The sequence below is a fragment of the Hemiscyllium ocellatum genome, chromosome 1, assembly GCF_020745735.1.
Source record: "Hemiscyllium ocellatum isolate sHemOce1 chromosome 1, sHemOce1.pat.X.cur, whole genome shotgun sequence".
Taxonomy (NCBI): Eukaryota; Metazoa; Chordata; class Chondrichthyes; order Orectolobiformes; family Hemiscylliidae; genus Hemiscyllium; species Hemiscyllium ocellatum.
The window spans coordinates 6,500,113-6,644,291 of NC_083401.1; the positions used below are offsets into that span (position 1 = coordinate 6,500,113).

A 144,179-nucleotide genomic window follows, 5' to 3' on the forward strand; every position below is an offset into this window, starting at 1 on the left:
AACTCTGTCTATGCCCCTCATAATTTTATATATCTCAATCATGTCCCCCTCAGTGTCCTCTGCTCCAGAAAAAACAACTCCAGACTGTCCACCCCTAACTAACACACACCAGCCCAGGCAACATTCTTGTAAATTTTCTTTGCTTTCTCTCCAGCACAACCATGTCCCTCCAATAATGTGGATTCCAGAACAACACACAATACTCCAGCTGTAGCTTCACCATTATTTGATATCTTTCCAGCATCATCACTCTTTTCTTAAATTCTATGCTTCGACTAATGATGGCAAGCATACCATGGTCTTCTTAAACACTTCATCTACCCACTACCCAACTACCTTAAGGGACCGGTCGACAGGCTCACCATTTGCAGCAGCAGTGGGAGCAGTGAGAATGCAGACCAGGGGACTGCCGGGAAGGTAAATTGTCCTATTCAATATTTACATCATGAATAGGCAGAGCAAAGGCTCAGCAGGAGTGGATGTGGATGCAGGGACTGCTGGGTATGTGAGCTGATATCTTTGGGCTGTGGCTGAATGTGAGACCCTACATCCTCCTCTACCCAAAACAAAAGTGTATGGAGGGTTGGTAAAGTAAGGTTTTTTTTTATCCCTCTTGGCAATTTAGAGCAGAGGGGATAGAGGCTAGGACAGTTACATATTCCTCTTGCAGAATGTGGGGGTTAAGGGTCACAATGGTGTCCCTGTTGACTTCACCTGGGAGAAGTGCCCCCAACTCCAGCTCCTTACAGACCGCATTAGGGAACTGGAGCTGGAACTGGATGAACTTTGGATCATTCAGGAGGCTGACTGGGTGATAGAGAGGAGTTGTAGGGAGGCAGTCACACCTAAGGTACAGGATAAGAGGACCTGGGTGACCAACAGGAGAGGGAAAGGGAATAACATCATGTCCCCTCAAACTCCTCTGCCATGAGAAAAACAAGGAGAAAGTGAGGACTGCGGATGCTAGACATCAGAGTCAAAAAGTATGGTGCTGGAAAAGCACACCATTGAACCATTGAAGTCCATCTGGTGTAGGTAGACACTCACCAACATTTACAAGTAATATCAAGACTGACAATAAGAGCTTCTATGAATAGATAACAATGGAAAGAGAAACCAAAGTGATCACGGGCCCCTCGCAGAGAAAGGGCTGGGGAAATAAAATTAGAAAATTAAGAGTGTCATAGTAGACAATTTAGAAATATATAATCTGGTGAATGAATCAGCACAACCTCATGAAGGGTCTGTCGGTCTTCTGTTACATAGCTAATCTTCTATTCTGCCATTATACTGCCTCTAATACAATGCACAGTTCTCTTATTAAGTAGCCTAATGTGGGCTACCTTATTACATGCTGTCTGAAAATCTGAATTTATTACATCCATTGCTTCACTTTTATTTATGCTGCCTGTTAATTTTGCCACAAATTCTTGTTACTTTGTCAGGCAGAGTTTTCCCTTCATGAAGCCATACTGACCCTGCTCAGTCGTATTATGCATTTTGATACGGTGCCACACCTGTCAGACCTGTTGAGTTTTTCCAGCAATTTCTGAGTTTTTGTTTGATTGGAAACAGAGGTTAGATGGAGATGGTCATTTCTCAGATTAGAATGTAGTTGAAAATAGTGTTCCTGAGGGATCGGTGTTGGGACATTTGCTTCTTCTGATTTATGAAAACAATTCAGAGATGGCGTTGAGGAAAGAATCTTGACATCGAGAGATGGCACCAAGCTCAGGAGAATAGTGAATTGTGAGGATGTTGCTGAGTGACTGCAGAGGGACACTGACAAGTTGGCCAAATGTGCAGACACCTGGCAGAGAGTGCAGCAAGTCAATCCAGGCTCAATGTTACAACTTTGAGGGGAGTGCAGGAGCAGAGGGACCTCAAGGTTCACGTGTCTGATTCTCTGAAGGTTGCCAGGCAAGTTGAAAGAGTTGTAAAGAAGGGTTATTGGATCATTGCATTTATAAATAGAGGCATACAGCCTAAGATTTGTGTTATAAGGAGAGGCTGGATGGGCTGGGACTTCTTTCACTGGAGCATAAGAGGTTGAAGGGCGACCTTATCAAGATTGATAAAATCATAAGGAGTATAGATATGCTGAACAGCAAATGTCTTTTCCCTCAGGTGGTGGAGTTGAAAACCAGAGGGCATATTTTTAAGGTGAAAGGAGAAACATCTTTTTTGGGACCTGAGAGGTAGGTTTTTTCACACAGAGGGTGGATTGTCTGTGAATTTAACTATGAGAAGAAATGGTGGATGCAGGTAGTTACAATATTTTAATAAAAGATTCTGACAAGTTCAGGAGTAGGAAAGGTTTAGAGTGGTACAGGTTAAATGCAGGTATGTGGGACTAGTTTAGTGTGGGACTACGGTCAGTGTGGAGTGACTGGACTGAAGGATCTGTTTCGAAGCTGCATAACTCTATGACCTTGTGAGATCTTCATACCATTCACAGACATGCTATAACAGGGCGATAACATCTTCAGCATGTCCTTTAAAAGTACATCACGTTTTTGCTTCTATAAATACAACCATCCACAAGCTTTTACACGTGAATCTGACAACCTTAGTCTGGATTATTTCCATTTACTTCTCACTTGGTTCTGTCTTTTAATTTCCCAGCACACTAACACATTGTACAGACTTTTATGAAAGAAAAATCTCATATTATTACAGCATCAACCTTACCTACAAATGCTGATGGTGAAAAATGCAATTTTTCTGTTTTTGTCTGCAGAGTTCCCACCTGCATGAAACAGCCACATTTTACCCCTGTTTATGAAAGCATGCATTCTCCCATGAACAATGTTCACAGTGGATGATTATAGCGGGTGGATGTTAGCCAGTGGCTTGCCTGAAGGAATCTGCAGTTCTGCAGACTGTGCTCTGACAACTATAGATATGACTGCAGTTTATATTTGGATTTACACTGGACACCATTTTCCAGGTGATTTTAAAATCTTTCATTGTTTCAGGTTTGCAACAACAGAGGTAACTGTCACTGTGATGTTGGCTGGGCTCCTCCATTTTGTAAAACCAAGGGTCCAGGTGGCAGCATTGACAGTGGGCCTATGACTAGAACAGTCAAAGGTAATCTTTTCAGTTTTTTATTGTGCTGATGCTTTTGGTCACTTTTCTTAGTGTTTTCTTTCTGTGTTCCTCACCAGTATGTGTCCTCAAACTCAGGTTGCTGCACCATACCAATCATTTTTCACAATCGGTTAAATCAGTTCTGATTGTGCACCTCAGTATTTCTGTATGGAAAAACCTCCCTCAGCATTGACGTTTTGGTGACTATAACATGGTCAGCTTGGTGGTAGTGACTGTAACGCAGTCAGCTGGGTGGACAGCATAGAATAAGGGTTCCCTGATTGTGGCAGCTAATCTGGTCCAAACACAGAGCCCTGGCTGACAGATATAAACAGGAAAGTCAGCAATGCAGGGTGTGTAGTGAAAGTAGAAAATCCTGTAGCTCTGCAGGGTTAACCAATGGTCCAGATGTTACAGATGCTGACTTTTTGCTTTATGTGAGTGCACTGACTACAGAATGTTGTGGACAAGAGGATATAGAGTCATAGAGTCAAAGAGATGTACAGCATGGAAACAACCTGTCCATGCCGACCAGATATCCCAACCCAATCTAGTCCCACCTGCCAGCACCCAGCCCATATCCCTCCAAACCCTTCCTATTCATACATCCATCCAAATGCCTCTTAAATTGTAATTGTACCAGCCTCCACCACATCCTCTGGCAACTCATTCCATACACGTACCACCCTCTGTGTGAAAAAGCTGCCCGTAGATCTTTTTTATATCTTTCCCCTCTCACCCTAAACCTATGGCTCTAGTTCTGGACTCACCGACCCCAGGGAAAAAGACTTTACCTATTTACCCTATCCATGCTGCTCATAATTTTGTAAACCGCTATAAGGTCAACCCTCAGCCTCCGATGCTCCAGGGAAAACAGCCCCAGCCTGTCCAGCCTCTCCCTGTAGCCCAAATCCTACAACCCTGACAACATCCTTCTAACATCCTTCTAAATCTTTTCTGAACCCTCTCAAGTTTCGCAGCATCTTTCCAATAGGAAAGAGACCAGAATTGCATGCAATATTCCAACAGTGGCCTAACCAATGTCCTGTACAGCTGCAACATGACCTCCCAACTCCTGTACTCAATATTCTGACCAATAAAGGAAAGCATACCAAACGCCTTCTTCACTATCCTATCTACCTGTGACTCCACTTTCAAGGAGCTGTGACCCTGCACTCCAAGGTCTCTTTGTTCAGCAACACTCCCTAGGACCTTACCATTAAGTGTATATGTCCTGCTAAGATTTGCTTTCCAAAAATGCAGCATCTCACATTTATCTGAATTAAATTCCATCTTTCAATTCTCAGCCTATTGGCCCATCTGGTCAAGATCCCGTTGTCACCTGAGGTAACCCTCTTCGCTGTCCACTGCACCTCCAATTTTGGTGTCATCTACAAACTTACCAACTATACCTCTTATGCTCACATCCAAATCATTTATGTAAATGACAAGAAGTAGAGGACCCAGCACCGATCCTTGTGGCACTCCACTGGTCACAGGCCTCCAGTCTGAAAAACAGCCCTTCACCACCACCTTTGAGCCAGTTCTGTATCCAAATGGCTAGTTCTCCCTGTATTCAGTGAGATCTAACCTTGCTAATCAGTCTCCCATGGGGAACCTTGTTGAATGCCTTACTGAAGTCCATATAGATCACATTGACCGCTCTGCTCTCATCAAACATCTTTGTTACTTCCTCAAGAAACTTAATCAAGTTTGTGAGACACGATTTCCCACGCACAAAGTCATGTTGACTATCCCTAATCAGTCCTTGCCTTTCCAAATACAGGTACATCCTGTCCCTCAGGATTCCCTCCAACAATTTGCCCACCACCGAGGCCAGGTTCACTGGTCTATAGTTCCCTGGCTTGTCTTTACCACCCTTCTTAAACAGTGGCACCACGTTTGCCAACCTCCAGTCTTCCTGTGACTATCGATGATATAAGTATCTCAGCAAGAGGCCCAGCAATCACTTCTCTAGTTTCCCACAGAGTTCTAGGGTATACCTGATCAGGTCCTGGGGATTTATCCACCTTTATGCAGATATTGTGGCCTATCCATACTGTCAACTGGAAGCTGAATTGGACAGGCCTATTGCAGGATATGCAAACCTATGTCCCAGTGGGAATGATTCCCACTGAGCCACGAGTTATCAACAGGAAGGCGGCACTGCTTGTCACTGGCCACTTCGGTGTGTCTTTTCTTCCTGATAGTGGAAACTGTATAAAGATTTGTGCACCTTATGCCTTTCTCTGTGTCTCACATCTGTACTGGGGGAAAATAAGCACTACCACGGTTCGGCAGCAGTGTGGGGATAAGCAAAAAATAGGAGTGAAAAAAAACCCAGAAAGGTCGCGAGTTCTGCCCCTACTGAGACCTGGCTCTGAGGAATCTGGCCCAGTGTCAGGAAGTAGCCTGTGGAAATGTGCGGTGAATTCCCGATGGGATCTCAGCCTCTGTGGAGTTATTTCAGGCCTCACTCCAAGTTCACCATTTACTGTTCTAATCAAATAAAAGGCAACAGCTCCCAAACTCCGCAGCTTCCACTGACCTGAAAGAAATGAGATAAGGAGGGCTGGGACCAGAAATCATTTTGCAAACAGGAAGGAAAGTTATGAAATGAGTGTTGTCAACCTGAGAACCTGCACAGACCGATGAGCAGAAGGTTGAGAAGTGAATAGCATTGGATGGGTGTGAGGATATGGGGAGGAGAGATCTAGATAAATTCTTGTTTTCAGAGGGCAAAAATGGGAGTTGGGCCAGGAAAACATTGGAGTAGCTATGGATGGAGATTCAGCAGTGTATGGGGTGAGGCACGGTCAGAGACAGGTCACTTGACAGAGGTGAAAGACAGCAGTCTTCAATCTAAAAGGAATGTTGGGCCAGAAATTCCGTTCAGGCTCAAACAGAGCATCAAAGTTTGGTTCAGTCCAAGGCAGTCAGAAGGTGGCTGGAAGGAATTGGTGATGAGGGCTGAAGCAATGGATTCAATTGTAACGATGCTGCTCCTTTAACAAGTTATGTTGTCCTTAGTTTTTTTCAAAGGGGGCATAAAGGCAGAGGTTCTGATATGTCTGGGCTTTTCTCATTGAGGACGCTTTTAAGTTTAAAAAAGCAACACTTGTACAATGAAAAGGGAGTGGCCAGTTGTCCCATTTCAAGGTTTGGTTTGGTTTACTCTGTGGGGCAGTAACTAACTGTTTCTCCAGTTCTTTCTCTCCAGTATAACACGGTTTCAACATGTTCACATGACATACCTTCGTTTTCTATCTGCCATCTTTCTGAGATAGTTCACCTGACTCAACTTTTTCTCAATTTCATAGGGACCACGAAACCTGGTTTTCAAGGGACCTCCTATCCCTGGTAACAGTACGAACAGGACCAGAGGGAGATTTAAGGGTTGCTAATTTAACCCTGAAATGAGGAGGAATTTCTTTTCTCAGATGGTTTGAGAGTTTTTTGATCTCCTTCCCACAGAGAGTTGTGGGAGCAGAGACCTTTGGTACATTTGGAAGGCAGAGATGGATAGATTTGTGACCAGTTGGGAATCTAGGGTTACAGGAAAAGGACAGGGAAATGGATGTGAGAAGTGTCAGATCAGGCATGATCCTGCTGTCAGAAGTCACGTGACACCAGATTATAGTCCAACAGAAATCACAAGCTCTCAGAGCACTACTCCTTCATCAGGTGACGTCTGAAAGCTTGGGATTTGTCCAACCCAATCCAACACCGACACCTCCACATCATGACCCTATTGAATAATGGAACAGTTTCGAAGAGGAAGCAACCTACTCCTGTTGCTATTTCTGATGGCCCCATCTCCACAAGGACTATGGGGTGGTCACTCTAGCTGATATCACAACTATCACGGACCAACACACATGCAACAGATTGAATTGTGAGTATGATGGTAAGTAAATGATTTCCTCTAGTTTTATCCACCCTCCCACAAAAGACACAGACATACTCTTACAGCAATGTTCTTTCAGGCTCAGCCAACTCGACACTTCAGTTCTGTTAATTGTAATCTGACCCATTATTCCTCAGTTCCAGGAAGTATACCTAAGCCAGCTGTCCTGAGTGTTACGATCATGGCACCAGCTTTAATGGTTCCGGTATTAGCCTATTTCCTCACGAAGGTATTTATGAAGAAAGCCAAGATTGCAAGTGCAAGATCTCGAGCAAGTTAAAGAAATGGTGGCTGTCCAAGGTAAGAATCAACAAGCAAAATGAAGCCTCAGCACTTTCTTTCATCCTCAGTAAAACCTAACACTGAGTTACTAGTGATCAGGTTAGAAATGTGCCTGGAATAGGCTGATAACAAAAGTAGCTGCAAGCATTAGTCAAAGATAAAGGAAGCAGATGGGGTTTAGAAAACTAAAATCTGATAAGGCCCTTGAGGAAAATAAAGGAAGCAGGAATCAATTTAAACAAGCAATAAGAGGGATAAAAGGGGTCATGAAATGACCTTGGCAAATCGGGCTAAGGAGAATCCCAAGGCATGTTACATATGTATTGGTAGAAAGAGGGTAACAAGGGAAAAGATAGTTCTATTCAAGGACAAAAGACAAAGTTACAAATCACACCACACCAGGTTATGGTCCAACTGGTTTAATTGGAAGCACTAGCTTTCGGAACGATGTTCCTTCGTCAGGTGGTTTGGAAGTGGCTATAACCTGGTGTTGTGTGATTTGTAACTTTGTACACCCCAGTACAACAACGGCATTTCCAAATCAGGAGAAAAGACAGAATTTATGTGTGGAGCTGGAGGAATTGGGTGGCTTCTTAATCAGTACTTCACATCGGTATTCACCGAGGAGCAGGACATGGATGATGGTAAGATTATGGGGAGATCTGTTCACTTTCTGGGGCTGTGGATATTAAAATGGAGAAGGAGTTGTGTTGAAAAACATCAATACAGTTAAGTCCCCAGGACCTGAAGGAATCAATCCCAGGATACTGTAACGGACGTGGGAGGAAGCCTTGACAGAGATTTTTGTGTCCTCTTTCACCACAGGGGAAGTTCCAAAAGACTGGAGAATAGTCAAGAACAGTCACAGGGATAATCCAAGGAATTATTGGCTGGTGACTCTCACATCGGTAGCAGGGACATTATTGGGCAATAAGGAACAAAAGGATGATATCTTTGACAAAAACTTTACATTGATATACTCACAAGGATGGCATATTGATATTAAGTTTCTGCATTATTGTCTTGAATTGTGAAGGAATTCCTCTGGAATTCAGCTGTTTTGTCCATGTTTGACCCAAGGCTGTAATGAGGTCAGGAGCTGAGTGACCCTGGGGGAACCCACACTGGGCGTCACTGAGCAGGTAATTGCTGAGCAGGTAATGTTTGATAGCTCTGTTGATGACAACTTCCATCACTTTACTGATGATGGAGAACAGACCGATGGGACAGTAATTGGCAGGGTTGGATTTGTCCTGCATTTTATGTACAGAACATATCTGGGCAATTTTCCACATTGCAGCACAGATGCCAGTGTTGTAACTGTACTGGAACAGCTGGTGAAAGGAGCAGCAAGTTCTGAAGTACAAGTCTTCAATCCTATCACCAGGATGTTGTTCGAGCCAGTCGCCTTTTCAGTATCAAGTGTCTCCAATTGTTTTTTGATATCAATTGGAGTGAATTGAATTGGCTGAAAGATTGGCATCTGTGGTTCTGATGCCAACTGGAGGAGGCACCTCCACATGGCACTTCTGCCTGAAGATTCCTGGAAATACTTCAGCCTTTTGCTCATGATGTGCTTTGTCTATCATTGAGAATGGAAATGTTTGAGGAGCCCTCCCCTCCAATGAGTTGTTTAATTGTCCACAACTGAATGTGGCAGAACTACAGAGCTGGGATCTGATCCATTGGTTATGGGACTGCTCCGTTGCGTCTATTATTTGCTGCTTCTGCTGTTTGCCATGTAAGTAGTTCTGTTGGTGCCTTCACCAGATTGACATCTCATCTTCAGCTGAGCATGATGCTGCTCCTGAAATGCTCTCCTGCACTCTCCATTGAACCAGGGTTGATGCCCGGGCGTGATGGTCATGATTAAGTAGGGGATATTCCAGACCATGAGGTTACAGATTGTGTTGGAGTACAGTTCAGCTGCTGTTGATGGCCCACAGCACCTCATTGATGCCCAGTCTTTAGCTGCTAGATCTTTTTGAAGGCTGTCCTATTTATCATGGGGTGGTAGTGCCACACAATACGATGGAGTTTGTCTCCACAAAGACTCTGTGGTGGTCAGTCTTACCACTCCTGTCATGGACAGATACTTCTGCAGCTGGCAGATTGGGAAGGATGAAGTTAAGAATTGCTCAGTATGCTTTTCCCTCTCATTAGTTCCCTCTCCATCTGCTGCAGATGAATCCAGAAGCTATGTCCTTCAGGACTCAACCAGATCGATCAGTCATAGATCATAGAACATTACAGCCCAGTACAGACGCATCCGCCCTCGATGTTGCGCCGACCTATGAAACCAATCTGAAGCCCATCTAACCAGAGTATTCTATTTTCATCCATATGTTTATCCAATGACCATTTAAATGCCCTTAAAGTTGACGAGTCTACTACTGTTGCAGGCAGGACATTCCATTTGGTAAAAACAATGACTGCAGATGCTGGAAACCAGATTCTGGATTAGTGATGCTGGAAGAGCACAGCAGTTCAGGCAGCATCCAACGAGCAGCGAAATCGACGTTTCGGGCAAAAGCCTTTCATCAGGAATAAAGGCAGGGAGCCTGAAGCGTGGAGAGATAAGCTAGAGGAGGGTGGGAGTGGGGAAAGGAGAGCTTCAGGGCAGAGGAAATGACCTGGGAGTTGCAGTGGGAGAGGAACTCCCTGAGATTCTTGTAGAGAGAGAGAGGAGGAAAACTTCTTCAAGGCAGGCATCCTTGGAAGAGGATTCGCAGTAGGGTTAAAATCAACTCGATAAAAACAATGACTGCAGATGCTGGAATCCCATTCCCCTATTACTTTGAGTCAAGACAATACCTCTGACATCTTTCCTATATCTATCACCCCTCAATTTAAAGCTATGTACCCTCATACTAGCCAAGGAAAGAGGGTCTCACTGTCCACCCTATCTAACCCTCTGATTATCTTATATGGCTCAATTAAGTCACCTCTCAACCTTCTTCTCTCTAATAAAAACAGCCTCAAGACCCTCAGCCATTCCATATAAGACCTTCCCTCTATACCAGGCAACATCCAAGTAAATCTCCTCTGACCCCTTTCCAATGCTGCCACATCCTTCCTATAATGCGGTGACCAGAACTGTACATAATACTCCAAGTGCAGCTGCACTAGAGTTTTGTCCAGCTGTAGCATAACCTCATGGCTCCGAAACTCAATCCCTCTACTAAAAAAAGCGAACACACAGTACACCTTCTTAGCAACCCTGTCAACCTGGATGGCAACTTTCAGGGATCTATGTGCATGGATACAAAGCTCTGGGGTGGCACGGTTGCTCAGTGGTTGACACTGCTGCCTCACAGCAACAGGGTCCCAGGTTCAATTCCTCCCTCAGGCGACTGTCTGTGTGGAGCTTGCATGTTCTCACTCTCCCTGCATGGGCTTCCTCCAAGTGCTCTGGTTTCCTCCCACAGACCAAAGGATGCTAAATTGACCATAGTATTGGGTGCATTAGTCAGGGGTAAATATAGGTTAGGGGAATGGGTCTGGGTAGGTTACTCTTTGGAGGGTTGGTGTGGCCTTGTTGTGCCAAAGGGCCTGTTTCTATAGGGAATCTAATCTCTCTGCTCATTTACATGACCAAGAATCTTATCATTAGCCCAGTACTCTGTATTCCTGTTGCTCCTTCCAAAGTGAATCACCTCACACTTTCCCACATTAAACCCCATTTGCCACCTCTCAGTCCAGCTCTACAGCTTATCTATGTCCCTCTGTAACCTACAACATCCTTCAGCACTATTCACACCTCCACCGACCTGAATGTCACCTGCAAATTTGCTAACCCATCCTTCTAGGCCCTCATTGAAGTGAATTTATTGTCATGTGCACCAAGGCACAGTGAAAAGCTTTGTCTTGTGAGCAATACAGAGAAAATTAGGACTGCAGATGCCGGAGATCAGAGCTTAAAATGTGTTGCTGGAAAAGCGCAGCAGGTCAGGCAACATTAAAGGAACAAGAGAATCGACGTTTCGGGCATAAGCCCTTCAGCCCTTCTTGTGAGCAATACAGGAAGATCACATCGTTCATTAGCATAGATAAGTAATTAGTAGGTAAACAGCGGCAAAAACAAAAACACAGGGACAGGGGAATGTTAAAAGTTTGTGAGTCCATTCAGTATTCTAACAGCAGTAGGGTAGAAACTGTTGTGAAACCGGCTGGTGTGTGTGTTCAGGCTTCTGTACCTTCTCCCCGATGGTAGAGGTTGTAGAAAAACATTGCCAGGGTGGGATGGAGCTTTGAGAACGCTGGCGGCCTTTCTTGTCAGTGGGCCTGGTAGATGGATTCTACAGATGGGAGGTTGGCCTTTGTGACTGTCCGGGCCAAGTTCACACTCTCTGTAACCGTCTCCGATCTTGAATGGTACAGTTGCCGTACCAGGCAGTGATACAGAATGCTCTCGATGGCACACCTATAAAAGTTGGCAAGGGTATTTGTCGTCATGCCAAATCTCCTCAGCTGCCTGAGGAAGAAGAGATGAAGTTGGCCTTTGTAACCAGTGCATCCACATGAAGAGTCCAAGAAAGCTAGTTGTTGATGACCACTCCCAGGAGCTTGACACTCTCCACCCGTTCCACCTCTGTGCTGTTGTGTAGGGTGACATGAGTAACATCCCTCCGAACATCAATAATGAGTTCCTTGGTTTTACTGGCATTGAGAGCTCGGTTGTTCTCAGTGCATCATTTTTGCAGGTCTTCCACCTCCCGTCTGTAGTCTGTTTCATCGCCATCTGAGATTCGACTGACTATGGTCGTGTCATCAGCAAACTTGTAAATGGCATTAGTCTGGTATTTGGCGACACAGTCATGGGTGTACAGTGAGTACAGTAAGGGGCTGAATATGCACCCCTGGGGGCTCCAGTGTTGAGTGTCAGTGAGGATGAAATATTATCATCTAGGTCATTTGTGAAAACGACAAACAGCAGTAGCCCTGAAACAGATCCTTGCGGTTCACCACTGGTAACTGAACCCCAGGATGAACATTTCCCATCAACCTGTCTTCTTCCAGCTAGCCAATTTATGATCTAAACCACTTAATTGCCCTCAATCCTGTGTCTCCGTATTTTCTGCAATAGCCCAACATGAGGAACCTTTCCAAACCCCTTACTGAAATCCATATACACCACATCAACTGCTTTACCCTCATCCACCTGTTTGGTCACCATCTCACAGAACCTAGTAAGGTTTGTGAGGCATGACCTATCCTTCACAAACCCGTGTAGACAATCCCCAATCACTTATTCATCTCTAGATGATTATAAATTCCATCTCTTATAACCCCCCATGTTGGTATGTCTGTGGTTCAGGTGTAGACCAGCCTGTTTGTAGAGTCCCACCTACCCCAGAAAGACCCCCAATTAACCCAATCCAGAAGCCTTCCACCTGCACCATCCCTGGAGCTGCATGTTCAACTCTTCTCTCTCTCTCTCTCTCTCTCTATTCCTCACCCTCACTAGCACATGGCACAAGCAACAAACCCGAGATAACAACTCTGTTTATTCTCGCTCTAACCTTCCACCCTAGCTCTCTGAATGTCTGCCTTAAATCCCCATCCCTTTTCCTACCTATGCCGTTGGTGTCTATGTGGACCACGACGTGGGGCTGCTCCCCCTCCCCCTCCCCCTCCCCCTCCCCCTCAAGGATCCCAAAAACACGATCAGAGACATCACGAACCCTGATACCTGGGAGGCAACACACTAACCGTGAGTCTCTCTCATTCTTTGTGGGCGGCACGGTGGCACAGTGGTTAGCACTGCTGCCTCACAGCGCCTGTAGACCCGGGTTCAATTCCCGACTCAGGCGACTGACTGTGTGGAGTTTGCACGTTCTCCCCGTGTCTGCGTGGGTTTCCTCCGGGTGCTCCGGTTTCCTCCCACAGTCACAAAGATGTGCGGGTCAGGTGAATTGGCCATGCTAAATTGCCCATAGTGTTAGGTAAGGGGTAAATGTAGGGGTATGGGTGGGTTGCGCTTCGGCGGGTCGATGTGGACTTGTTGGGCCGAAGGGCCTGTTTCCACACTGTAAGTCTAATCTAATTCCCACAGAACCTCCTATCTGTCCCCCTAACTATGGAGTCACCAATGACTACTGCCCTGTTCCTCTCCCCCCTTCCCCTCGGAGGAACACCCGGAGGAAACCCATGCTGACACGGCAAGAATGTGCAAATTCCATGAAGACAGTTGCCCGAGGATGGAATTGAATCATGGTCCCTGGTACTTTGAGGCTTCAGTGCTAACCACTGAACCACTGTGCCGCCCCTGTGTGTCTCTGTGAAGGAGTTTGTAATGACATATCTCTCTGTGTGAGGTAGTGTGTAACAGTGTGTCTCAGTGTGAGGGAGTCTGTAATGGTGTCTCTTTGTGAGAGAGTGTGTAATGGCGGGTCTCTCTGTGTGAGGGAGTGTGCAACTCCCTGTCTCTGTGTGAGGGAGTGTGTAATGGGGTGCCTCTCTGTGACAGTGTGTGTACCGGGATCTTTCTCTATGAATGAGTGTGTAATGGTGTGTCTCTGTATGAGGGATTGTGTAACAGCACGCATCTCTGTGAGAGAGTGTGTAATCATGTGTCCCTCTGTGAATGAGCGTGTAATGGTGTGTCTCTGTGTGAGGGAGCGTGTAATGGTGTGTCTCTGTGTGAGGGAGGCATGATGGTGTCTTTGAGGGTTTGTGGGATTGTGTATCTCAGTGTGATCTCCTCATTCATACATTCCAGCATTTTCCTTTTTATAAATGTTCAGCTAATTAGGCATGTACCTGACTGCTCTGTGTTTCCCTCTTTCTTGGAAGATGTCACATTTATTCTTTTCCAGATTATCTTCTCAAAGCAAGGGAGCAGGAAAACACTGAAAAGCAAAGGGGAAATCAATTTGGTGATAGCTTCTTATTAATAAAACAAATGACCATTGATTGAAACTATTTCTTCTCTCGACAGCTTCAGAAATCTTCCAGCCAACTGCAGGATCTTATGAATCAAGACAAATTGTTCTGTGCACCCATGATGCTCAAATGTTGATGTGTATCACCATGTACTGTATTAAAATGCTGTAATCGTGGGAGAAGGGTGCACACCAGATGCATTTCAATGGATAAAATAAGATTTATTCTGAATGACTGCAATTTCCAATGAATAAATACATCAGAAATACTTATCCTGTTGAGTAGCTATTTCACCCCAAATTGTTTGTTAAAAATGATGATTCAAATTATGAATTTTATCGTGCAGTTATTCAGTTAGTTGTTGCTGAACATGATTTACAATGTTCCAACTAATTCCATCTGAACTTGATGGAGTTTTGAAAGATATGGAGGATCTCATTAAAACTTACAGAATACTGAGAGGCCTGATTCAGCTGTTCTCTGTCTGGCTTGCCCTATGATAGTAGTGTTTTCCCAGTCGAATTCATGTTGCTTGTTGTCTGAGTGTGTGGCTACCAGGGATAGCTGGTCGTGTCGTTTCGTGGCTAGTTGGTGTTCATGTATGCGGATTGTTAGCTGTCTTCCTGTTTGTCCTATATAGTGTTTTGTGCAGTCCTTGCATGGTATTTTGTAAACTACATTAGTTTTGCTCATGTTGGGTATCGGGTCCTTTGTTCTAGTGAGTTGTTGTCTGAGCGTGACTGGGAAAACACTACTTTCATAGGGCAAGCCAGATAGAGAACAGCCAGGGAATTCCTAGAGGCATGGCATTCATCCACAAACTCCATCAACAAACACATCGACCTGGACCCAATATACCAACCACTACAGCGGACAGCTGAAACTGACACCCGGAAGCGGCAAGGACAGACCACTATAAATACCGGAAGAAACATCAAAGAAGCACTTCGCAGGAGGCTCCAGAGCACTGATGATGTCGCCTAGCTAGGGGACGAAGCGTTTGCAACAAAAACTTCCAGCTCGGCAAAACAGAACCACTACAACGAGCACCCGAGCTACAAATCTTCGCACAAACCTTGATTATTTCCACTGGTTGAAGATTCTAGAACCTAGGGGACATTTTAAAAACTAGGGTCAGGCCATTCAGGAGGGCTGTTAGAAAGCACTTCTACATGCAAGCAGTAGTAAAGATTTAGATCTCAGTTCCTCAAATGATGATCAATGCTAATTCAGTTGTTAAACTGAAATGAGATTGACAAAGATTTATTAAACAATGTTATGAAGGGATAAGGGCTTAATCCAAGCATATGAAATTAGGCCACACATCAGCCATGATCTCACTGAATGGCAATGCAGAATTCAGGGTCTGAATGACTTGCTCCTGCTGATATTCCTGACCTACCTTACACCCTGTTCTGAAAGTCTCCCACTTTTCATTCACTGTCATATCCATTCAAATGTGTTTCTAATCAACCTGGACCAGTTCAACTTTCAGATCCCTAGACTCTATCCTCTTCCAGACTGGGATCTGAATCCTTGACTGATTTTTGTCCTGTTCCAATATGATATTGAACATTATTTTATTATAATTACTATTTCCCAAAACCTCCCCCCTTCTGACATTCTCCAATTGACCTGACTCATTTTCCATGACGAGATCCAACACCATTTTCTCGCTGGTTGGACTGGAATTGTACAGTTCCAGAAAGTCCTCTTGCACATATTGTATGGATTTTCCTAGTTCTGTGCCCCACATTTGATCTTTTACCCAATGCAGCCTATTGTCTGTGAAATCAGGTCTATAACACATACCCAACAAGGTCACTGCTCACTTCTTGTTTTCACTTTCACGTAGATTCTAATTCAGGAACTGCATCTCGTTCAAGAGCTATTATATTCCCTTTGACCAAGTCTGCCACACCTCCACCCCTTATACTCAAGTTGTTTCTCCTGAAAATCCTACAGCCCAGGATGTTAAGCCTCCAGTCCTGTTCTGGCTTGATCCATGTTTCTTTTATGCTACAGTATCATATCCCTGCTCCCTAACTCCTGACATTTAGTCTGATAGCCCTCCAAGCTGGCCCTCCCTATATTGCTGGTTTCCACTTGAATCACTGCCATTGTTCATGATCCCTTTCCAAATGTTTATCCAGCCTTTCCATTATATCCTAATCCTTGCACCCTGGAGACAACACACCTTATGGGATCCCAGTTGCAAACTGCATTTTCTATCCCTGAAACCAAGGGGTTACCCACTACTGTTACTTTTCTAACGTGCCCACCAGCTTCCTCTCCTGTCCCAAAATAGCCTTGGGCACCATGGGACTGGTGTTTTCCCTTGCATTCCTACCCCAACTAGGTCATGCTGCTCTCTAAATAGGAATCTAAAATTTCATGTTGTTATACATCTTCAAGGTCATCTTTACTTAGTTTCTAGGATCTGCTGTGTCTTTTCCTTTCAAAAAAATGGGTCACCTACTCTCCTGCCATTTTGACCCTTCTCCTTGCCTGCCTACCATGATATGATAGAAACCTCTCTCCTACTTGGATGGTGCATAATGAAGAGACATTGCTCAAATTCAGCCACGTGCTGTTTGCCAACGGCTACCCTCTGACATTTCATGCAAATGTGACTGTCCTAGATGTCTTGTGGATCTGAAACCTTCTGTATTTTACATGCCTCACACATCACATGCTTTCCTACCTTCCCTACCATCTTTATTAGTCAAGATGATGTGCACTGCCTAAGCTCTGCTGTTTCCTAAGCCACAACCACATTTTCTTCCAGGATTTCACTTTCTCTTCTTTTGGTCTGAGAAGGAAAGTCAGAGGGAGACAGAACAGTTATGTAATGTTTGGGGCTCCACAGTTCTTAGACACTGGGTCCTCCATGATCACCTTCCCTGTTATGGTGAGTGACCTGAGCTCTTCAGTCACTTCTCATTACCACCACTACTTCATTATATCCAAATGAATGATAGCCCCTCCCAAAGACTGTGCACCAATCGACAATGGCAAAATGAGAGAATGAGTGAACAGGGCACATCACTACGGAACAGAAAGACATTCAACTGGGACAGGAAACAGGGACATGTTAGTGATAGGGTACAATAAAATAAGGGGAGAGATAAGGGATAGGTAATGTAATCTACGCTTTAAAAAAGGAGGGAGAGAGAAAACAGGGAATTATAGGCCAGTTAACTTGATATTGGTGGTGGGAAACATGCTGGAGTCAATCATTAGGAATGGAATAACTGAGCATTTGGAAAGTGGAGACAGAATCAGTCTTAATCTGCATGGATTCACTAAAGGGAAATTACGCTTGTCAAATCTTCTATAATTTTCTGAGGATGTGACCAGGAGACAAGAGTGAATCAGTGCATCTTGTATATCTGGATTTCCAAAAGGCTTTTGACAAGGTTCCACACAAGAGATTAGTGAGGAAAATTAAAGCTCTTAGTATCAGAGGCAATGTATTTATCTGGATAGAGAACTGGCTGGTAATTTGGAAGCAGAATATTGGAATTGAAAGAACAGGTCCTTTTCAGAGTGGCAGGCACTGATAGGTGGGGTACTGCAGGGTTCAATGCTCAGATCCAGCTGTTCACGATATACATGAACAATTTGGATGAAGGAATTGAATGGCACATCTCCAACTTTGTAGATGACACTAAGCTGGGTGGCAGTGCATGCTGTGAGGAGGATGCTAAGAGACTGTCGGGTGACTTGGACAGACTGGCTGAGAGGGCAAATAATTGGCAAATGCAATATAATGTGTGAGGGTATTATCTGAATGGTTTAGGAAAAGGTGAGATGTAAAGAGATCTGGGTGACATGGTGGAACAGTTGCTGAAAGTTGGCATGCAGGTGCGGCAGCAGTGAGGGAAGCGAATGGCATGCTGGCATCATTGTGAAGGATTGGAGTATTAGACGAAGGATGTCTTGCTGCAGTTATACAAGGCCTTGGGGAGGCCACACCTTGAGTATTGTCTGCAGTTTTGGCCTCCAGGTCTGAGGAAGGACATTCTTGCTATCGAGGGAGTCCAGTGAAGACTAATGGCATATGAGCAAAGACTGGATTGACTGGGTTGATACTTATTTGAATTTAGAAGAATGAGGAGGGATCCCCTAGAAACAACTAAACTCCTGTTGGGACTGCCCAGCTTGATGGAGGAAGAATGTTCCCGGGATTGGGGAAGTCCAGAATGAGGGGGTCACAGTCTAAGAATAAAGGGGTAAGCCATCCAGGACTGAGATGAGGAAAAATTTCTTCACTCAGAGAGTTGTGAACCTGTGGAATTCTCTCCTACAGAAAGCTGTTGGGATCAGGTCTTTAGATATATTCAAGAGGGAGCTGATGTGGCCCTTGTAGTTAATGGGATGAAGGGGAGAGGGTGGGAATGGGATACCGAGATTGCATGATCAGTCATGATCTTATTGAATGGTGGTGCAGGCTCGAAGTGCCAAATGGCCTACTCCTGCACCGATTTACTATGTTTTTATGTTTCTATACACCAGTGAGCATGAGGCCCAAAGGCTGTGTTGCCTGTGCTGGGCCAGGGTTCAGGTCATTCCCTCAGAAACAGGGCAGAGTTTGTTGTGAGCAGGAAGGGATCCCGTTGTCATTGTTCATGTTGGTGTCAATAACATTAAAAGGACTTGAAAGGAGAAACAAAGACAGAACTAGGTGGAAAAGCTCAGGTCTGGAAACATCGAGTCCTAAGTCAATACAGCATGGAAACACAGCATTCAGTCCAAACTGGTCCATGCCAACCAAGGTGCCCACTTTGCACATCCCATTTGCCCACATTTGATCAATATCCCTCTAAACCCTTCTCATCCATGTATCTACACATATATTTTGTTGCCATTGTACTTGCTTCAACCACTTCCTCTGGCAGCTATTCCATATACACACCACTTTCTACCCACATCTGTCCTCTTGGTTACCCCTAAAAGATTTGTCAGACATGACTTACAGTGCACATACCCATGCTGATTATCCATTATCAGACCTTGACAATCCAAACGTTGGTTGATCCTGTCCCCAGTATCCTCTCCAATACCTTGCCCCCTACCGATGTCAGGCTCCCTGACCTGGAGTTCCCTAGCTTGTCTTTGCTACCTTTCTTAAACAATGGAACAACATTAACCACCCTCAAGCCTTCCGGAACTTCACCAGTGGGTAAAGATAAAGCCAAAATCTCTGCAAGGGCCTCTGCAGTTTCCTCTCTAGCCTCCACAATGTCTGAGGATGGAATTGATCAGGCCCAAGGGATTTATGCATCTTAATGTGCGTTAATGCTGCAAGCACCCCCTCTCTGGTAATATGTATGCAGTCTAAAACATCTCCACTTGTTTTATTTATTACCTTAGCATCCATGATTCTCTCCCCAGCAAACACCGACGAGAAATATTCATTAAAAACCTCCCCATCTCCTGTGCCTCCACCCATAGACAGCCAGGCTGATCTTTAAGGGACCTATTGTCTCCTGAACCAACCTTTTACACTTAATATCGCTATCAAACCTTTTGGGATTATCTTTAATCTGATCGGCCAGATCCATCTCATACCCTCTTTTTGCTCTTCTGATTTCCCTCTGAAGTGTGCTCATACACTTGTTATAGTCACCTAGGGATTCACTGTGAGGAGAAAGCAGTGTTAATATCTCAGGAGCAGTGACCCCTCTTGAACTTCTGCAATCCATCAACACTGGCAGTACTACTGAGGTAGCAGGAAGCTGGTCTGTTCAATGGGCTTCACTTGAACCGTGCCTATGACTAGAGACCTGGTGAAACCAATCACTAGAGTTGTAGAGAGGGCTTTAAACCAAGGGGAAGGTTTCTGGAGAAGGGCTACAGCTGTGGGGCAGGGCAAAGTAGAACGGCGTACAAATATAAAATACCAGCAATTGAGTGAAAAGGACAAAGTGGTAACAAAGATCGTTGATAGCTCTTTCAAGCACAGTGTTCAGAACAAAATAAATGGATTATTAGCACAAACAGAAATGAGTAAGTTTGATCTTATCTCAATTGCAGAGACATGGTCACAAGGAGATCAATAATAATGGTAAAACTGATACCTTCCAAAATCCGGTAGATTCTGGAACAATTCCTGTTAACTGGAAGATATTAAATGTGACTCCACTGTTTAAGAAGGGAGTCAGAAAGAAAACAGTGACCTACAGGCCTGTAGGCCTTCCTTCAGTAGAAGGGTGTTGGAGTTGCCCATGGCTGAAGAGAACTGTTCATGAAGGCAGCAGGTTCCACAGTCAGAATTATAGCTTTCATCCTCGTGGTAACCAGAAAAGAAGTGTCTCATAGATATCTTGGTGGGAAAGAGAAAACGTGTTATTTAGTAAGAACAAAGAACAAAGAAAATTTCCAGCCCAGGAACAGGTGCTTCAGCCCTCCATGCCTGAGCTAATCCAAATCTCCTGTCTAAACCTGTCACCTAGTTCCTAAGCATCTGTATCCCTCTGCTCCCCAGCTCCTTGTGTATCTGTTCAGTTGCATCTTTAATGAATCTATCATGCCTGCCCCTACCACCTCTGCTGACAATGTGTTCAGGCACTCACCACTCTCTGTGTAAAGTATTTTCCACATGTAACCCCCTTAAACATTTCACCTCTCACCTTGCAAGCGTGACCTCTCTTTATTGAATCCCTCACCCTGGGAAAAACCTTATCCCTAATGACCCTGTCTATCCCCTTCATGATTTTGTAAACCTCAATCAGGTCCCCCCTCAATCTCCTTTTTTCTAATGAAAAGAACCCTAACCTACTCAACCTCTCTTCATACCTAACACCTTCCGTACCAGGCAACATCCCCATAAACCTTCTCTGCACCCTCTCCAATGTGTCCACATCCTTTTGGTAATGTAGCGACCAGAACTGTACACAATATTCCAAATGCAGCCAAACCAATGTCTTGTACAATTTTGACATGACTTGCCAGCTCTTGACCACTCTATCCACCTGTGCAGCAACTTTCTGGGTACAATGGACCTGAACTATGGAGTCAGATATTACGAGGGGGCATATCTTTAAATTAAGGGGAGGTAGGTATAGGACAGATGTTAGGGGGAGATTCTTTACTCAGTGAGTCGTGAGTTCATGGAATTCCCTGCCAGTAACAGTGGTGGACTCTCCCTCTTTATGGGCATTTCAATGGGCATTGGATAGGCATATGGAGGATAGTGGGCTAGTGTAGGTTCGGTGGGCTTGGATCGGCGCAACATCGCGGGCCAAGGGGCCTGTACTGTGCTGTATTTTTCTATGCTCTATGTTCTAACTCCCAGATCTCTCTGTTCACCAACTTTTCCCAAAGCTCTTCCATTTACTGTATCATTCACTCTAGAATTAGACTTCCTAAAATACATCACCTCACATTTGTCTGGATCGAATTCCATCTGCCACTTCTCTGCCCACCTCTCCAGTCTATCTATATCCTCCTGTATTCTCTGACAGTCCCTTATGCTTTCTGCTACACCACCAGTCTTCATGTCACCTGCAAACTTGCTGATCAGACCAACAGTGCCCTCTTCCAGATCATATGTATATCACAATCAACAGTGGCCCCAGTACTGACCCCTGTGGAACACCACTGGTCACCTTTCTCCATTTCAAGAAACTCCCTCCAGTTACTACTCTCTGTCTCCTGTTGCTCAACCAGTTCTTTATCCACCTGCTAGAACACCCTGCACACCATGTGACCTCACTTTCTCCGTTACTATACCATGGGGAATCTTATCAAACACCTTACTACATGGAGATGACATCTACAGCCCTTCCTTCATCTATCAACTTGGTCACTTCCTCAAAGAACTCGATTAGAACATAAAACATAGAAAAGTACAGCATAGAATAGACCCTTTGGCTCACGATGTTGTGATGAGGATTAATGCTGATGTAAAATGACTCTGCTTCCGCCACCATAGCTGAAAACGCATTCCACGCATTCACAACTCTCTGCGTAAATAACCTACCTCTGACGTCACTTCAATACCTTTCCCCTAATATCTTCAAACTATGACCCCTTGTGCCAGTCAATGCTGCCCTCGGTAAAAGTCTCTGCCTATTGACTCTATTCATGTCTCTCATTACCTTGTACACCTCGATCACATTACCTCTCGACCTTCCAAAATGCATCACTTCACATTTATCCAGGTTGAACTCCATCTGCCATTTCTCAGCCCAGCTCTGCATCCTGTCTGTGTCACGCTGCAGCCTGCAATAGCCCTCAATACTATCGACGGCACCTCCAACCTTTGTGTCATCTGCAAATTTACTAACCCACCCCTCAACCACCTCGTCCAAGTCATTTATAAAAACTACAAAGAGCAGAGGACCAAAAACATAGCCCTGCGGGGCCCCACTCACCACTGACCTCCAGGCAGAATACTTTCCATCTCACAACCACTCTCTGCCTTCTGTCAGCCAACCAATTCTGAATCCAGATAGCCAAATCTCCCTGCATCCCATACCTCCTATTAAGTTGATATGGCACAATCTCCCCCGCACAAAACCATGTTGCCTATCACTGATAAGCCCATTCTTTTCTAAATATAAATAGATTTTATCCCTCAGTACCTTCTCCAGCAACTTTCCCACCACTGACATCAGGCTCACTGGTCTGTAGTTACCCAGAATATCCCTACTGCCCTTCTTGTACAGGGGGACAACATGAGCAACTCTCCACTCCTCCGGCATCTCACCTGTGTTTAAGGATGCCACAAAGATATCTGTCAAGGTCCCGGCTATTTCCTCTCTCACCTCCCTCAGGAACCTGGGATAGCTCCCACCTGGTCCTGGGGATTTGTCCACCTTAATAACCTTCAGCCTACCCAAAACATCTTCCCTACTTATGTCAACGTGATCCAGAGTAATCAAACTTCTATCTTTAATCTCAAGACTCATCATGTCTCTCCCCTCAGTGAACACTGATACAAAGTAATCATTGAGAATCTCACCCATTCTCTCAGGTTCGGCACACAGCCTTCCTTCCTTAGCCTTTAGTGGACTAATCCTTTCTCTAGTTACCTGCTTGCTTCTTATATAAGAATAAAAGACTTTGGGATTCTCCTTAATTCTGCTCACTAAAGCTATTTCATGACCCCTTTTAGCCCACTTGATTCCTCGTTTAAGACTGGTCCTCATCTCCCGATCTGCATCCAAGGCCCGTTCTGTTCTTAGCTGCCTGGACCTTATGTACGCTTCCCTTTTCCTCTTGGCTCGTTATACGATTTCTCCTGTCATCCACAGTTCATGAATCTTGCCTTTGCTTTCAATGGGACCTGCCTATCCTGCCCTGCCATTAACCTATCTTTGAAAGCCTCCCACATCTCAAATGTGGACTTCCCTTCAAATCGCTTCCAATCCACATTTCCCAGCTGCTGCCTAATTTTGATATAATTGGCCTTGGCCCAGTTTAATACTCTTCCCTTAGGATCACTCTCTTCTTTATCTACGAGTGCTCTAAAACTTACACAATTGTGGTCACTCTTCCCAAAGAAATCTCCCAACACAGCTTCTACCACCTGTCTTGGCTCGTTCCCCAGTACCAGGTCCAATATGTCCCCTTCCCTCGGTGGTCTATTGACATACTGCTCTAGAAAACTCTCTTGGATGCTCCTTACAAATTCTACTTCATCCAGACCTCTGGCATTAAGTGTATCCCAGTCAATGATAGGAAAATTAAAATCCCCCATCACCACCACCCTGTTGTCTCTACATCTTCCCATTATCTGTTTCCCTATTTGTTCTTGTACCTCTCACTCACTGTTGGGAGGCCTGTAATACAGCCCCAACAATGGAACTACATACTTCTTATGTCTCAGCTCCACCCATAATGCCTCACTACCCAAGCCCTCCTTTAGCACAGCCGTGATATCATCCCCGACCAACAATGTAACTCCACCACACCCCACCCCACTCCCCGTTTACTTCCCTCCCTGTCCTATCTGAAGCATCTAAATCCGATTAAAGTGCAAAAAGGAAAGCCTGGTCCCACCATAATCAAAGGCTTTTAAAATGAGTGTCCTTACATATTATATATGTTGGTATAAGTGCAACTAACAAAGTAACATGAAGGAATTGTTATTAATTAATTTGTGGCATGTGGGTGTCACCGGCTGGGCCCAGTATTTATTGCCCGTCCCTAGTTGCCCCTTGAGAAGGTGGGGGTGAGCTGCCTTCTGGAACCGCCGCAGTCCATGTGCTGTGGGTTGACCCACAATACCCTGAGGGAGGGAATTCCAGGATTGTCACCCAGTGACAGTGAAGGAACGGAGATATATTTCCGAGTCAGGATGGTGAGTGTCTCGGAGTGGAACTAGCAGATGATGGTGTTGCCATGTATCTGCTGCCCTTGTCCTTCCTTCCCACCTGTCCGCTCCACCTGCCCCTCTGACCTATGACCTTCACCCCCACTCCCATACATCGATTGTACTCTATGCTACCTGCTCACCAGACCCAACCCATTCCCACTTATCTCTCCACCCTGGAGGCTCCCCGTCTGCAGTGGTGACGAAGGGCATTTGCCCGAAACGTCGATTTTCCTGCTCCTTGGATGCTGCCAGAGCAGATTCTGCCTTTCCAGCACCACTCTGACAAGACTCTGATTCCCAGCAACTGCAGCCCTCACTTCTGCACAAGGAGACAGGCCCATGTACAGGGAGGGTAACATCCACACCGGGGACAGGAGAGAGGCCCTAGTACAGGGAGGGTAACATCCAAACCGGGGACAGGAGAGAGGCCCTAGTACAGGGAGGGTAACATCCACACCGGGGACAGGAGAGAGGCCCTAGTACAGGGAGGGTAACATCCAAACCGGGGACAGGAGAGAGGCCCTACTACAGGGAGGGTAACATCCACACCGGGGATGGGAGAGATCCCCTAATACAGGGAGGGTAACATCCACACCGGGGACAGGAGAGAGGCCCTGGTACAGGGAGGGTAACATCCACACCGGGGACAGGAGAGAGGCCCTACTACAGGGAGGGTAACATCCACACCGGGGACAGGAGAGAGGCCCTACTACAGGGAGGGTAACATCCACACCGGGGACAGGAGAGAGGCCGTAATACAGGGAGGGTAACATCCACACCGGGGACAGGAACAAGGCCTTAATACAGGGAGGGTAACATCCTCACCGGGGATGGGAGAGATCCCCTAATACAGGGAGGGTAACATCCACACCGGGGAGGGGAGACAGGCCCTAGTACAGGGAGGGTAACATCCACACCGGGGACAGGAGAGAGGCCCTAATACAGGGAGGGTAACATCCACACCGGGGACAGGAGAGAGGCCCTAATACAGGGAGGGTAACATCCACACCGGGGACAGGAACAAGGCCTTAATACAGGGAGGGTAACATCCACACCGGGGATGGGAGAGATCCCCTAATACAGGGAGGGTAACATCCACACCGGGGATGGGAGAGAGGCCCTAGTACAGGGAGGGTAACATCCACACCGGGGAGGGGAGACAGGCCCTAGTACAGGGAGGGTAACATCCACACCGGGGATGGGAGAGAGGCCCTACTACAGGGAGGGTAACATCCACACCGGGGTTGGGAGAGATCCCCTAATACAGGGAGGGTAACATCCACACCGGGGATGGCAGAGAGTCCCCTGTATTGGGAGGGTAACATCCACACCGGGGATGGGAGAGAGGCCCTAGTACAGGGAGAGTAAAATCCTCACTGGGGACAGGAGAGAGGCCCTAGAACAAGGAGGGTAACATACATACCGGGGATGGGAGATAGAACCTATGTCAGGGAGGGTAACATCCACACCGGGGATGGGAGAGACCCCTAGTCCAGGGAGAGTAAAATCCTCCCCAGGAATTGGAGAGAGGCCCTAGTACAGGGTGAGCAAAGTCCCCACCAGGGACAGGAGAGAGGTCCGAGTACAGGGAGAGTAAAATCCTCACTGTGGATGAGAGAAAGCACCTAGTACAGGGAGAGTAAAATCCTCACCGGGGATGGGACAGAGCCCCTAGTACAGGAACAGTATAATCGTCACGGGGGATGGGAGACAGGTCCTAGTACACAGGTTTAGGCATAGTTTTAGGGTGAGAGGGGAAAGATATAAAAGAGACCTAAGGGGCAACTTTCACACAGAGTGTGGTACGTGTATGGAATGAGCTGCCAGAGGATGTGGTGGAGGCTGATACAATTGCAACATTTAAGAGGCATTTGGATGGGTATATGAATAGGAAGGGTTTGGAGGGATATGGGCTGGGTGCTGGCAGGTGGGACTAGATTGGGTTGGGGTATCTGGCCGGCATGGACAGGTTGGACCGAAGGGTCTGTTTCCATGCTGTACAACTCTATGACTCTATGACTCTAAAAAACCCACGGTACAGTGAGAGTAACATCCTTATGGGGGACAGGAGAGAACCCCTAGTACAGGGAGAGTAAAATCCTCCCCAGGGATGGGAGGGAGTCCCAGCACAGAGAGAGTAAAATCCTCACTGGGGATGGAGGGAGCCCCAAGTACAGGGAAAATAAAATCATTAGCAGGGATGGGACAATGAAGAAGGTGTTTGGTATGCTTTCCTTTATTGGTCAGAGTATAGAGTACAGGAGTTGGGAGGTCATGTTGTGGCTGTACAGGACATTGGTTAGGCCACTGTTGGAATATTGCGTACAATTCTGGTCTCCTTCCTATCGGAAAGATGTTGTGAACTTGAAAGGGTTCAGAAAAGATTTACAAGGATGTTGCCAGGGTTGGAGGATCTGAGCTACAGGGAGAGGCTGAACAGGCTGGGGCTGTTTTCCCTGGAGCGTCGGAGGCTGAGGGGTGATCTTATAGAGGTTTACCAAATTATGAGGGGCATAGATAGGATAAATAGGCAACGTCTTTTCCCTGGGGTGGGGAGTCCAGAACTAGAGGGCATAGGTTTAGGGTGAGAGGGGAAAGATATAAAAGAGATCTGTGAGGCAACTTTTTCACACAAAGGGTGGTACGTGTATGGAATGAGTTGCCGGAGGGTGTGGTGGAGGTTGGTACAATTGCAACATTTAAGAGGCATTTGGATGGGTATATGAATAGGAAGGGTTTGGAGGGATATGGGCTGGGTGCTGGCAGGTGGGACTAGATTGGGTTGGGATATCTGGTCGGCATGGACAGGTTCGACCAAAGGGTCTGTTTCCATGCTTTACATCTCTATGACTCTATGACTCTAAAAAACCCACAGTACAGTGAGAGTAACATCCTTATGGTGGACAGGAGAGAGGCCCGATTAGAGGGAGAGTAAAATCCTCACTGGGGATGGGAGCGAGTGCTAGTACATTGAGAGGAAATTCCTCACTGGGGATGGGAGCGAGGCACTTGTGAAAGAAGAGTAAAATCCCCACCGGGGACAGGAGAGAGGACCGAGTACAGGACCCTGCCCCAGGGGCTCTCTCCCATCCCCGGTGAGAATTTTACTCTCCCTGTACTAGGGGTCTCACCTGTCCCCAGTGAGGATTTTACTCTCCCTGAACTAGAGGCTCCCTCCCATCCCCAGTGAGGATTATACTCTCCCTGGACTAGGGGCTCTCTCCCAACCCCGGTGAGGATTTTACTCCCCGTGTACTAGAGCCTCTCTCCTGTCCCCGGTGTGGATGTTATCCTCCCTGTATTAGAGCCTCTCTCCCATCCCCGGTGTGGACGTTACCCTCCCTGTACAAGGGCCTCTCTCCCATCCCCGGTGTGGATGTTACCCTCCCTGTATTAGGGCCTCTCTCCTGTCCCCAGTGTGGATGTTACCCTCCCTGTATTAGGGCCTCTCTCCTGTCCCCGGTGTGGATGTTATCCTCCCTGTAGTAGGGCCTCATGAGGAAACTGGAGAAATCTGAATTCATACCTTGTGGTTGGAGGGTTCCCAGGCGGAAGATGAGGCGCTCCTCCTCCAGCCGTCGTGTTGTTGTGTTCTGCCGGTGGAGGAGTCCAAGGACCTGCATGTCCTCGGTGGAGTGGGAGGGAGAGTTAAAGTGTTGAGCCACGGGGTGATTGGGCTGGTTGGTTCGGGCGGCCCGGAGGTGTTCTCTGAAGCGTTCCGCAAGTAAGCGGCCTGTTTCACCAATATAGAGGAGGCCACATCGGGTGCAGCGGATGCAATAGATGATGTGTGTGGAGGTACAGGTGAACTTGTGGCGGATATGGAAGGATCCCTTGGGGCCTTGGAGGGAAGTGAGTGTGGAGGTGTGGGCGCAAGTTTTACATTTCCTGCGGTTGCAGGGGAAGGTGCCGGGGGTGGAGGTTGGGTTGGTGGGGGGTGTGGATCTGACGAGGGAGTCACGAAGAGAGTGGTCCTTGCGGAACGCTGATAGGGGAGGGGAGGGAAATATATCCTTGGTGGTGGGGTCCGTTTGGAGGTGGCGGAAATGGCGGCGGATGATACGTTGTATGCGGAGGTTGGTGGGGTGGTAGGTGAGAACCAGTGGGGTTCTGTCTTGGTGGCGGTTGGAGGAGTGGGGCTCAAGGGCGGAGGAGCGGGAAGTGGAGGAGATGCGGTGGAGGGCATCGTCGATCACGTCTGGGGGGAGTCTGCAGTCCTTGAAGAAGGAGGCCATCTGGGCTGTGCGGTGTTGGAATTGGTCCTCCTGGGAGCAGATGCGGCGGAGACGAAGGAATTGGGAATATGGGATGGCATTTTTACAGGGGGCAGGGTGGGAGGAGGTGTAGTCCAGGTAGCTGTGGGAGTCAGTCGGTTTATAATAGATGTCTGTGTTGAGTCGGTCGCCCGAGATAGAAATGGAGAGGTCTAGGAAGGGGAGGGAGGAGTCTGAGACAGTCCAGGTGAATTTGAGGTCGGGATGGAAGGTGTTAGTAAAGATGATGAACTGTTCAACCTCCTCGTGGGAGCACGAGGCAGCGCCAATACAGTCATCGATGTAGCGGAGGAAAAGGTGGGGGGTGGTGCCAGTGTAGTTGCGGAAGATGGACTGTTCCACATACCCTACGAAGAGACAGGCATAGCTGGGGCCCATGCGGGTGCCCATGGCAACTCCTTTAGTTTGGAGGAAGTGGGAGGATTGAAAAGAGAAGTTATTCAGGGTGAGGACCAGTTCAGTCAGTTGAAGGAGGGTGTCAGTGGAAGGGTACTGGTTGGTGCGGCGGGAAAGGAAGAAGCGGAGGGCTTTGAGTCCTTCGTGATGGGGGATGGAGGTGTACAGGGACTGGATGTCCATAGTGAAAATAAGGCGTTGGGGACCGGGGAAGCGAAAATCCTGGAGGAGGTGGAGGGCGTGGGTGGTGTCCCGAACGTAGGTGAGGAGTTCTTGGACTAAAGGGGACAGGACCGTGTCGAGGTATTGGGAGATGAGTTCGGTGGGGCAGGAGCAGGCTGAGACAATGGGTCGGCCGGGGCAGGCAGGTTTGTGGATTTTGGGCAGGAGGTAGAAACGGGCGGTGCGGGGTTGTGGGACTATGAGGTTGGAGGCGGTGGATGGGAGATCCCCTGAGGTGATGAGGTCCTGGATGGTCTGGGAGATGATGGTTTGGTGGTGGGAGGTGGGGTCGTGGTCAAGGGGGCGATAAGAGGAGGCGTCCGCGAGCTGGCGTTTGGCTTCAGCGGTGTACAGGTCAGTGCGCCAAACTACCACCGCGCCTCCCTTGTCTGCGGGTTTGATGGTGAGGTTGGGATTGGAGCGGAGGGAGTGGAGGGCTGCACGTTCTGAGGGTGAGAGGTTGGAGTGGGTAAGAGGGGTGGACAGGTTGAGTCGGTTAATGTCACGGCCGCAGTTGGCTATAAAGAGGTCAAGGGCGGGTAGGAGGCCAGCACGGGGTGTCCAGGTGGATGTTACCCTCCCTGTATTAGGGCCTCTCTCCTGTCCCCGGTGTGGATGTTACCCTCCCTGTACTAGGGCCTCTCTCCTGTCCCCAGTGTGGATGTTACCCTCCCATTATTAGGGCCTCTCTCCTGTCCCCGGTGTGGATGTTACCCTCCCTGTACTAGGGCCTCTCTCCCGTCCCCGGTGTGGATGTTACCCTCACATTATTAGGGCCTCTCTCCTGTCCCCGGTGTGGATGTTACCCTCCCTGTACCAGGGCCTCTCTCCTGTCCCCGGTGTGGATGTTACCCTCCCTGTAGTAGGGCCTCTCTCCTGTCCCCGGTGTGGATGTTACCCTCCCTGTACTAGAGCCTCTCTCCTGTCCCCGGTGTGGATGTTACCCTCCCTGTATTAGGGCCTCTCTCCTGTCCCCGGTGTGGATGTTACCCTCCCTGTATTAGGGCCTCTCTCCTGTCCCCGGTGTGGATGTTACCCTCCCTGTATTAGGGCCTCTCTCCTGTCCCCGGTGTGGATGTTACCCTCCCTGTACTAGGGCCTCTCTCCCATCCCCGGTGTGGATGGTACCCTCCCTGTATTAGGGCCTCTCTCCTGTCCCCGGTGTGGATGTTACCCTCCCTGTAGTAGGGCCTCTCTCCCATCCCCGGTGTGGATGTTACCCTCCCTGTAGTAGGGCCTCTCTCCTGTCCCCGGTGTGGATGTTACCCTCCCTGTAGTAGGGCCTCTCTCCTGTCCCCGGTGTGGATGTTACCCTCCCTGTACTAGAGCCTCTCTCCTGTCCCCGGTGTGGATGTTACCCTCCCTGTACTAGAGCCTCTCTCCTGTCCCCGGTGTGGATGTTACCCTCCCTGTATTAGGGCCTCTCTCCTGTCCCCGGTGTGGATGTTACCCTCCCTGTATTAGGGCCTCTCTCCTGTCTCCGGTGTGGATGTTACCCTCCCTGTACTAGGGCCTCTCTCCCATCCCCGGTGTGGATGGTACCCTCCCTGTATTAGGGCCTCTCTCCTGTCCCCGGTGTGGATGTTACCCTCCCTGTAGTAGGGCCTCTCTCCTGTCCCCGGTGTGGATGTTACCCTCCCTGTAGTAGGGCCTCTCTCCTGTCCCTGGTGTGGATGTTGCCCTCCCTGTATTAGGGCCTCTCTCCCATCCCCGGTGTGGATGTTACCCTCCCTGTACTAGGGCCTCTCTCCTGTCCCCGGTGTGGATGTTACCCTCCCTGTAGTAGGGCCTCTCTCCTGTCCCTGGTGTGGATGTTACCCTCCCTGTACTAGGGCCTCTCTCCCATCCCCGGTGTGGATGTTACCCTCCCTGTAGTAGGGCCTCTCTCCTGTCCCTGGTGTGGATGTTGCCCTCCCTGTATTAGGGCCTCTCTCCCATCCCCGGTGTGGATGTTACCCTCCCTGTAGTAGGGCCTCTCTCCTGTCCCTGGTGTGGATGTTACCCTCCCTGTACTAGGGCCTCTCTCCCATCCCCGGTGTGGATGTTACCCTCCCTGTACTAGGGCCTCTCTCCCATCCCCGGTGTGGATATTACCCTCCCTGTACTAGGGCCTCTCTCCTGTCCCCGGTTTGGATGTTACCCTCCCTGTACTAGGGCCTCTCTCCTGTCCCCGGTGTGGATGTTACCCTCCCTGTACATGGGCCTGTCTCCTTGTGCAGAAGTGAGGGCTGCAGTTGCTGGGAATCAGAGTCTTGTCAGAGTGGTGCTGGAAAGGCAGAATCTGCTCTGGCAGCATCCAAGGAGCAGGAAAATCGACGTTTCGGGCAAATGCCCTTCGTCACCACTGCAGACGGGGAGCCTCCAGGGTGGAGAGATAAGTGGGAATGGGTTGGGTCTGGTGAGCAGGTAGCATAGAGTACAATCGATGTATGGGAGTGGGGGTGAAGGTCATAGGTCAGAGGGGCAGGTGGAGCGGACAGGTGGGAAGGAAGGACAAGGGCAGCAGATACATGGCAACACCATCATCTGCTAGTTCCACTCCGAGACACTCACCATCCTGACTCGGAAATATATCTCCGTTCCTTCACTGTCACTGGGTGACAATCCTGGAATTCCCTCCCTCAGGGTATTGTGGGTCAACCCACAGCACATGGACTGCGGCGGTTCCAGAAGGCAGCTCACCCCCACCTTCTCAAGGGGCAACTAGGGACGGGCAATAAATACTGGGCCCAGCCGGTGACACCCACATGCCACAAATTAATTAATAACAATTCCTTCATGTTACTTTGTTAGTTGCACTTATACCAACATATATAATATGTAAGGACACTCATTTTAAAAGCCTTTGATTATGGTGGGACCAGGCTTTCCTTTTTGCACTTTAATCGGATTTAGATGCTTCAGATAGGACAGGGAGGGAAGTAAACGGGGAGTGGGGTGGGGTGTGGTGGAGTTACATTGTTGGTCGGGGATGATATCACGGCTGTGCTAAAGGAGGGCTTGGGTAGTGAGGCATTATGGGTGGAGCTGAGACATAAGAAGTATGTAGTTCCATTGTTGGGGCTGTATTACAGGCCTCCCAACAGTGAGTGAGAGGTACAAGAACAAATAGGGAAACAGATAATGGGAAGATGTAGAGACAACAGGGTGGTGGTGATGGGGGATTTTAATTTTCCCAGCATTGACTGGGATACACTTAATGCCAGAGGTCTGGATGAAGTAGAATTTGTAAGGAGCATCCAGGAGAGTTTTCTAGAGCAGTATGTCAATAGACCACCGAGGGAAGGGGACATATTGGACCTGGTACTGGGGAACGAGCCAAGACAGGTGGTAGAAGCTGTGTTGGGAGATTTCTTTGGGAAGAGTGACCACAATTGTGTAAGTTTTAGAATACTCATAGATAAAGAAGAGAGTGATCCTAAGGGAAGAGTATTAAACTGGATCAAGGCCAATTATATCAAAATTAGGCAGCAGCTGGGAAATGTGGATTGGAAGCGATTTGAAGGGAAGTCCACATTTGAGATGTGGGAGGCTTTCCAAGATAGGTTAACAGCAGGGCAGGATAGGCAGGTCCCATTGAAAGCAAAGGCAAGATTCATGAACTGTGGATGACAGGAGAAATCGTATAACGAGCCAAGAGGAAAAGGGAAGCGTACATAAGGTCCAGGCAGCTAAGAACAGAACGGGCCTTGGATGCAGATCGGGAGATGAGGACCAGTCTTAAACGAGGAATCAAGTGGGCTAAAAGGGGTCATGAAATAGCTTTAGTGAGCAGAATTAAGGAGAATCCCAAAGTCTTTTATTCTTATATAAGAAGCAAGCAGGTAACTAGAGAAAGGATTAGTCCACTAAAGGCTAAGGAAGGAAGGCTGTGTGCCGAACCTGAGAGAATGGGTGAGATTCTCAATGATTACTTTGTATCAGTGTTCACTGAGAGGAGAGACATGATGAGTCTTGAGATTAAAGATAGAAGTTTGATTACTCTGGATCACGTTGACATAAGTAGGGAAGATGTGTTGGGTAGGCTAAAGGTTATTAAGGTGGACAAATCCCCACGACCGGGTGGGAGCTATCCCAGGTTCCTGAGGGAGGTGAGAGAGGAAATAGCCGGGACCTTGACAGATATCTTTGTGGCATCCTTAAACACAGGTGAGATGCCGGAGGAGTGGAGAGTTGCTCATGTTGTTCCCCTGTACAAGAAGGGCAGTAGGGATATTCTGGGTAACTACAGACCAGTGAGCCTGATGTCAGTGGTGGGAAAGTTGCTGGAGAAGGTACTGAGGGATAAAATCTATTTATATTTAGAAAAGAATGGGCTTATCAGTGATAGGCAACATGGTTTTGTGCGGGGGAGATTGTGCCATATCAACTTAATAGGAGGTATGGGATGCAGGGAGATTTGGCTATCTGGATTCAGAATTGGTTGGCTGACAGAAGGCAGAGAGTGGTTGTGAGATGGAAAGTATTCTGCCTGGAGGTCAGTGGTGAGTGGGGCCCCGCAGGGCTATGTTCTTGGTCCTCTACTCTTTGTAGTTTTTATAAATGACTTGGACGAGGTGGTTGAGGGGTGGGTTAGTAAATTTGCAGATGACACAAAGTTTGGAGGTGCCGTCGATAGTATTGAGGGCTATTGCAGTCTGCAGCGTGACACAGACAGGATGCAGAGCTGGGCTGAGAAATGGCAGATGGAGTTCAACCTGGATAAATGTGAAGTGATGCATTTTGGCAGGTCGAACTCGAATGCTGAATGTAGAATTAAAGACAGGATTCTTGGCAGTGTGGCGGAACAGAGAGACCTTCAAGTTCAGAGTGTTCAAATGTCGAGATCCCTCAAAGTTGCCACCCAAGTGGATAGGATTGTTAAGAAAGCATATGGTGTTTTGGCTTTCACTAACAGGGGGATCGAGTTTAAGAGCCGCGAGGTTTTGCTGCAGCTCTACAAGTCCCTGCTGAGACCACACTTGGAATATTGTGACCAATTCTGCTCGCTCTACTATAGGAAAGATACAGAGGCTTTGGAGAGGGTGCAAAGAAGGTTTACCAGGATGCTGTCTGGGCTGGAGGGCTTGCCTTATGAAGAAAGGTTGATTAAACTCGGACATTTCTCTCTGGAGAGAAGGAGGAAGAGAGGTAATGTGATCGAGGTGTACAAGGTAATGAGAGACATGAATAGAGTCAATAGGCAGAGACTTTTACCGAGGGCCGCATTGACTGGCACAAGGGGTCATAGTTTGAAGATATTAGGGGAAAGGTATTGAAGTGACGTCAGAGGTAGGTTATTTACGCAGAGAGTTGTGAAAGCGTGGAATGCGTTTTCAGCTATGGTGGCGGAAGCAGAGTCATTTTACATCAGCATTAATCCTCATCACAACATCATGAGCCAAAGGGTCTATTCTATGCTGTACTTTTCTATGTTTTATGTTCTAATCGAGTTCTTTGAGGAAGTGACCAAGTTGATAGATGAAGGAAGGGCTGTAGATGTCATCTCCATGTAGTAAGGCATTTGATAAGATTCCCCATGGTATAGTAACGGAGAAAGTGAGGTCACATGGTGTGCAGGGTGTTCTAGCAGGTGGATAAAGAACTGGTTGAGCAACAGGAGACAGAGAGTAGTAATTGAAGGGAGTTTCTTGAAATGAAGAAAGGTGACCAGTGGTGTTCCACAGGGGTCAGTACTGGGGCCACTGTTGTTTGTGATATACATAAATGATCTGGAAGAGGGCACTGTTGGTCTGATCAGCAAGTTTGCAGGTGACATGAAGACTGGTGGTGTAGCAGAAAGCATAAGGGACTGTCAGAGAATACAGGAGGATATAGATAGAATGGAGAGTTGGGCAGAGAAGTGGCAGATGGAATTCGATCCAGACAAATGTGAGGTGATGTATTTTAGGAAGTCTAATTCTAGAGCGAATGATACAGTAAATGGAAGAGCTTTTGGGAAAAGTTGGTGAACAGAGAGATCTGGGAGTTAGAACATAGAACATAGAAAAATACAGCACAGTACAGGCCCCTCGGCCCGCGATGTTGCGCCGATCCAAGCCCACCTAACCTACAGAAGCCCACTTTCCTCCATATGCCTATCCAATGCCCATTTAAATGCCCATAAAGAGGGAGAGTCCACCACTGTTACTGGCAGGGCATTCCATGAACTCACGACTCGCTGAGTAAAGAATCTACCCCTAACATCTGTCCTATACCTAACACCCCTTAATTTAAAGCTGTGCCCCATTGTAATATCTGACTCCATAGTTCAGCTCCATTGTACCCAGAAAGTTGCTGCACAGGTGGATAGAGTAGTCAAGAGCTGGCAAGTCATGTCAAAATTGTACAAGACATTGGTTTGGCTGCATTTGGAATATTGTGTACAGTTCTGGTCGCTACATTACCAAAAGGATGTGGACACATTGGAGAGGGTGCAGAGAAGGTTTATGGGGATGTTGCCTGGTACGGAAGGTGCTAGCTATGAAGAGAGGTTGAGTAGGTTAGGGTTCTTTTCATTAGAAAAAAGGAGATTGAGGGGGGACCTGATTGAGGTTTACAAAATCATGAAGAGGATAGACAGGGTCATTAGGGATAAGGTTTTTCCCAGGGTGAGGGATTCAATAAAGAGAGGTCACGCTTGTAAGGTGAGAGGTGAAATGTTTAAGCGGGTTACATGTGGAAAATACTTTACACAGAGAGTGGTGAGTGCCTGGACACATTGTCAGCAGAGGTGGTAGGGGCAGGCATGATAGATTCATTAAAGATGCAACTGAACAGATACACAAGGAGCTGGGGAGCAGAGGGATACAGATGCTTAGGAACTAGGTGACAGGTTTAGACAGGAGATTTGGATTAGCTCAGGCATGGAGGGCTGAAGCACCTGTTCCTGGGCTGGAAATTTTCTTTGTTCTTTGTTCTTACTAAATAACACGTTTTCTCTTTCCCACCAAGATATCTATGAGACACTTCTTTTCTGGTTACCACGAGGATGAAAGCTATAATTCTGACTGTGGAACCTGCTGCCTTCATGAACAGTTCTCTTCAGCCATGGGCAACTCCAACACCCTTCTACTGAAGGAAGGCCTACAGGCCTGTAGGTCACTGTTTTCTTTCTGACTCCCTTCTTAAACAGTGGAGTCACATTTAATATCTTCCAGTTAACAGGAATTGTTCCAGAATCTACCGGATTTTGGAAGGTATCAGTTTTACCATTATTATTGATCTCCTTGTGACCATGTCTCTGCAATTGAGATAAGATCAAACTTACTCATTTCTGTTTGTGCTAATAATCCATTTATTTTGTTCTGAACACTGTGCTTGAAAGAGCTATCAACGATCTTTGTTACCACTTTGTCCTTTTCACTCAATTGCTGGTATTTTATATTTGTACGCCGTTCTACTTTGCCCTGCCCCACAGCTGTAGCCCTTCTCCAGAAACCTTCCCCTTGGTTTAAAGCCCTCTCTACAACTCTAGTGATTGGTTTCACCAGGTCTCTAGTCATAGGCACGGTTCAAGTGAAGCCCATTGAACAGACCAGCTTCCTGCTACCTCAGTAGTACTGCCAGTGTTGATGGATTGCAGAAGTTCAAGAGGGGTCACTGCTCCTGAGATATTAACACTGCTTTCTCCTCACAGTGAATCCCTAGGTGACTATAACAAGTGTATGAGCACACTTCAGAGGGAAATCAGAAGAGCAAAAAGAGGGTATGAGATGGATCTGGCCGATCAGATTAAAGATAATCCCAAAAGGTTTGATAGCGATATTAAGTGTAAAAGGTTGGTTCAGGAGACAATAGGTCCCTTAAAGATCAGCCTGGCTGTCTATGGGTGGAGGCACAGGAGATGGGGAGGTTTTTAATGAATATTTCTCGTCGGTGTTTGCTGGGGAGAGAATCATGGATGCTAAGGTAATAAATAAAACAAGTGGAGATGTTTTAGACTGCATACATATTACCAGAGAGGGGTGCTTGCAGCATTAACGCACATTAAGATGCATAAATCCCTTGGGCCTGATCAATTCCATCCTCAGACATTGTGGAGGCTAGGGAAGAAATTGCAGATTTTTGCTTTATCTTTCGCCACTTGTGAAGTTCTGGAAGGCTGGAGGGTGGTTAATGTTGTTCCATTGTTTAAGAAAGGTAGCAAAGACAAGCTAGGGAACTCCAGGTCAGGGAGCCTGACATCGGTAGGGGGCAAGATATTGGAGAGGATACTGGGGGACAGGATCAACCAACGTTTGGATTGTCAAGGTCTGATAATGGATAGTCAGCATGGGTATGTGCACTGTAAGTCATGTCTGACAAATCTTTTAGAGTTTTTCAAAGGGGTAACCAAGAGGACAGATGTGGGTAGAAAGTGGTGTGTATATGGAATAGCTGCCAGAGGAAGTGGTTGAAGCAAGTACAATGGCAACAAAATATATGTGTCGGTGCATGGATGAGAAGGGTTTAGAGGGATATTGATCAAATGTGGGCAAATGGGATGTGCAGAGTGGGCACCTTGGTTGGCATGGACCAGTTTGGACTGGATGCTGTGTTTCCATGCTGTATTGATTTAGGACTCGATGTTCCCAGACCTCCTGAGCTTTTCCAGCTAGTTCTGTCTTTGTTTCTCCTTTCAAGTCCTATTAATGTTATTGACACCAACATAAACAATGACAACGGGATCCCTTCCTGCTCACAACAAACTCCGCCCTGTTTCTGAGGGAATGACCTGAACCCTGGCCCAGCACAGGCAACACAGCCTTTGGGCCTCATGCTCACTGGTGTATAGAAACACAGAAACATAGACAATCGGTGCAGGAGTAGGCCATTTGGCACTTCGAGCCTGCACCACCATTCAATAAGATCATGACCAATCATGCAATCTCGGTATCCCATTCCCACCTTCTCCCCTTCATCCCATTAACTACAAGGGCCACATCAGCTCCCTCTTGAATATATCTAAAGACCTGATCCCAACAGCTTTCTGTAGGAGAGAATTCCACAGGTTCACAACTCTCTGAGTGAAGAAATTTTTCCTCATCTCAGTCCTGGATGGCTTACCCCTTCATTTTTAGACTGTGACCCCCTCATTCTGGACTTCCCCAATCCCGGGAACATTCTTCCTCCATCAAGCTGGACAGTCCCAACAGGAGTTTAGTTGTTTCTAGGGGATCCCTCCTCATTCTTCTAAATTCAAATAAGTATCAACCCAGTCAATCCAGGGTTTGCTCATATGCCATTAGTCTTCACTGGACTCCCTCGATAGCAAGAATGTCCTCCTCAGACTTGGAGGCCAAAACTGCAGACAATACTCAAGGTGTGGCCTCCCCAAGGCCCTGTATAACTGCAGCAAGACATCCTTCCTCTAATACTCCAATCCTTCACAATGATGCCAGCATGCCATTCGCTTCCCTCACTGCTGCCACACCTGCATGCCAACTTTCAGCAACTGTTCCACCATGTCACCCAGATCTCTTTACATCTCACCTTTTCCTAAACCATTCAGATAATACCCTCACACATTATATTGCATTTGCCAATTATTTGCCCTCTCAGCCAGTCTGTCCAAGTCACCCGACAGTCTCTTAGCATCCTCCTCACAGCATGCACTGCCACCCAGCTTAGTGTCATCTACAAAGTTGGAGATGTGCCATTCAATTCCTTCATCCAAATTGTTCATGTATATCGTGAACAGCTGGATCTGAGCATTGAACCCTGCAGTACCCCACCTATCAGTGCCTGCCACTCTGAAAAGGACCTGTTCTTTCAATTCCAATATTCTGCTTCCAAATTACCAGCCAGTTCTCTATCCAGATCAATACATTGCCTCTGATCCTAATCTCTTGTGTGGAACCTTGTCAAAAGCCTTTTGGAAATCCAGATATACAAGATCCACTGATTCACTCTTGTCTCCTGGTCACATCCTCAGAAAATTATAGAAGGTTTGACAAGCGTAATTTCCCTTTAGTGAATCCATGCAGATTAAGACAGATTCTGTCTCCACTTTCCAAATGCTCAGTTATTACATCCCTAATGATTGACTCCAGCATGTTTCCCACCACCAATATCAATTTAACTGGCCTATAATTCCCTGTTTTCTCTCTCCCTCCTTTTTTAAAAGAGTAGATTACATTACCTATCCCGTATCTCTCCCCTTATTTTATCGTACCCTATCACTAACATGTCCCTGTTTCCTGTCCCAGATGAATGGCTTTCTGTTCCATAGTGATGTGCCCTGTTCACTCATTCTCTCATTTTGCCATTGTTGATTGGTGCACAGTCTTTGGGAGGGGCTATCATTCATTTGGATATAATGAAGTAGTGGTGGTAATGGGAAGTGACTAAAGAGCTCAGGTCACTCACCATAACAGGGAAGGTGATCATGGAGGACCCAGTGTCTAAGAACTGTGGAGCCCCAGACATTACATAACTGTCGTGTTTCCCGCCAACCTTCCTTCTCAGACCAAAAGAAGAGAAGGTGAAAGCCTGGAAGAAAATGTGGTTGTGGCTTAGGAAACAGCAGAGCTTAGGCAGTGCACATCATCTTGACTAATAAAGATGGTAGGGAAGGTAGGAAAGCATGTGATGTGTGAGGCATGTAAAATACAGAAGGTTTCAGATCCACAAGACATCTAGGACAGTCACATTTGCATGAAATGTCAGAGGGTAGCCATTGTCAAACAGCACATGGCTGAATTTGAGCAATGTCTCTTCATTATGCACCATCCAAGTAGGAGAGAGGTTTCTATCATATCATGGTAGGCAGGCAAGGAGAAGGGTCAAAATGGCAGGAGAGTAGGTGACCCATTTTTTGAAAGGAAAAGACATAGCAGATCCTAGAAACTAAGTAAAGATGACCTTGAAGATGTATAACAACATGAAATTTTAGATTCCTATTTAGAGAGCAGCATGACCTAGTTGGGGTAGGAATGCAAGGGAAAACACCAGTCCCATGGTGCCCAAGGCTATTCTGGGACAGGAGAGGAAGCTGGTGGGCACGTTAGAAAAGTAACAGTAGTGGGTAACTCCTTGGTTTCAGGGATAGAAAATGCAGTTTGTAACTGGGATCCTATAAGGTATGTTGTCTCCAGGGTGCAAGGATTAGGATATAATGGAAAGGCTGGATAAACATTTGGAAAGGGATCATGAACAATGGCAGTGATTCAAGTGGAAACCAGCAATGTAGGGAGGGCCAGCTTGGAGGGCTATCAGACTGAATGTCAGGAGTTAGGGAGCAGGGATATGATACTGTAGCATAAAAGAAACATGGATCAAGCCAGAACAGGACTGGAGACTTAACATCCTGGGCTGTAGGATTTTCAGGAGAAACAACTTGAGTATAAGGGGTGGAGGTGTGGCAGACTTGGTCAAAGGGAATATAATAGCTCTTGAACGAGATGCAGTCCCTGAATTAGAATCTACGTGAAAGTGAAAACAAGAAGTGAGCAGTGACCTTGTTGGGTATGTGTTATAGACCTGATTTCACAGACAATAGGCTGCATTGGGTAAAAGATCAAATGTGGGGCACAGAACTAGGAAAATCCATACAATATGTGCAAGAGGACTTTCTGGAACTGTACAATTCCAGTCCAACCAGCGAGAAAATGGTGTTGGATCTCGTCATGGAAAATGAGTCAGGTCAATTGGAGAATGTCAGAAGTGTGGAGGTTTTGGGAAATAGTAATTATAATAAAATAATGTTCAATATCATATTGGAAAAGGACAAAAATCAGTCAAGGATTCAGATCCCAGTCTGGAAGAGGATAGAGTCTAGGGATCTGAAAGTTGAACTTGTCCAGGTTGATTAGAAACACATTTGAATGGGAGACTTTCAGAACAGGGTGTAAGGTAGGTCAGGAATATCAGCAGGAGCAAGTCATTCAGACCCTGAATTCTGCATTGCCATTCAGTGAGATCATGGCTGATCTGTGACCTAATTTCATATGCTTGGATTAAGCCCTTATCCCTTCATAACATTGTTTAATAAATCTTTGTCAATCTCATTTCAGTTTAACAACTGAATTAGCATTGATCATCATTTGAGGAACTGAGATCTAAATCTTTACTACTGCTTGCATGTAGAAGTGCTTTCTAACAGCTCTCCTGAATGGCCTGACCCTAGTTTTTAAAATGTCCCCTTGGTTCTAGAATCTTCAACCAGTGGAAATAATCAAGGTTTGTGCGAAGATTTGTAGCTCGGGTGCTCGTTGTTGTGGTTCTGTTTGCCGAGCTGGAAGTTTTTGTTGCAAACGCTTCGTCCCCTGACTAGGAGACATCATCAGTGCTCTGGAGACTACTACTATGATAGTAGTGTTTTCCCAGTCACACTCAGACAACAACTCACTAGAACAAAGGACCCGATACCCAACATGAGCAAAACTAATGTAGTTTACAAAATACCATGCAAGGACTGCGCAAAACACGATATAGGACAAACAGGAAGACAGCTAACAATCCGCATACATGAACACCAACTAGCCACGAAATGACACGACCAGCTATCCCTGGTAGCCACACACTCAGACAACAAGCAACATGAATTCGACTGGGAAAACACTACTATCATAGGGCAAGCCAGACAGAGAACAGCCAGGGAATTCCTAGAGGCATGGCATTCATCCACAAACTCCATCAACAAACACATCGACCTGGACCCACGATACCAACCACTAAGCGGACAGCTGAAACTGACACCCGGAAGCGGCAAGGACAGACCACTATAAATACTGGAAGAAACATCAAAGAAGCACTTCGCAGGAGGCTCCAGAGCACTGATGATGTCGCCTAGCCAGGGGACGAAACGTTTGCAACAAAAACTTCCAGCTCAGCGAACAGAACCGCAACAGTGGAAATAATTTATCTTTATCGACTCTGTCTTTCCCTGTTAATATCCTGAAAATCTTGATTTGATTATCCCTTAATCTTCTAAATTCTCGGGAATAAAGACCTAATTTGTCAAATCTCTCCTCATAACCTAACCCCTGAAGTCCAGGTATTGTCCTTGTATGTTTGTGTCAAACTCAGTCCAGAGCACGGGCATCCTTCTGTGGCATGTGGTACCCTGATCTGCTCACAGTAATCTAAGAGGCGTCTACCTAGAGTTCTGTATAACTGCAGCATAACAGCTGCATCCCTCTACTCTTGCCCTTTAGAATATGATGACAAGCCTTCCATTTATTAGCCATCTTGGGTGTTTCCTGCACCTGTCTGTGTCATTTTAAAGAGTTTTACAAACCGATGAGAAGTAAATGCAGGGTATTCAAAGCCAGAGAACTGGAAAACTAAGGATATCTATGAGAAAATAAGGAAGAAAAAATGGCTAATGATGCATGCCAGAATAATAATTGCAATAGAAACAAGAAGAGTATCTCAAATGTAGGAAAGAAGCTAAGGGTGAGATTCGGAAGGCTACGAGGAAAGGATGGCAGGCTGTGCTAAAACATGATATAAAACAGAAGGTTAGCGAAGTTTGGATTGGGACCTATAACAAGCAAGCAGAGTAAAGTACCCACTGAAGCACAAGTTATAACAAAGGTACAAAATGACTACTTTCCTTTTGGCTTCACCAAATTAGAAAATGCTGACAGTGACCCAGTTGAAAATGTGGGTGTTGAGCAACTGAGCCGAAAAGTGTTAGATAAAGACAAGGGCTTGGACGCTGCCTGAAGTGCTGTGCTCTTCCAGCACCACTGATCTAGAGTCTGGTTTCCAACATCTGCAGTCATTGTTTTTACTGAAGGTATGAAAAGGCTGGCAGCACACCAGGGAGACACGTGTCCAGGACCAGATGGGATGTGTCCTAGATTGCTGAGAGAGATAAGGGAGCAAATTGTGAAGTCATTGACAAAACTTTTACAGGTTTATTTGAAAACAGGATTAGTCCCAGGGAAGTGTAACACATTGCAACTGTGACACAAATGTGTTTTAAAACGAGGCAAAGGATAACCCAGGAAACTACGGCTCTGTCAGTTTGACATCAGTAATGGGAAACCAGATGGTGTCCGTATTATGAGTTAAGATAAATATACACTGAAAGAAAAATAGGTTAATTCCAGAAAGTCAAAATGCCATTTTGTCAGGGGTGGGTCATATCTGACAAATCTAATTGAGATCTTTGACACAGTACACAAGCATTGGGTGAGGGTGGTGTTTTGGGTGTTGCACATTTGGATTTTAGTCAGAAGGTTGTTAGGATTTGGAATGAACTGCCTGGGAGAGCGGTGGAGGCAGATTCCATAGGAGGTTTCAAAAGAGAGTTGGATGTATATTTGAAATGGATTTACAGGGCTATGGAAGTAAGACTGGAGAATGGGACAAGGTGGGTAGCTCTTTCAGGAGGCAGTACAGACATGAAGGCTGAAGGGCCTGTGATTCTAAATGAAAAATCAATATGAATCATGAAGACTATGGATATTGGGGCTATTAGGCCCATCGTAGGAGGTTGGAAGGTGACGTTATGGAAGTTTATAAAATCATGAAGGGTTTAGATACAGTGAATGGCAGGTGTCTTGTCTCTTGGGATGACAGATTTCAAAACTAACAGCATACCTTTAAGGTAAGAGAAGAAAGATTTTCAAAAGACATGTGTGACAACTTTTTTTTACACCGTGTAGTTTGTGTGTGGAATGAACTTCTGGAGGACGTGGTGGATGGGGTATAGTTACAACGTTTAAAAGACATTTTGGTAAGTAAATAAATAAATGTTTAAAGCGATATGGGCCAAGTGCAGGCAGGTGTGTTCAGTTCAGTCTGGGATTATGGTTGAGATGGACTAGTTGCTGTGAAGGGTCTGTTTTTGTGCTCTATGACTTTATGACTCCAAGCATTTGATCTGTCTTTCAATCATGGTCAATATGTTTCTCAACCTCATTCTCCAGCCTTCTCTCAGTTACCGGGTGAAAAATGAGGACTGCAGATACTGGAGTGCTGGAAAAGCACAACAGGTCAGGCAGCATCCGAGGAGCAAGAGAATTGACGTTTCAGGCAAGTGCCCATTTCTGGAATGAGGCCTGATTCCTGATGAAGGGCTTTTGCCTGAAACGTCGGTTTTCCTGCTCCTCGGATGCTGCCTGACCTGCTGTGCTTTTCCAGCACCACACTCTTGACTCTTCTCCTTGTAACCCTCAATTCCCTCATTAATCAATAGCCTATCTGTCTCCATCTTTAAGACACTCAATGACTTGCCTTCTGCAGAAATGAGTTCCACAGATTAACCACCCTCTGGCTTAAGAAATTACTCCTTACCTCAATTCAAAGGGTCATCCATTCACTCTGAGACTGTGACCCGAGGTCCTGGTATCTCCTATTAGTGAAAATATTATCTCCATATCCAGTTGAATCAGGCCTCTCAGTATTCTGTAAGTTTTAATGAGATCCTCCATATCTTTCAAAACTCCATCGAGTACAGATGGAATTAGTTGGAACATTGTAAATCATGTTCAGCAACAACTAACTGAATAACTGCACAATAAAATTCATAATTTGAATCATCATTTTTAACAAACAATTTGGGGTAAAATAGCTACTCAACAGGATAAGTATTTCTGATGTATTTATTCATTGGGAAATTGCAGTCATTCAGAATAAATCTTATTTTATTCATTGAAATGCATCTGGTGTGCACCCTTCTCCCACGATTACAGCATTTTAATACAGTACATGGTGATACACATCAACATTTGAGCATCATGGGTGCACAGAACAATTTGTCTGGATTCATAAGCTCCTGCAGTTGGCTGGAAGATTTCTGAAGCTGTCGAGAGAAGAAATAGTTTCAATCAATGGTCATTTGTTTTATTAATAAGAAGCTATCACCAAATTGATTCCCCCTTTGCTTTTCAGTGTTTTCTGCTCCCTTGCTTTGAGAAGATAATCTGGAAAAGAATAAATGTGACATCTTCCAAGAAAGAGGGAAACACAGAGCAGTCAGGTACATGCCTAATTAGCTGAACATTTATAAAAAGGAAAATGCTGGAATGTATGAATGAGGAGATCACACTGAGATACACAATCCCACAAACCCTCAAAGACACCATCATGCCTCCCTCACACAGAGACACACCATTACACGCTCCCTCACACAGAGACACGCCATTACACACTCCCTCACAGAGACACACCGTTACACACTCCCTCACACAGAGACACACCATTACACACTCCCTCACACAGAGACACACCGTTACACACTCCCTCACAGAGACACACCGTTACACACTCCCTCACACAGAGACACACCATTACACACTCCCTCACACAGAGGCACACCATTACACACTCATTCACAGAGGGACATATGATTACACACTCTCTCACAGAGATGCGTGCTGTTACACAATCCCTCACACAGAGACACACCATTACACGCTCATTCACAGAGGGACACATGATTACACACTCTCTCACAGAGATGCGTGCTGTTACACAATCCCTCATACAAAGACACACCATTACACACACATTCATGGCGAAAGATCCCGGTACACACACTGTCACAGAGAGGCACCCCATTACACACTCCCTCACACAGAGACAGGGAGTTGCACACTCCCTCACACAGAGACATGCTATTACACATTCCATCACACAGAGACACGCCATTACACACACTCCCACACAGAGAGACACGCCATTACACACACTCCCACACAGAGAGACACGCCATTACACACACTCCCACACAGGGATACACACCATTACATACAACCTCACAAAGAGACACCATTACAGACTCCCTCACACTGCGACACAGTGTTACACACTACTTCGCACACAGAGACACGTCATGACACACTCCTTCACAGAGACACACAGGGGCGGCACAGTGGTTCAGTGGTTATCACTGCAACCTCAAAGAACCAGGGACCAAGATTCAATTCCGGCCTCGGGCAACTGTCTTCATGGAGTTTGCACATTCTCCCCATGTCTGTGTGGGTTTCCTCCGGGTGCTCCGGTTTCCTCCCACAGTCCAAAGATGTGCAGGTTAGGTTCATTGGCCATGCTAAATTGCCCATAGCTTTAGGTACATTAGTCAGAGGGAAATGAGTTACTCTTCAGAGGGTCAGTGTGGACTTGTTGGGCTGAAGGGCCTGTTTCCACACTGAAGGGAATCTAATCTAAAACCATGACACTCTCTCCCACAGAGAGGCACACTGTTACAAACGCCCTCAGAGAGACATGCCTTTACACACTTCCTCACAGCAAACACGCCATTACACATTCCCTCACACAGAGAGACACACCATTACACACTTGCTCACAGAGTCATATCGTTACACACTCCCTCACAGAGACACGCCATTACACACTCCCATACACAGAGAGACACACAGTTACACACTGCCTCACAGAGACACACAGTTACAAAATCCCTTACAGAGAGACACACCACTCTATACTCCCTCACAGAGAGACATGATGTTACACACTCCCTCACACAAAGACACACCATTACATAATCCCCCCCACACAGAGACACACCGTTGTACACTCCCTCACAGACAGACGCACCAGTAGTCGCTCCCTCACAGAGAGACATGCCAGAACACCCCCCCTCATAGAGAGACAGACCATAGCATACTCCCTCACACAGAGAGACACACTATTACACACTTCCTGCAGAGAGACACACTGTCACATACTCCCTCACAGAGAGACACACCATTATACACTCCCTCACAAAGAGACAGGCTGTCGCACACTCCCTCACACAGAGACATACTGTTTTGTCAGGTGTGTTCAGGCGGATGTCCTTATTCAGTATGTAGACAGGCCAATGAGGGAGAGGCCATTTTGGATTTGGTAATGAGCCAGGACAGGTGTCAGATCTCACGGTGGGAGAACACTTTGGAGTTACCCCACACATTACCTCACATTTACCACAGCCTCAGAGAGGGAAAGGAACATTTACCAATTTAATTGTGGAAAAGAAAATTATGACACAATCAGACAGGAGTTGGAAAGTACAGATTGGAGCGATTGTTCCACAGAAAGGGCACAGCAGACACGTGGAGACTGTTTAAGGAGCAGTTGTTGTGAGTGATTCACAAATTTGTTCCTCTGAGATTGATGAAGTTGATGTGCTGGAAATTTTGGAAAACATTAAGATTGATAAGTCTCCAGGATCAGACCAGATTTATCCCAGGCTGCTCCGGGAAGCGAGAAAGGAGGTTGCTAAGCCGCTGATGAAGATCTTTGCCTCCTCACTCTCCACGGGAGACGTATCGGAGGATTGGAAGGAGGTGAATTTTCTTCCTCTTTTCAAGAAGGGTAATAGGGAAATCCCTGGCAATTACAGACCAGTCAGTCTTACATCTGTGGTCAGCAAAGTTTTGGAAAGAATTCTGAGGGATAGGATTTGTGACTATTTGGCAAAGCATCGTGTGATTAAAGACAGTCAGCATGGCTTTGTGAGGGGCAGGTCATGCCTCACGAATCTTACTGAGTTCTTTGAGGAGGTGTCAAGACAGATGGTCGAGCAGAGGATGTGATGTATATGGATTTCAGCAAGGCATTTGATAAGGTTCCCCATGGTAGGCTCATTCATAAAGTCAGGAAGTATGGGATACAGGGAGATTTGGCTATCTGGATTCAGAATTGGTTGGCTGACAGAAGGCAGAGAGTGGTTGTAGATGGAAAGTCTTCTGTCTGGAGGAGAGTGTTGAGTGGGGCCCCACAGGACTCTGTTCTTGGGCCTCTGCTCTTTGTAGTTTTTAATAAATTACTTGGATGAGGAGATTGAGGGGTGGGTTAGTAAAATTGCAAATGACACAAAGGTTGGAGGTGTCGTTGATAGTATCGAGGGCTATTGCAGGCTACAGCGTGACACAGACAGGATGCAGAGCTGGGCTGAGAAATGGCAGAGCCGCGAAATTTTGCTACGGCTGCACAAGTCCCTGGTGAGACCACACTCGGAATAATGTGTCCAGTTCTGGTCACCCTACTATAGGAAAGATACAGAGGCTTTGGAGAGGGTGCAAAGAAGGTTTACCAGGATGCTGCCTGGGCTGGAGGGTTTGTCTTATGAAGAGAGATTGACCAAATTCGGACATTTCTCTCCAGAGAGAAGGAGGAAGAGAGGAGACCTGATCGATGTGTACAAAATAATGAGTGGAATAGATAAAGTCAATAGCAAGAGACATTTCACCAGTCCAGGACTGACTGGCATGAGAGGTCAACGTTTTAAGATATTAAGAGAAAGTTGTGGTGGTGAAGCAGAGTCATGAGGGACATTTAAACAACTGCTGGACATGCACATGGATAGCAGTGAGTTAAGGGGTGCGTAGGTTAGGTTACTATATTTTACATTAGGATTAAATCTCAGCACAACATCGTGGATCGAAGGGCCTGTTCTGTGCTGTACTTTTCTATGTTCTATGTTACATACTCCCTCACACAGAGACACACCGTTAAACACGGCCTTGCAGAGAGACACGCCGTTGCACACTCCCTCACACGGAGACACACCATTACACACTCCCTCACACAGAGACAGACAATTACACACTCCCTCACACAGAGACATAACATCACACACTATGACACAGAGAGAAATGCCAGTACCCACTCCCTCACCGAGTGACTCACCATTACACACTCCCTCACACAGACACACCGTTAAACACTCCCTCACAGAGACAGACAACATTACACACTCCCTCACAGAGAGACACACCATTACACAGTCCCTCACACAGACAGACACACCGTTAAACACTCCCTCACACAGACAGACACACCGTTAAACACTCCTTCACACAGACAGACACACCGTTAAACACTCTCTCACACAGACAGACACACCGTTAAACACTCCCTCACACAGACAGACACACCGTTAAACACTCCCTCACACAGACAGACACACCGTTACATGCTCCCTCACACAGAGAGACTCCATTACAAACAGCCCTCACAGAGAGACATACCACTACAACTCCCTTACACAGACACACCGTTACACACTTCATCACAGAGACAGACAACATTACACACTCCCTCACACCGAGACACACCATTACACACTCCCTCACGCAGAGACACAACATCACTCCGACACAGAGAGAAATGCCAGTACCCACTCCCTCACCGAGTGGCTGACCATTACACAGTCCTTCACACAGACACATTGTTACACACTCCCTCACCGAGTGACTCACTATTACACACTCCCTCACACAGAGACACACCATTACACACTCCCTCACACAGACACACCGTTACACATTTCCTCACCGAGTGACTCACCATTAAACACTCCCTCACAGAGACACACCGTTACACACTCCCTCACAGAGAGTCACACCATTACACACTCCCTTACACAGACATGCTGTTACACACTCCCTCACCGAGTGACTCACCATTACACACTCCCTCACACAGACACACCGTTATGCACTCCCTCACACAGAGACACACCATTACACAATGCCTCACAGAGAGACACGCCATTACACACTACCTCACACTAAGACACACCATTATGCACTCTCTCACACAGAGACACACCGTTACACACTCCCTCACACCGAGACACACCATTACACACTCCCTCACGCAGAGACACAACATCACTCCGACACAGAGAGAAATGCCAGTACCCACTCCCTCACCGAGTGGCTGACCATTACACAGTCCTTCACACAGACACATTGTTACACACTCCCTCACCGAGTGACTCACTATTACACACTCCCTCACAGAGGCACACCATTACACACTCCCTCACACAGAGACACACCATTACACAATGCCTCACAGAGAGACACGCCATTACACACTACCTCACACTAAGACACACCATTACGCACCCTCTCACACAGAGACACACCATTACACACTCCCTCACACTAAGACACACCATTACACACTGCCTCAGAGAGACACGCCATTACACACTGCCTCACACTAAGACACACCGTTACGCATTCCCTCACAGAGAGACAGACTGTTGCATACCTCCTCACATAGAGACACACAGTTGCACACTCCCTCACAGACAGATACACCATTACACACTTCATCACAGAGACACACAACATTACACACGCCCTCACAGACAGACACACCGTTAAACACTCCCTCACACAGACAGACACACCGTTATACACTCCCTCACACAGACAGACACACCATTACACACTCCCTCACAGAGAGACATACCACTACAACTCCCTTACACAGAGACACACCGTTCTGTACTCCCTCACAGAGACACACTGTTCTGAACTCCCACACAGAGACACACCGTTATACAACCCCTCACTATTACACACTTGCTCAGACAGACACCCACCATTTCCGCACTCCCTCACCATTATACACTCCCTGACAGAGAGGTAGGTTATTTCACACTCCCACTCCGATGTCCACCATTACATACTCCATCTTTAAGACAGTCACGATCTCTCTCTCACCTACACACACATACACATACGTGAATGTTTTGTGGAATTGCCCACCTGTATTCACCTATCCCCACTTCACCACCATGCACCCCAACAATCCTTTTCTCTACAGCTCACCTTTCCCCCACCCCCAGTCCTGAAGAAGGGTTACACCCAATACGTTAACTTCCCCATTCCCGAAGCTGCCTGGCCTGCTGTGTTCTTCCGGCCTCCTGCTTGTCTACCTCAGCATTTGAGTTCAGTTTTAAGAAAGGAAATAGTAAGCTTCTAATGATCATGATTGATTTTCTGCAGGAGAGAGGAAATCTGCTATCCTCACTGGCCTGACTGTGATTCCAGACCCAGAACAATGTGGCTCACTCTCAACTGACCTCTGAACTGGCCTGACAAGGCACTCAGTTGGATCAATAGTGACAAAATCTACAAAGAAAAGAATCCAGAGAAATCATCCGACTTTGTTCTAGGCACTGGAAAGGTTAATGGCGAAACAGCCCTGTCAGTGCCTCAAAGACCTCCTGACTGACATCTGGGGGTTAGTACGTGGGAGCTGTCTCTCAGACTAGTCAAACAAAAGACTGACATAGTTATCATTGAAGAATCATACCTTAAAGACAAGGTCCCAGACACAACCATCACCATTTCACTGACAGGACGACCCAGCAAAGGTGGTGACAGACCGGTATACTTTCAAGAGGGATTGGCTCTTGGGAGTCTTCAACAGAGACTCCATATGCCATGGAGTCTCCTCATGTAGCTGATGAATCAATCTTCCTCCATGTTGAATACCACTTGGAGGAAACAACAAGAGTGGGAATGCCACAAAATATACTTTGGCTCGGGGATTTCAACACCCACCAACAAGATTAGCTTGTCAGCAGGACTGAGAACACTCCTACAATAATCAGTCCTACTGATAGCAGACAGGGGACTGAGCAGACACGGGGACTGAGCAGACACGGGGACTGAGCAGACACGGGACTGCTGATTAAGTGAAGTAATATATTTTCTAGTTGAGTTACCCGAAACATTACTTAGGTAGTGTCTCTCACCCATCTTCCTCCTCAAAAGAAAAAAAATAGTTCTGTGCACTGTGTTGGTTCAGTAACTAGTTTGAACCACCGACATACCAATATGGGGGTTGGGTTTAAACTAATTCAGCAGGGGCATAGGAACCTAAATTGTAATTAGAATAGACAGGAGGTTGAGTGTAGTAAGATCAGGAATGAGGTTTCAAGATTGCAAGAGTGCACCAGTAAGCAGGAAGGTGGTTTAAAGTATTTCTACTTCAACACCAGGAGCATCTGGAATAAGGTGGGTGAACTTACAGCATGGGTTGGTACCTGGGACTGCGATGTTGTGGCCACTTCAGAGACATGGATAGAGCAGGGTCAGGAATGGCTGTTGCAGGATCCGGGGTTTAGGTGTTTCAGGAAAAACAGGGGAGGTGGGGAAACAGGGGGAGGTGTGGCACTGTTGGTCAAGGACAATATTACAGTGGCAGAAAGGACGTTTGAGGACTCGTCTACTGAGGTAATATGGGCTGGGGTTAGAAACTGGAAAGGAGAGGTCACCCTGTTGGGACTTTTCAATATGCCTCCAAGTAGTTCTAGAGATGTAGAGAAAAGGGTAGCAAGGATAACTTGAGATAGGAGCGAGAATAACAGAGTAGTTGGTATGGAGTTTTCAACGTTCCAAATATTGGGTCAGTTTTTGTCCAATGTGTGCAGGAGGGCTTCCTGATACAGTCTGTAGATAGACCACATTGGATTTGGTACCGAGAATGAACCCAGCCAGATGTTAGATTTGGAGGTGAGCACTTTGGTGATAGTGACCACAATTCCGTTAAGTTTACTTTAGTGATAGAAAGCATTAAGTATATAATGCAGGACACGAGTTATTACTTGGGGAAAGGCAATTAGGATGCGATTAGGCAAGATTTAGGATGTATAGGATGGGAAAGGAAACTGCAGGGGATGGGCACAATTGAAATGTGGAGCTTATTCCAGGACCAGCTACTGTGGGTCATTGATAGGGAGGAAGTTGTCAATCGAGTGAGCTGTGGTTTACTAAAGAAGTTGAATCTCTTGTCAAGAGGAAGAAGGCCTATGTTAGAATGAGATGGGCAGGCACTTGAGAGTTACAAGTTAGCCAGGAAAGACCTAACGAGAGAGCTAAGAAAGGCCAGGAGGGGACATGAGAAGTCGTTTGTGGATAGGATCAAGAAAAACCTTAAGGTTTCTGCAGGAATATCAGGAATAAAAGAATGAGGAGAGAAAGATTTGGGACAAACAGATAGAAGCGGGAAGTTATGTGTGGTGTTAGAGAAGGTAGAGGAAGCACTAAATGATTTTTCTTTCAGTATTCACACTGGAGAAAGATAATGTTGTCAAGGAGAATATTGAGTTACAAGCTACCAGGCTAGGCTAGATGGGATTGAGGTTCAACAAGGACAAGGTGTTAGCAATTCTGGAAAATGTGAAAAGAGATAAATCCCCTGGGCTGGATGGGAATTATCAGAGGGTTCTCTGAGAAGCCATGGAGGAGATTTCAGAGCCTTGGTTTTGATCGTTATGTCGTCATAGTCAACAGGAATAGTGCCAGAAGACTGGAGGATAGCAAATGATGTTCCCTTGTTCAAGAAGGGGAGTAGAGACAATCCTGGTAATTATAGACCAGTGAGACTTACTTAATTGTGGGTAAAATGTTGGAAAGGGTTATAAGAGATAGAATTTATAATCATCTAGAGATGAATAAATTGATTGGGGATTGTCAACACGGGTTTGTGAAGGATAGGTCATGCCTCACAAACCTTACTAGGTTCTGTGAGATGGTGACCAAACAGGTGGATGAGGGTAAAGCAGTTGATGTGGTGTATATGGATTTCAGTAAGGGGTTTGGAAAGGTTCCTCATGTTGGGCTATTGCAGAAAATACGGAGACACAGGATTGAGGGCAGTTAAGCGGTTTAGATCATAAATTGGCTAGCTGAAAGACGACAGGTTGATGGGAAATGTTCATCCTGGGGTTCAGTTACCAGTGGTGAACCGCAAAGATCTGTTTCAGGGTCACTGCTGTTTGTCGTTTTCACAAATGACTTGGATGATAATATTTCATCCTCACTGACACTCAACACTGGAGCCCCCAGGGGTGCATATTCAGCCCCTTACTGTACTCACTGTACACCCATGACTGTGTCGCCAAATACCAGACTAATGCCATTTACAAGTTTGCTGATGACACAACCATAGTCAGTCGAATCTCAGATGGCGATGAAACAGACTACAGATGGGAGGTGGAAGACCTGCAAAAATGGTGCGCTGAGAACAACCGAGCTCTCAATGCCAGTAAAACCAAGGAACTCATTATTGACTTTTGGCGGGATTTTACTCATGTCACCCTACACATTAACAGCACAGAGGTGGAACGAGTGGAGAGTGTCAAGTTCCTGGGAGTGGTCATCGACAACTAGCTTTCTTGGACTCTTCATGTGGATGCACTGGTTACAAAGGCCAACTTCATCTCTTCTTCCTCAGGCAGCTGAGGAGATTTGGCATGACGACAAATACCCTTGCCAACTTTTATAGGTGTGCCATCGAGAGCATTCTGTATCACTACCTGGTACGGCAACTGTACCATTCAAGATCGGAGACGGTTACAGAGAGTGTGAACTTGGCCCAGACAATCACAAAGGCCAACCTCCCATCTGTAGAATCCATCTACCAGGCCCACTGACAAGGAAAGGCCGCCAGCATTCTCAAAGCTCCATCCCACCCTGGCCATGTTTTTCTACAACCTCTACCATCGGGGAGAAGGTACAGAAGCCTGAACACACACACCAGCCGGTTTCACAACAGTTTCTACCCTACTGCTGTTAGAATACTGAATGGACTCTCAAACTTTTAACATTCCCCTGTCCCTGTGTTTTTGTTTTTGCCGCTGTTTACCTATTAATTACTTATCTATGCTAATGAACGATGTGATCTGCCTGTATTGCTCACAAGAAGGGCTGAAGGGCTTATGCCCAAAACGTCGATTCTCTTGTTCCTTTAATGTTGCCTGACCTGCTGCGCTTTTCCAGCAACACATTTTAAGCTCTGATCTCCGGCATCTGCAGTCCTCATTTTCTCTGTATTGCTCACAAGACAAAGCTTTTCACTGTGCCTTGGTGCACATGACAATAAATTCACTTCAATGAGGGCCTAGAAGGATGGGTTAGCAAATTTGTAGGTGACATTCAGGTCAGTGGAGGTGTGAATAGTGCTGAAGGATGTTGTAGGTTACAGAGGGACATAGATAAGCTGTAGAGCTGGACTGAGAGGTGGCAAATGGGGTTTAATGTGGAAAAGTGTGAGGTGATTCACTTTGGAAGGAGCAACAGGAATACAGAGTACTGGGCTAATGGTGAGATTCTTGGTCATGTAAATGAGCAGAGAGATTAGATTCCCTATAGAAACAGGCCCTTTGGCACAAGGCCACACCAACCCTCCAAAGAGTAACCTACCCAGACCCATTCCCCTAACCTATATTTACCCCTGACTAATGCACCCAATACTATGGTCAATTTAGCATCCTTTGGTCTGTGGGAGGAAACCAGAGCACTTGGAGGAAGCCCATGCAGGGACAGTGAGAACATGCAAGCTCCACACAGACAGTCACCTGAGGGAGGAATTGAACCTGGGACCCTGTTGCTGTGGGGCAGCAGTGCCAACCACTGAGCCACCGTGCCACCCCAGAGCTTTATATCTATGTACATAGATCCCTGAAAGTTGCCACCCAGGTTGACAGGGTTGCTAAGGAGGAGTACGATGTGTTCACTTTTCTTGGTAGAAGGATTGAGTTTCAGAGCCATGAGGTTATGCTACAGCTGGACAAAACTCTGGTGCAGCCGCACTTGGAGTATTATGTACAGTTCTAGTCACCGCATTATAGGAAGGACGTGGAAACTTTGGAAAGGGGTCAGAGGAGATTTACTGGGATGTTGCCTGGTATAGAGGGAAGGTCTTATATGGAATGGCTGAGGGTCTTGAGGCTGTTTTTATTAGAGAGAAGAAGGTTGAGCGGTGACTTAATTGAGACATATAAGATAATCAGAGGGTTAGATAGGGTGGACAGTGAGGCCCTCTTTCCTTGGCTAGTATGAGGGGACATAGCTTTAAATTGAGGGGTGATAGATATAGGACAGATGTCAGAGGTAGGTTATTGACTCAAAGTAGTAGGGGAATGGAATGTCCTGCCTGCAACAGTAGTAGACTCGTCAACTTCAAGGGCATTTAAATGGTCATTGGATAAACATATGGATGAAAATGGAATAGTGTAGGATAGATGGGCTTCAGATTGGTTTCATAGGTCGGCGCAACATCGAGGGCGGATGCGTCTGTACTGGGCTGTAATGTTCTATGATCTATCGATCTGAAGGACATAGCTTCTGGATTCATCTGCAGCAGATGGAGAGGGAACTAATGAGAGGGAAAAGCATACTGAGCAATTCTTAACTTCATCCTTCCCAATCTGCCAGCTGCAGAAGTATCTGTCCATGACAGGAGTGGTAAGAGTGACTACCGCAGAGTCTTTGTGGAGACAAACTCCATCGTATTGTGTGGCACTACCACCCCATGATAAATAGGACAGCCTTCAAAAAGATCTAGCAGCTAAAGACTGGGCATCGATTAGGTGCTGTGGGCCATCAACAGCAGCAGAACTGTACTCCAACACAATCTGTAACCTCATGGTCTGGCATATCCCCTACTTAATCATGACCATCACGCCAGGGCATCAACCCTGGTTCAATGGAGAGTGCAGGAGAGCATTCCAGGAGCAGCATCATGCTCAGCTGAAGATGAGATGTCAATCTGGTGAAGGCACCAACAGAACTACTTACATGGCAAACAGCAGAAGCAGCAAATAATAGACACAACGGAGCAGTCCCATAACCAATGGATCAGATCCCAGCTCTGTAGTTCTGCCACATTCAGTTGTGGACAATTAAACAACTCGTTGGAGGGGAGGGCTCCTCAAACATTTCCATTCTCAATGATAGACAATAGCACATCATGAGCAAAAGGCTGAAGTATTTCCAGGAATCTTCAGGCAGAAGTGCCATGTGGAGGTGCCTCCTCCAGTTGGCATCAGAACCACAGATGCCAATCTTCAGCCAATTCAATTCACTCCAATTGATATCAAAAAACAATTGGAGACACTTGATACTGAAAAGGCGACTGGCTCGAACAACATCCTGGTGATAGGATTGAAGACTTGTACTTCAGAACTTGCTGCTCCTTTCACCAGCTGTTCCAGTACAGTTACAACACTGGGATCTGTGCTGCAGTGTGGAAAATTGCCCAGATATGTTCTGTACATAAAATGCAGGACAAATCCAACCCTGCCAATTACTGTCCCATCGGTCTGTTCTCCATCATCAGTAAAGTGATGGAAGTTGTCATCAACAGAGCTATCAAACATTACCTGCTCAGCAATTACCTGCTCAGTGACGCCCAGTGTGGGTTCCCCCAGGGTCACTCAGCTCCTGACCTCATTACAGCCTTGGGTCAAACACGGACAAAACAGCTGAATTCCAGAGGAATTCCTTCACAATTCAAGACAATAATGCAGAAACTTAATATCAATATGCCTTCCTTGTGAGTATATCAATGTAAAGTTTTTGTCAAAGATCTCATCGTCATTTTCCATCTCTGCATATAACTTCCATCCTTTGTCCTTGAGTGAACCTACCCTTTCCCTAGCTACCCTCTTGTTTCTTATTTCACAATAATGTCCCTGCTACCGATGTGAGAGTCACCAGCCAATAATTCCTTGGATTATCCCTGTGACTGTTCTTGACTATTCTCCAGTCTTTTGGAACCTCCCCTGTGGCGAAAGAGGACACAAAAATCTCTGTCAAGGCCTCCTCCCACGTCCGTTACAGTATCCTGGGATTGATTCCTTCAGGCCCTGGGGACTTAACTGTATTGATGTTTTTCAACACAACTCCTTCTCCATTTTAATATCCACAGCCCCAGAAAGTGAACAGATCTCCCCATAATCTTACCATCATCCATGTCCTGCTTCTCGGTGAATACCGATGTGAAGTACTGATTAAGAAGCCACCCAATTCCTCCAGCACCACACATAAATCCTGTCTTTTCTCCTGATTTGGAGATGCTGGTGTTGGACTGGGGTGTACAAAGTTACAAATCACACAACATCAGGTTATAGCCACTTCCAAACCACCTGACGAAGGAGCGGCGCTCCGAAAGCTAGTGCTTCCAATTAAATCTGTTGGACCATAACCTGGTGTTGTGTGATTTGTAACTTTGTCTTTTGTCCTTGAATAGAACTACCTTTTCCCTTGTTACCCTCTTTCTACTAATACATATGTAACATGCCTTGGGATTCTCCTTAGCCCGATTTGCCAAGAACATTTCATGACCCCTTTTATCCCTCTTATTGCTTGTTTAAATTGATTCCTGCTTCCTTTATTTTCCTCAAGGGCCTTATCAGATTTTAGTTTTCTAAACCCCATCTGCTTCCTTTATCTTTGACTAATGCTTGCAGCTACTTTTGTTATCAGCCTATTCCAGGCACATTTCTAACCTGATCACTAGTAACTCAGTGTTAGGTTTTACTGAGGATGAAAGAAAGTGCTGAGGCTTCATTTTGCTTGTTGATTCTTACCTTGGACAGCCACCATTTCTTTAACTTGCTCGAGATCTTGCACTTGCAATCTTGGCTTTCTTCATAAATACCTTCGTGAGGAAATAGGCTAATACCGGGACCATTAAAGCTGGTGCCATGATCGTAACACCCAGAACAGCTGGCTTAGGTATACTTCCTAGAACTGAGGAATAATGGGTCAGATTACAATTAACAGAACTGAAGTGTTGAGTTGGCTGAGCCTGAAAGAACATTGCTGTAAGAGTATGTCTGTGTCTTTTGTGGGAGGGTGGATAAAACTAGAGGAAATCATTTACTTACCATCATACTCACAATTCAATCTGTTGCATGTGTGTTGGTCCGTGATAGTTGTGATATCAGCTAGAGTGACCACCCCATAGTCCTTGTGGAGATGGGGCCATCAGAAATAGCAACAGGAGTAGGTTGCTTCCTCCTCGAACCTGCTCCATTATTCAATAGGGTCATGATGTGGAGGTGTTGGTGTTGGATTGGGTTGGACAAATCCCAAGCTTTCAGACGTCACCTGATGAAGGAGTAGTGCTCTGAGAGCTTGTGATTTCTGTTGGACTATAATCTGGTGTCACGTGACTTCTGACAGCAGGATCATGCCTGATCTGACACTTCTCACATCCATTTCCCTGTCCTTTTCCTGTAACCCTAGATTCCCAACTGGTCACAAATCTATCCATCTCTGCCTTCCAAATGTACCAAAGGTCTCTGCTCCCACAACTCTCTGTGGGAAGGAGATCAAAAAACTCTCAAACCATCTGAGAAAAGAAATTCCTCCTCATTTCAGGGTTAAATTAGCAACCCTTAAATCTCCCTCTGGTCCTGTTCGTACTGTTACCAGGGATAGGAGGTCCCTTGAAAACCAGGTTTCGTGGTCCCTATGAAATTGAGAAAAAGTTGAGTCAGGTGAACTATCTCAGAAAGATGGCAGATAGAAAACGAAGGTATGTCATGTGAACATGTTGAAACCGTGTTATACTGGAGAGAAAGAACTGGAGAAACAGTTAGTTACTGCCCCACAGAGGGAGGAATCAAACCCAGCTGATGTGGATTTTGGTGTGCCTCAAAATAATTCTAAAAAATGAAGAAGCCCTTGAGGAGTGGGATAGGTTAGTAAGCTCTCTGTCTCAGGAGCACGAAACGGAGTTGAAAGATTTGTAACTGCAGTATAAGGACATATGTAAGAATCAGATGGGGAGGACTAATGCTATTGTGCCTGAAGTAGTTGTAAGGAATACTGCTCCAATAAAACAACACCCTTATCGGCTTAATCCTTTGAAAGCCAGCCAGGTCCAGATGGAGCTGGAGGCCATGCTCGACCAGGACATCATCAAACCAAACCAGAGCGAGTGGAGTTCGTCGATGGTCTTAGTTGCCAAACTGGACGGGACTCAACGAATCTGTGTGGATTATCGGAATATCAACGCTGTTCCAAAATCGGATTCATGTCCAATTCCTGGACTGGAGAACTGCCAAGCCACCAGCATCTGCAGACTGCCCGGAGTTTAGCTCTCTTAAAGAAAACATTATCGATCAGTAAACAGTGAAACAGAAATCTCTAAGAAGAAGAAAAGAAAACCAAGGAAGAAATAATAGAAGATTCAATATCTGACAGGTTTTCAAAATTTGAATTTTTGGTAAACCTTAATCAGAGGTTATATCGGACTAGTATTATGGAAGGGAAGGTAAAAAATAGGTTAGAGGAAGGAGTTGTAAATCGTTGTTAGTTAATTATTTACTGTTGTACTTTAAGAAATAAAGTTGTTGATTTTTACTTTAAATAGTTCCTGGTCTCTCGGATTTTCACAGATTACTGCACGGGGTAAATCTTTTATATGCTGCTGGTTTCAATTAAGCAGCAGGGTTTACCTCCTAGAATTTGAATGGTTTAGGAGCTTTTGTCAGTGATTGGAACTGTTTAGGGCTTGAATTTGGGAGTTGAACATGTTTCGACTGATTTGAATAGATTTGGGGTAGGAACAATTCCAGTAGATTTAAGCACTTTTAGGTTAGTCGTTTGATCTTTAAATAAAACATAGGTGTGACAATTTGGTTAATTTCGGTGACTTGTGGTTGATTAAATTAAAAGTGAGAGAAATAGCTCTTAAAATTGCTAAAGAGGTTCTGGGATTTGATGATTATTCTCAAATTTGTGAAGAAGATTGAGAAGAAAAGAAAAAGGCCATGATTTTAGAATTAGCAAGAAGTTACATTTGGGTTTAACCAAGGACAAAAGTAAAGCTGAAATTGTAAGGAAATTACTTAGGTGTGCCAGAGAAACAGACAAGTGCAGTAGAGGAAGAAAAATTGAAATTACAATTGAGGAAAATGGATGTGGAAGATAAACAAAGGGAGAAAAGAAAGAGAGAAGCAAAGAGAAAAAGAGAGAAGCGAGAGAGGAAAAAGAGAAAGAGAGAGAGAATAGACAGGAAAATGAAAGAGAGAGAAGGATCTTAGCTGAGCAAAAAGAGAGAGAATTTGAACTTGAGAAGTTGTGACTTAGCAAAGTCAAGTTAACAAGCTGGAGATTAAAAGAGAAGGTCGTGATATATACAAATATGTCAAAACCCTGCCACGTTTTAGAACATAGAACATAGAAGAATACAGCGCAGTACAGGCCCTTTGGCCCTCGATGTTGCGCCAACCAAAGTCTACCTAACCTACACTAGCCCAATAACCTCCATATGCTTATCCAATGCCCGCTTAAATGCCCATAAAGAGGGAGAGTTCACCACTGCTACTGGCAGGGCATTCCATGAACTCTCAACTTGCTGAGTAAAGACAGCGGGTTGTGAGTTCATCTTTGATGAGAAAGATGTTGAAGATTTCTTTATTTCATTTGAAAAAATTGACGAGGCAGATGGAGTGGTCCAAGGATTTATGGTAATGCTAGTTCAGACGAAAGTGGTAGGCAGAGCTAATGCTGGAGGAGTTTAAAAACTCACTTCCAGAGATGGGAAGAATTCACATGGAGGAACAGGAAGTTCAGGAAGCGAGAAGGGCAGCAGACCTAGCAGATGAGTACATGTAGGTGCAGAAGGCAAGCTTCCAGCCAGAATTTCGTCCTGTGAAGGATACAAGTTGGGAGAAGGGCAAAGCCCATACGATGAAACCAAGAGTAGAGAGCACTGGTCAGAATTTACCACCGATTCAAGAAGCCCAAGAGGGTGGAAAGGCCTCAGGTGTTTTCACTGCAATAGAGTGGGACACCGAAAATTCCAGCGCTGGTGGTTTCAGGAGGACACTGGGAAAAGGTGTTTTCACTGCCAGAAGGTGGGACACTTAAAGACACAGTGTTGGTCATTAAAGAAAGGCACTGTGGGCAAAGAAGCAAGTAGCATGTAATGCATGGTAGTTAAAGGAAGGGGAAAAGTCTCAGATACAATCACATAGATGGGTTAACTCCAGGAAGGGGGAGAGAGGTAGGCAGCTAGAGCAGGAGTCTTCTGTACATATAGCCATTTCAAACAGGTATGGTATTTTGGAAAATATAAGGGATGATGGATTCTCAGGGGAATGTAGCACAAACTGCCAAGTTTCTGGCATTGAGACTGGCTCTAATGCCAGATCTAAAAGTTGAAGTTCTAAATTGGAGAAAGGCCAATTTTGATGGTATTAGGCAAGAACTTTCAAAAGCTGATTGGGGGCAGATGTTCGCAGGTAAAGGGACAGCTGGAAAATGTGATCCTTTCAGAAATAGATAATGAGAATCCGAGAAAGTATATTCCTGTCAGAGTGAAAGGAAAGGCTGGTTTTTATAGGGAATGCTGGATGACTAAAGAAATTGAGGGTTTGGTTAAGAAAAAGAAGGAAGCATGTGTCAGGTACAGACAGGATAGATCGAATGAATCCTTAGAAGAGTATAAAGAAAGTAGGAGTATACTTAAGAGGGAAATCAGGAGGGCAAAAAGGGGACATGAGATTGCTTTGGCAAATAGAATTAAGGAGAATCCAAAAGGTTTTTACAAATATATTAAGGACAAAAGGGTAGCTAGGGAGAGCATAGGGCCTCTCAAAGATCAGCAAGGCGGCCTTTGTGTGGAGTCGCAGAAAATGAGGGAGATACTAAATGAATATTTTGCATCAGTATTTACTGTGGAAAAGTATATGGAAGATCTCGACTGTGGGGAAATAGATGGTGACACCTTGCAAAATGTCCATATTACAGAGGAGGAAGCGCTGGATGTCATGGAATGCATAAAGGTGGATAAATCCCCAGGACCTGATCAGGTGTACCCGAGAACTCTGTGGGAAGCTAGGGAAGTGATTGCTGGGCCTCTTCCTGATGAAGGGCTCTGGCCCGAAACGTCGAATCTCCTGTTCCTTGGATGCTGCCTGACCTGCTGCGCTTTAACCAGCAACATTTTTTCAGCTCTTGCTGAGATACTTGGATCATCGATTGTCACAGGTGAGGTGCCGGAAGACTGGAGGTTGTTAATGTGGTCCCACTGTTTAAGAAGGGTGGTAAGGACAAGCCAGGGAATTATAGACCAGTGAGCCTGACCTCGGTGGTGGGCAAGTTGTTGGAGGGAATCCTGAGGGACAGAATATACATGTATTTGGAAAGGCAAGGACTGATTAGGGATAGTCAACATGTCTTTGTGGGTGGAAAATCATGTCTCACAAACTTGATTGTGTTATTTGAAGAAGTAACAAAGAGGATTGATGAGGGCAGAGCAGTAGGTGTGATCTATATGGACTTCAGTAAGGCGTTCGACAAGGTTTCCCATGGGAGACTCATTAGCAAGGTTAGATCCCATGGAATACAGGGAGAACTAGCCATTTGGATATAGAACTGGCTCAAAGGTAGAAGACAGAGGATGGTGGTGGAGGGTTGTTTTTCAGACTGGAGGCCTGATCAATGGAGTTCCAGAAGGATTGGTGCTGGGTCCTCTACTTTTGGTCGTTTACATAAATGATTTGGATGCGAGCATAAGAGATACAATTGGTAAGTTTGCAGATGTCACCAAAATCGGAGATGTAGTGGACAGCGAAGAAGATTACCTCAGATTACAACTGGATCCTGACCAGATGGCTGAGAAGTGGCAGATGGTGTTTAATTCCGATAAATGTGAAGTGCTGCATTTTGGGAAAGCAAATCTTAGCAGGACTTATACACTTAATGTAAGGTCCTAGGGAGTGTTGCTGAACAAAGAGACCTTGGAGTGCAGGTTCATAGCTCCTTGAAGGAAGAGTCGCAGGTAGATAGGATAGTGAAGAAGGCTTTCCTTTATTGGTCAGAGTATCGAGTACAGGAGTTGGGAGGTCATGTTGCGGCTGTACAGGACATTGGTTAGGCCACTGTTGGAACATTGTGTGCAATTCTGGTCTCCTTCCTATCGGAAAGATGTTGTGAAACATGAAACGGTTCAGAAAATATTTACAAGGATGTTGCCAAGTTTGGAGGATCTGAGCTATAGGGAGAGGCTGAACAGGCTGGGGCTGTTTTCTCTGGAGCATTGGAGCCTGAGGGTTGACCTTATTGAGGTTTACAAAATAATGACAGATATCGATAAGTTAAATAGACAAAATCTTTTACCTGGGATCTGGAAGTCCAGAACTCGAGGGCATAGGTTTAGGGTGAGTGGGGTAAGATATAAAAAAGACCTAAGGGGCAACCTTTTCACACAGAGGGTGGTATGTGTATGGAATGAGCTGCCAGTGGATGTGATGGAGGCTGGTACAATTGCAACATTTGAAAGGCCTTTGGATGTGTATATGAATAGGAAGGGTTTGGAAGGATGTGGGCCGGGTGCTGGCAGGTGGGACTAGATTGGGTTGGGATATCTGGTCGGAGTGGACAGGTTGGACCGAAGGGTCTGTTTCCGTGCTGTACATCTCTATGACAATGACTCTATTAGTGAAAGTAGTAAAAGAGACTCCAAGAAGAGCCGAGGAGCTGTAGGAGAGTGCACAGCCTAGGCAGGGGCTGGGGGTGGAGTTTGTACCTGATCTCTATAAAGAATTTGCCTCTGTGGGTAAAGGTTACTCAGAAAGAACAGGGGGAGAAGGACATGAAGTTGTAATTTTGAAAGATACAGGTTGTAACTAGTCGCTGATAGTAAGGCATGTGCTCTCTTTCTGATCTGTTACCAGAGAGTGTGATAGTTTGTGGGATAGATGAACACAAATTTAATATTCCCCAATGAAAGATCAGGTTGAAATGCCAACTCAAGACTGGGGAAGTAACAGGGAGGGGTTGACAGAGTGTCAGTTCCAGGAATCCAGTTTGTTCCTGGGAATGATCTGGCAGGATCCAAGGTGGGAGTGACCCCCCTTGTTGTGGAGAAGCCCAAGGAAAACTAAGGAACTGAGGAGTTAAAACAGGAATATCCTGGAATTTTCCCAGACTGTGTGGTAACCAGATCCCACTATCATAAGTCACAACATGAAGTGAAAAGTAGAGAGTAAGATGAAGGAGTTGAGGTTCAGTTAGCGGACACCCTGTTTGATGTAACGGTGCAGGAAAACCCTGACCAGGCAGAGGGTCAGACAGAGGTGTTTACTCCTGGAAGGCTAAGGGACTTGTAACAAACAGCAAGACTAGACGAGAAAAGCTCTAAATATGGATGAGTACTCCATAAAGGAGGCAGAGAATATTCCGGAGGGCTATTATCTAAAAGATAGAATTCTCAGATGGAAATGGAGACCACGGCAGGTTAATGCAGAGGAGAAATGGACGGAAGTGCACCAGATTGTGTTCCCGGTAACATACAGACAGGAGGTGTTATGGGTAGTACATGAACTACCTGTAGGAGCTCACCTAGGGGTACGAAAGACTCAGGCTAAAGTACAAAAATGTTTTTATTGTCTTGGAATGCACAAGGATGTGGTTAACTTTTGCTAGATGTGTCATACATGCCAAGTGGTAGGTAAGCCACAGGCAGTTTTAAAAAAAACAGCCTCTTTGTTGCCAATTCCTACATTTTAAGAACCTTTTATGTGAGTTATGATTGATTGTGTAGGTCCCCTCCCGGGAACTAAAACTGGGAACCAGTAATTGTTCACCATAATGGATATGTTTACCAGATTTCCGGAGGCAATTCCATCACGGAGTATCAAGGCAAAAAGGGTGGGAGAGGAGTTAGCAGCTTTCTTCACACAGTATGGGCTACCCAAAGAAATTCAGTCAGACCAAGGGTCAGATTTTACTGCTGGGCTGTTTAAGGAGGTTATAGATAGCTGAGGTATACAGCACTTTAAATCCAGCGTGTATCATCCTGGATCCCAGGGAGCTTTAGAAAGGTGGCATCCAAACTCAAGGATCATGTTGAGATCATACTGTCAGGATTACCCGAATGATTGGGATAAATGTATCCCATTTGTATTGTTTGCAATTAGAGAAGCCCCAATCAAATCTACTCCGTTCACTCTCATCGAGTTAATATTCAGGCATGAAGTGAGAGGCCCTTTGAAATTATTTAAAGAAAGATTTACAGGACCAAATTCAGAGATCTCATACCTAGATTCTGTATCGGAGGTGAGGGAGAGATTAAATTGAATAGCTGGGTTAGCTAAATAGCACATTAAGAGGGCACAGTGCAGAATGAAGCAGGTGACAGATAAAAGCTCTGAGACCTGCAAGTTTTTGCAAGGGGATAACATGTCAGTACTGTTACCAGTGATAGGAGGTCCCTTCAAAGCCAGGTTTAGTGATCTCTACTAACTCAGAAAGATTATGAACAATCAGCAAAGGCAAAGGACGAAGGATCAGTCCTTAGCAAAGTCAAACTCTAATCTCCAGCATCTGCAGTCCTCACTTTCGCCTATCTCATAAAAATGCCAGATAGAAAAAGAAGGTACTGGGTAGGTCATGTGAATATGCTGAAACGGGATTATACTGGAGAGAAAAAACTGGAGAAACACGTGTTAGTTACTGCTATGCAGAGTGAGGAATAAATTTCAAATGATGTGGATTTTGATGTGCCTCAAAATAGGTTTAAAACATGAAGAAGCCCTTGAGGAGTGGGATAGGTTAGTAAGCTCTCTGTCTCAGGAGCATGAAACGGAGTTGAAAGATTTGTAACTGCAGTATAAGGACATATGTAAGAATCAGATGGGGAGGACTAATGCTATTGTGCCTGAAGTAGTTGTAAGGAATACTGCTCCAATAAAACAACACCCTTATCGGCTTAATCCTTTGAAAGCCAGCCAGGTCCAGATGGAGCTGGAGGCCATGCTCGACCAGGACATCATCGAACCAAACCAGAGCGAGTGGAGTTCGTCGATCATCTTAGTTGCCAAACCAGACAGGACTCAACCAGTCTGGGCGGCATGGTGGGCACAGTGGTTAGCACTACTGTCTCACAGCGCCAGAGATCCAGGTTCAATTCCCGCCTCAGGCGACTGACTGTGTGGAGTTTGCACGTTCTCCCCGTGTCTGTGTGGGTTTCCTCCGGGTGCTCCGGTTTCCTCCCACAATCCAACGATGTGCGGGTCAGGTGAATTGGCCATGCTAAATTGCCCGTAGTGTTAGGTAAGGGGTAAATGTAGGGGTATGGGTGGGTTGCGCTTCGGCGGGTCGATGTGGACTTGTTGGGCCGAAGGGCCTGTTTCCACACTGTAAGTAATCTAATCTAATCTAATCAACGAATCTGTGTGGATTATCGGAATATCAACGCTGTTACAAAATCGGATTCATGTCCAATTCCTGGACTGGAGAACTGCCAAGCCACCAGCATCTGCAGACTGCCCGGAGATTAGCTCTCTTAAAGAAAACATTATCGAGCAGTAAACAGTGAAACAGAAATCTCTAAGAAGAAGAAAAGAAAACCAAGGAAGAAATAATAGAAGATTCGATATCTGACAGGTTTTCAAAATTTGAATTTTTGGTAAACCTTAATCAGAGGTTATATCGGACTAGTATTATGGAAGGGAAGGTAAAAAATAGGTTAGAGGAAGGAGTTGTAAATAGTTGTTAGTTAATTATTTACTGTTGTACTTTAAGAAATAAAGTTGTTGATTTTTACTTTAAATAGTTCCTGGTCTCTCGGATTTTCACAGATTACTGCACGGGGTAAATCTTTTATATGCTGCTGGTTTCAATTAAGCAGCAGGGTTTACCCTGTGTTGTAACAGCCTTCTATGAGGGGAAACATCTCTCATCATTTACACTGTCAAGCCCCTTCAATTCGTATATTTTAAATGAGATTCCTTCTCACTCTTCCAAACTCCAATGAGTAGGGTCCCAGCATGATGAACCTTTTCTGAGATGACAGACCCTCCATACAAGGTGATCATCCTCACAAACCTTCCCTGAACTGCCTGCAATGAAATGTCTTTTTTTCTCCAAAAACAAGGGGACCAAAATTTCTCACAGTACTTCAGATGTTATCTCACCAGCACTGTGCGCAGTTGGAGTAAGACTTCCCTACTCTTATACTCCAACTTGTTGAAATAAGGACCAATATTCCATTGGCCTCCTGATTATCCACTGCACGTGTGTGCTGACTTCCTGTGTTTCTTACACACGTTGACTCAAATGCCTTTGTGTTGCAGCTTTCTGCAGGTTTTCTGTATTTAAATATTGCTGTTCTTGTGTTCTCCCTTCTGAACTGAACTGTGCACTTTGCCCCAATATCCTCCATTTGCCGACTCTTTGTTGATTAGATTAGATTAGATTAGATTACTTACAGTGTGGAAACAGGCCCTTCGGCCCAACAAGTCCACACCGACCCGCCAAAGCGCAACCCACCCATACCCCTACTTTTCCCCTTACCTAACACTATGGGCAATTTAGCATGGCCAATTCACCTGACCCACGCATCTTTGGACTGTGGGAGGAAACCGGAGCACCCAGAGGAAACCCACGCAGACACGGGGAGAACGTGCAAACTCCACACAGTCAGTCACCTGAGTCGGGAATTGAACCCAGGTCTCTGGCGCTGTGAGGCAGCAGTGCTAACCACTGTGCCATCGTGCCGCCCGTGACTTTCTTAACCTTTTTGTATTTCTCTGTAAACTGTTTTTATCCCTCTCACATTTTGACCTTCCATCTATTTTTGTGGTATTTGTAAATTTTCTCCAATTCGTTGATATAGGTGAAAACAGTTCCAGTTCCAGTTCCAGCGATGATCCTTGGGAAACCCTACTAGTTACAGGCTGTCAACCTGAAAAAGGAATCCCTTATTTTGCTGTTTCCTATCCATGAGGCAATTCTCTCTTCATACCAGTATACTACCTCCAACACTTCTGTGGGCTCTTAATTTGTGACCTAACCTTTTGAGAGTTGCCTTATTAACTCTCAAAGTCTCAACACAACACTTTGAATGGTTCCCCCCATCCACTTTGATGAGATTCCCTCAAAAACTCTCATAAATTAGTCACAATGTGCTTTTCAAGAAGCCACTGACTCAGTTTGATTTTCCAGAATGTTCTGCTAATCGTTCCTTATTGCAGCAAACTTTTTATGAACTGACACGCATGGGGCCAGGACTGGGCCAGTTGATCAAATACGTTTGCTCCCTGAAGCACATTAGTAAACCAGATGGATTTTTCACAACAGATAATGTGGTCACCATTATATGAGCTTTCAATTACAGATTGTTTAAAGTTGGATCTGCCATAATGGGATTTGTACCTGGACCCTCAGAACATTAGCTCAGACTCTGGATTGCTAGTACAGTGATATTATCACAGTGCTAGTGCCTTTTGTAATGGCACCCAGCACTGTTAAATCTCTGAACGTATTCTCTGCCTCTGACTAATTTTGCTGCATGACTAACTTCCACAAATTGGATGAGCAGGCATTATGGGATAGATTGTGTTATGGATCAGCCCAGGCCTCCTCAAAATGTTTCAGGAAAGTAGCCTAGAAACTAACTTTTCTAGTTGTTTTAAGCAGGTGTCAAGTTGATATTCCAGGTGAGATGCAGCTGACCCAAACCACAGCTTTAAACAAAATAATATGCGAACAAAAGAAAACCAAATCTAAAATAACATAACTATATAAGAACCTAGTTGACTCTCTCACAACTTAATGATGCTGTTCCAAATGCTTACAACATATCCATAAACACTCTCTTGGCAAGAAAAATGTTAAGATCAAACACAGTTTCGAACAGGTGAGATGTCAGAAGGGGTGAGAGAGGATCAGCATGAGAATACTTCTTGGGGTCTGTGTTGCTTCTCTGGGTTCCCAGCTAAACCATGACCAGCAACTGCAAACAAAACTGCTTCACTAAAACCAAACCAAACCTTGAAATGGGACAACTGGCTGCTCCCCTTTCATTGTACAAGTGTTGTTTTTTTAAACTTAAAAGCTTCTTCAAGTAGAAAAACCAACACATTTTGGAATCTCTGCCTTTATGACCCCTCTGAAAAAAAAACATGGATAACATAATCTTGTTATAAAAACAGCAGCATCACATTCTCCCCGCACCTTAAAAAAACCCCATCTACATAAGTTGGAATATAAGAGGAATATGTTGATTAGCGATAGTCAACACGGTTTTGTGAAGGGTAGGTTGTGCCTCACAAACCTTATTGTGTTCTTTGAGATGGTGACCAAACAGGTGAATGAGGGTAAAGTGGTTGATGTGGTGTATACAGATTTCAGTAAGGGGTTTGATAAGGTGCCCCATGATAGGCTATTGCAGAAAATACAGAGTCATGTGATTGAATGTGACTTAGCAGTTTGCTTCAGAAATTGGCTAGCTAAAAGAAGACAGGATGGTGGTTGATGGGAAATGATCATCTTGGTGTTCACTTATGAGTGGGGTACCGCAAGGGTCTGTTTCAGGGCCACTGCTGTGTGTCATTTTTATAAATGACCTGGATGAGAGCACCCTAGAAGGATGGGTTAGTAAATTTGCAGATGACATTAAGGTCGGTGGAGTTGTGGATAATGCTAAAGGATGTTGTAGGTTACAGAGGGACACATAAGCTGCAGAGCTGGGCTGAGAGGTGACAAATGGTGGTTAATGTGAAAAAGTGTGAGGTCATTCACTTTGGAAGGAGCAACAGGAATAAAGAGTACTGGGCTAGTGGTAAGATTCTTGGTAGTGTAGATGAGCAGAGAGATCTCGGTGTCCATGTACGTAGATCTCGGAAAGTTGCCACCCAGGTTGATATGGTTGTTAAGAAGGCATACAGTGTGTTAGCTTTTATTGGTGGAGGGGGTGAGTTTCGGAACCATGAGGTTATGCTGCAGCTGTACAAAACTCTGGTGTGGTCACACTTGCATTATTGTTTTCAGTTCTGGTCACTGCATTACAGGAAGGATGTGAAAGCTTTGGAAAGGGCTCAGAGGAGATTTACCAGGATATTGCCTGGTTTGGAGGGAAGGTCTTATGTGAAAAGGTTGAGGGACTTGAGGCTGTTTTCATTAGAGAGCAGAAGGTTGAAGGTGACTTTATTGTGATGCATAAGATAATCAGAGGATCAGATAGGGTGGGCAGTGAGAGCCTCTTTCCTCGGATGGTGATGGGGGCGAGCACGAGGGGGCACAGCTTTAAATTGAGGAGTGATAGGCATAGGACAGATGTCAGAGGTAGTTTCTAGAAGTAGGGGTGTGGAATGTACTGCCTGCAACAGTAGTAGACTCACCAACTTTAAGGGCATTTAAATGGTCATTGGATAAACATATGGATGAAAATGGAATAGTGTAGGATAGACGGACTTCAGATTTGCTCCACAGGTCAGTGTAACATCAAGGGCCAAAAGGCATATACTGTGCTGTGATGTTCTGTGTTCTAATATCCAAAGATAGCTGCATTTTAAAACCCCTGAATCTTACACTGTTAATTCCCCACAACACATAGACATTACATTGACTATAAACATGCACGACTGCATTTTGTTCCAATCTGATTACTCCTGCCACCAAACGTCTTCATTCCTCATCCAAGTCTCAACCATGTGTTGGCAATCTTGTGGTGCCACATGTACAATTTTCAAACTGAATGGCTACAAGAACAAGCTCCACCTAAACAGTCTGGTATTTTCGTCCTTACATTTCTCCACAAACTCCAATGGGTTATGATCAGTGTATCTGATTGTCTCAAATACCTTACTGGTAACATAGAACAATACAGCACAGAACAGGCCCTTCGGCCCTCGGTGTTGTGCTGACCTGTGAACTAATCTAAGCCCATCCCCCTACACTACCCCATCATCATGCATGTGCTTATCCAAGGACTGTTTAAATGCACTTAGTGTGGCTGTCATGGAAATTAAATCAACATGACTCAATTATTAGCAAAAGCAAAGAAAGGAGCTTTATTCTTAATCCTGCAGGATTGGCTCATTACACTAAGCCAGATGCCTCAATGTAAGGAGTACTGAGCATTGTTCAGACACTTGCCTTATACTGTTTCTTATCTCGCTGTCAAGGGCAGAGATGGGAGAGCTCAGGTTGTTATCCTCTCATCTCCTGGTCCTAGACATAACAGTTGTTCAGCTTTCACTGAGTTTAACTATCACAAGGTCGAGTTGAATGTTTACAGAATTCAAACAGAGATAAGCTAATTGCAAACCTTCATCAAAGCATCTTTTACAAAGCTCAGTACAGTATTGAATTGAAGAAAAGCATTCTCTTCTAAATTTCACAGTAAATGGATAATTTTCCATTACAGTGGCTGAGTTAACTGCATTGGCAGGCAGGGCATTCCACACCCTTACCACTCTCTAGTGAAGAACCTGCCTCTAACATCTATCTTCAATCTATCACTCCTCAATTTGCAGCTATGCTCCTTTGTATAAGCAGATGTCATCATCCTCGGAAAAAAGATTTTCACTGTCCATCCTATCTAATCATCTTGTATGTCTCTCTTAAATTCCCTCTTAGCCTTCTTCTTTCCAATGAGAACAGACCCAAGTCTCTCAGCCTTTCCTCATAAGAGGTTCCTTCCAGACCAGGCAACATCCTGGTAAATCTCCTCTGCACCTTTTCCAATGCTTCCACATCCTTCCTGTAATGGGACATCCAGAACCGTACACAATACTCCAAGTGTGGCCACACTAGTGTTTTGTATAGTTACAGCATAATATTGCAGCTCCGGAACTCAATCCCTCTACCAATAAAACCTAATACACTGTATGTTTTCTTAACAGCACTATCCATCTGGGTGGCAACTTTCAGGGATCTATGTTTATGGACTATGATCCCAAGATCCCTCTGTACATCCACACCAACAAGAATCTTTCCATTGACCCAGTACTCTGCCTTCCTGTTATTCTTCCCAAAGTGAACCACCTCACATTTAGCTGCATTGAACTCCATTTGCCACCTCTCAGCCCAATTCTGCAGTTTATCCAGGTCCCCCTGCAACCTGTAACATTCTTCCAAACTGTCCACCACTCCACCAACTTTAGTGTCATCTGCAAACTTACTAACCCATCCACTTATGCCTGTGTCCAAATCGTTTATAAAAATGACAAACAGCAGTGGTCCCAAAACAGATCTGTGTGGCACACCACTAGTAACCGGACTCCAGGCTGAATATTTTCCAACAACCACCACTCGCTGCCTTCTTACAGTAAACCAGTTTCTAATCCAAACCGCTAAATCACCTTCAATATCATACCTCCGCATTTTCTCCAGTAGTCTACATAAGCATTGAAATGTTGTAACACCAACACCAAGCTCAAAGTCTTCTTTTCAACAGTTGAATATTTCTGCTGTTGAATGTTCAATTTCCTGGAGAAATACCTGACAGGTCTTTCTAGCTTCTTGTAATCTTCCTGTAAGAGCATAGCACTGATACCCACATCCCTCACATCGATAGCCACCTTGATTGGCTTTGGATAATTAAGTGTGGCAAATACTGGGCAATAGTTAATTCAGCTTCAGGCTGTCAAATGCCTTCTGACAATTCATTGTCCACTGAAATGTCTTGCTTTTCTTTAGTAATTCAATGAGTGGAGTAGTCACACTAATAAAATCCACTCAATCCCAGGAATACTGCTTGTTTTGTCGATGGTATGGGAAACTCCCCAATTACCTATGGCTTTGCATTCCATGAGGCCATTTGTCTATGGCCCAGGAAGGTATCTTGGGCTTTGGCAAAATCACTTTTCACCAGATTTATCACCAAGCTGCCTCCTGATGTCGATCGAACAATTCTGACAAATGTTCTTTCTCTGTGTGACTAAAAATCGCCAGGTCATCAATATATATAAGACAATTGGATAATCTGGAAATGACCTGATTGGTTGGTCTCTAGCTGGTGCAGTTTTCATGCCAAATGGCATTACTTCAAACTGATAAAGCCCATTCGGCAATACAAAAGGTGAAATTGAATTCATTCGTTGCCAGTATCCTCACAGCAAGTCCTACTTGGAAATAGAAGTTGCTTCTACCACCTTAATCAGAACAGCATCTCCTCTATCTACATCATGGATAATTAGGTTAGTAACTCCCAGCTTATTTCCACACATCTCCCCATGTGATAGCATAACTTTCAGATCATTTCACTTTTTCTTTGGAAGGTAACTCAATAATTTATGACACCAATTGTTGACAACTTCCTCATTGCCCAATTTAATATGAGGAATGTCCAATTCCGAATCCTCTGAACTTGCTTCTTCCCTCTGTGTTGTAACCAATAACACAGTCTCCTTTGGCTTTCCTTCCCTGTCAAAATAGCCTTTGAGGGTATTCACATGACACTCTCTGTGAGTTTTCCTTCTGTCTGGAGTCCTTGTCAAGCAGTTGACTTCACTCAGTCTCCTTTCAACTTGATACAGTCGACTAAACCTTGTTTTTAAAAGATTCACCTATCACTGGAGGAAACACTAACACCTTATCCCCAACAGCAAAATTACGAGTTTTTGATTTCTTCCCTGCTTCCTGTTTCATTGTATGCTACAATACTTTTAAACACTGTCGAGCCAAGTCTCCCACTCTATTTAACTATTCCCTAAACTTTGACATCTAGTCCAAATATGCGGTCTCTAAATCCTAACTTCCAAATTCTCCTTAATCAATTTTAGTGGTTCTCTTACTTCGTGACCAAACTCTAATTCGATTGGATGGAATTTGGTTCATTCATTTGTTGCATCTCAGATCTCAAAAAGCACAAATGGAATTCCCTGATCTCAATCATCTGCATAGTCTTGACTATAAACCCTTAACATGGGCTTCAATGTCTGATGCCACCTTTAAAGAGCTCCCTGTGATTCTGGATGGTATCCAGAAGATTTGAATTGTTTTATTCCTAAATTGTCCATAACTTCCTTGAATAATGTTGATGTGAAGTTTAACTCTTGATCTGATTGTATCTTTGTGGGTAGTCCATATCTCATGAAAAATTTGAATAATTCCTCTATAATCCTTTTAGTTGTGATATTGTGTAATGGAATGGCCTCTGGAAATCTAGTGGACACATCCAACATTGTTAACAAATTTTGATTCCCACTTTTCAGTTGAGGTATGGGTCCTATGCAATCAATTAAGAATCTGGTAAAAGGTTTCTCAAATGCAGGAGTAGATATTAAAGGTACAAGTTTTATTCCTACCTGTGGTTTTCCACGTGTGGCATTCGTATGCTGTCCAGGCCAGTAAAAATGTTTTTGTATTTTAGTTTGACTGTTTCTTAGCTCTAAGTGACCTCCTACTGGTTGTTCATATGCCACTCACAACACCTATGTTCTACAACCCACTGGTAATAACACTCGATAAACTCCTGCCCGTTTCTCATCTGCCTGAAGATGTGGTGGCCTCCATTTCCTCATTCAGAAATCATTTTTAAGGTAGTAGCATTCAGGCACATATTTGGATTTGTCCTCCATGATAGAATATACCTTTTAATACAATGGCTTTAAATTTTCATCTCTCTGCTATAACTCAGTTAATGTATTTGATCTAAAGATATCTACTTTGTCAGCCATTTGCTTCAGTTTTGATCAAACATCTGGTCAAACAGAGTCTTTGCTAATTCTACGTCACCCTTTTTGTCTGTACTCTTTGATCTCTCCTGTTTGAATGGTGACTTTGTGACCTTGTTACCACACAGTTGGGAAAACTCCCAGGATACATGTCCTGCAATAGTTCAGGTGCCTGAGATTCCACTGGCTTTTCAATCACAGGGGGCAGCACTCCCACCGGTGAACCAGCCACATCATGAACAAGGACAAACTGTATTCCTGGAGCTGAGAGTTTGTCCAGCACTCCTACCACAACTTCTCCACTCTTCAATGGACACACTAACCTCACTCTACATAACTGAGCACTTTTTGTCTCACCATGAATTCCTATCACTAATACCTTTTCTGGCACTAGTCCTTCTGTGGTACATATCTCATCTTTCAAGTTCAAAGATTGAGAGGATCCTGTGTCTCTTACGATTGTAACCTCTAATTGCTGCTGCTGGTCTGTGCGAGGAAACTTTACCTTCTTGGTATATGGCTTAGGAAGTTCTGGCACTTCCTGCTGAACCAGCCTCCGACCAGGTTATCCATTCTGGTGCAGCTTTTTAGTCTCCAGTGTGCTCTCCATGACCACTCCAAAAGAATTCCCTGGCTTATCCTGTATTCCTACATCTGGCTTCCCAGTGCTTTTGCTAACTCACCAACACTGTGATTTCATGAACACACTGGAGCTTTGTAACTTCTCTTTCCCCTTCAAGGATTTCCTGTTTACCCTACAGTAAGCTATGCTTATGATTGTCACTGAGATCGAGCTTTCCCATGCCACCTCAGGATTCCTTTTTCCCCCAATTTCTATCCCTCATGGATTGAAATTGATTTTGGAAGCCAAACTTTGGATTTACGAACCAACTCAAAATCATCAGCCATTTCAGCCACTGACCTTGCCGTTGTAACTCTCTGCTCTTTTATGTGAGTTCTCACTACTTTAGGAAGTGAATTTTTGAACTCCCCCAAAATAATCATCTAAGAATGTCATAGGTTTGCTGTATTTTTAATGCCCTCATCCACCTATTACTTTGTTTGATCCTGTCAAACTCACTTTATGTTTAACCAGGTGTCTCCTTTAATTCCTGAAATGCTGCCTGTAGGCTTCTGATACAAACACATATGCTTTCTTCATCTCTTCATACTCCCCAGATCCCTCCTCTGATAGTCATGTGAATGCCTCACTACCTCTACATACCAATTTTGTTTGGATCAACAAAACCCACAGTCACTGGCCAATGCATTTGTTTTGCCACCTTTTCAAATGAGATGAAAAAGGCTTCTATGTCCTTCTCATCAAAGTTAGGCAATGCTTGGTTATATTTAAACAGAGCCTCACCGGGCCTGGGGTCACCACGGGTTTGCTCTTCCTCATTCTCTCCCTCACTAAGCTGACATAGAACAGTACAGCACAGTACAGGCCTTCAGTCCTTGATGTTGTGCTGACATTTTATCCTCCCCTAATATCAAGCTAATCTACATACCCAACATTTTACTATTATCCATGTGACTATTCGAGAGTCGCTTAAATGTCTCTACTGTATCTGACTCTGCTACGACTGCTAGCAGTGCATTCCACGCACCCATCACTCTCTGTGTATCAAATCTACCTCTGACATCTTCCCTAAACCTTCCTCCGATCACCTTAGAATTATGTCCTCTTGCAATAGCCACTCTGTTTCCATGCTATACATCTCTGTGACTCTATCCACTCTATCTTTCAACATCTTGTACGCCTCTATCAAGTCACCTCTCATCCTTCTTCGCTCCAATCAGAAAAGCCTTAGCTCCCTCAACCTTTCTTCATAAGACAAGTCCTCCTGTCTAGGAAGCATCCTGGTAAACCTCCTCTGCACCTACTCTAAACCTTCCACATCCTTCCTATAATTACGTAACCAGAACTGAACACAATATTGCAAGTGTGGTCTAATCAGAGTTCTATGGAACTGCATCATAACATTGCAGCTCTTAAACTCAATCCCCTGCTAATGAACGCCAACACATCATGCACCCTCTTAACAACCCCATCAACTTGGGGAGCAACTTGGACATAGACCCCAAAGTCCCTCTGTTCCTCCACTTTGCCAAGAATCTTGCCTTTTACCTTCAGTCTTTATTCCCATCCACTCCTGTCTAAGTGGCAACTTCTGAAATTCAAGTTCTCTCTCTTTCTCCCATTCTTTTGTGTCTCTCTCTCATTTTTTCCCTTTCTTCTGCTCGGGACTTCCTCTCCCCTTTGTTTTGTGCAGCTAAACACCCTCTCTCCTTTTCTTTATCTTCAAACATGGCTCTTCCTTTCTCTTTAATCCCTCACTCATGTTGCCTTAATTGCAACTTGAGTTTTTCTAACTCCACCGCACTTCTCTCTTTCTCGGATATACCCAAGCACTTAACCCACTCCATGATCATTTCAGCTTCCCTTTTGTCCTTGGTTAAGCCCAATTCTAACCTGTTTGATAATTTTAAAATTATATCCTTCCTCTGGCTTTCCAAACTTTCTTGGCAAATTTAGTAAGCATCTTCAAATCCTAGAATATCTTGAACAATGTTAAAAGCCATTTCCAAAGATTCTGAAGGCATTTCCAGCAAGTTCAGAAGCTGAGCTATTGCTGTAATTATCTCTCATTTCTTTACAGATGGAGTCAGCTTCAACTCCAGATTGAGTGACAATTCCAGCAGCTTTTCGGAGTTCACCTTTTGGAAAGCACACAAAGTCACTTCTTCTACCCCAGAAACCTCTTAGTGACTGAAAGAGCTATTGATTTCCCAAACACTGTTTAAACCAACTGAATTCAAAACAGGAGCAAAAGAGACTAACACCTACCACTCACTACCTCCAAGTCCACAACCCCTAATCCCAAATTGGAACGACAGAACAAATCCCACAAACAGCCCCCATCTGTTATGGACTAGGCCAGACGCTTCAGGAAATGTTTCAGGACGGTAGCCCAGGCCCTAACTTGGAGTTGTTTGCAGCAGGTGGAGATGGATCTTCCAGGAGAGATGCAGCTGACCCAACCATTCAGCTTTAAACAAGACAGACTTTATTTAAAATACAAACAAAACAAATCCAAATCTAGAATAACAGAACTATCTGAAAACCCAGTTGACTCTATCATAACTTAATGGTGCTTTTCCAAATGCTTATAACATTGCCATAAACACCCCCCGGTAAAAAAAAATGTTAAGATCAAACACAGTTTCGAACAGGTGAGATGTCAGAAGGGGTGAGAGAGGATCAGCTTGAGAATACTTCTTGGGGTCTGTGTTGCTTCTCTGGGTTCCCAGCTAAACCATGACCAGCAACTGCAAACAAAACTGCTTCACTAAAACCAAACCAAACCTTGAAATGGGACAACTGGCTACTCCCTTTTCATTGTACAAGTGTTGTTTTTTTAAACTTAAAAGCGTCCTCAATGAGAAAAGCCCAGACATATCAGAACCTCTGCCTTTACGCCCCCTTTGAAAAAAACTAAGGACAACATAACTTGTTAAAGGAGCAGCATCGTTACAATTGAATCCATTGCTTCAGCCCTCATCACCAATTCCTTCCAGCCACCTTCTGACTGCCTTGGACTGAACCAAACTTTGATGCTCTGTTTGAGCCTGAACGGAATTTCTGGCCCAACATTCCTTTTAGATTGAAGACTGCTGTCTTTCACCTCTGTCAAGTGACCTGCCTCTGACCGTGCCTCACCCCATACACTGCTGAATCTCCATCCATAGCTACTCCAATGTTTTCCTGGCCCAACTCCCAATTTTGCCCTCTGAAAACAAATAATTTATCTCCTCCCCATATCCTCACACCCATCCAATGCTATTCACTTCTCAACCTTCTGCTCATCGGTCTGTGCAGGTTCTCAGGTTGACAACACTCATTTCCTAACTTTCCTTACTGTTTGCAAAATGATTTCTGGTCCCAGCCCTCCTTATCTCATTTCTTTCAGGTCAGTGGAAGCTGCGGAGTTTGGGAGCTGTTGCCTTTTATTTGATTAGAACAGTAAATGGTGAACTTGGAGTGAGGCCATAAATAACTCCACAGAGGCTGAGATCCCATCGGGAATTCACCGCACATTTCCACAGGCTACTTCCTGACACTGGGCCAGATTCCTTAGTGCCAGGTCTCAGGAAGAGCAGAACTCGCGACCTTTCTGGGTTTTTTTTCACTCCTTTTTTTTTGCTTATCCCCACACTGCTGCCGAACCGTGGTAGTGCTTATTTTTCCCCAGTGCAGATGTGAGACACAGAGAAAGGCATAAGGTGCACAAATCTTTATACAGTTTCCACCATCAGGAAGAAAAGAAACACCGAAGTGGCCAGTGACAAGCAGTGCCGCCTTCCTGTTGATAACTTGTGGCTCAGTGGGAATCATTCCCAATGGGGCATAGGTTTGCATATCCTGCAATAGGCCTGTCCAATTCAGTTTCCAGTTGACAGTATGGATAGGCCACAATATCTGCATAAAGGTGGATAAATCCCCAGGACCTGATCAGGTATACCCTAGAACTCTGTGGGAAACTAGAGAAGTGATTGCTGGGCCTCTTGCTGAGATACTTATATCATCGATAGTCACAGGTGAGATGCCGGAAGACTGGAGGTTGGCAACCATGGTGCCACTGTTTAAGAAGGGCGGTAAAGACAAGCCAGGAAACTATAGACCAGTGAGCCTGACCTCAGTGGTGGGCAAGTTGTTGGAGGGAATCCTGAGGGACAGGATGTACATGTATTTGGAAAGGCGAGGACTGATTCGGGATAGTTAACATGACTTTGTGCATGGGAAATCATGTCTCACAAACTTGATAAAGTTTTTGGAGGAAGTAACAAAGAGGATTGATGAGAGCAGAGCGGTAGATGTGATCTATATGGACTTCAGTAAGGCGTTCGACAAGGTTCCCCATGAGACACTGATTAGCAAGGTTAGATCTGATGGAATACAGGGAGAACTAACCATTTGGAGACAGAACTGGCTCAAAGGTGGTGGTGGAGGGTTGTTTTTCAGACTGGAGGCCTGTGATCAGGGGAGTGCCACAAGGATCGGTGCTGGGTCCTCTACTTCTTGTCATTTACATAAATGATTTGGATGCGAGCATCAGAGGTACAGTTGGTAAGTTTGTAGATGACACCAAAATTGGAGGTGTAGTGGACAGCGAAGAGGGTCACCTCAGGTTACAACAGGATCTTGACCAGATGGGCCAATGGGCTGAGAATTGGCAGATGGAGTTTAATTCAGATAAATGTGAGGTGCTGCATTTTTGGAAAGCAAATCTTAGCAGGACTTATACACTTAATGGTAAGGTCCTATGGAGTGTTGTTGAACAAAGAGACCTTGGAGTGCAGGTTCACAGCTCCTTGAAAGTGGAGTCGCACATAGATAAGATAGTGAAGATGATGTTTGGTATGCTTTCCTTTATTGGTCAGAGTATTGAGTACAGGAGATGGGAGGTCATGTTGCAGCTGCACAGAACATTGGTTAGGCCACTGTTGGAATATTGCATGCAATTCTGGTCTCCTTCCTATCGGAAAGATGCTGTGAAACTTGAGAGGGTTCAGAAAAGATTTACAAGGATGTTGTCAGGGTTGTAGGATTTGAGCTATAGGGAGAGGCTGAACAGGCTGGGGCTGTTTTCCCTGGAGCATCGGAGGCTGAGGGTTGACCTTATAGAGGTTTACAAAATTATGAGCAGCATGGATAGGATAAATAGGCAAAGTCTTTTCCCTGGGTCGGTGAGTCCAAAACTAGAGGGCATAGGTTTAGGGTGAGAGAGGAAATATATAAAAAAGACCTACGGATAACTTTTTCACACAGAGGGTGGTACGTGTATGGAATGAGTTGCCAGAGGATGTGGTGGAGGCTGGTACAATTACAACATTTAAGAGGCAGTTGGATGCGTATATGAATAGGAAGGGTTTGGAGGGATATGGGCTGGGTGCTGGCAGGTGGGACTAGATTGGGTTGGGATATCTGGTCGGCATGGACAGGTTGTTTCCATGCTGTACATCTCTTTGACTCTATGACTCTATATCCTCTTGTCCACAACATTCTGTAGTCAGTGCACTCACATAAAGCAAAAAGTCAGCATCTGTAACATCTGGACCATTGGTTAACCCTGCAGAGCTACAGGATTTTCTACTTTCACTACACACCCTGCATTGCTGACTTTCCTGTTTATATCTGTCAGCCAGGGCTCTGTGATTGGACCAGATTAGCTGCCACAATCAGGGAACCCTTATTCTATGCTGTCCACCCAGCTGACTGCGTTACAGTCACTACCACCAAGCTGACCATGTTATAGTCACCAAAACGTCAATGCTGAGGGAGATTTTTCCATACAGAAATACTGAGGTGCACAATCAGAACTGATTTAACCGATTGTGAAAACTGACTGGTATGGTGAAGCAACCTGAGTTTGAGGACACATACCGGTGAGGAACACAAAGAAAACACTAAGAAAAGTGACCAAAAGCCTCAGCACAATAAAAAACTGAAAAGATTACCTTTGACTGTTCTAGTCATAGGCCCACTGTCAATGCTGCCACCTGGACCCTTGGTTTTACAAAATGGAGGAGCCCAGCCAACATCACAGTGACAGTTACCTCTGTTGTTGCAAACCTGAAACAATGAAAGATTTTAAAATCACCTGGAAAATGGTGTCCAGTGTAAATCCAAATATAAACTGCAGTCATATCTATAGTTGTCAGAGGACAGTCTGCAGAACTGCAGATTCCTTCAGGCAAGCCACTGGCTAACATCCACCCACTATATTCATCCACTGTGAACATTGTTCATGGGAGAATGCATGCTTTCATAAACAGGGGTAAAATGTGGCTGTTTCATGCAGGTGGGAACTCTGCAGACAAAAACAGAAAAATTGCATTTTTCACCATCAGCATTTGTAGGTAAGGTTGATGCTGTAATAATATGAGATTTTTCTTTCATAAAAGTCTGTACAATGTGTTAGTGTGCTGGGAACTTAAAAGGACAGAACCAAGTGAGAAGTAAATGGAAATAATCCAGACTAAGGTTGTCAGATTCACGTGTAAAAGCTTGTGGATGGTTGTACTTATAGAAGCAAAAACGTGATGTACTTTTAAAGGACATGCTGAAGATGTTATCGCCCTGTTATAGCATGTCTGTGAATGGTATGAAGATCTCACAAGGTCATAGAGTCATGCAGCTTCGAAACAGATCCTTCAGTCCAGTCACTCCACACTGACCGTAGTCCCACACTAAACTAGTCCCACATACCTGCATTTAACCTGTACCACTCTAAACCTTTCCTACTCCTGAACTTGTCAGAATCTTTTATTAAAATATTGTAACTACCTGCATCCACCATTTCTTCTCATAGTTAAATTCACAGACAATCCACCCTCTGTGTGAAAAAACCTACCTCTCAGGTCCCAAAAAAGATGTTTCTCCTTTCACCTTAAAAATATGCCCTCTGGTTTTCAACTCCACCACCTGAGGGAAAAGACATTTGCTGTTCAGCATATCTATACTCCTTATGATTTTATCAATCTTGATAAGGTCGCCCTTCAACCTCTTATGCTCCAGTGAAAGAAGTCCCAGCCCATCCAGCCTCTCCTTATAACACAAATCTTAGGCTGTATGCCTCTATTTATAAATGCAATGATCCAATAACCCTTCTTTACAACTCTTTCAACTTGCCTGGCAACCTTCAGAGAATCAGACACGTGAACCTTGAGGTCCCTCTGCTCCTGCACTCCCCTCAAAGTTGGAGCATTGAGCCTGGATTGACTTGCTGCACTCTCTGCCAGGTGTCTGCACATTTGGCCAACTTGTCAGTGTCCCTCTGCAGTCACTCAGCAACATCCTCACAATTCACTATTCTCCTGAGCTTGGTGCCATCTATAGATGTCAAGATTCTTTCCTCAACGCCATCTCTGAATTGTTTTCATAAATCAGAAGAAGCAAATGTCCCAACACCGATCCCTCAGGGACACTATTTTCAACTACATTCTAATCTGAGAAATGACCATCTCCATCTAACCTCTGTTTCCAATCAAACAAAAACTCAAATTGCTGGAAAAACTCAACAGGTCTGACAGGTGTGGCACCGTATCAAAATGCATAATACGACTGAGCAGGGTCAGTATGGCTTCATGAAGGGAAAACTCTGCCTGACAAAGTAACAAGAATTTGTGGCAAAATTAACAGGCAGCATAAATAAAAGTGAAGTAATGGATGTAATAAATTCAGATTTTCAGACAGCATGTAATAAGGTAGCCCACATTAGGCTACTTAATAAGAGAATAGTGCACCAGTATTGGCATTTTTGCAATAGTCCTAGGCCTTGAGGTCTGGATTCACTGTCACTCAATCATTCTTTCTCTTTTTCCTTTCAGGCACTGTGGTCCAAATTGTATTGATAGCATTCTTGTGAAGTACCTTCGGATGTTTACTCCATTCAACGAGTTATATCAATGCAGTTGATGCGGTTATCCCAATCAACCCCCAAAACATTAATCAGTCTAACAAGGAATAAGAGAAACTAACTTCATACCCCTTTTTTATTGCAGGTGTCGTCACATTCCTTTACTTTAAAGACAGCCAAATCCTTACATTGTGCATAATGACACAGCTGTTAAATAGAAAATAAACAATGGTTGTCAACACAGTGTCAATGTGATAAAGTTTCAAAAATGAGCCGTCTGCATTGTCGAACACTAAAACCCAGTCAAGCTCATAACCATGAAAACGAGAAGCAAGAAATGGTCAAAGGATTCCTCTGGGCTTTTGCATATCCCAAAACATCAGAGCTCTGCATCCAGCTCAACCCCACTTTACTGCACCAACCCACTTTACTGCACCAACCCACTTTGCATCAACTGATTCCTTTAGGTTTCAAAAATCTACTGAGGTCATCTTGAATATTCTCAATGTCTGTGCTTCCTTTGTACTTTGTGGTAGAATATTACAAAGATTCAAAACCTTTATGTGCAGAAATATTCTTTCATATCAGACTGAAATGTCTGTCCCTGATCAGCAGAACGTGATCCTAAATGCATGCCGCGTGGAATACATTGTCAAATTTTCAAAGACTTGGATATATTTAGTGGGATTGCCTCTAATTCTGTAACCCACTGAACTGAGAACTCCTGAGAAATGCTGCCAGCTGAGGAATCACTTGGTGAATCTGCAATTGTTTGTTTTTGTGAAATTCATGTTGGAATGGCAGTTTGGCCAGCTTGGTCAGAGTCAAAAAGTGTGGTGCTGGAAAAGCACAGCCAATCAGGCAGCATCCGAGGAGCAGGAGAGTCAATGTTTCAAGCGTAATCTCTTCATCAGGAATGCCTCTCCTGCTCCTCAGATGCTGCCTGACCTACTGTACTTTTCCAGCACCACACGTTTTGACTCTGATCTCCAGCGTCTACAGTCCTCACTTTCTCCCAGCTTGGTCAGATTTGTGCAATGACAAAAACACAAAATACATGATGGGGAAAGTTAGAGGCAATAAAGAGCAGAGCGGAAAGGTTTTGCAGGAGGAGAAACATTGAATGATGGAGAGATAACAGCAGTGTGAAGAAGATGATATGGCTTTGCCGATTGTATCATCACGGAAATGAGCAGAGGCTCAACAGTGGGATGAAAGAAATGCCATGACAGCAAAGAGGGGAAGTCTGTCAATTATCAAAGAGTTTGATTTACTTTTATGTTAACTGTGAATGTCTTACCTTGTTGTTGCCACACTTGGTTCCTTGATGAACTAAGTCTGGAGTGCTGGCATCAGCTAGGTCAGAAACAATCCCTCTGCAATTATATGTCACACCCTTAAATTTGACAGAACTGACAACAATCTTCACCTGTCCACCTCGGACTGGAAATGCACTCCCACCTTTGCACTGAATTTTCCCACAACGTGTATTCCTGTAAGGCAGACATAAGTAACTTGGAGCTTCTACATTCTCAATTTTATGCCATCTGTTGTCATTTTACATTAGCTTATTGGAGGTGAACATCTTTGGCAATGTCTAATATTTACTGTCAATCTCTAAGTGCTCTCAACAAGGTGGTAGTGAGCAACATTGCTGAGCTTCTCAAATTCTAACAGTGCTGATAACAAGGGAATTCCAAAGTTTTGACCAAAACCAATGAAGGAAGGTCAATGTAGTTCCATTTCAGGAAGGTGTGTGATGTGGAGAGCGTAATGATTCTAACAAGGTGCACATCATAGAATGTCAATTCCCTGATTGGTGCTGCTAATTTGACCCAATCAGGGAGGCCTGGTTGCAGATAAAAAAATGTAGTTAGTGCCCGGGTGTCTTTGGAGAAGGAGCACGCGGTGTCCACCAACACCCTGGAGTTGTTCAGGGAGAGGTGGGCGCCGCAGGGAGTGGAGTGCATCATTTCCCCCTCCAACTCTATTTTGATTTAGTCCCTGCCCTCCCCTTCACTGTTTTGATCACACAGCATTGCCCTTTGATGTGAAGGGCACTGCTCATCACTGGCCACTCGGGTGTTTTCCTACTTTTCCTGGTGGTGGAAATTGAATAAAGATTTGTACACCTTGTCTCTCACTGTGTCTCACACCTGCGCACACACACACCATGGGTGCTGGGGATAAAAATAATAAGCACTACCGCAGTTAGGCGATAGTGTGGGGGTAAACAAAAAAAAAAGAGAGGAAAAAAAAAATGTAGTTAGTGCCCGGGTGTCTTTGGAGAAGGAGCACGCGGTGTCCACCAACACCCTGGAGTTGTTCAGGGAGAGGTTAGCACCGCAGGGAGTGGAGTGCATCATTTCCCCCTCCAACGCTATTTTGATCTAGTCCCTGCCCTCCCCTTCACTGTTTGTTCACACAGCATTGCCAAGAAAAAAAAAACAAACATGGGGCCCTTTGATGTGAAGGGCACTGCTTGTCACAGGCCACTCGGGTGTTTTCCTACTTTTCCTGGTGGTGGATATTGAATAAAGATTTGTGCACTTTGCGTCTCTCACTGTGTCTCACAACTACACACACACACACCATGGGTGCTAAAAAAGAAAAAAAAAAAAAGAAGAAAAAACAAAATAAATAAACAGGAGTTTCTCCCCTTCAAAGAAAAACAAATGTAGTTAGTGCCCGGGTGTCTTTGGAGAAGGAGCACGCGGTGTCCACCAACAACCTGGAGTTGTTCAGGGAGAGGTGGGCGCCGCAGGGAGTGGAGGGCATCATTTCCCCCTCCAACTCTATTTTGATTTAGTCCCTGCCCTCCCCTTCACTGTTTGTTCACACGGCATTGCCCTTTGATGTGAAGGGCACTGCTTGTCACAGGCCACTCGGGTGTTTTCCTACTTTTCCTGGTGGTGGAAATTGAATAAAGATTTGTACACCTTGTCTCTCACTGTGTCTCACACCTAAGAAAAAAAAAGAAAAAAAAAACAAAAAAAGAAAGAAAAAAAATAAAAAGGGGAGTGTCTGATCACAAAAAAAGAAAAAACAGAAAAACAAATGTAGTTAGTGCCCGGGTGTCTTTGGAGAAGGAGCACGTGGTGTCCACCAACACCCTGGAGTTGTTCAGGGAGAGGTGGGCGCCGCAGGGGGTGGAGTGCATCATTTCCCCCTCCAACTCTATTTTTATCTAGTCCCTGCCCTCCCCTTCACTGTTTGTTCACACAGCATTGCCCTTTGATGTGAAGGGCACTGCTTGTCATAGGCCACTCGGGTGTTTTCCTACTTTTCCTGGTGGTGGATATTGAATAAAGATTTGTGCACTTTGCGTCTCTCACTGTATCTCACAAATACACACCACACCATGGGTGCTGGGGAAAATAAGCACTACCGCTGTTAGGCGGTAGTGTGGGGTTAAAAAAAGAAGAAAAAGAAAAGAAAAAAAGAAAAAATAGAAAAAAGAAAAGAAAGAAAAAAAATCTAACAAAGACACCTCCCTCGAGCTCTTTGGGGTGAAGTGGGCACCGCAGGGAGTGGAGTGTTTTACTTCCCTCTCCAATAGTATTCGGATTTAGTCCCTGCCCTCCCCTTCACTGTTTGATCACACAGCATTGCCCTTTGATGTGAAGGGCACTGCCTGTCACTGGCCACCCGGGTGTTTTCCTATTTTTCCTGGTGGTGGATATCGAATAAACATTTGTACACTTTGTGTCTCACACCTGCACACACACAACATGGGTGCTGGGAGAAAAATAAGCACTACCGCAGTTAGGCGGTAGTGTGGGAGATAATATAAAAAAAAACAAAAAAAAAGAAAAAAATGTAGTTAGGGCCCGGGTGTCCTTGGAGAAGGAGCACGTGGTGTCCACCAACACCCTGGAGTTGTTCAGGGAGAGGTGGGCGCCGCAGGGAGTGGAGTGCATCATTTCCCCCTCCAACTCTATTTTGATCTAGTCCCTGCCCTCCCCTTCACTGTTTTGATCACACAGCATTGCCCTTTGATGTGAAGGGCACTGCTTGTCACAGGCCACTCGGGTGTTTTCCTACTTTTCCTGGTGGTGGAAATTGAATAAAGATTTGTACACCTTGTCTCTCACTGTGTCTCACAGCTGCACACACACACCGCGGGTGCTGGGGATAAAAATAATAAAAAAAAATATAACCAGGAGAAGCATTGCCCTTTGATGTGAAGGGCATTGCTTGTCACTGGCCACTCGGGAGCTTCCTTTTTTCCCAGTGGTGGAAGTTGAGTAAAGATTTGTACACCTGTTGTTAAAAAAAATTTTTTTTAAATTTCAAAAAAATAAACAGGAGATGTCACAGGCAAAAAAAAATGTAGTTAGGGCCCGGGTGTCTTTGGAGAAGGAGCACGCGGTGTCCACCAACACCCTGGAGTTGTTCAGGGAGAGGTGGGCACCGCAGGGAGTGGAGTGCATCATTTCCCCCTCCAACTCTATTTTGATTTAGTCCCTGCCCTCCCCTTCACTGTTTGTTCACACGGCATTGCCCTTTGATGTGAAGGGCACTGCTTGTCACAGGCCACTCGGGTGTTTTGCCTGTTAAGAGTTGGACCAGTGGCAGTGTTGTGCCTGTGGGAGAAGAGAGAAGAGAGAAGAGAGAAGAACAAGGAGGTGAGAGCTTTGTGCTCTGGGCCTAGTGTTTGAGCTGACCTGGGGCCCACTCCCACTGCTGGTCTCTGGGACCCCGCCTGGGCCTGCCACCACCACTGCAGCCTGGGAATCGCCTGAGGCCCCTTCCCACAACCTCCTCCACTGGTGTGACCTGAGGCCTACCTCCACTGCTGGGACCAAGGGCCAGCCTGGGACTCGCCAGAGGCCTGCCTCAACTTCTGCTGCAGCCAGAGGCCTGCCTCCACCACCGCAGCCTGGGACTTGCCTGGGAGTCCCTCCCCAACTGAGGGCCTGCCTGGGACTCGCCAGAGGCCTGCCTCCACCACCGCAGCCTGGGACTCGCCTGAGGCCACTCCCCACAGCCTCCACCACTGCTGTGACCTGAGGCCCACCTCCACCGCTGCTGCCCAGGACTTAATTTGGGGCTGCCTGGGACTTGTCTTGGGGACCCCCCCAACAGGCCTGCCCCCAACACTGCAATTGAGGGCCTGCCGAGGACTTGCCTGAGGCCTGCCTACACCACCGCTGCCCAGGACTCGCCTCGGGTGACTGGCCTCGGGCACCTCCCCAAGGACTCCATTACTACTACTGCCAGAGGCCCACCTCCACCGCTGCTGCCAGGGGCCGACGGAGTATGGCGAGCCCGAAGGTCGCAGGGCCCAGCCGGACCTACGCCGGGGTAGCCGCTGCCTTAGGCTCGGCTGCCCCAACCCCGGCCGCAACCGCATCCCCCTTCAGGCACCTGACCAAACGCATGGGGGTCAAGGCCTATCCCCATCCCAACATGACCATCGAGGCCTGCAGTAAGGCCATGGCTGGTGTGGTCGGCCCACTGGCCATCGTCACTGCGGCCTGCATGTACGGGAAGGCCGTATTCTTTCTTAAGACCGAGCAGGCGGTCCACCTGGCCGTGGAGAGGGGGCTCACTGTGGGCGGGACATATTTGCCAGTCGACCCTTTGGAGGTCACGGCCCAGAGAGTCGTGATCTCCAACGTCCCGCCCTTCATTGCCAACGAGCTCCTTCTTCCCCACCTCAACACCTTGGGGGAGATCCGGTCAGGTGTTCAACCGCTCCTGCTCGGTCTTAAGGACCCCACCCTCCGTCATGTATACTCCTTCCGACGCCAGGTATTCATTTGCCTGGCCCGGGAGGAGGTCACGGAGGGGTCCTTCACCATCCTCCACGAGGGCGCGGCCTACCGCGCCTTCTGGACGGCGGACGGCGTGCGGTGCCACCTGTGCCACGAGGTGGGGCATATTAGAAAAAACTGCCCCACCCAGAAAGCTGCCCAGCCCACACCAACGGCTGCGGGTGGTGCCGCCGCACCCATTCCCCCTCCCCCAAAGCCAACACCACAAGCCCCGACCTCGGGGGCTAGGCCGGAGGCTTCCAATACCTCAGCCTCTGGCAGGGAGGGGGGTGAGCGTCCGACCGGACAGAAGGCGCCCAGAAAGACGCTACGCGTCAAGCCCGCCCACGGGGAAACCACCCTATCCCCATCCCCTTCCCCATCCCCTCCACGTAGCCCACGACCTGCCCCGCCCCGGCACGACAATGCCCCTGCGGCCGTGCCAGCGTCGCCCCGGCGCGGGAACCCTGACCCCCGAACCCCCAAACCCGTACCTGATCCTGGTCCCACTGACCCCGACCCCGACCCCAACCCCCACCCAACCCCCACCCCAACCCCCACCTCGTTAAGGAAACTCCTGGGGCTTCAACCCCTCCTCCAGAAACTGAGCCCCGCCCCACCCCACCCCCTGGCACTAACCTGGGGGAACCATCGCTGCTCCACTTCCTGCAGCGACCGTGTCTCTGGGCCCCGGAGAGGGAACTGGGCCCCTGCCCCGCCTGCCATCACCTGATATACCAGGGGTGGGGCAGGAAGTGACACGGCTGACCCTCCCCACCCTGGCCACGCCCCCTGCCTTCCCCCAGCCAATCGTATTCCAGGAAAGGCGGGGGGGAGGGACCTCGGGCCCCATGACCACCAAGGCGGGTGGGGAGGAGAAGGCTCATAAACTCCCCCCTGTCGCTCTGGGGAAGAGGCACTGGCCCTTGGAGGGGGGAGAAATCCCATCAGCGTGCTGGCGGCGGTGCCACCCCCCCCCCCTTTCCCCCCCCCCTTTCCCCCCCCCCCCCTCCCCCCCCCCCTTCCCCCCTCCCCTTCCCCCCTCCCCTTCCCCCCTCCTCCCCACCCCCACCCCCACTGTCCTGCACCATGGCCCGACCTGCCCAAACCCCCAGGGGCGACAGCCGGGCCTTCCACCGCCATAACTCCTCCAGCCCCTGGGGAGGATTTTAATACCATCACGGGCCATGGTGCAGGCGACCACCTTCTTTTCAGTATTGGGTCGTCGAGCGGTGGTGGGGAGGAAGGTGTTATCCTCGCTCCTCCCTCCCAGACTGTTTTTCTGGGGGCCTTGGCCCTGGGGGAGGACCTTTTCCCCGAGGAGCCGGGCGTCCCGGTGTCGGGAGACAACCGGGGCCCCGAGCCTCTGCCGCCCGGCGACCCGAACTCGGGGCGTTCCGGGAAGGGGTGCGCTGAGGAAGATACGGAAGGTGACCCTGGGGGTGGGGTCACTGGAGGTTTGAGGCCAGTTGGCGGTGCCGCACCAGCCCCCATCCTCTCGGTGGGGGAGGGGTCGGTGACCGAAGGCGACCTCCCGGAGGAGGGTTCTGGATCGGTGGCGGACACCGGGGATGACGTGGAGTCAGTCTCCAGCGACATTTTCGAGTCCCAGGTGCCCCCCACCGATCTCCCCCTCATCCCCCTCGAGGAACTCCGGGAATTTGTCGAGGAAACTCGGAGTCGCCGAGATAGAGCCCAACTGGCGCTCGACCGCTGGAGCTCCTTCGAAAGAGTCTACTGGTCGGCCCACGCTGCGCGCCAGGCGCCCGGGCTTGACGTCAATGAGCGAAAGCGAGTCAGGAACTTCCTGGGAGCACTCCTGGTGAGGGCGAGGGACTTCTGTGCCCCTCTCTCGTCCTCCCAGTAAAAATGTATATAGTTTAACTGTGTGTACTGGTGGTGGTTGCACTATACTTTCGACATGGAGACAACTATAGCCAGCCTCAACATCAACGGCAGCAGGGAGTCACAGCGCAGATTCCAGACCCTCTCGGTCCTTCGGGACGGGAGGTATGCGGTGTGCTTCCTGCAAGAAACCCACACTACCCCGGGAGACGAAGCCACCTGGCTCCTGGAGTGGCGAGGGGGGGTCTACATGAGTCACCTCACCCGCAGATCTGGCGGGGTGGCTATCCTGTTGGCCCCGCATTTTCAGCCGGAGATCTTGGGGGTCAGGGAGCCAGTGCCAGGCCGTTTGCTTCACCTGACGGTTCGGCTGGGGGGCGCGGTGCTTCACTTGGTGAACGTCTACGCTCCCCTGGCCGGGCCGAGGCAAGCGAGCTTCTTCGAAGAAGTATCCGCTCATCTTGCTTCCATCGACGAGAACCAGTGCGTCGTCCTCGGGGGAGATTTTAACTGCGTCCTCGAGGACAGGGACCACGGCGGTGCCCGCACGAGTTCGACGTCGGGGAGGAGGTTGGGGGACTTGGTCAAGTCCTTGGACCTGGTGGACGTCTGGCGGAATCTCCATCCTGACTCCATCGCCTTCACCTTCGTGAGGCCTGGAGTCGGAGCGTCCAGAATCGACCGCCTGTACGTTTCGCGGGCGTACGCCTCCTGTTTTCCGAAGGCCTCCATGCGGCAGGTGTCGTGCACGGACCATCACCTGGTGTGGGCGGAACTCCTTCTGTTCGGCGCCAGGTTGGGCTCCGCGTACTGGCACTTTAACAACCTGCTGCTGGAGGACGAGCGGTTCCGGGACTCGTTTCGTCGTTTCTGGGCCGGCTGGAGAAGGAAGCGGGGAAGCTTCCCCTCCCTGAGGCTACGGTGTGACGTGGGCAAGGCTCACGTCCGCGTCTTCTGTCAGGAGTACGCGAGGGGGTCGACGAAGAGGCGGAAATCCAGGATCGGGGAGTTGGAGAGGGAGATGCTCGACCTGGAGTCACGCCTCGGTCAGCCCGACGCGGACCCGGCCCTGCGCGGGGTGTACGAAGAGAAGAAGGCCGCGCTCCGGGACCTGCAGCTCGTCGGGGCTCGGGGCGCGTACGTGAGGTCGCGGCTCCAGCTCCTCCAGGACCTGGACCGCGGTTCCCCCTTCTTCTACTCGCTGGAAAAAAGGCGCGGCACCCGTCAGCAGCTCCTTGTGCTGCTGGCCGACGACGGGTCCCTCGTCTCGGATCCGGAGGGTATCAGGGCCCACGTCCGATCCTATTACACGGCCCTGTTCTCTCCGGATCCGTCCAGCGAGGACGCTCGCAGAGTTCTGTAGGAGGACCTGCCGCAGCTCAGCCCGGAGGACGCCGGAAGGCTCGACGCTCCCGTCACCTTAGAGGAGCTGACCGGCGCCCTCGACCGGCTCTCGAGGGGCAAATCCCCGGGGCTGGACGGGCTGACTGTGGAGTTCTTCAGGGCGTTCTGGGACGTCCTGGGGAGCGACTACGCACAGGTCCTGGGGGAGTGTCTAAATGCCGGAGAGCTGCCCCTTTCTTGGCGCAGGGCGGTCATCGTCCTGCTGCCAAAGAAGGGGGACCTTCGTTCTTTGAAGAACTGGCGTCCGGTCTCCCTCCTCAGCACGGACTACAAAATCTTTGCCAGGGTGTTGTCTTCTCGCCTGGCTTCCGTGCTGGCCCACATGATTCACCCGGACCAGTCCTACACGGTCCCGGGCCGGAGGATACAAGACAACGTCCATCTGGTCCGGGACCTGATCCATTTCTGTCGACGGGCTGGTCTGCCGAGCGCCTTCCTGTCTCTCGACCAGGAGAAGGCGTTCGACAGGGTCGATCACGAGTACCTGCTCGGGACTCTGCGGGCGTTCGGGTTCGGGACGCAGTTCGTCGCCCGGATCCGACTTTTGTACGCCGCCGCAGAGTGTCTGGTTAAAGTCAACGGGTCCCTGACGGCGCCCCTTCGCTTCGGGAGAGGAGTGCGTCAAGGCTGCCCCCTGTCCGGCCAACTGTATTCCCTGTGCGTGGAGCCTTTCCTGCGCCTCTTGCGGAGGAGGTTGTCGGGGCTGATTCTGCGTGGCGCGGGCACGGGGGTGGTCCTCTCGGCCTACGCCGACGACGTGCTCCTCACTTTCACCGACCCGGCTGACCTGGGGAGGATGCGCGAGTGCCAGGCCGTGTACTCGGCGGCGTCTTCCGCCAGGATCAACTGGGCCAAATGTTCCGGGCTACTGGTGGGTCCGTGGCGGGTGGACTCCCTGCCGGAGGAGTTTCGGGGGTTCAGCTGGAGTACCACCCATCTCCTCTACCTGGGGGTCTACCTCAGCCCGACTGAGGAATCCTGGCCGGCCAACTGGCAGGAGCTGGAGGCCAAAGTCTCGGCTCGCCTAGGCCGCTGGACAGGACTGCTCCGAGTGCTATCTTACAGGAGCCGAGTGCTGGTCATAAACCAGCTGGTGGCCGCCATGCTGTGGTACCGGCTGGTCACTTTGGTCCCTCCTCCTGGCTTTGTCGCTGACATCCAGAGAACGTTGGTCGACTTCTTCTGGGACAAAAAGATGCACTGGGTCGCTGCGCAGGTTCTGAGTCTCCCCATTGAGGAGGGCGGTCAGTCGCTGGTGTGCGTCCGCACCCAGTTCGCGACCTTCCGCCTTCAGACCTTGCAGCGATACCTTTACGTCGAGCCTCCTCCTAGGTGGTGCGCCCTGGGGACGTATTTTTTCCGCCAGGTGCGTAACCTCAACTACGACACGCAGCTCCTGTTCGTCGATCGTGATGGTTTGGAGGTCGCCCTCAAGGTGCTGCCTGTCTTTTACCAGGACCTGATCACTGTCTGGAACATGGTCGAATCGTGTTACGCCTACCCTCCGGCAAGAGTAGCGGCTGTCGTCAGGGAGCCGTTGCTCAGGAATCCGCACCTCCGTGCTCGCGGGTTCGAGTGGCTGTCGGAGGGGAGGGCCGTGGCGGCGAGGGTGACCAGGGTCGGGGACGTGCTGGGTGCCGGGGGCCTGGGCTGGACGTTGCCGCAAGACATAGCGAGCAGGGCAGCGGTAGACGTCCGGTACGTGGCCACCGGCATCCGACGCCTTAAAATGGCAGTGCTCGGACCCGACGTAGTGCACCAGTTGGAGGACGCTCAGGTGTGCTGTGGGATCCCGTCCACGCTCACCCCAGCCCGGACGGAATTTCACATTGGCCCCAAGGTCCCGTACTTCCCGCGGGAGCCTGTGCCCCACAACCTGAGCCGCCTCCGAAATTTTAATTTTGTCCCCTTCAAGGACGTTAAAAGGCGGGCCCTGTACAGACTGCTGCTGCACACCGTCCACCTCTTCTCCCTCATCCACCGCCCGGACACACCCTGGCGTGCCCATTTGCCACCGGGCGGTGGGGATCCCCAGTGGAGGGCCCTCTACGCAGGAGTCCTCCCCCTTTCTCTTGGGGATCTGGGGTGGAGGGTCCTGCACGCAGCAGTGCCCTGCAACCGCAGATTGCGGTGGTTCACGGACTCCCAGCCCAACTGCTAGTTCTGTGGCGTTGTGGAGTCTGTGGATCACGCGTATATTGGGTGTGGCGTTTGCACTCCCTTTTTGATTTTCTTAAAAACCTTCTCCTCTGCTTTTGGTTGCACTTCAGTCCCACGCTCCTGATCTTCGGGCACCCGGTGCGGAGGAGGGAGGGCAGGTCTGAAGACCTCCTCGTGGGTCTGCTGCTGGGCCTGGCCAAACTGGCCATAAACAGGTCCAGGCAGCGGGCTGTAGAGGGGGTCATTAGGGCTGACTGCCTGCCCCTCTTCCGCGGTTACGTTAGGGCCGGGTGTCTTTGGAGAAGGAGCACGCGGTGTCCACCAACACCCTGGAGTTGTTCAGGGAGAGGTGGGCGCCGCAGGGAGTGGAGTGCATCATTTCCCCCTCCAACTCTATTTTGATTTAGTCTCTGCCCTCCCCTTCACTGTTTGATCACACAGCATTGCCCTTTGATGTGAAGGGCACTGCTTGTCACGGGCCACTCGGGTGTTTCCTACTTTCCTGGTGGTGGGAATTGAATGACGATTCGTACACCTTGTGTCTTTCACTGTGTCTCACACCTGCACACTCACACAAAGTGGGTGCTGGGGAAGAAATAAGCACTACTGCAGTTAGGCAATAGTGTGGAGAATTTGTACAAAAAAATGAAAAACAAATCACCAGGAGTGTCCGGGGTTTAAAAGTAGTTAAAATAAAGAGGAGTATCAGGCATTCTCCTCACTCTGAGGGAGCTGGACCATGCAAAGGATTCTCCATGTGTAAATAAAGGGCGACTTAGAAATGAAAACTTTAAAAAAGGGTGTTGGGCATCCTGCTTGCTCTGAGAGCTCGCTCTGTGGGAGCTGGGTCACTGTCAAGAACTCCCCATGTGTAAATAAGTGGTGACTTGGTGACTGGATACCAGCCGTTGTGGAGATATTTCAGTGACAGTTAGAAAAAAGGGTGTGTTTCACTCATTTGTTCCTGCTGTCAAAGAATGTGTCCAGTAAGTGGAAAAAGTGGGGATTTTTTTTATGGGCAAATGTCATTGGGGCAGATGAAATGTAACGTGTAATTCTCCTGACAAATTCTGGAACCACTTCTTTTTAGGTTACTAGGATCCTGACTTTCTCTGAGGCACCAGATCCTAAACCATTCAAGAGTTGACCCATTTATTTAAGGAATATGATGACCCCAAAACTCCTCTATTTCTCAATGCTATTGGGTTTTATTCAGCATTTCGAGAATAAGGGAAATCTGCATTTGGATTTTGGACCAGGTTAAGATGACTGGTAGAGGCATGTGACTTTGGCTTAACCCGTAATAAAATGCCGAGAAACTATTTGATTTGTGGGACTAAGAATGCAACCATACAAAAACATCAACCAGCTGAAGGCCAATTGGATTTCAATCAGGCACTATAACTGGCCTTATCATTGGAAAATGCAGCCAGTGGAGCCTTGAGTTACAGGATATTCCAATGGAGAAGGATATCCTCATCAGTTTGACAGCACCCCTGAAGTGAAGGAAATTGCATAGCCTCACTCAGTACACATACTGCACAGACTCTCGGTTAGTCGATAGCAAAACCCCAAAACAAAGCCAAATCTCGGCCAACTGGTTAAAATGCTCTTCAGGGTCTGGGCCAGCACCAGTAGTTGCTGCTGGTATGCGGACTCTAGACAGCATAGGAATCCCACCAGACCGAAATTGAAAATGACAACTCATATGCCAGTATCCAGGAGAGTGCACATCCTGGGAAGTTTACCTGCATCTCGTTCGGAACAGTTAAATTGCTCAGCAATGTCCAAATCAGAGCAAATCAAACTAAAAAGTCTGATTAAATGCTGACCCAGTTTTCATGGCAGGAGTTACCAGTGCAGTCATTTCAATGATCGCTGAAGAAGTCTTTCAAAATACTTGCGCTCAACTCAAACTCTTAACAGCAAACTCAGAACCTACTGCGGAGAATTTTTTAGATTTACGGGTACAACTTTGGTTCCAGTCTCTTATGGGAAGCAGCTGGTTCAATGACCATTAAATGTCCAAAAAGCCTCAGGCTGAAGTTTGATGTGGCAAAATGGTTGAGAAAAGTTCAGCTAGATTAGTTCAGTATTTTTCCATGAGGAAATGGCTGCCTGAGTGAAGCCCTAATTAATACCCAGAGGTTTTCAGGAAGGTCTATCAAAGGAGGCTAGGCCACCTTCCATGTTGAGCAGCAAGCAAATCCATGATTCTGTAAGGCCTGTCCAGTGCCATTTTCCTGATCAGCAAAGTAGAGGCAGAAGTCAGAAGGCTGGAAAGCAAAGACCCCATCTTTGTGTGGAATGGGCAGCACCGATAGTGAAGCCCAACAGGTCAGTTCCCCTTTGTAGGATTTTAAACATGCAGCAAACCACTTTTTGCAGCTGGATAAATGACCAAACTCTCACATGGAGGATTTATTTGCATAGCTGGTGGGGGACTATCTTTTATGAATCTTGTTGCGAGCCATGTGGACTTGCAATTATGATTACATGATCAAAAATCACACAACGCCAGGGTATAGTTCAGCAGGTTTAATTGGAAGCACACTAGCTTTCGGAGCGCCACTCCTTCCTCAGGTGGTATTGGAGGACACAATTGTAAGGCACAGGATTTATAGCAAGAATTTACAGTGTGATGTGTAACTGAAATTATACAATGGTCCAGAACATTCAACCTCGGACCTTCGGGTGACCATCCTCCAGGGTGGACATTGGGACAGGCAGCAGAGGAAAGTGGCCGAGCATTACAGGTGACCACCACTGCACTACACACACACACACACACACACACACACACACACACACACACACACACACAGCACAGGCACTCCAACACACACACACACACACACACACACAGCACAGGCACTCCAACACACACCCTTACAGACACACACACTTACACAGGCATCCTCTCAGAGACTTAAGACACTCTATATTCATATATACACTCTCTCTCACACTCACAACCCCCACCCCAGACAGACAAAGACCCACATGCACACATATATTTTGTGGGTGAATTTGTACTTGCAGAGTTACATTGTCCTTTGCTCAAAAATTGCATGAATTTATGTAAAACTCTGCTATCCCACCTTTTAGATTAGAATCAATCTAAACATCATGGCATAGACAGAGAACACGGGGGCTAACACCTTCAACATATTGTCTAGCTAACATCAATTGTTATAGCTAACCTGAGAATGCAACTTTTAAAAAAAGGGTTTGTGATTTACACATGAAATAAGTAGAACTATCATGTTATTCGAACAGATGAAAGAACTCTACAGGCAAGCAAGGTATTTTTCAATGTATAATTTCAGTTACATCACACTGTAAATTATTGCTGTAAATCCTATGCCTTACAATCGAGCCCTCCGCTATCACCTGATGAAGGAGTGTCGCTCCGAAAGCTAGTGTGCTTCCAATTAAACCTGCTGTTCTATAACCTGGTGTTGTGTGATTTTTAACTTTGTACACCCCAGTCTAACACTGGCATCTCCAAATCATGGCTACATGAGGATTTCCCGAAGTAGCCCATAATTAAAATCCACAGTTTTTTTTAACCAATACATGAGACTGTCTTTTGGGTATTGTCAGCCTGTGCAATGTTTGAGCAGACAGTGGAGAGCACTTGGCAAGGCCTCCATTCATCTGGATGACAAGCTAATAACAGGGAAGTTCAATTAGGAGGACTTACAGATCATACTTCTGAGACATTTTTCCCTAGCAGGCGAAAGTGAGGACTGCAAATGCTGGAGATTACAGGGGCTAGATTAGAGTCATGCTGGAAAAGCACAGCAGGTCAGGCAGCATCCAAGGAGCAGGAAAACCGACCTTTCGGGCAAGAGCCCTTCATCAGGAATCTTTTTCCCTGGCAGGCATATGCCTTAGAAGGGAGAAATCTGTGTTCCAGACTCCCCAAATGACCTATTTGGGCAATGGGTCGACAAGACTGGATTACACTCTTTATGGATAAACTGAGACCGATGAACAGTGCCCAGCTCCCATGTCTGTACCAGAGCTTAGGACTTTCCTTGGAGCCTGAATTATTATGGAAAGTTCATGCACAATCTAGCCTCCATTCGGCCATCTTTACACCAACCCTTCAAAAAGGGTCAGCCTTGGAAGTGATTGTGAATCACTTTTGAAAGCCATAGCTTTCAGGGAAGTGAAGAAACAGCTATCACCTGCGAAGGTGGTGACACATTATGATCCCAGAGGGTAGTATTAGCTCATAGGTAACCCAGTGGAATGGAATGACCAACAGCGTATGCATCAGCAATTTGTGTGACACAAAGTGTAAATATACCCAGAAAGATAACGATGATTTGGCAGTCATGTAATGAGTCAGAAAATTCCACCAATACCTTTGAGGATATCATTGAATCAACAAAATTGGCCAGATGTGACAGCTGTATGACTGGAAATACGACAGTTTGAGTAATTTAGATGGGACAGTTTATGTCCAATGTGTGCAGGAGGGATCCCAGACATAGTATGTAGACAGGCCATCCTGGGGCAAGGCACATTGGATTTGGTACTAGGCAATGAACCGGGTCAGGTTTTTGATTTGGAGGTAGGTGAGCATTTTGGTGTTTAGATTAGATTAGTTTCCCTATAGTGTGGAAACAGGCCCTTCGGCCCAACAAGTCCACACCGAACCTCCGAAGAGGAACCCACCCAGTCTCATTTCCCTTTGACTAATGCACTTAACATTATGGGCAACTTAGCATGGCCAATTCACCAGATCTGCACACCTTTGGACTGTCGGAGGAAACCGGCGCACCCAGAGGAAACCCGCACAGGCAAGGGGAGAATGTGCAAACTCCACACAGACAAGCATCTGAGGCTGGAATCGAACCTGGGACACTGGTACCGTGAGGCAGCAGTGCTAATCACTGAGCCACTATGCTGCCCTGATAGTGACCACTATTCAGTTATCTTTACTTTAGCGATGGAAAGGATAGTATATATCGCAGGGCAGACAGTTACAGCTGGGGAAAAGGCAATTACGGTGCAATTAGGCAAGATTTAGGATGTCTCGGATGGGGAAGGAAACTGCAATTGAAATGTGAAGCTTATTCAATGAGCAGCTACTGTGTGTCCTCGATAAACATGCATTCATTAGGCAGGGAGGAAATGGCCGAGCAAGGGAGCTGTGGTTTAATAAAGAGAAAGGTGAAGGCTTATGTTAGGATGAGATATGAAGGCTCAGTTCAGGCACCTGAGAGTTACAAGTTAGGCAGGAAGGACCTAAAGAGAGAGTTCAGAAGAGCCAGGAGGGTACAGGTAGGAATCAAGGAAAACCCTAAAGTTTTGGATAGGTATATCAGGAATAAAAGGATTATGAGAGTCAAGATTAGTGTGGTGCTGTTGTCATTGACTATAGGAATAGTGCCAGAGGACTGGAGGATAGCAAGTGTTATCCCCTTGTTCAAGAACAGATGTATAGACAACCCTACTAATTATAGACCGGTGAGCTTCCTCCGGTTGTGGCTAAAATGTTGGAAAGAGTTATAAGAGACAGGATTTATAATTATCGAGCAAGGAATAGATTGATTAGGGATTCTCAACACGGTTTGACAAGGGCTGTCAAGAGGGGAGGCCACACTGGATCTGGTACTTGGTAATGAACCAGGCCAGGTGTTTGATTTAGTGGGAGGTGAGCACTTTGGAGAGAGTGATGTAATTCAGTTATGTTTAGTTTAGCGATAGAAAGGGATAGGTACATGCCATACGGCAAGAGTTATAAATGAAGGAAGGGCAATTATACTGCAATTAGGCAAGACTAAGGAGGTATAGAATGAGGCAGCAAAATGCAGGGGACAGGGACAATCGAAATGTGGAGCTAGTTTAAGGAACAGATATTGTGTCTTTGATAGGTATGTCCCTGTCAGGCAAGGAGGAAGTGATAAGGTAAGGGAACTATAGTTTACTAAAGAAATTGTATCTCTTGTTCAGCAGAAGAGGGAGGTTTATGTGACATTGAAGTGAGATGGTTCAGCTAGGGTGATGAAGTGTTAGACTAGCAGGAAGGATTTAAAGAGAGTTAAGAGCATGGAAGGGACATGAGGAGTCTTTAGCAGGTAGAATAAAGGAGAACCCTAAAACTTTCTATAGGTATGTGAGGGATAAAAGGATGATGAGGGTAGAAATAGGATAAACTGCAGATTGGGCTGAAAGATGGCAAATGGAGTTCAGTGCAGCTAAGTGTGAGGTGATTTACTTTGGGAAGAATAACAGGAAGGCAGAGTACTGGGTCAATGGAAAGACTCTTGGTAGTGTGGATGTGCAGAGGGATCTTGGAGTCCATGTACATAGATCCCTGAAAGTTGCTATCCAAGTTGATAGTGCTATTATGAAGGCAAACAGTGTGTTAGGTTTTATTAGTAGAGGGATTGAGTTCTGGAGCCGTGATGCAGCCTCACTTGGAATATTGTGTGCAGTTTTGGTTGCCTCAATACAGGAAGGATGTGGAAGCTTTGGAAAAGGTGCAGAGGAGATTTACCAGGATGTTGCCTGGTCTGAAGCAAAGGTCTGATGAGGAAAGACTGAGAGACCTGGGTCTGTTCTCATTGGAAAGAAGAAGGCTAACAGGGAAATTAGGAGCGACATACAAGATGATTAGATAGGGTGGACGGTGAAAATCTTTTTCTGAGGATGATGACATTAGCTTGAACAAAGAGGCATAGCTGAAAATTGAGGGGTGATGTTAGAGGCAGGTTCTTCACTCAGAGAGAGGTAAGGGTGTGGAACGCCTTACCTGCCAATGTAGTTAACTCAGCCACATTAGGGGCATTTAAACAGTCCTTAGATAAGGACATGGACGATGATGGGATAGGGTAGGGTGAGATGAGCTTAAATTAGTTCACAGGTCGGCGCAACATCGAGGGCTGAAGGGCCTGTTCTGTGCTGTATTGTTCTATGTTCTATGTTTTGTGAAGGGACAGTCATGCCTCACAAACCTTATTGAGTTCTGTGAGAAGGTGACCAAACAGGTGGATGAGGGTAAATCAGTTGATGTGGTGTATGTGGATTTTGGTAAGGCATTTGAAAAGGTTTCCCACAGTAGGTACTGCACAAAATACGGAGGCATGGGATTGAGGGGGATTTAATGGTTTGGATCAGAAATTGGCGAGCTGGAAGAAGACAGAGAGTGGTGATTGATGGGAAATGCTCATCCTGGAGTTCAGTTGCAAGTATCTGTTTTGGGGTCACTGCTATTTGACATTTTTATAAATGACTTGAATAAGGGATGAGAAGGATGGTTTAGTAAATTTGTGGGTGACACTAAAGTTGGTGGAGTTATGGACAGTGCAGAAGGATGTTGCAGGTTACACAGGGACATAGATAGGCAGCCCAGAGCTGGGCTGAGAGGTGGCAAATGGAGTTTAATGTGGAAACGGTGTGAAGTGATTCACTTTGGAAGGAGCAACAGGAATAAAGAATACTGGGCTAATGGTCAGAGGAGGGAAATCTCGGTGTCCATGTGCATACATCCCTGAAGGGTGCCACCAAGGTTAATTGGCTTGTTAAGAAGGCATATGGTGTGTTAGCTTTTATTGGTAGAGGGATTGAGTTTCGGAACCACAAGGTTATGTTGCAGCTCGACAAAGTTCTGGTGCAGCTGCACATGGAATATTGCGTACAGTTCTGGTCACCGAATTATAGGAAGGATATGGAGGCATTGGAAAATGTTCGGATGTTGCTGAGATGTTGCCTGGTTTGGAGGGAAGGCCTTATGAGGAAATCCTGATGGACCTGAGGCTGTTTTCATTTGAGAGAAGATGGTTGAGCAGTGACTTAATTGAGACGTATGTTAATTAGTCAGATAGGATGGGCAGTGAGAGCCTTTTTCCTCAGATTGTGATGGCTAGCAAGAGGGGACCTAGTTTTAAATTGAGAGGTGATAGTTATCGGACAGATGTTAGAGGTATTTTCTTTACTCAGAGTAGTAGGGGTGTTGAACGCACTGCCTGCAGCTCACTAACATTAAGGGCATTTAAATGGTGATTGGATAAACATATGGATGAAAATGGAATAGTGCAGGATAGATGGGCTTCAGATTAGTTCTGCAGGTCGGCGCAACATCGAGTGCTGAAGGGTCTATGCTGTGCTGTAATGTTGTATGTTGTATATATTAGCTGCAGCTACGTAGCTTACTTACAACTGAGTCTATATTTGGAAACTGGGAGTCTTTTTAAAGTAGTACAGTGAGAATTCAGGGCTAGAATGTTCCTCTCAAGTGAAGGACAGGGGCATCAGGTCCAAAGAATCCTTGATATCATGTGATGCTGAGAGTTTTGTCAAGCTAAAGAAGGAAACATGTATCAGGTACAGTGCGGTTGCACTGGGGTAGGCTGTTCAAGAGTAGAGGAAATGTAGGAGATTGCTTAACAAGGAAATTAGGAGGGCAAAGAGGGGACACGAGATATTTTTGGCAGTTGGGATCAAGAGAAACCTTTTTCTAGGTATGTTAAGCTAAGAGGTTTACCAGGGGGAAAATAGGAACCTATTAGAGACAAAAGGGCAGAGATGGACAAAGTAATTACAGATCAAATAGTTTGACATTGGTAGCTGGGAAATTATTGGAAAAAGTTTTGAAGGAGAAGATTAATTGGAAAGGCAAGGATTGATCAGAGACAGTCAGTTTGGATTCATTAGAGAGAGATCATGTCTGATTGATAGTGTTTTCAAAAGGTGACTGAATATATTGAAGAGGGTAGTACAGTTGGAGTGGTTTATGCACTTCAGGAAGGCTTTTAACGAAGTCCCACGTAGAAGGTCTTTTCAGAAGGAAAGAACCAGTGGGATCAAGGCAAATTGGAAAATTGGATCAAACATTGGCTTTCAAATAAGAGGCAAAATGTCATGGTGGAGGGTTGTTTTTTGTAATTAGAGACCTGTGACCAGCGATGTAGCATATTGATCGGTGTTGGGACTCTTGCTGTTTGTAATTGCATTAACGACTTGAATGTGAATATAGAAGGTATAATTAGCAAGTTTGCAAGTGGAACGAACATTGGTGTTACTGCTATTGAAGAGGATGGTTTCACCCTGCAGTTTGATATTGATCAGCTGGTAAATTGGGCAAGACATTAGCAGAGGGAGTTTAATCCCAATAGAAGTATGAAGTAATGCATTTTGGGAGGTTTAATAAGGGAAGGACAGAAACAATGAATGGTACATCCCGAAAGAGTAATGAAGAACAAAAACACGTTGGTGTACAAGTCCATAGATACCTGAAGGTGTCAGCACAGGCAGCTGAAGAAGAATTGCCTTCATTAGCTGGGAGGTGGAAGATAGGAGGAAGGAACTCATCTTACACCTTCATAAAACATTGATTAGGCAACAGGGTGGAATACTGTGTGTAGTTTATTTGTCACACTGGCAAAAGAATCTGATTGTACTGGAGAGAGTGCGGAGGATAATAACCAAGGGAATTTCTCAGTTATCAGGAAAAGCTGGATAGGCTGAGTTTGTTTTCCTTGATGCTGAGGAGGCCGAGGTGGAATTGGATTTAGGTATCCAAAATGATGATGGGTATAGATTGATTAGATTATGAGAATCACTGCCCCCACGGCAGATGTGCCTAAGATCAACGGGCAAAAGTTTAAGGGGAGGAGTAAGTGACTTATAGAAGGTATGGGAAAGAATACTTTTTTTCCCAGAGGGTAATAGATATATGAAACATTCTGCCTGAGATGGTGGTGGAGGCAGATTCACTCGCAACATTTAAAAAGCATCTGGATGAATACTTAAAATACCAAGGCATTATGGGCTAATGGTCAAGGGCAGGTAAATGGGATTAGTGAGAATAGAACAGAGAGCATGGAACAGTACAACACAAGCCCTTTAGCTCTCGATGTTGTGCCAATCTTTTCACCTATTCTAAGATGAGACGAACCTATCTTCCATGTGCCTATCCAAGAGTCGCTTAAATATCTGACTCTGCTACCACTGCTGGAAGTGCATTTCCCATACCCACCACTCTCTGTGTAAAGGACCTACCTCTGACATCTCCCCTAAACATTCAACCAATCACCTTAAAATTAGGACTGCTCGTGATAGTCATTTCCACCCTGGAGAAAACTCTCTGCCTCCCATCACCTTGTGCACTTCTACCAAGTCACCTCTCGTCCTTCTTCACTCCATGAAAACAACCCTAGCTCCCTCAACCTTTCTTCACAAGTCCATGCAGCATCCTGGTAAATCTCCTGTGCACCCTTTCTAAAGCTGCCACATCCTTCCTATAATGAGGTGACGAGAACTGGACACAATATTCCAAGTGTGACCTTTCCAGTTGCAGCAAAGTCTCACAGTTCTTAAACTCAATTCCCGTTAATGAAACCAACACACCATACACCACCTTAACCCTATCAATTTAGTGGCAACTTTAAGGTATCTATATGCATGGACCCCAAGATCCCTCTGTTCCTCCATACTGCCTTTAACCCTGTAATTTGCATTCAAATTCAACTTCCAAAGTCAATCACTTCACACTTTTCCAGGTTGAACTCTATCTGTCACTTCTGAGCCCAGTTCTGTGCCCTGTCAATGTCCCGTTGCAACCTACAACACTATCGACCACTTTACCAACCTTCGTGTCATCGGCAAACGTATTAACCCTCCCTTCCACTTCCTCATCCAAGTTATTTATTAAAATCACAAAAAACAGATCCCTGCGGAACACCATTGGTCACTGAGCTCCAGGCTGAATACTTTCCATCTACTCCAACCCTCTCGTCTTCTGTGAGCCAGCCAATTCTGTATCCAGACAGCCAACTCTCCCTGTATCCCATGCCTCCTTACTTTCTGAATAAGCTTACAATGAGGAACCTTATCAAATGCTTTGCTAAAATCCATGTACACCACATCCACTGCTCTACCTTCATCAATGTGTTTTGTCACATCCACAAATAATTCCCTAAGGTTTGTGAGGCATGACCTATCCCTTACAAAGACATGCTGATTATCTGTAATCAAACTCTGCTTTGCCAAATAATCATAAACCCTGTGTCTCAGAATCCTCTCCAATAATTTGCCCACCACCAACAGAGGATTGATTGGTCTGTAATTCCCAGGGTTATCCCTATTCCCTTTCTTGAACAAGGGACTAACATTTGCCAGCCTCCAATTATCTGGTACTACTCCAGTGGACAGTGAGGACACAAAGATGATCACCAAAGGCACAGCAATCTCTTCCCTCACTTCCTGTAGTAACCTGAGGTATATCCTGTCTGGCCCAGGAGATTTATCTATCTTAATGAATTTCAACATTTCTAGCACGTTGTCCTTCTTAATATCAACCTGTTTGAGAATATCAGTCTGTTTCACACTGTCCTCACAAATGACAAGGTCCCCCTCAGTCATGAATACTGAAGCAAAGTATTCATTAAGGACCTCCCCTACCTCCTCCATTTCCCTGATCAACCTACCCTCCCTCTGGCCATCCTCTTGTTCCTCACATAACTGTAGAAAGCCATTGGGTTTTCCTTAACTCTAGCTGCTTCAGCTTTTTCATGGCTCTCGAACCCTCTCTGATCCTTGCCTCCTCAACCTTAAGTAAGCTTCCTTATCCCTTGACACCCAAGATTCTTTCAACTTACCGTCCCTTCCTTGTCTCTGTGGGACAACTTATAGTTTGGTGTTTGTTGTTCAGCAAAGAAATGGTGGGCCAAAAAGGTTGTTTCAATGCTTTATGAGTCTCTGACACCATGTAAGTTTGTATCTGTTCGTCAGGTATTGGTGCAGAGAAGTTACACTCAGCATTTATTGTGAGACCAGCCCTTCTTGTGTATGGCACTTTGATATTAAATCAGCAGTAATTAGGTGTGAATTTGTTGTCTACATGTTGCGAGCTAGTAATCTGTGTGAGTGTCAGTCTTTTGCACCATGGTTAACTGAAATAAAGCTTTCATGAAATTATAGCCTTGGATTCTCTTCAAAAACATTATCTCCGAACATGTAACAAGGGCTACTCTCTGCTGCCATGGTTAATGGTTCCATTGTGAAACCTCTGACTGTAGCTGAACATAGATACACTCTTTGACCAGGATATCAGTGGAACTGATAATAGACCAGTTGAAGCTTTTGCCAACTGGGGAGGCCTTTCAGAACATGTTGAATAATGTGCAGCGTGATCCTATCACAATATTCTGTACACAAGTGGAGCAGGCGAAGGAGGGATGAGAACTGTGTGTAGTGAGGGGTGCAGTGACCATTCATTCACTAAATTTGTTATTGTTTTAAAGGCAAGCTGTGCCTGTGTTTTCCAAGAATCAGAAACAGGCTTTAGTTCTCGTTTGTGCTGTCATTACATAAAGGTAAATGGTTTTAACTGTTGAAAGGCTTTCCTGTGTGTAATGGTCTCACATTGAACAATGAGCTGGTCTCCACAGCACATTCGGGATAGAGTATCAGCCACATCGAAAGAGTTCTAAGATCAGGTGATGTAAAACCTGCATTGTCTGCTTCTTAAATAGTATTTGCAATGATGTATCAGTTGTGACACCTATTCTCCCTGGGAAATGTTTCTTTTTGGTTTTCTTGGTATTATGTGAAATGTGAAGGACAGCTCCTCCTTACCAGTGGTTGACCTGTACACAGTTAGATTTTAAACATAGACCCAATGATGGGAATCCCAGGAGGATCCAGTAAATGTGAGTACATCTGTCTCATGTAAGCGAGAAGTGAGGGGCACCATTGACGCTAGGTGCAACGGCTTTGAACAAAGTTTCTGAGATTTACATGAGAAATCTCACTGTTTTGGACTGACAGAAACCTGAGATGAAAACTGCTCAAGTTGACTGTCAATTCTCTGGTAAAATTCAGCCCAAAATTTCTACTTATATTTTCCTCATTTAAAACATAATAAAATAATTAGCAATTTCAAAAGTAAGCACTTTTTCAATTTCACTTAATATAAACATTCTGCAATGATGTCGGTCATTCTATATCAACTGGATTTTCTGGAATACTTACTCAGGGAGACACTTTATGTGTATATGGTTTTCATCCTCGCCACAGTTTCCAAATGTATCTCCTGCTTTATTCAGAACATCATAACAAACCTTCTCACTAGACCGTGCTCCTATCAGAGAGAAAACAGTATCAGAATTATTGTACAGAATTGGTGTGTATCACATGAGTATGCAAGAATGCATGTTACAGAGAAACAGAGTCTGAAATTGAAAGAATAAAATATTGAGAATAATTAGCTTGATTTGTTAAAGCCCACTTGCTAAGGTGTGCTATAGAAGAAAATATGACACCAAGCCACAACAGAGGCAAAAATATGACTGCTATGCAGGGTCTGAGGATGCATTTGCACAGAGATGGCAGGTCAGCAGTTTGGACAGAAATTAAATAATCGCAGAAATGACCACATTGCCTTCAGCAATCACTCTCTAATGACTCTGTTCAACCACCTTGGAAATTGCATGTTACTGCTCATGGGTTCTGTGGGTCCATAAGTTGCAATGAACTGTTTGGGCAGGTGTTTCCCAGAGTTGCTCGGGTGCCTTTGGTTTGTTATAGTTTGACTTTCTTTCTCCGCTTCCTTTAATTTGGTGAGGATGTGGTCCAGTATGTTTTTTCTCTCTTGTTGGTTCGCTCACCATCTGATGCAGACCCAGCCTAGCAGCTACATCCATTAGGACCAGACCAGTTTGATCACTTGTGACGCTGTCGAGCCACTCTTGGTGTTGGATGCTGGATTTCCCATCGAGAGTACATTTTGCATCCTTGCCACTCTCAGTGCTTCCTCAAAGTATTGTTCAATTTGGAGGAGTTCTGATTCACTTTCTGAGAGAGGGCAGTACATGGGTATCAGCAGGAGGTCTTCTTGTGCACCTTTAAAATGAACCATGAGACTTCATGGTGCCTGGAGCCAATGTTGAGGATTCCCAGGCCTACTCCTTCCCGACTGTATACCACTGTATCACCACTTCTGCTGGATGTGTTCTACCAGGGGGACGGGGGTTACCCAGAGATGGTGATGGTGGTGCCTGGGACATTGTCTGTGGGTTATGATTACATAAGTATGGCCATGTGACAAGTGTGTGAGACAGCTCTTCCAATTTTAGTACTAGTCCATATGCAAGTAAGAACTTTGGAAGTAAGACTTTGCAGAGTCTGTCACGGTGCTTTCCGGTGCCTGGGTCAGTGCCAAGTGGTTCCCTTTCTTTGTTGAGACTTTGTAATGATGGGTAGAGCTGAGTGGTTTGCTCAGCCATTTCAGAGGCTGTTGAGAGTCAGCCACATTACTGTGCGTCTGGAGTCACATTGTGAACAGATGCACTGAGGATGGCAGTTTCCTACCCGAAAGGACATTGGGTCAAATGAGTTTTTCTTACAGTCTGACCATGGTTTCACAGCCAGCAAGACATTCTTAATTCCATTTTTTAAAATTGAATTCAAATTCCACCATCTGACATGATTGGATTCAAATCTAGGTTCCCAGAGTTTCTAGATGTATTCACTGAGCTGAGTTTCTGTATTAGTAATCACAAATGTGTCTAAACTTTGTACAATCATTGACATGCATCCTAACTTCTGACCTTATGATGGAGGGAAGGCCATTGATGAAACAGCTGAAGATGTTGAGGAACTTCTGTAAAACCGTCTTAGAGCTGAGCTGAGTATCATCCAACAACCACACTGATCTCTTGTGTGCAAGATATGTCTCGAACCAGTCGAGAGTTTGCCCCCATACACATTGATTCCAGTTTTGCTAGAACTCCTTTATGCCACATTGAATCGACTGCAGCCTTTATGTCAAAGACTGTCATCTCATCTCACTTCTGGGACTCAGTTCTTTTGGCGATTTGTGAACTAAGGCTGCAATGAGTTCAGGAGCTGAGTGGCCCTGGTGAACCTCAAACTGGGTATCACTGAGCAGGTTATTGCTGAGCAGGTGCTGCTAGATAGCTCTGTTGATGACACCTTCCATTACTTTTGTGATGGAGAGTAAACTGATGGGATGGTAACTGGCCAGATTAGGTTTGCCCTGCATTTTGTGTACAGGACATACCTGAGCAACATTCCACATGGTCAACTAGATGCCAGTGGCATAACTGTGGGAGAACATCTTGGCTGTTGGAGTGGTACGTTCTGGAGCACAAGGTGTGCTGGACCCCATCATTGGGGATATTTGTGGAGTATCCTCCTTCAGCTATTCACAATATGTATTAATGATCTGGATGAGGGAACAAACTGTAACATCTCAATGTTTGCAAATGATACCAAGTTGGCAGGGACAAGGATGCAGAAATGCCTCAGCATGATCTGGATATGTTGGATGAGTGGGCAAGTCAATGGCAGATACAGTATAATGTGAGGCATTCACTTTGGAAGCAAAAACAAGAAGCCAGATGATGACCTGAATGACTGTAAACTGGGAGAGGGGAGTGTGCAGTGGGACCTGGGTGTCCTTGTGCACCAGTTGCTGAAGGTAAGCTTGCAGGTGTAGCAGGTGGGAAAGAAGGCAAATGGGATGTGGGCCTTCATTGCGAGAGGTTTCGAGTCCAGGAGCAGGGATGTGTTGTTATAGTTATACAGGGTCTCAGTGAGGCCACACCGAGAATATTGTGTGCAGTTTTAGTCTCCTTTTCTGAGGAAGTATGCTCTTGCGGTCGAGGGAGTGTAGTGAAGGCTCACCAGGCAGATTCTGGGGATGACAGGACTGACGTATGGACAGAGATTGACTTGGTTAAGATTGTTTTCACTCAAGTTCACACAAATGAGGGAGGAATCTTATAAAGAGTTGTAAAATTCCAGCAGGACTAGACAGGGTAGATGCAGGGAAGATGTTCCCAATGGTGGGTGTGTCCAGAACCAGGGGGTCACAGTCTGAGGTTTCGGGGTGGGCCATATAGGATGTTGATGAGGAAATATGTTTTCACCCACAGAGTGGTGAGCCTCTGGGATTCATTACCACAAAGTAGTTGTTAAAATATTCAATGTATTCAAAAGGTGACTAGATGTAGCACTTGGGGGTGAGTTGAATCGAAGGTTATGGGGAAATAGCAAGATTCAACTATTGACTTGAACAATCAGCCATGATTGTGATAAATGACTGAGAGGCTTAAAGGGCTGAATGACTGCCCTCTGCTCCTATCTTCTATGTTTCTAAGTACTAACCCGAAGCCATGAGACTTCATGTTGTGCACTCCGAACGCAACTGCCTCTTGACCATATATCACAATGCCACCACCAGTGGGCAGGTCATATCCAAGGATGTGTAATGGTGCCTGGGCCATTGCCTATAAAGTATGATTCCATGTCAGGCTGTGGGCCAACCCTCCCCAGACTTAGGAGGGGTAGAATGATCAACTCTAATCGGAGTGGTCTGTTCATAAGTCATTAATAGTCAGGAAGAAGCTGTCCTTAAATCTATTAATACATGCTTTCAAACTTGTGTCTTGCCCACTGGAAGAGGGTGGAAGAGAGTATAACTGGGATTGGAAGGGTCTTTGATTATATTGGCTGTTTTCCTGAGGCAGCAGGGAGTGTAGGCAGTCTCATCTCGATTCGAAATATTAGCTTGCAGTCTCTCGTGAATGCTGCATCTCTCTCTCTCTGATCTCCAGAATTATTCGTTTTTATTGGATGCAAAGCTGGTTTTTGTGATGGCTTGGGCTGCTCACAGATTTCTATAATTCCTTGCTGTCTTGGGTAGAGCAGTTGCCATGCCAAGCTGTGATGCATCCAGAAAGGATGTTTTCTATTGTGCATCTATAAAGATTGGTAAGATTCATTTTGGACATGTCGAAATTTCTTTAGCCTTCTGAAGAACTGGAGATGTTGGTATGCTTTCTTGACTGGAACATTGATATGGTACACCAGGATAGATCATTGGTGATTTTTACTCTTTGGAATAAAGCTCTTGACCATCACCACCTTGGCACCTTTGATATAGACAATGGGTCTGTCCTGCTTTGCACTTCACGCTGTTTCCTGAAGTTGATGACTAGCTTCTGTCTTTCAGTGAGATTATGACTGAGCTGTGGCCAAATTCCATTTACCTGCCTTTGGCACAGAACAAGCAATCCCTTTGCTTCACAACATAATTTATTTGAGACATATATTAAGAAAGTCATCCCCTACAGACAAGCCCTGTCTGGTTCAGATGAGGAGGAACGCAATGGACACCTGAAGGTGATGAAGGACATCCTCATAAGGACAGGACATGATGCTCAATTCACCCATCGCTAGTTCTCATGTGCTACCACGAAAAACTGCAATGGTCTCCTCGAAGACAGACACTGGCTACAACCGATAGATGACACCATGTTCTTCATAACCTGCAACACATTATCAGTGACAATGAGCACCTCACCAAGATCTTCCCTGCACATCCAACTCTCACCTTCAAACAAGATGTTATTTGCAGCAAACTACCCAGCCTTCAGGACAACATCAACCACAACACCATAGACTCCTGTCATGGCAAGGACTGCAAGCCATGTTAGAGCAACAACATGAATACTACCAGTACAAGTGGGGACACAACAGCTACTAATGTGAGTCAGTCAACATTGTCTATCTGATACTCTGCAGGTAAGGATGCCTGGAGATATGGTATACAGTATGGATGAAATCATGAAGGTGCTATGACAACAGGTGAATGGACACCGTACAACAATTACCAGACAGGGATGTTTTCTCCCAGGGAGCTTCAGCACTCAAGGACATTCAGCCTCTGATTTTCGGGTGAACGTCCTCCAAGGTGGACTTCAGGATAAGCAACAACACAGAGTCGCCGAGTAGAGGCTGATAGCCAAGTTCAGTACCCATGAGGAGGATCTAACCCAGGATCTTGTGTTCATGTCACACTACGGGTGACCCACTCACACGTGCACACATAGACACACACTCACTCTGACAAACACACACACACTCATGTGCACACTCTCTCACAGGCATATACTCCCTCACACTTGCGCACATTCCCTCTAGCATGTACACACACATGTGCACATTCACGCAGTCTCTCTCACACATATACACCCTCACAATCGTGCACACTCCCTCTAGCCTGTACACACACATGTGCACATTCACATAGTCTCTCTCACACATATACTCCCTCACACTTGCGCACATTCCCTCTAGCCTGTACACACACACGTGCACATTCACGCAGTCTCTCTCACACATATACACCCTCACAATCGTGCACACTCTCTCTCGCATGTGCGCACACACATGCACACACACACATGCAGTCTCTCACACATATGTACCCTTATACTCACGTGTACTCCCTCAAGGTTACTTCTCAATTCCGATGTTGGGATGACTGTTTTGACCAAGACAGACCCTTGGGGTTCAGTTGTTTCTCTGGAAGCTTCCGCTGGTTTATAAGTACAGAGCAACTTGTTCACTTGGAACATGGCTCTCATTTGTCAATTCAAAGTCACAGGTCACAACTGCTGCAGGAAAAGTAACTGGTTTTCTTCAAGTTTAAACTAGATTTTATTTGACGCATTAACCCTCTATCACACTCTGTCATTAATTCAGAAGCAAGGATTTAGGAAGTAGGTGGTGTTTTAAGGCTCAGATATCCATCTAATAGATCACACATCTGACAAAGCTGATCACAGCAGCTATTTGCACTGTAACAGTATGAACATACTGGTTGTCTGTACTCACCAGGTCCCCAGATCTCCTGGCACTGTTTGTCTGCAGACTGACAGACACCTGCATAGCAGAATAAATCTCCTTTGCTGCATTTGTGGCCATCTTTCAGGTAGACATTGTCAGGACAGTTTGGGGAGACACCTGTGCAGAACTCCGGCAAATCACATTCTCCCTTCAATGGCCTGCAAAGGGTTCCCTCTGGAAGAAGCTGTGGAACACAGGCAGCAATGAAAGGTACTTTTGTTTTAATTATTCAGTTTCTGGCAGAAACAGGACTGAACTGAAATTAAATCTGTTCCTTTTTGGATATTCCCACCAAGAGTCATGATGGAACAGAAGGAGGTCATTTGGTGCATTGAGTTCCTGCTGGATCTCTGATCCATTCCTGACTCTGTCCCATGGTCCTGAAGGTTTATTCCTCATGTGTACCCATTAAACTTCTCTTCAAAATCATTGACTTTTTTTTTCCACTTCCATCACCCACATCGGCAAGAAATTCCAGGACATGAGCACTCTCTGATGACAATACTTTTCCCTTTTACTTTATGCACCCTAAACCTCTCAGACTTTTATAAATTTCAATCACATCTCTTCTCAAATGCCTTAGATCTAAGATCACCCCAGTTTCAAAACCTCGCCCAGCAGATAAAATTCCTGGGCACTAGAAAGTTTCTGATGACCTACTTCTGCATCTTGGCAGCATTCACAAGACGGGAAGACAGTGGTTCAAAGTGATAAGTTAGGACGATGCAGAACTTCATTTCACTTCTTGAGAAGAGGAATCCTTTTGGGTTTCATTGTGAGCTTGGGGCTCACACTTACTTGTATTTCAACAAAGTGATACGGCCTTGAATTGAAGAGCTGGGGATGGTCTGTGACAGATCAGTGTTTAAAAAATAATAACAGTTTCCTTGTGACAGAGAAACAGGACAATTCGGAACGTCAATCAGTCTGGGTTATGCCGAACAATGAAGAAGTGTTGGACCCTGGGCTTACTGAATTAATTACTGGAATTACTGATTCCTGATGAAGGGCTTTAGCCCGAAAGGTCGAATCTCCTGCTCCTTGGATGCTGCCTGACCTGCTGCGCTTTTCCAGCAACATATTTTCAGCTCTGATCTCCAGCATCTGCAGACCTCACTTTCTCCTTACTGAATTAATTTACTAGTTCTGAAATGAAAGTAGTTTTGCTCAGTTTGCAGTTTGTTCTTGAAGATTATTGGAGAGGTGACAGAGAAAAAGGTCAAAGGATCGAGTGAATGTACAGAAATTTGCAAAAAAAACAAACCAGTTCTGGCTATTTCAGCTTTAGTTTGAACAAGGAGCCTTTATACGCAGATGAAGACAACTCCTCACTGAAACCTGTGTTTGTAAGGATATTTCTGGGAAACAAAAGGGGAGCGTGAACCTTGAATTCTTCTGATGTCTGTAAGGATGTCTTTCCCAAATTTCAGTATCTTTTTTCTTTCTTTATTTCATCTTTGTGTTACCTTGTTTAATGAACATTTTATTCTTTTTGTTGGATGAACACTCAGCCTCATATGCGTGCGTTTGGTTACTTGTGTCCATGGGATTTGATAGGTAAGGTTTCACTCTGAGATCTGACTTGTGCTCTGTTAACATCAGCTCTGTCATAACAAATATCATTGAACGAGGAAGCCAGAGATTAAGCTAACCTGAAGCTAACTTTGATGGTATGAGGCATGCATTGTTGATAATAAGCTATTTATGATGGATAGGTAATGACAGATGTATAAAGAAGGCATAGATGAACTTCAACAATTGTACATCCTTGTCTGGCATAAGGTTAAAATCAGGGAAGGAAGCTTAACCACGACGAACAAGAGAAATCGGGGACAGGGCTAAAGCCAAAGAGGAGGCATAACATTGGATAGAAACAGGAGCAAACCTGAGGTCTGGGAGAAATTCAGTCGAGGAGCCCATTGGGATAAATTCGGAAAGGGGAAAGTAGAAGATGAAAATAAGCGTGCAGAAAACACAAACTGACTGCAAAAGGTTCTGTAGATATGTGAAGAGAAAATGACGAGTAAAGAGAAATATAGGTCCCTTGCAGTTAGAATCATAATGGGCAATAAAGAGATGGCAGGCTAGTTAAATAAATACTTTGGATCTATCTTCACTAAAGGTGAAGGAGGTATTTCTCTGATCGGAAGGATGGTGTGAAACTTGAAAGAGTTTAGAAAAGATTTACAAGGATGTTACCAGGATTGGAGGGTTTGAGCTACAGGGAGAAGCTGAATAAGCTGGGACAGTTTTCCTGGCGTATTGGAGGCTGAGGGGTGACTTTATAGAGGTTTATAAAATCATGACAGGCATGAACAGGATAAATAGACAAGGTTGTTTCCCTGGGGTGGGGGAGTCCAGAACTAGAGGCATAGGTTTAGGGTGAGAGGGGAAAGATGTAAAAGGGATCTAAGGGACAAATGTTTCACACAGAGGGTCGTACTTGTATGGAATGAGATGCCAGAGGATGTGGTGGAGGCTGGTACAATTGCAACATTTAAAAGGCATTTGGATGGGTATATGAATAGGAAGGGTTTGGAGGGATATGGGCTGGGTGCTGGCAGGTGGGACTAGATTGGATTAGGTTATGTGGTTGGCATGGACTGGCGGGTCTGTTTCCATGTTGTCTATCTCTCTCTCTATGCCAAGAGTGTGGTGCTGGAAAACACAGCATGTGGGCTTTTGCCCGAATCATCAATTTTTCTGCTTCTCAGATGCTGACTGGCCTTTTCTGTGCTTTTCCAGCACCACACTCATGGCTCTAATCTCCAGCATCTGCGGTACTCACTGTCACAATCTCTCTTGATGCCTCTATGAAGGAATTTCTTATGAATCAGGAAGTGATACTGAGGAAATTGAGATTAGAACCCAGTAAGTCCCCTATGCCTGATCAAATGCATCCCAGAGTAGGGAAGTGATCCTCGAAATATTGGACGCATTGGTGATCATTTTCCTGCATTCTGGAAAGTATTCCAATAGACTGGAGGTAGCCAATATAAAAAAAGGAGAGTGAAAACAGGGAATGATTGGCTGGTTAGCCTGACATCATTGGTGGGGAAAATACTGGGGTCAGTTATTAACGATGTAATAACAGAGCATTTGGAAAGCAGGGGCAGAATTGCCCCACATCAGCATTGATTCACTAAAGGGAAATCACGCTTATGAAATTTTCTAGAATTATTTGAGGATGTGACCAGTCGAAGAGACAAGGGTGTATCAATAGATGTTGTCTATTTGGTTCTTCCAAAAGGTTTTGAAAAGATTCCACACAAGAGATTAGTAAGGAAAATTAAAGCTCTTGGTATTTGAGACAATGTATCGATGTGAATGAAGAAATGGTTAGCAGATAGGAAGCAGGGAGTTAGAATAGACTGGTCATTACAAAGTGGCAGGCAGTGGTGCTGGGGGTATCACAGGGTTCAGTGCTGGGACCCTCACTGTTCACAATATACATGAACAATTTGGATGAAGGAACATCTCCAAATTTGAAGATGATACGAAGCTGGGTGGCAGTGTGTGCTGTGAGGAGGATGCTCAGAGACTGTAGGTTGATTTGGACAGACTGCCTGTGTGGGTAAGTACTTGGCAAATGCAATATGATGTGGATCAATGTGATGTTATCCATTTTGGTCACACAATCAGGAAAGCAGATTATTATCTGAATGGTGGCAGTTTAGGAGGAAGTGAAGTGTGATAAGACCTGGGCGTGATGGTAGAACAGTCGCTGAAGGGTGGCATGTAGGTGCAGCAGGTAGTGAGGAAAGCTAATGGCATGCTGGCCTTCATTGTAAGAAGGTTAAATATAGGACTAGGGATGACTCGCTGCAGCTAGACTGGGCCTTGTGTATTGTCTAAGGTTTGGTCTCCTCGTCTGAGGAAGGATATTCTTGCTTTTGAGGGAGTCCCGTGAAGGTTTTCCAGACTAATTCCTAGGATGGCCTGACCAAATGAACGCTTTCTATTGGTTGAACAAAGTGTCCTTCATTTGTATTTCCGACACTTATGAAGCCCAACATCCATAACTTTTGTTCACCACTGTGGTGGCAGGTGCCTTCAAAGGTCATTGAACATGAACCTCCAGATCCTTCAGACCCAGCTCACCCGTAAAATTGTGTCTTAATATATATCTAGTAGAACTGAGAAGTGAGTGCAATACTCTTGTCATACCTTAACAAAACATTTATCTGAGTTCAACAATGTGCCCTCCATTTAATCTTTAACCTTCAGTTGGTACTATGTCCTTTTTTGTGAATATACATCACCTCACACCTAGAACACAGAACAATACAGCACAGGAAACAGCCCTTTGGCCTATGATGTTGTGCTGAACATTACACCAAGTTTATCTAATCCCTTCTGCCCGCACTTGGCCCATATCCTTCTATTCCTTGCATATTCATGTGCTGATCTTATCAGACCTTAAGTACTTCTGTTGTATCTGCCTCTCTCACCACTTAACAAGTTTTGAGAAGATTTGGTGGTGTTATTTCCTGTGGTGATGTCATTTCCTGTTCTTTTTCTTAGGGGGTGTTAGATGGGGTCTAAATGACATCACCAACCCAAAGAAACCCAAACATATAAATAGAAATCAGGCATTATTAGCAGTGCTTCGCCCGGAGGTCCACTGAAGATGTGACCTAGTCTGGTGACGAAGCGTCTGAAAATGAACCTTCCGGCTCAGCGAGCAAACTTAGATCTATCACCACTCTTGGCAGCATGTTCCAGACTCCTCCCATTCTCTGTCAGAAATTTATCCCTCACTTCTCCTTTGAACTTTCCCTTTTTTGTCTTAAATTCATGTCCTGTAGCATTGGACATTTCAACTTTGGGAAAAAGATTCTGACCATCAACCCTATCTATCACTCTCATAATTTTATATAACGTTATTTATTTCTATCAAGTCTCCCCTCAGCCACTGCAGCTTCAGAGAAAACAACCCTGTTTTTTCCAGCCTCTACTTATAGCTCATACCCTCTCATCCAGGCAGCATTCTGGTCAACCTTTCCTGCTCCCTTTCCAAAGCCTCCACATCCTTCCTATAATGTGGGAACCACAACTGAATGAAAATGTGGCCGAACCAAAGTCTTAGAAAGCTACAAAATGATCTCCGGAATCTTGTACTCAATGTGCCAACCAATAAAGACAGGCATGATAAATGCCTTCTTTACCACCCTGTCTACTTTTGTAGTCATTTTCCCAGAGCCATGGACTTGAATCTCAAGATCCTTCGGGATAGCAATGTTGTTCCAGTTCCTGCCGTTAACTGTATAGATTTCCTTAACACCTGATCTCCCAAATAGTAGCACCTCACACATTTCCAGATTAAACTGCAAATGTTATTTTTCCACCATATCTGCAACTGATCTGGATCTATCTGTATCTTTGATGACCTCGACACTATCCACAACTCCACTGGTCTTTGTGTCATCTGCAAACATATGAACCCACCCATCTATATTTTCATCCAAGTTATATATATATATATCACAAATAGCAGAGGTTCCAGTATGGATCCCTATAAATCACCACTAGTCATTGACCTCCAGCCTGAAAAACACCCTTCCACCACTACCTTCTGCCGTCTATGGGCAAACCAGTTCCGAATCCATGCAGCCAAGTCACTGCGGATCCAATACATCTGAATCTTCTGGATGTGCATGCCATGAGGGAGCTTATCAAAACCTTTACCCATCCATTTGGACAACATCCATTGTACTACCCTCATTGATCACCTTCAACACCTCCTCAAATTTGCTCAAGTTAGTAAGACAGGACCTGCCCCACACAAAGCCATGCGGACTATCCATAATTAGCCATGCATTTCTAAATGCACAAATTCTCTCCCTACAGCTTCCCAGTCACTGCCGTGAGACTCACCGATCTATAATTTCCTGGAAGATCCCTATTTACCTTCTTGAACAGAGGAACACCATTAGCTAATCAGCTGTCCTCTGGGATCTCTTCAGGGACGAGTGAGGAAGGATCTTGGTCAAGGTTCCAAGAATCTCCACCCTTGCATCTCTCAATAACCTGGGGCAGATACCATTGGGCCCTGGGGACTATCCACCTTAATGCTCTTCAAGAGACCCAACACCACTTCTTTCTTATTCCAAAATACCTGAGCAGATTAGCGTGCTCCATACAAATCTCACAGTCCTCCGTATCCTTCTCATGGGTGAGACCAATGCAGAGTACTCATTTAGGATCCACTGCTTCCAAGCAGAAGTTCCCTCCTTTGTCCTTCACAGAATCATAGACTCCTTACAGATTGGAAACAGACCCTTCAGCCCAAAAAATCCGCACTGACCCATTCCCCTACCCTATTATCTAATATTTAACTCAGATTAATACACCTAACCTATAAATATCTGAACACTGTGGGTGATTTGGCATGGCTAATTCACCGAACCTGCACATCCCTGAACACTGTGGGCAATTCGACGTGACTAATTCACCGAACCTACACATCCCTGAACACTGTGGGCAATTTGGCATGGCTAATTCACCGAACCTACGCATCCCTGAACACTGTGGGTAATTTGGCATGGCTAATTCACCGAACCTGCACATCCCTGAACACTGTGGGTAATTTGGCATGGCTAATTCACCGAACCTGCACATCCCTGAACACTGTGGGTAATTGGGCATGGCTAATTCACCGAACCTGCACATCCCTGAACACTGTGGGTAATTGGGCATGGCTAATTCACCGAACCTACACATCCCTGAACACTGTGGGTAATTTGGCATGGCTAATTCACTGAACCTGCACATCCCTGAACACTGTGGGTAATTGGGCATGGCTAATTCACCGAACCTGCACATCTTTGGATTGTGGGAAGAAGGTGGAGCACCCAAAGGAATCCCACACAAACATGGGGAGGATGTTCAAACTCCACACAGACAATCACCTGAAGTAGGAATTGAACCCCGATCCCTGGCACTACAAGGCAGCTGTGCTAACCACTGAGTCACCATGCCACACCATGGCATCCTCTCCTTTTTAATTTCATCTCCCACTTGTCTCTACCAGCTATCCATGTTCTGTTGCAGTCAGCTGACTCACTGTGTGCCACGCCTCCAAGTTTCATATCATTGATAAACTTGAAAGCTTCACTCTGAAATATATGATTACTTCAGAAATTGAGTATTGCTGGCTGGGCCAGCAGTTATTTCCTGTTGCTAATTTCCTTGGAGTATTTCGTGATGAGCTACTTTTATGAATGATAGTTGAATTGCAAGCCACTTTCCACAACTCTTCAATTCTGCATTTACGAAACTCTGTCTGAAACTTATTGATTCAATTATTTATTCCATGATTATCAGCATCTCTATCCAAATCTCATCTTTGTGAAGGAAACATTGCCAATCGCTCCGGTCCATCTACTTAAACAACGGATTTCATTCTTCAAACCATTTTCATGAATCCTTTCCCAACTCTGACCAATGACTTCCTTCTTTCGTAAGTTGTGTCTTTTAAAATGGTCTACAACCGTCCAGCTGAGGCTCAGCAAATTTAATATCACCTCCTTGCTCTTGATCCCTATGCTCCAGTTATTGATGCTTAGGGTGTTGAACATTTCTCTGTTCCACTCTGAACCTGTCTAATATTATGTAGAATGATTCAATGAGCGCTTACTTTGCAGTCCTTACAGCACACGCTAGAAACTGCAGAACATTGTGCACCAGTTTTGAATTTACATGTTGAGGGGTCACAACAGGGGTCAGAACATTCCTGAGGACAAAACAAACACAGAAAATACCAGTTATTGTAAAGTATTGTAACGGATTTCTTCAAGCAGTATATTGCTAATACTGGAAATCAGAAATAAACGCAGGTTACTTGAAAAAAACACTGAACAGATCTGGCAGAATCTGGCGATTTTAAAACAGATTACATGCATGAGTCTGATATGATTTCTTCAGAGCAAGATTCTTCGGAACTGAATTACTCTGACTCTCTGCTGGTGAGTTAGAAGGTCAGGGGTACAAGTCCCTTCCAGGATTTGTGACCAGAGACCCTCCAGTCAGAGGGGCATGCCATGGCCATTTTGCAGATGTGGTTAGCAAGATTGGTGATGTTCTCACTGGCATCAGATGTAGGTACAGCAGGTGGAGCCTATGAGGGCATATGTGTCCCTCTTCTTGGCTAACAGATAATGCAGGGCCACAGTGTGAATGGTGACCATTTCTGCATAATCAGGGGAATGTCTCCCTTAGAGTGGACAGGAATATGGGCACACACCCAGCAGTGGGAGTGGTTGACCTTCTATGCATAAGGAAAAGTATTAAACTGTTATTCCCATTTACTAGAGGTTATCCGGCTATCCATTGTGCCCCAATCAAACACAGTTATTGAAAGAAAGATAAGAGAGTGTAGTGAAAGGCAAGGTGATCAGGTGGAGCCATTCACAGATGGAGGCTGAACAGGTATCTCTGACAGGCTCCTCTGGGTGTTCCTCCCTTAGCTGCTCTTGAGGTGCTATCTTAAACCGCAGCCGCCCATTTGGCAGAGGGAGATGGAAAATGCCCCAGGGACGAAATTCCAGGATTTTGCCCAGTGACAGTGAAGGAAAAGTGATATATTTCCACGTCAGGATAGTGTGTGTCTTGGAGGGAAACTTGAAGGTCTCCCCCTGACCTTGACTGCTGTGAAGGTGAGAAGTAGGGCCAGGAATGGGCCTTTCATTTGCCCCGTTCCTAATTCTGAGACTTGGTGTACCTGTGAATGTAAACTTTGAAGAGTTTTGGTTAATGGTGGGAAATATTTCCCACCTGTCCACCATTACAGTGGCAGCAATATCAGTCATTGGGGTGGTTTTGATTCATCTACTAAAAACATCTTCTATTATTAGACAATATTCATAATAATGAACATGAGGTAATTCTATAAAAGCAAGCTGTAGACAAGTAAAAAGGCCCATCAGGCAAGGGAGTGGTTAACAGTCTCAGGGTATCCCTTTTACAGCATGCACCTTGTTTGTTTACAAATTAAACACACTTCGCTCTTTTCTGAGTTGCTTTCTGAAGATCTGGGTACCACCAAGTTTGTAATAGAGTTCTAACCATCCCCTCCTTGTCCAAGTGTGTATAATAATGTACATAATCAACTAAAATAGGCAGCAGCAAAGAAGGAGGCAATGAGACAGGTCACTGACAATGTGTAAAGGAATAAAACGAAGTGATCCTGCCAATCAATTCTGATTTTGTGAGTCAGGGCTAATACAACTGGTTATTAATAATAATAACTAACATTATCATCAACTGTAATTCAGAGGTGGAAACGGAATGAGTGACTAAGGCATTTTAAAAGTATCATAAACTGGAAATTCATTGATTCAAAATTCAATTTTAAAATGTAAAATGTACAGTTCCCAACTCTGAAATCTATTATAATTACCTGGTTCTAGTCCCTTAATTTAAATCCCAGATTAGGTTCCGTAAATTGTTCTGACCAATCATTGCTCAGTTGCAATGCTATAGCCATGAAATAACTGCAGCAGCTTTAAAAGTCTATACTTAATTTAGTTAAATATTACAAATCTGAAAGTACAAAGATAGATCCAAAACATCACCAACCAACAGTGACCTGCCCCCAAGAAATGACACCAGCAGATAAAATCCCCTTTTCAATTCACTCACTTTCTCATGGCCATGGGGAACACATCTTCATCGGAGAATTCCGACATATTCCAAAGAAATACAGAATGTTACAAGGTATATAGAAAATATCAGCTCACTGTCCATTAATTATGCAACCGAGAGGCAGTCATAAAGTTCCCATACATTTTCCAGACCCACGTTTCTTGATGTTTACAAAACCGAATGTTATCTTATATTCCCAAGTTTAGCTCGGAAAGAATTACTGATAAGGGACAGAGAGAAACAATTCATCATTCTTTAGGACAGAGCTAATGACACTGAGGAGGCGAGACATACTGCATCTGCAAAGTCAGTCTTATCAGAGCAGAAGTGTTCTCATGCTACACTAGCATGTTAGAAATCTTACTGTAAAATTGCTTTGTGACAAATTGGTTTCTAACTGTGACAATGGAGTCATAGTTGTAGAGATGTACAGCATGGAAACAGACCCTTCGGTCCAACCTGTCCATGCCGACCAGATATCCCAACCCAATCTCGTCCCACCTGCCAGCACCCAGCCCATATCCCTCCAAACCCTTCCTATTCATATACCCATCAAAATGCCTTTTAAATGGTGCAATTGTACCAGCCTCCACCACTTCCTCTGGCAGCTCATTCACGTATCACTCTCTGTGTGAAAACATTGCCTCACAGATCTCTTTTATATTTTTCCCCTCTCACCCGAAACCTATGCCCTCTAGTTCTGGACTCCCCCCACCCCAGGGAAAAGACGTTGCCTATTTATCCTATCCATGCCCCTCATAATTTTGTAAACCTCCATAAGGTCACCCCTCAGCCTCCGATGCTACAGGGAAAACAGCCCCAGCCTGTTCAGCCTCTCCCTGTAGTTCAAACCCTCCAACCCTGGCAACATCCTTGTAAATCTTTTCTGAACCCTTTCAAGTTTCACAACATCTTTCCGATAGAAAGGAGACAATGGTTTTTATCTATTTTGTGTCAATTTTGGTCAATTTTTCCACATTTATGTTGAAATAAACGCTTCAGCTCATCAGTACCATCCTATTCATTGATTTGTGTCTGCCTGTACTTCCTTTCAGACTGGTGCCCTGACATCACCTTCCCTTGCTGACCTGCTGCTCTGGTTCCCAGTTAAAACCCTCCTGAGTCTGACGAGTGAAGCTCTGTGTGAGCATATTGGTTCCCCTCTGGTTTAGGTGCAATGCATTCCTCTTCTACAGGTTTTACTGGCCCCAGAAGAGATTAGAATGATCAAAGAACCTGAAACCCTGACTCTTGCACTCGCTCCTTAGTCACTCATTCATCTGTCCTACCTTTCTATTCCATGTCTCACTTGCACATAGCACTGGGAATGACCCAGGGATGACCACCCATGAGGTCCTGCTTTTCAGGATCCTCTTTCCTACCTCTCTGTACTCACTCTGCAGGACCTCATCCTTCTTTCTCCCCATGTCCTTGGTACAATGAGCGTAAGGACTGTGGGTTGCTCACCATTCCCCTAAAGAATTTCACACAACTCATCAGAAACACTCGTCTCTGCCCCTGACTGGCAAGTCCCCTCACACTATTGCTCTTTTGAACTTTGCCCGACCCGATTCTACAGCAGAGTCAGTTATGGTGCCACAGACCCGGCTGCTGCTGTTAAACTCCCCTGAGAGGCTATTTCCCCAACCCCCTCTCCGCCAACAGTTTACCTGTTTGGGGAATAGCTGGCACTTCCTGCCTGTGTCTCCTAACGGTCACCCATCTACCTGACTGAACCTGCGGTGTGACCACCTCCTCGTGACTAGGGTCTACCACGTTCTCTGTCCCCATATACTCTTCAGTGTGTCCAACTGAACAAAGCGGCCTGTGAGACCTCACACCTAAAAGTGTTGTCAACCTGGTGAAGCTACGAGACAGGAATACATGTGTGCCAAATACCATAAACAGCGAGTTTCTTTTATTCACTTATGGCATGCAGTTGGTGAGGCCATCACTCATTGCCATTTCTCAATGCCCCAAGGAAAACCAGGCTTTTATTATGGACAACCAGTCACCGTTCCACAGATCAAGCTTCATATTGACAGCTGGATCTTCATTCAGACACATCCATGGCTCCAGCACATCTACAAGTAACTGTTTGAACAGTTGTGTGAAGTGACTTACTGTTTAAAAAAATACACCATTTTTTCCACAATACCTGGTTTCAAAGCAATCCTCCTCCCATTTCCATCCACAATTAAAATACACAAAAATGTGGTCTCTTAAACATGTTTGTTTGAAACATTCAACTCAGATTTCATCCTCTTCCCGTGGTGCGATTCAAATCCACAGAATACTTGTGAGATTCTGGATTACTCGTCCAGTGATATTCCCACGACATCATCACCTCTCCTGTGATCTAAGGTCTGCAGAACTGTCAGAGCCAGTTGTGAATGGTAGAGAATAATTCAAAAAGTTCACTTCAGGACAGTCAACGTGGCCCAAATCTGAAACATTACAGTAACCATCGAACAGATGTTCTGAGTGGATGGTCTACCTCAGTCACCAAAAGAACACCCAGCATCATAGATGCCAGGCTTCAGACAATTTGTTCCAGGTAATATCACGATACAGCTGAAGGCATTGGATGTTGAAAAAGCTATGATGAGACTCTGAAAATAGTCCTGAAGATACTTGCAGTGTCCCAGAACTTTCTGTGCCCCAGGGCAGCACGGTGGCTCAGTGGTTAGCACTGCTGCCTCACAATACCAGGGACCTGGAGTTCAATTCCAACCTTGGGGTCCTGGCTGTGTGGGTTAGGTGAATTGGCCTTGCTAAATTGCCCATGGTGTTAGGTGCATTAGTCAGGGATATGGGTTTGGGTTGGCTACTCTTCGGAGGGTTGTTGTGGACTTGTGCCGAAGACCCTGTTTCTATCCTGTAGGGTTCGAGCTGAGCTGTTTCAGTACACCTAACCTACAGCAATGTAGCTGGAGACGTGGAAAATTGCCCTGTGTTCTGTGCACAAAGCAGGACAAATCCAACATGATCAGCTATTGCTCCAACTTCTGCTGTCTATCAGAGTATAATGGTGGAAGTATAATGGTCATCCAACATAAAAACTAGGAGCAGGAGAAAGACATTTGGATATTCAATAATGGCTAAGCCTCTATGTCTCTGCTATATTCCACTTTCTTTCCATACCCCTGATGTTTTTAAAAGCAAAACAATTCTTTATCTCTGTCTTGAATATCTATAGGCATTTGGGTTGTACCTGTTATTTTTTATTCACTTGTGGGACATGCCCATCACTGCCTGCCCAGCTTCTCCTAGTTGCCCTTAGGAAGGTGGTGGTGAGTTGTCTTCTCGATCTGCTGCAGTCCTTGTGCTACAAGGAGAATATGTGGTTTGGGGGGTGCTGTGGTATAGAATTGGAAAAGTTCAAGATTCTTCCAAAGAAGAAACTTATCCTCATTTGAATGCTCTACCCTGTACCTGAAGATTGTGATGCCTGGTTCGGAACTCAGCAAATTTCTCATATATCCAGCTCTGTTTTAGTTTTATATGTTTCAATCATATTCCCTTTCATCTTTCTAAGTGCTTGTCATTCCTGATGAAGGGCTTTTGCCCGAAACGTCGATTTTCCTGCTCCTCGGATGCTGCCTGACTGCTGTGCTTTTCCAGCACCACTCTAATCTAAGCTCTTGTCACAGTAGGCCCAGTCACATCAGTCTCATCACTGCCCGCCCGTCAATAGTGTGATCAAGTAAAAGCTGCTGAGCAAAACCCCACACAGTCAGGGCCATCGTTCCAGCCTTCAATCATAATGGACGAAAGAAATGCATGACAGAGATGACGTGTGAGTGACATACAACGGCTACGTGTCACAGAGTGTGTCATCAAGAACACCACGCAAAACTGGAATCAATAGGTAGATGGGGAAAACTCTTCACTGGTTGGAGTCAGACCTGGCACAGAGGAAGATGATGATGGTTGTTGAAAGTCAGCCATCTCAGCTCCAGGGCATCTCTGCAGGAATTGCTCAGTATAACATTTTTCAACTGCTTTATTAATGACCACCTTCTCATAAAAAAACTCAGAATTTGGGATGTTCACTGATGATTGCAAAATGTTCAGCACCACTTGCGACTCCTCAGATACTGAAGCAAGCAGTCCATGTTCAACTGCTACAATAGCTGGACAATATCCAGCTTAGGCTAACAAGTGGTCACTAACATTCAGAGTCATAGAGATGTACAACACAGAAACAGAGCCTCCGGTCCAATTCATCATTGCTGACCAGGCATCCGAACATAATCTAGTCCCATTTGCCAACACTTGGCCCATATCCCTCCAAACCCTTCCTATACATATCCAGGTACCTTTTAAATGTTGTAATTGTACCAGCCTCCACCACTTCCTCTGGCAGCTCATTCCATACACGCACCACCCTCTGAGTGAAAAAGTTGCCCTGAGGTTCCTTTTATATATTTCCCCTCTCACCCTAAACCTATGCCCTCTAGTTCTGGACTCCCCACCTCAGGGAAAAGACTTTGTCTATTTATCCTATGCATGCCTCTCCTGATTTTATAAATTTCTATAAGGTCGCCACTCAGCCTCTGATACTCCAAGGAAAACCTATTCAACTTCTGCCTATAGCTCAGATCCTCCAACCCTGGCAATATCCTTGTAAATCCTTTCTGAACCCTTTCAATTTTCACAAAATCCTTCCGATGGGAAGGAGACCAGAAAAGCATGCAATATTTCAAGCATAGCCCAGCCAATGTCCTGTACAGCCGCAACATGACCTCCAAACCCCTGTACTCAATACTCTGACCAATAAAGAAAAGCATACCAAACGCTTTCTTCACTGTCCGATCTAGGTATTATTTCACTTTCAAGGAAATCTGAATCTTCACTCAGAGGTCTCTTTGTTCAACAACACTCCCCAGGACCTTACCGTTAAGTGTATAAATCCTGCCCTGATTTGCCTTTCCAAAATGCAGCACCTCACATTTATCTAAATTAAACTCCATCTGCCACTCCTCAGCCCATTGGCCCATCTGTTCTAGATCCTGTTGTAATAGAACATAGAACTTAGAAAGGTACAGCACATAACAGGCCCTTAGGCCCATGATATTGAGCCAAGAATTAATCCTAATGTAAAATATAGCAACTCACTGCTATCCATGTGCATGTCCAGCAGTCGCTTAAATGTCCCCAATGACTCTGCTTCTGCCACCACAGCTGGCAACGCATTCCATACATTCACAACTCTCTGTGTAAAGAACCTTCATCTGATGTCTCCTTTATACTTTCCTCCTAATATCTTCCTCCCAATATCTCGTATCAGTCAATCCTGCCCTGGGGAAAGTTTCTGGTATTGACTCTATCTATTCCTCTCATTACCTTGTACACCTCGATCAGGTCTCCTCTCTTCCTCCTTCTCTCCAGAGAGAAAAGCCTGAGCTTATTCAATCTTTCTTCATAAGGCAAGCCCTCCAGTCCAGGCAGTATCCTGCACCCTCTCCAAAGCCTCTGTATCTTTTCTATAGTAGGGTGACCAGAACTGGACACAATATTCCAAGTGTGGTCTCACCAGGCACTTGTAGAGCTGCAGCAAAACCTCGTGGCTCTTAAACCCGATCCCCCTGTTAATGAAAACCAAAACACCATATGCTTTCTTAACAACCCTATCCACTTGGGTGGCAACTTTGAGGGTCTATGCACTTGAACACCAAGATCCCTCTGTTCCTCCACACTGCCAAGAATCCTGTCTTTTTAATTCTACATTCAGTATTTGAATTCGACCTTCCAAAATGCATCACTACGCATTTATCCAGGTTGAACTCCATCTGCCATTTCTCAGCCCAGCTCTGCATCCTGTCTATGTCGTGCTGCAGCCTGCAATAACCCTCGATACTATCGACGGCACCTCCAATCTTTGTGTCATCTGCAAATTTACTAACCCACCTCTCAACCTCCTCATCCAAGTCATTTATAAGAATGATAAAGAGCAGAGACCCAAGAACAGAGCCCTGCGGGACCCCACTCAACACTGACCTCCAGACAGAATACTTTCCATCTACAACCACTCTCTGCCTTCTGTCAGCCAGCCAATTCTGAATCCAGATAGCCAAATCTCCCTGTATCCCATACCTCCTGACTTTATGAATGAGCCTACCATGGGGAACCCTATCAAATGCCTTGCTGAGATCCATATCCACCACATCCACTGCTGGACCGTCGTTGACCTGTCTTGTCACCTCCTCAAAGAACTCAGTAAGATTTGTGAGACATGACCTGCCCCTCACAAAGCCATGCTGACTGCCTTTAATCACACTATGCTTTGCCAAATAGTCACAAATCCTATCCCTCAGAATTCTTTCCACCACATTACTGACCACAGCCATAAGACTGACTGGTCTGTAATTGCCAGGGATTTCCCTATTACCCTTCTTGAAAAGAGTAACAACATTCGCCTCCTTCCAATCCTCCGGTACGTCTCCCGTGGAGAGTGAGGAGGCAAATATCCTCGCCAGCGGCTTAGCAACCTCCTTTCTCGCTTCCCGGAGCAGCCTGGGATAAATCTGGTCTGGCCCTGGGGACTTATCAATCTTAATGTTTTCCAAACTTTCCAGAACACCAATTTCATCAATCTTGATCTGGTCAAGCTTGTTTCCCAGCTCCTCTAAGTTTTTATTTACAACAATTTCCCTTACCTTGGTGAAAAGTGAAGTAAAAAAACTCATTTCGGGCTTTCCCGATCTGCTCAGACTCCATGCACAAGTTCCCGACGCTATCCCTGATCGGCCCTACCTTCTCCCTGAGCATTCTTTTATTCCTCACGTATGAGTAAAATGCCTTTGGGTTCTCCGTAATTGGCTTGCCAAGCCTTTTTCATGCCCCTTCCTGGCTTTCCTCAGTCCATTTCTGAGCTCCTTTCTAGTCAGCCTGTAATCCTCTAAAGCTGAGCTAGATCCTTGCTTCCTCCACCTTACGTAAGCTGCCTTCTTCCTTTTGCCGAGAAGCTCCTCCATTCTCATCATCCAAGGCTCCTCAATCTTACCCCTTCTTACCTGTCTCAGAGGGACAAATTCGTGCATCATCACAACAACTGCTCCTTAAATAATCTCCACATGTCTGCTGTGCCCTTTCTGTGGAACAATTGCTCTCAGTCTGTCCTTCCCAACTCCTGACTCATAGCGTTATAATTTCCTTTTCCCCAATTAAATATCTTCCCTCGGATTTCACTGCTCCTCGGATGCTGCCTGAACTGCTGTGCTCTTCCAGCACCACTGATCCAGAATCTGGCTTCCAGCATCTGCAGTCATTGTTTTTACCATGTTAAATTGCCCATCATGTTAGGTGCAGCAGGAAATGGATCTGGGTGGGTTACTCTGTGGTGGATCGGTGTGGACTTGTTGGGCCGAGGGGCCTGTTTCCACACTGTAGAGAATCTAATCTAATCTAAATCTAATTAAACGCCTTACTGAAGTCCATATAGATCATGTCTACCGCTCTGCCCTCATCAATCCTCTTTGTTACTTTTTCAAAAAACTCAATGATGAGACATGATTTCTCATGTGCAGAGCCATGCTGACTATCCCTAATCAGTCCTTGCCTTTCCAAAAGTACATGTACATCCTGCCCCTCAGGATTCCTTCCAACAACCTGCCCATCACTGATCTCAGGCTCACCAGTCTATCCACATCTAGGTACATCCAGATATTGAATCAGAAAATGTTTCTTGTCCACATTTAACAAATTCCTCTCCATCTAAACCCTTAACACTATGGCAGTCCCAGTCCAAGTTTGTAAAGCTAAAATCTCCTACCATAACCACCTGATTATTCTGACAGATAACTGAGATCTCCTTACTAATTTGTTTCTCAATTTCCCTCTGACTATTGGAGAGTCTTTAATACAACCCCAACAAGGTGATCGTCCCGATCTTATTTCTCAGTTCCATGCAAATAACTTCCCTGGATGTATTTCCGGGAATATCCTCCCTCAGCACAGCTGCAATGCTATCCCTTATCAAAAATGCCACCCTCCTCTCTTGCCTCTCTTTCTATCCTTCCTGGAGCATTTGTGTCCTGGAACATTCAGCTGCCAGTCCTACCCATCCCTGAGCCATGTTTCTGTAATTGCTATGATATCCCAGCCTCATGGTCCGAAGCATGCCCCGAGTTCATCTGCCTTCCCTGTTAGGCCCCTTGCATTGAAGTAAATGCAGTTGAATTTATCAGTCCTACTTTGTTCTCTGCTTTGTCCCTGCCTGCCCTGACTGACTCACTTCTGTTCTCAACTGTACCAGTGCCAGATTGATCTTTTTCCTCACTATCTCCCTGGGTCCCACACTATCTCCCTGGGTCCCAAACTGCACCCCCACCCCCCCTCACCCCCACATCCTACGAATTTAAATCTTCCCGAGCAGCACTAGCAAATCTCCCTGCCAGTGTATTGGTCCCCTTCCAATTTAGGTGCAATCCATCGTTTCTGTACAGGTCACTACTACCCCAGAAGAGATTCCAATGATCCAAAAATGCCATCCTTACCTGGGCTGCATGTGACTCCAGACCCATAGCAATGTGGGGCCCTCTGGCCAAGTAGGGATGACCAATAAATGCTGGTTTAGCTGTGACAACATCAGCCCATAAATGAAGACAAAATGCTGTTCTCGATGGCTGTTGATGTCATAGAATCACGACAGTACATCAGGAACTGAACAGCATCCCACACAGACCTTTCACTCTATCCCGTAGCCCAGTGTTTGACCATGACTAAACTACCTAACCTGCACACCCCTAGATATTACAGGCAATTGTGTAGTATGGCTAATCCACATATCCTGCATTTCAATGGATTGTGGAAAGAAATCAGAACACCAAGAGGAAAGCCACTTCGATATGTTGAGAACTTGCAGAATGCACACAGACAATTCCCAAGGCTGGAGTCAAACCCCTGGGCCTCTGTCGCTAGGTGCAGGGAGGCCAGTGCTAACCAGTGAGCCACTCTTACACATCATGGATGCCCAGTGGTAAGTTGCTATATCTGTTCAAAGTCTGTTACATTTAGTATGGTGATACTATCACACAACACAATGGAAGGAATCTTCACTGTGAAGTGATAACTTTGTTACCAGGACTCTGGGGCGGTCACTGTGTCCAATACTATCATGGACAGATACATTTGCAGTCAGCAGATTAGTCAGTTCAAGGAAGTGTTTTCCTCTTATTGATTCCCTCACCACCTGCTGCAAACTCAGACTGCAGGTCATGTCCTTTCGGACCCAACCAACTCGATTCGTAGTGCTGCTGCCGAGCCACTCTTGATGTCCCCCCACTCCCCTCCCACCTCCCCCCTGCAGCTTCCCCACTCCATGCTTCGTATGCTCCAAGTGTTATTCAACATGGATGAGTACTGGACCTTTAGTCGAGGAAGGACAGGATGTAGTAATTAGCAGGAGGCTTCCTTGTCCATGTTTAACCTGATGTCATGAGACTTCATGGAGTTTGGAGTTAATATTAAGGTCTCCTAGGGTAACTCTTGCCTCACTGAATATCACTATGCTATCACCTCTGAGTCTGTCCTGCTGTTGGGACATGACATATTCTGGGATTGTGATGGTGTCTGGAGTATTGCCTGTAAGGTATAAAATCATGAGATTGAGTCTGTCAGTTTGAGACCATCCTGGTCAGAGCAGCTGCTTAATTGGCACCATATTCACAAACATTTTGTCCCTTCCCCACTGGTGCACAGGAGCAGTGGTGTGTACCAATATCAGGCGGTCAAAACCCTGGAATCCCAAACTGAAAACATTGTGTTGTGTGTCTACATCAAATGGACTGCGGTGGATCAAGAAGGTATCTGACCACCACGTTCTCATTGGCAATTTCAGATGGGCAGTAAATGCTGACTGAGCCAATGAAGCTCACCTGTCCTGAATGAACGTAAAACTAATCGAAACCCACCCCCTCCTCATTTTCTCTGAAATGAGATCGTGATCTAATGTGATCGATGGTCTGTCAGGTGGTTTGTAACAGTGTTCGAACAATAATCGGAAAACTGAGGATTTTGAGAATGACAATGTTTTGTCTTTTAGGAGAAAAAATGCTGATTAGTTGCAAGTCAATTCTGATTGGTTCAAACATTGATGTAGGGCAATCAATCTGGACTCATGGGCTCACCAGGTCCCAAGAAACTGAGCATAAGAATATAAGAGCTAGGAGCAGGAAGAGACAATCCAACCCCTTGAATCTGCTCCACAATTCAACAGAATTATCTCAGCCTCAACTCCATCTTCCTGACCACTCTCCATAACTATTCAAATTTAGGAAAGCAAAAGAACTGCAGATAGAGTCAGAGGGATCTACAGCATGGAAACAGACCCTTCAGTCCAACTCGTCCATGCTGACCAGATATCCTAACCTAATCTAGTCCCATTTGCCAGCATTTGGCCCACATCCCACTAAACCCTTCCTAGTCATTTACCCGTCCAGATGCCTTCTACATGCTGTAATTGTACCAGCCTCTACCACTTCCTCTGCCAGCTCATTCCATACATGCACCACCCTCTGCTCAAAAATATTGCCCCTTCGGTCCCTTTTATATTTTTATCCTCTACCTGATTCTACAAATCAGGAACATAAACAGAAATTGCTGTAAAATCTCAGCAGGCCTGGAAGTCTATATGGAGAGAAATCAGAGTTTTGGTTCCAGTGACCTTTCCTGATGGAAGCCAGGGAAATATTGCTATTTATACAGAAGATAGGATGGGGTAGGTGGTAAGGAGTGAACAATAGGTGTGGCTAAAGGGCAGGAGGAAACCAACGGATTGGGAAGCTTACAAAAACCAACAAAGGGTAAGAGAGCCAGTAATATAAAGGAAGAGTGTTAGACATATAAAGGGCAAAAGAGAGGCAAAAATTGATGTTGGGTCACTGGAAAGTGATGCTGGAGAGTTAATAATGGGAAACAAGGAAATGGCTGAGGAACTGAATAGGTCAACATGAGGATTGCAGGTGCTGGAGATTAGAGTGTGATTAGCACAACAGATCAGGCAGCATCCAAAGAGCACAAAATCGATGTTTCGGGCAAAAGCCCTTCATCAGGAACTGAATAATTATTTCACATCCGTCTTTAAGAGAGTGAGGGGCAGAGCTGAGTATGGTGGCCATCATCCAGGAGAAGGTGCTAGAAAAACTAAATGGCCTGAAGATGGATAAATCACCCGGATCAGATGGAATATACTCCAGAATCTAAGAGAGTTGAAGCGTTAGTGGAGATCTTTCAGGAATTGCTAGATTCAGGGAGGGCCCAGAGGACTGAAAAATCACTAACGTGACTCCTCTGCTTAAAAAGGGAACAAGTCAAAATTACAGGCCGATTAGCCTAACCTCGGTTATGGGTAAGATCCTGGAATCCATTGTGAAGGACGAGATTTCAGAATACTTGGAGTTGTATAGTAAAATAGAGCAAATTCATCATGGTTTCATCATGTTTGACAAATCTGTTAGAATTCTTTGAGGAAGTAATACGCAGTTTAGACCAAGGAGAGCCAATTGGTGTTATCGACCTGAATTTCTAGAAGGCCTTTGACAAGGGGCCACACAGGAAGCTATTGAGGGCCCATGGTGTCAGAGGCAAGGTGCTAGCATAGATAAGAGCCTAACTGTCTGTCAGAAAACAGAGAGTGGGATAAAAGGGTCCTTCTCAGGATGGCAGCTGGTGACAAGTGATATTCCACAAGACTCTATGTTGGGACCACAACGTTTCACTTTATGCATTAAGACCATAAGACAGAGGCAGGGAAGCAAGGCCATTCAGCCCATCGGGTCCACTCCTCCTTTTAATCATGGCTGAAGGATGTTTCAATGCCACTAACACACACTCCTCCCATAGCCCTTAATTCCTTGTGAGATCAATAATTTATCAATCTCTGCCTTGAAGACACCCAACGTCCCAACCTCCACTCCATGGCAGTGAATTCCACAGGTCCACCATTCCCTGGCTGAAGAAATATCTCCTCATTTCCATTCCAAATTGACCCCCTCTAATTTTAAGGCTGTACCCAAGGTCCTAGTCTCCTTGCCTAATGGAAACAACTTCCCAGTGCCCACCCTTTCTAAGCCATGCATTATCTCGTAAGTTTCTATTTGACCTTCTAAACTCTAATGAATACAATCCCAGGATCCTCAGTCGATCATCATATGTTGGGCCTACCATTTCAGGGGTCATCCATGTGAATGTCCGCTGGACACGCTCCAGTGTCAGTATGTCCTTCCTGAGTGTGGGGCACAAAATTGGACATAGTATTCTAACTGGGGCCTTTGAAGCACATCACTGTTTCTTTATTCCAACCCTCTTGAGATAAGTGACAACATTACATTTGCTGTCTCAATCACGGATAAAAAGTGAGGTCTGCAGATGCTGGAGATCACAGCTGAAAATGTGTTGCTGGTTAAAGCACAGCAGGTTAGGCAGCATCCAACGAATAGAAAATTCGACGTTTCGGGCATAAGCCCTTCATCAGGAATGAGGAGAGGGTGCCAGGCAGGCTAAGATAAAAGGTAGGGAGGAGGGACTTGGGGGAGGGGCGATGGAGATGTGATAGGTGGAAGGAGGTCAAGGTGAGGGTGATAGGCCGGAGTGGGGTGGGGGCGGAGAGGTCAGAAAGAAGATTGCAGGTTAGGAGGGCGGTGCTGAGTTGAGGGAACCGACTGAGACAAGGTGGGGGGAGGGGAATTGAGGAAACTGGAGAAATCTGAGTTCATTCCTTGTGGTTGGAGGGTTCCCAGGCGGAAGATGAGGCGCTCCTCCTCTAGCCGTCATGTTGTTATGTTCTGCTGGTGGAGGAGTCCAAGGGCCTGCATGTCCTCGGTGGAGTGGGAGGGAGAGTTAAAGTGTTGAGCCACGGGGTGGTTGGAATGGTTGGTCCGGGCATCCCAGAGGTGTTCTCTGAAGCGTTCCGCAAGTAAGCGGCCCGTCTCCCCAATATAGAGGAGGCCACATCGGGTGCAGCGGATGCAATAGATGATGTGTGTGGAGGTGCAGGTGAATTTGTGGCGGATATGGAAGGATCCCTTGGGGCCTTGGAGGGAAGTGAGGGAGGAGGTGTGGGCGCAAGTTTTGCATTTCCTGCGGTTGCAGGGGAAGGTGCCAGGAGTGGAGGTTGGGTTGGTGGCGGGGGGGGTGTGGACCTGACGAGGGAGTCACGAAGGGAGTGGTCTTTGCGGAATGCTGATAGGGGAGGGGAGGGAAATATATCCCTGGTGGTGGGGTCCGTTTGGAGGTGGCGGAAATGACGGTGGATGATACGTTGTATGCGGAGATTGGTGGGGTGGTAGGTGAGAACCAGTGGGGTTCTGTCTTGGTGGCGGTTGGAGGAGCGGGGCTCAAGGGCGGAGGAGCGGGAAGTGGAGGAGATGCGGTGGAGGGCATCGTCGATCACGTCTGGGGGGAATCTGCGGTCCTTGAAAAAGGAGGCCATCTGGGCTGTGCGGTGTTGGAACTGGTCCTCCTGGGAGCAGATGCGGATGGGATTCCCCCCAGATGTGATCGACGATGCCCTCCGCCGCATCTCCTCCACTTCCCGCTCCTCCACCCTTGAGCCCCGCTCCTCCAACCGCCACCAAGACAGAACCCCACTGGTTCTCACCTACCACCCCACCAACCTCCATATACAATGTGTCATCCGCCGTCATTTCCGCCACCTCCAAACGGACCCCACCACCAGGGATATATTTCCCTCCCCTCCCTTATCAGCATTCCGCAAAGATCACTCCCTTCGTGACTCCCTCGTCAGGTCCACATCCCCCACCAACCCAACCTCCACTCCTGGCACCTTCCCCTGCAACCGCAGGAAATGTAAAACTTGTGCCCACACCTCCTCCTTCACATCCCTCCAAGGCCCCAAGGGATCCTTCCATATCCGCCACAAGTTCACCTGCACCTCCACACACATCATCTATTGCATCCGCTGCACCCGATGTGGCCTCCTCTATATTGGTGAGACGGGCCGCTTACTTGCGGAACGCTTCAGAGAACACCTCTGGGACACCCAGACCAACCAACCCAACCACCCCGTGGCTCAACACTTTAACTCTCCCTCCCACTCCACCAAGGACATGCAGGTCCTTGGACTCCTCCACCGGCAGAACATAACAACACGACGGCTGGAGGAGGAGCGCCTCATCTTCCGCCTGGGAACCCTCCAACCACAAGGAATGAACTCAGATTTCTCCAGTTTCCTCATTTCCCCTCCCCCCACCTTGTCTCAGTCGGTTCCCTCAACTCAGCACCGCCCTCCTAACCTGCAATCCTCTTCCTGACCTCTCCGCCCCCACCCCACTCCGGCCTATCACCCTTACCTTGACCTCCTTCCACCTATCACATCTCCATCGCCCCTCCCCCAAGTCCCTCCTCCCTACCTTTTATCTTAGCCTGCTTGGCACACTCTCCTCATTCCTGATGAAGGGCTTATGCCCGAAACGTCGAATTTTCTATTCGTTGGATGCTGCCTAACCTGCTATGCTTTAACCAGCAACACATTTTCAGCTGTCTCAATCGCGGACTCAACCTGCAAGTTAACCTTTAGAGAATCCTGTATGAGCAATTCCAGATCCCTTTGTACTTTGGCTTATGAATTTTCTCACCATTTAGAAAATAGTCCATGCCTGTATTCTTTTTTCCAAAGTGCAAGACCCCTCATGTTGAATTTCATCAGCCAATTCCTGGACCACTCTCCTAAACTGACTAAATCTTCCTGCAGCCTCCCCACCTCCTCAGTACTACCTGCCTGTCCACCTAACTTCATATCATCATCACCAGAATGTCTCCAGTCCCTTCATCTAGATCATTAATATATAAAGTGAACAGCTACGGCCCCAACACTGAACTCTGCGGGGCGCCACTTGTCACCGGCTGCAATCCCGATAAAGAACCTTTTATCCCAACTCTCTGCCTTCTGTCAGACAGCCAATCCTCAATCCATGCCATAGCTCACCTCGAACACCATGGACCCTCACCTTACTCAGCAGCCTCCCGTGAGGCATCTTATCAAAGGCCTTTTGGAAGTCGAGATAGATGACATCCACTACGTTTCCCTGGTCTAACCTACTTGTGACCTCTTCAAAGAATTCTAACAGGTTTGTCAGGCATGACCTCCCCTTACTAAATCCATGCTGACTTGCTCTAATCTGACCCTGCACTTCCAAGAATTTAGAAATTTCATCCTTAATGATGGATTGTAGAGTTTTACCTACAACTGAGGATAGGCTAATTGGCCTATAATTTTCCATCTTTTGTCTTGGTGCTTTCTTGAACAAGGGGTTACAGCAATCATTTTCCCATCATCTCGGACCTTTCCTGACTCCGGCGATTTTTGAAAGACACAGTCAGCGCCTCCGGTATTTCCTCAAACACCTCCCTCAGATCTCTAGGATGTAGCCCGTCAGGGCTAGAGATTTATCGATTTTTAGATCTTTTAGCTTTTCTAGCACTTTCTCTTTTGTGCTGGCTACTATACTCAACTCTGCCCCTTGACTCTCCTTAATTGTTGGGATATTACTCATATCTTCCACTGTGAAGACTGACACAAAGTATTTATTAAGTTAAAACTCACACAATGCTGGGTTATAATCCAACAAGTTTAATTGGAAGCACTAGCTTTCAGAGCACTGCTCCTTCATCAGGTGGTTGTTGAGTAGACGACTGTAACACACAGAATTTATAGCAAAAGTTTACAGTGTGATGTAACTGAAATTATACATTGAAAAATACCTTGACTGTTTGTTAAGTCTGAAAATGTGTTGCTGGTTAAAGCACAGCAGGTTAGGCAGCATCCTAGGAACAGGAAATTCAATGTTTCGGGCCAGAGCCCTTCATCAGGAATTCCTGATGAAGGGCTCTGGCCCTAAAACGTCGAATTTCCTGTTCCTAGGATGCTGCCTAACCTGCTGTGCTTTAACCAGCAACACATTTTCAGCTCTGATCTCCAGCATCTGCAGACCTCACTTTTTACTGTTTGTTAAGTCTCTCATCTGTTCGAATGACCATGATAGTTTCACTTCTTTCATATGTAAATCACAAAACTTTTTTTTAAGTGAATTTGAGAATGTAACTTTTAAAAAAAGTTTTATGATTTACATATGAAAGAAGTGAAAATAACATGGTCATTCGAACAGATGAGAAAGTTAAACAGTCAAGGTATTTTTCAATGTATAATTTCAGTTACATCACACTGTAAACTTTTGCTATAAATTCTGTGTGTTACAGTCGTGTACTCCACAACCACCTCGAGTCATAGAGGAGCAGTGCTCTGAAAGCTAGTGCTTCCAATTAAACCTGTTGGATTATAACCTGGTGTTGTGAGAATTTTAACTTTGTACACCCCAGTCCAACACCAGCATCTCCAAATCATGGCTTACTATGTACTTCAGCTCTTCCCTTACCTCCCAGCACAAGCCTTCCTGCTTCAATTTGGAACGGCCCAATTTCAACTTCTGCCTCTTGTTTGTTTCTTATATGTTGAAAGAAACTTTTACTATCATTTCTAATATTACTGGCTAGCTTACCTTCATATTTGATCCTCTCCTTCCTTATTTTTCTGTTTGTTATCCTCTGTCTGTTTTTGTAATCTTCCCAACTTTCTGATTTCCCAGTGCTCTTGGCCACTTTTTAAAGCTCTCTCTTTTTCTGTGATACATTTCCTGACTTCCTTTGTCAGTCATAGCTATCTAATCCCCTCCCAGATGATCCTTCTTTTCTTTGGGTTGAACCTCTGTACAGTGTCCTCAATCACACCCAGAAACCCCTGCCATTGTTGCTCGACTGTCTTCCCCATTGAGCTCTGCTTCCAGTGGATTTTCATTACTTCCTCTCTCATGCCCCTGTAATTACCTTTGTTTAACTGTAACATCCAAATTTACATCCAAATTTGCCTTCTCTCTTTCTAATGACAGACTGAACTCTACCATATTATGATTGCTGTCTCTAATGATGTTAATTCATCTCCTTTGTTACGAATACTAAGAGCATTCAGGTAAAGCGCCTTAATGCTAAATTCCCTTACTTTTCGATCTTTTATAAAGTCTGGCTAATTACATAGAATTAAGTCCAGAATAGCCTGTTCCCTTGTGGGCTCCATCACTAGCTGTTCCAAAAAGCCATCCTGTAAGTATTTTATGAATTTCCTTTCTTTGGATCCATCGGCAACATTATTCACTCAGTCCGTCTGCATGTTGAAGACCCCATGATCACTGTGACCTTGCCTTTCTGACATGCCCTATCTATTTCCTGGTATATCTTGTACCCCTGGTCCTGACCATTGCTGGGAGGTCTGTTACATAACTCCCATTATGGTTTTTTTGCTTTGTGGTTCCTCAACTCCACCCACACAGACTCCACATCATCTGACCCGATGTTATTCAGTGCCATAGAATTCAGCTCATTTTTAACTAACAAGGCAACCACGCCCCCTCTACCCACCTCCCTGTCTTTCGATATGTTGTAAATCCTTGGATGTTTAACTGCCAGTCCTGAACCCCCTGCAACCACATCTCTGTGATGCTACCACAACATTATCATTCACGATGAGTTGTGCCGTTAATTCATCTCCTTTGTTACGAATACTAAGAGCATTCAGGTAAAGCGCCTTAATGCTAAATTTCTTATCCTCCTGATTTCATCTCTAGTCATATGTCCAAAGTTATCCTTCCTTTTTGCTTCATTCCTAGCCTACCTTGAACTGAAACCCTGCACACATGCTAACCTGCTGCTTATTTTTCTACTTGCCTCCATACTCCCTGTTGCTTTCCCTTTCCCTTCCCCTGACTCACAAGTTTAAAGTCCTAGTGACCACCCTATTTATCCTTTTTACCAGAACACTGGTTCCAGATTGGTTCAGGTGGAGACCGTCCCATCGGTACAGATCACCTCGGTTCCAAAACTGATGCCAATGTCCCATGAAATGGAATCCCTCTTTCCCACACCAATCTCTTAGCCACATGTTTACTTCCCTAGTTTTCTTATCCCTAAGCCAATTAGCACGTGGTTCGGGCAGTAATCCAGGGATTATGATCCTCGAGGACCTGTTCTTCAATTTCTTTCCTCGTGCTCGATAATCCCCAAGCAGGTCCTCCTTCCTAGGTTTGCTGATGTTGTTAGTGCCAACATGGACCACAACAACGGGATCTTCTCCCTCCCACTCCAATATCCTTTCAAGCTGGTTGGAGATGTCCTGCACCCTGGCAGCGGGCAAGCAACCCACCATGTTGGACCCCCGATCCGGCTCACAAAAGGATTCTATCTGTTCCCCTAATGATGAAATCCCCAATAACAACGACTTGTCTTTTTGCTCCCCCACACCCTGACCTTGGAATGACCTTCTGTCATGGTGCCGTGGTCAGCTGGCTCATCCTGTCCACATCCTCATCCATACAGGGAGCAAAAATCTCATACCTGTTCGACATGGTCAGGGGCTGAGGCTTCCTCCACTTCTGAAATCAGAATCCCCCCACCTGCCTCACTTACAGTCCCACCCTGTTGTCTCTGATCATTAACTGAATTTAAATTACTTACTCTACCGGGTGTGACTGCCTCCTGAAACAAAACGTCCAGGTAACTCTCCCCCATCCCAGATGAGCCACAGTGTTTGAAGCTCAGCTTTCAGATCATCAATTCTGATCCGGAGTTCTTCCAGCAACCGATACTTGCTGCAGATGTGGTCACTGCCGTTCACAATGGGATCAGCCAGCTCCCACATCATCCAGCTACAGCACATCACCTGCCCAGCCATCTCTCCTTATTTCAATAACTTATACAAGTATTAAATAATTTCTACTACTTCTCTAAGTTCTTATTCAACTAACCAAATCACAATAACCTTTCAATTGATCACACGATACATGACAAATATAAATTGAAAGCCTTACCTGAGCAACACACGAGGGTCCTTTTGTTTGGTTCGAGGAGGAGAGCGGGTGGGAGACACTATACGTGTAGTGTCTTGGGATTCAGCCGCTGCTCAAATATACACCCATCAGCCCCTGCTCCTCGCTGTGGCCTCCTCCCTCTGCTGCTCCTTTAAAAAGAGAGAGTGCTCCTCCCTCTCACCTCTCGACATATGGAGGCCTCGACGCTGAGATAAGACTTTTAAATGGTTTTACTCACACGCAGGTGGGTGGATGTGCAGGAAAATCTCTGCTGGATGTGAAAAGATCCTTCTGGGGCCTTGTACAGATGTGTGCAGGGAGATGTGGACACAAGTTTTGAACCTCTTGTGATGGCAAGGGAAGGTGCCAGGTGTGGAGGATTGGTTAGTGTTTGGATGGGGGAGCCTGGCTGTAACAAGGGAATAGTCTCTGCAGAACACAGATTGGGGTGCGGAGGGAACGATATCTCTGGTGAGGAGGTCTGGTTGTAGGTGGCAGAAATGGCAGAGGGTAATACATTGTATCTGGAGATTGGTGGGTGGAAGGTGAGGACCAGAGGGGTTCTACCCTCGTTGTATTTGGAGGGGTGAAGTTCAAGGGTGGAGGTGCGGGAATTGGAGGAGATGCACTGGAGGATGTCATCGACTATGTGGGAGGGGAAATCGCGCTCCTTGAAACAAGAGGCCATCTGGGATGTCCTGGAATATAATTGCTCCTCATGGGAGAAGGTGTGGGAGTAAGGGATAGCGTTTTTACAGGAGGGGAGTTGGGAGGTAGCTGTGGGAGTTGGTGGGTTTGAAATAGATGTCCATGTTAACTCGGTCACTGGAGAGGTCCAGGAAGGGGCAGGAGGTGTCCACCTGAGTTAAGATCAGGGTGGAAGGTGTTAGTGAAGTTGATGAACTGTTCGATCTCCTCATGGGAGCACAATGTAGCTCCGATTCAGTTATTGACGGAGTAGAGGAAAAGGTGGGGGATGGTGCCAGTGTAACTGCGGAACATGGACTGTTCCACGTACCCAGCGAAGAGGCAGGCATAGCTGTGGATGCTCATGGCTACCCCTTTGGTCTGAAGGAAGTGGGAGATTTTAAAGGAGAAGTTATTGAGGGTGAAGACCAGTTCTGCCAATCGAATGGTGGAGGGGTTCTGGTTAGGTGGTAGGAGAGAAAGAAAAGGAGGGCCAGGAGGCCATCGACATGGCAGATAGACATATATAGGGACTGGATGTCCACGGTGAAGATGAAGTATTAGGGGCCAAGGAAATGAAAGGCATGGAGAAGGTGGAGGGTGTGAATGGTATCCCAAATGTATGTGGGGTGTTCCTGGACCCAGGAGGACAGGATGGTGTCAATATGAGGAGATAAGTTTGGTGAGGCAGAGGCAGGTGGAGACAGGAGGTCGACTGGGGCAGGCAGATTTGTGGATGTTGGGTAAGAGGTACAACCGATCGGTGCGAGGTTGTGGAACTATGAGATTGGTGGCTGTGGATAAGAGATCCCCTGAGGTAGTGAAATTGTGGATGGTCTGGACAATGATGGTTTTGTGATGGAAGGTGAGGTCGTGGTCAAGGAGGTGATAAGGCTAGGTGTCTGCGAGTAGGCACCTGGCTTCGGTGAGGTCAAGGTTAATGTGCCAAACTACTACTTTCGCCCCTTTCTATCCCACCCACCCATCCTCACTTCCACCCTTGTCCAATGGTTTAATGGTGAGGTAGGGGTTGGAGAGGAGGGAATGGAGGGCTGCATTTTGCAAAGGTGAGAGGTTGGAGTGCGAGTCATAGGGTCATACAACATGGAAACATACGCTTCGGTCCAAATATTCATGTCAACCATGTTCTGAAACTAAATCTCTTCCCACATTTGGCCTTTATCCCTCCAAAGCTTTCCTATTCATGCTCTTATCCAAATATATTTTCAACATTGTAACTGTACCTGCATCCACAATGATCCTCTGGCAGTTCATTCCACACACTAACCACACTATGTGTAATAAGTTGCCCCTCGTGTCCTTTTTAAATATTTCACCTCTCATCTGCAAAATACACCCCCCCCCCAGTTTTGGGCCCTCCCACCCTAGGGGAAAAACCCTTTGCTGGTCGCCTTGTCTGTGCCCCTCATGATT

At 45.9% G+C, this 144,179-nt stretch overlaps 2 long non-coding RNA genes across 4 annotated transcripts; one reads left to right on the forward strand and one right to left on the reverse strand.

Annotated features, from left to right (window-relative positions):
- The first annotated feature begins 2,049 nt into the window (after positions 1-2,049).
- On the forward strand, positions 2,050-14,435 carry LOC132817448 (uncharacterized). The gene is made up of 4 exons (XR_009644883.1): positions 2,050-2,198; positions 2,741-2,950; positions 7,138-7,300; positions 14,223-14,435. It is a non-coding gene; the product is annotated as an uncharacterized LOC132817448 (long non-coding RNA).
- A 30,451-nt stretch (positions 14,436-44,886) lies between these two features.
- LOC132817455 (uncharacterized) lies at positions 44,887-107,940 on the reverse strand. Of its 3 annotated transcripts, XR_009644885.1 has the most exons (6): positions 107,851-107,940; positions 84,990-85,182; positions 83,819-83,896; positions 81,789-81,903; positions 58,431-58,593; positions 44,887-45,104 (listed from the first exon to the last, which is right to left on the reverse strand). It is a non-coding gene; the product is annotated as an uncharacterized LOC132817455 (long non-coding RNA). The 3 variants fall into 3 exon arrangements; XR_009644886.1 differs by lacking the exons at positions 83,819-83,896; positions 84,990-85,182; positions 107,851-107,940 and adding an exon at positions 82,685-82,833; XR_009644884.1 differs by lacking the exons at positions 81,789-81,903; positions 83,819-83,896; positions 84,990-85,182; positions 107,851-107,940 and adding an exon at positions 81,932-82,039.
- Between the last annotated feature and the right edge of the window lie 36,239 nt (positions 107,941-144,179).